The following is a 144,179-nucleotide window of genomic DNA, read 5'->3' on the forward strand; positions in this document are numbered from 1 at the left end:
ATGAACTTCACTTTTATGCTCTTTTGTGTTTCTTCTGTTTTAAATGTTCATATATGTAATATATACATACATACAAAGGATTAGAGATGTATCTCAATGACATAGGGCACAGGATGCCAGGTTCAATATCCACTAACATACAAAAAATCACAATAGTAATAAAGTTTAATAATGAGGAACTGTTTAAGCTATATCTTAGCTGACACTTTCCACCTCACCCAAAATTTCACTCAATGGAAACACAAAGTGACATTAACTAAGGTTAGCGATCTAACTGATAGAGATCACTTCTACCTAGTTTCTATAATCAAAATGTTGCCTGTTATTATTTACTTTACACTGAAAATAATTATGAGATTTTAAAAGTACATTCAACATTGAAGTATAAAGTAGGTTCTATATAGAGACCATAATTCCAATGAAACAGGGTAATTTAACATCTTGTTGCAGAATGATTTCCTAAGTGATAATGTTTTCCTATTCCTGCTCACATTTCCAGTTTATGAAGGCATAAATGTAATAACACAGGCAAACTTGCTGGCTGTCAAGTGAAAGAAAAATAAGAGAAGTTCTAAACTATATTTGTCAACACATATAGTATATCAGACAAGATATTGTGAAATAAGTTGTACTTATTTTAAGCCTCTTTTACCTTTCAAATAATTTTTTTCAAACAAAAAATTAATAGACAGGGGCTGGGAATGTGGCTTAATGTTAGAGTGCTTGCCTAGCATGCATGAAGCCCTGGATTCGATTCCTTAGCACCAAATATGCAGAAAAGTGCTCAGGCCCTGAGTTCAAGCCCCAGGACTTGGGGGAAAAAGATATGGAAAATTAATAGGCAGACAAAATATGCCATCAAGTTTTCAATTTAAAAAACCAACCACCAGAATTTAACAATTAAGATCCCAAAATAGAAGAGTAAACAGAAGATTCCAAAAATCTATTAGAACAATAACCCATGTTGTCACAGGTTATTCCACCAGAGCATATTATGAATTTTACAGCTAGCCCATCCACTAAACAGATGTTCCATTAGACATAAAGTTACTGAATAACAAAGTAATTGTGTCACTGGCTGTTCTGGTAGAGTAAACAGACACTATAATCTCCATGGTTAGAACAATAAAGTTTAATTTATACTTTAATTCATGGCTCTATCAGGTTGCATACCTATTCAGGAAAGCTCTCATCTAAACGGTGACTCACAGGTTCTGTATTCTTTCATATTGCAGTTTACCATTTGGAACATGCAGTTTCTGAGGTTTTCACAGAACAGATGCTGGGTAATAAAATATAGTATTTTATGGGCAAAGCTGGAAATAGCACATACCATTTACACCTAAGTGTCTTTGTCTAGAAGTTAACCATCATATTTTCATCTTGCTCCAAGAAAAGCTTAGAAATATAGTCTGTGTACCCAGGAAGAAAAAATGGATTTGTGAACATGCCAAATGCTGCTGTACTTTGATGTTAACATTTCTGATATTTATCTTTCTGCAATGTATTATATACCGTTATGGTTCCTTCTCTTCTTTTTGTGCTTTAAACTCATGTGACAAAGGATCGCTCACTGCTGTAACATAGAGGCCTAAAAGTGATGTTCCTTCTCTCTTTCCTCAATTCCCTCACAGTTATCTATGTTCACGTGGCTCATTTTTCCCAGCCTCTGTCTTCCCCCTCCCCACCATCCTTCAGCCCAGGTGTTCACCTACCCTCTCCTGGAAAAAAATCTCTCCGTCCTCTCTCACCTCAACCACAATTTATCCATCCCATCTATTGTCACCTCTACCAACACAAAAACAGTACAAATCTTCATTATCCTAAGACATAGTATCATTTTCCCTTCCCCTTATACCTCAGCAGATTTACTTCAGGCTCTATAAACTGAGACTACCTAATTTTCTGATCCTTTTGCTCAATATTACAGTTCAATCAGTTGTGTTGTATTCTGGCTCTATGATGTCTGTAATTTTGTGCACCCTACTTTCCAGTCTGCTGTTGTCTACTAGTTAAACATAGGCTTCTGCGGCAGAAAAACATAAATATTTCATTCTGCTGAAAACGTTTAGACTACTCCTCATTTTGTGGAATAACCAATAAATATTCATCATTTAAATCATCCATCTGTATAATGGAAAACCAGAATTTCTTGGTCCTGTCTAACTGTAAGTTGGTACCCACTGCTGAACCTTCTCCCTATGGTCACATTCTTTCTCCCTATTATCCCCAGTCTCTGGTACCCACTGCTGAACCTTCCCATATGGTCACATTCTGTCTATTCTCCCCAGCCTCTGGTAACCACCATACTACTCTCAATTATGACATCAGCTTGGGTGAGGTGGAGAAGTGGGTGTGAGGAGTTTTTTCTTTTGATCTTCTCCTAACAGTTAATATGATATAAATGTACTCAGTTTTGTTTTAGAAAACTGTTGTTTTGACTTATAAACAAAAATTAATAAAAGATAATGATAATAAAGTGATTTACAGAACAAAAATAAGTCAGTGATTTGACAGGTTTATTTTTTCTCTCCTAAAATCCAAGTTGGGTGTTCATGGTAGTCAAGTAGCTCTTCTCTTTTTTTTTTTTTTTTTGGCCAGTCCTGGGCCTTGGACTCAGGGCCTGAGCACTGTCCCTGGCTTCTTCCCGCTCAAGGCTAGCACTCGCCACTTGAGCCACAGCGCCGCTTCTGGCCGTTTTCTGTATATGTGGTGCTGGGGAATCGAACCTAGGGCCTCGTGTATCCGAGGCAGGCACTCTTGCCACTAGGCTATATCCCCAGCCCCAAGTAGCTCTTCTCTTGATGCAGGAATACACATTCTTCCAGGGATCTGCTACCTTTGATACTTGGCTTCTAGTGTCACTACTACAGGAAAAGAAAATATATGGGGAATAATAATTAGGAGTTTTACAGATTAGGCCTGAAAATGGCATATATCATGAGGCTGCCAATGTTACATGGCTATAACTCATTTACATGGCTATACCCAAAACCAAAAGAAGGCTATGAACTCAGACAAAGAAGAATAGGTTTGAAAACAGCTTTCCATTGATTTTCCTCCACCTTGTTCATCCTGTGCATATTTCTAGTATTTTCTATACCTTTCTGGTGTGTTGCATCAATTAAACTTGGGCTTGAATCTGTTAAATATCTCAAAGTATCTCCTAAAACTAAAAAATTGCTTGGCATACTAAATGGACTGAGGAGACAAACAATAATATCTTGGGAGACACTAATGTATATATTGTCATTTCTTCATAGTCTATAGGTAGTCCTAGACTTCTAAAAATTTAGAGGTTGGCTCTATACATTTGGGTTTTCCTTTTCTTGTCATATAGCCATACATTTGCAGTATTTTATTTATTTATTTTTGCCAGTCCTGGGGCTTGAATTCAGGGCCTGGACACTGTCCCTGGCTTCTTTTTGCTCAAGGCTAGCACTGCCACTTGAGCCACATGGCCACTTCTGGAATTTTCTATCTATATGGTGCTGAGGAATTGAACCTAGGGCTTTGTGTATACGTGACAAGTACTCTTGCCAGTAGGCCATATTCCCAGCCCCTGCAGTATTTTAAAATATGGTATGCTTCAGTAATCTTCTTATCATCCATATATAGGATCCATGCTAATCTCTGCCTCATTTCAATGTTAGTACACAGTATATATTGCTGCAGCAAGCTTTGTATTGCCTTCAGCTTGTTGATGCTCTAGCCAGCCCTTTTTTAATCTACTGCCTCCCCAATATGCTAAATAATGCTAAATTTCAACAATGGATTCTTCAACAAATATAATCAAACAAATATGATCTCTAACAAATTTAACTATTATATATTATAGTTATTTGATATTAATATAATTACTAACATATTTTATTATATTTGTTTCTAGTTTACAAGACAATAAATAACAGCAGAACTGCTCAAGCTGTGGCTTGTGAGAACACTTGCTCACTTCGCAGAAACCTATGCCTAAAAAAATATGAACTTAAATCTTCTTTCTCTCCTCTCACTGTTACTGTATGTTCACTGAGGGCTGGGGATATGGCTTAGCAAAGGAGTGCTTACCTAGCATGCATGAAGCCCTGGGTTCGATTCCTCAGCACGATTTGAGCTTTGCGCAATACTCCACTAAACATACTGCATTGCAAGTCACTAAAATGTCACTGCAAAGATAGAAAGCAGCAAAGAGAAATAATCTAGGCCAAAAAAGGAGTTTGCAACAATTGAAAGTCCCCAACTTTACAAACAATTGAAATGTACGTAAGAAAAAAGACAGAGAATGGTGCAGCCACAGATCTCAGTTTTGGCTGTTTATTTTACATACTATCTTTGGCAAACCACATCCCCTCTGAGGCTTCACTGTATTCTGAAGTTTTAATCCAAAGTTTCAATTACTCTGCTTTCTGCTCACTACAAACTAAAAAAAATATTTTCCAATTTAAAAGGCAATAACAAAACCAGAAAAAAAATCAAAATTGAATCATCTATTAAAAAATCCTCTACTATTAAATTATACAGACTGGTTCATAGACTACATCGCTGGTAAAGATGGTTACAGTGGGTGCTGAGGGTGACTGGAATGAAGAATAACAAAGTGAGCAGCTTGCAGCAGAAAATATGAAGTCTCACAGCTTTGGAGACTCCAAGTCTGAAGTCCAGGTGCCAGAAGAGATTTGCTCCTCCTGCTTCTTCCTAGCTCTGGTGATGGCCATTAAATTTTCAAATTCTGGGAGCTGGGAATATGGCCTAGTGGCAAGAGTGCTTGCCTCATCTACATGATGCCCTGGGTTTGATTCCTCAGCACCACATATATAGCAAATGGCCAGAAGTGGCGCTGTGGCTCAAGTGGCAGAGTGCTAGCCTTGAGCAAAAAGAAACCAGGGACAGTGCTCAGGCCCTGAGTCCAAGGCCCAGAACTGGCCAAAGGAAAAAAAAATTATTTTTAAATTCTTTGTCTTCTACTTTAACCACTCTGATATCTTCTTCTAATATCTTCTTCTCTCTGCATGTGTCCCTTTATTTTTCCTTTTTTGTAACGATGCTGATCAGTTCTGATAAATGTACTACCTTACTCGAATATTAATCTTTAGTATGTATACAATGATACAATTTCCAAAGAAGGACACGGTCTGAGATGCTGGGTAGTACTTTGTCATATGTTGGGGAAGTATACATTAAAAATGATGATACCAGGGGCTGGGGATATGGCCTAATGGCAACAGTGCCTGCCTCGTATACATGAGGCCTTGGGTTCGATTCCCCAGCACCACATATACAGAAAATGGCCAGAAGTGGCACTGTGGCTCAAGTGGCAGAGTGCTAGCCTTGAGCAAAAGGAAGCCAGGGACAGTGCTCAGGCCCTGAGTCCAAGCCCCAGGACTGGCCAAAAAAAAAAAAAAAAAAAATGATGATACCAGGCAGGTACTGGGGACTTGTGCCTACAATCATAGCGACTTAGAAGGCTGGTATCTGAGGATTGTAGTTCAAAGCCCACACAGGTTAGATTCTTTTCCCCAATTAAAAATCAGAAGACCAAAAGTGGTGTGGTGGCTCAAAGTGATGGAGTGCTAGCCTTGAGCAAAAAAAATCAGGGACAGCACCCAGGCTCTGAGTTCGAGCCCCATGACCAAGAGCAACAACAACAAAAAGGTGATAGCTATTACTGATTATGGGGAAATTCATATTCATATAAACCTGACAGTTTTAAAATAGGAAGCAATTTGGGCATGGTACCAGACACCTGTTACCCCAACTAACTCTGGAGGTAGAGACAAGAAGATGAAACTTGAGGACCAGCCTGGGCTACATAAGAAATCTGAAGATCAATCTCACTTCTGTTAGAATGGACATCATGAAGAATATGAACAATAATAGATGCTAGCATGTATGTGAGTAAAAGGAAACTTAGTACACTGCTGGGAGGAATGTAAACTTATTCAACCACACTGGAAAGTAGTATAGAAGATCCTCAAACACAAACAAACAAACAAAAAAACCTAAGCAAAGAACTACACAATAATCTAGCAATTCTACTCTTAAAGATTATAAACTAGGATACAGTAAAGAGATCTGTGCAACCATGTTCATTGTAATATTATTCATCATAGCCAAAGTATGGTGCCCAGATGCCCTTTAATAGGATGAAGAAAATTACATAACAGAATTTAACTCATCCTATGGAAAGAATGACATTGTGTCATATGCAAAGAAATGGAAGGACCTAGAAAATAATCATGCTAAATGAAGTAAGTCAGGCTCAGAGAGACAAAAATTGTATGTTTTCTCTCATATGTGGAAGCTAGAATTCATTTATAAATATATAAGCAAACACTTAGAGTGGTATGCAAATGTGTACAAATGTATCAGCAAAAATCTGGTAGATTTAGGGTAGAATTCACACCATAATTCCTAAGAAAACTTGACTCCTAGTCTAACAAAATAAATGAGTTCTCCTAAGAGGAAGGGATGAAGGAGAGGGAAGTAGACAAATGAAGAGAAGAGGGAAAGAATGCAGTCATAAAATTCAATGCTTATCTTAAAAAATTAAGAAAATTCAGAGGAGTGAAATTAGGAGGAATGGGGAAAATGATGAAAGGGTGACATTGATCAAGATGCATTGTGTTCATTAACTGCTTTTTTGAATGGCAACTTCTTAATACAACTACTTTAAGATACTACAAATGCACTAAAAAAAAAAGAGTAATGCCATTTGCTAAATTGGTCATTTATAGGAGAGCATATATGTACTGAGTTTATCTCTGGCAGACAGTAGAACTGCACTGAAATATATTACAATAAAAATGCTAACACCTAACATTAAGCTCCTAAAATATTGCTAGTGAAGGTAGGAATGGTCCAAGGTAGATATCAACATTGATAAGGGTGATATTTACTCAATCTACTTATCAAAAATACTGTCTCTCCTAGGAACATCCTCATACTCACCCAACAATAGCTTTTCCAGCTATCTGGAAATCCTTAGCCCACTCAAGTTGATGCATAAAATTAGCCAAAATAACTAAGGAGATGTGGTCAACCCTTACTTTCCCTCTTGAAGAACAATAAATACATCATTCCAAAAATTTATAAATAAAAGATAAAAATTAAATATTAGCCCTCCTTTGGCTACACAAATTGCAATCGTGTTTTTAAGCAAACAGTACATGTTTCTCTTTATAAAAGCATTCTAGACACTCAGCATTGATCATTTCTTAATGAACTAATGTATGTAAGTATTGATCATCATTTTTTACTCATTTCAGAGAGACAGAGACAGAGAATCAGAATGTCAAACACAGAAGCACACATTATAAATCTGTATCTTTCTTATTTTGTATTGAGCATGGAGGACTATATCCCAATCCAAACTAGTCTAACCTAAATTGGATAAAACCTTGAACACTTAATTATCAATTTTCAGAAAATAAAAAAGGCAGAGACACTTATTAAACTACACCGTGAAACAATAAGAGAACACTCACAGAGAACAATCTGGTCATGGAAAATTCTAAAGGACAAACAAAAATTAGGAAGGAAAAAGAGATGCAAAGGGTTAAAACTTAAAAGGCAATTAAGCAATTATTGGGGTGTATTTATGTCATTTATAAGAAAAATGCCAGCATGTTAAATGGCATTATGAAATTGCTTTTAGTTGCAAAGTGTAATAACTATACTTTTTTTTGTAAAGACTCCTGTCCTTTTGTTTGCATAACAAAGGTTTCCAGGTAAAGTAACATGTCTAGGATTTGCTTCAATATCATCAAGTGTGAAAGGCAAGAGAACAGAACAGAATCTTCCCCATAGTTTGAGGAGAGATATAGAGAGGCTCACTAAAGAATTCTACTTCTGCATGAATTTTTAATTTTATCATAAAAAATTATACTTGAGGGCTGGGAATATGGCCTAGTGGCAAGAGTGCTTGCCTTGTATACATGAAGCCCTGGGTTCGATTCCTCAGCACCACATATACAGAAAAGGCCAGAAGTGGTGCTGTGGCTCAAGTGGCAGAGTGCTAGCCTTGAGCCAAAAGAAGCCATGGGCAGTGCTCAGGCCCTGAGTTCAAGCCCCAGGACTGGAAAAAAAAATTGTAGTTCACTGGCATAGCAATTGCTTACTAGGGGGAAGGCCCTTTGTTCAATCTCCAGCACAACAAAAGAAAAAAAAAAGGAGGGAAAAGGTCACTTCAATTTGTTTCACATGTAGAATAAAATAAAAAAGAAGCTAAAACTAACTTTTTCTGTGTCTGTATTATAACCATCTGAGTGCTCCTGGGAAAGCTACACAAGAATAAAATTTCCCCTGACAAAAAAGATGAACTATATTATCTCACATTTTATTAAATTAGTTTCTGCTATCAAACCATAAACTCTGTAAGTAAAAAATATGTTTTATTCCTTTTTTGTATTTTTGAGAGATAATTCAGTGCTTTGTATCCCATAGACATGCAACACATTCATGTTTAATTGGATTGAATTCCCTACTCATATATTAGCAGCTTTGACCAAAAATCCTTTTGAAATTCTCTTTCAAGTGTGACCTCTAAACTTGTAAAGGAAATATTTTTCCCAGGGATGATTTTTACTAGGGACCTTGATTCCCACCAAATGTAATCATAAATGAATGCACTCAATCTACTTATAAAGTATGCCCTGCTCATAGTATTCTATTATCTAGGAAGGTCTAAAATTGAGGATTCTTACACTAATTAGGAGAGAATCTCAGCATACATTAAATACAAATTTATATTTTCTCAATAAGAATTCAATATTTAAAATATGTTGTACTAAAATGAAGCCAGGGGGCTGGGGATATGGCCTAGTGGCAAGAGCGCTTGCCTCGTATACTTGAAGCCCTGGGTTTGATTCCCCAGCACCACATATACAGAAAATGGCCAGAAGTGGCGCAAGTGGCAGAGTGCTAGCCTTGAGCAAAAAGAAGCCAGGGACAGTGCTCAGGCCCTGAGTCCAAGGCCCAGGACTGGCCAAAAAAAATAATAAAATAAAATGAAGCCAGGGAATCCAGGACTGGGGAGAGTCAGTACAGGCAGCCCAAGCAAGTCAGGCTTGGCCTCTCCACTACCATAACCTGTAGGGATAGCCAATAACTCTACTTTTCCTGCCTATATTATTACGGTTTCATATAATGGTGACTATTTTTTTAAGTTTCCTTATTTAAAAAAGATTTACAAACAAATTGTTTCAGAAGGACTTAGCAATCTTGCACAGGACAGTGGTGGTTCACACCTATAATAATAGCTACTCAGAAGTCGAAGATCTGAGGATCATGGTTTGAAGACAGTCCAAGGAAGAAAGTCCAATAAACTGCCAAAAAATACTGGAAGTGAAGCTGTGACTCAAGTGATAGAATGAAAGCCTTGTGCAAAAGAAACTAAGGGACACTGCCTGGCCTGAGTTGAAACCCCAGGATAAGAAAAATAGGGGGGGGGGGGCGCTAGCAAACTTATTTCAGAGTATTGTTTCTATAAATTCTCCTACCCCATAACTACAGAACTACAACAGAGCAATGGAGTTAACTAGCATGTTAAAGAACAACATTTGCTGAAAATATTATATATAATGGGATTTAAAGTTGGGTTTTTTTTGGCCAGTCCTGGGCCTTGGACTCAGGGCCTGAGCACCATCCCTGACTTCTTCCTGCTCAAGGCTAGCACTCTGCTACCTGAGCCACAGCGCCCCTTCTGGCCGTTTTCCACATATATTGTGCTGAGGAATCGAACCTAGAGCTTCATGTGTAGGAGGCAAGCACTCTTGCCACTAGGCCATATTCCCAGTCCCGGATTTAAAGTTTTTTGACAATTGAAAATATCCACTTACTTTTACCTTCTTTCACTACTATTCCTATTTGTTACTTTGTCTCTAATTAACACAAATTCATAAATCATGTTCATTTTCTGTAACCAAAAAATGTCCCTGATATAATCCAAACTAGATGAAATTAATAATACAGGGGAAAAGTTCTCAGTGCAAAGACAATGCTGTTGAGTATTCAAAACTACCCTTCTTCTGTTAGGAAATATACCTGAAACAGTATTAGAAATTCAATATCTATAAGTGTGAACAGTGCTTTTATTATTCAAAAATATTATTTTGAATATTTAATTATTATTATTCTGTAATTCCAGAGAACTGTAAACTTTAGGATATGAAATGAAAAACCTATACAAAATCATATATTTTTTTGTTTAAAACACAATCCAATAGCTTCTCACTGGAGAAAAAGTAAGTATTAGCACATCAAGATAGAAAATGAAAAAGACGCCAAAAATTGGGAAGAGATAATAGTGAAATGCAGGAAGGCAGAGAATGTTTAAGAAATCAGATCAACTGAATCTTAATTAACAATATATCCACACAGGCATTTCTGAACTCAAGCTCCGTGGGACTCCATCTGGTATTATTGTCAGAGCCTATCACTGTCTTCTGATAAACTACCCCTTAATAAGCCATTATAATGTTGAACATTTGCTTTTCTGCTTTAGCCACATTTAAATAAATGTCAGGATTATTCAATATACTATAAAATTTTATATCAAAATCTACCAGTCAAGAAGACAGGACTACACTGCATATGTCAAACACCTTGAAAGAACAATAATGGCTCTGTTTGTGTGTGTGTGTGTGTGTGTGTGTGTGTGTGTGTGTGTCTGCCCACACACCCATGTACCATTCATGAGGCTTGAAATCAGAGCCTGGGCACTATCAGCTTTTTTGCTCAAACTTAGTGCTTTGCCACTTAAGCCACAGCTACACTTCCAACTTTTTCATAATTAATTGGAGATAAGAGTTTTATGGATTTTCCTACCCACGCTGGCACCGAACTACAATCATGAGATTTCAGCCTCCCAAGTAGCTATGATTAAAGCAGAGACCACCAGTGCCTGGGTAATAACGGCCTCTTAATCAGAACACAGGTTAAATGACCTCACCATTCTGCTCTACAACAAGGTTTTGATCGATTTTTAAAAAAGAAAAAACCTTGAATCAGTTCTACATTTTCATACAGCATTAATAGACACAAAGTTAAGAAACTCAAAGCCTAAATCTAAACCTAAGGACTATAATAAACCACGCCTTTTAGCATCAAAGTACTCAGTTCTATTTTGTATTATTTTTATTGTCAAAGTAATGTACAGAGAGGTTACAATTTATACATAAGGCAGTGAGTACATTTCTTATCAAACTTTTACCACTCCTTTGTATTTCTCCCACCTCCCCCGCTCCTGCGTTCCCTCTCCACAGCATATTGTCTTATAAGTGTTGCTGTTGCATTGTGTACTTAAAATTATCTTAATGAAAAAAATGATAAAAAAAATAATGGCATTCACAGGGAAATGGTCAGATCTTGAATGAATAATGTTGAGCAAGACAAGCCTAGAGCACAGAGGACAAAGGCGCATGGTCTCCCTGATAAGTAGAGATCATGTCTGTAAAATAACAAACTTCTTTTCAAGTGGTATTTCTACATGTTTTGGTCAGGGACTTTACATCATGTCTCTAAAACCAAACAATTACTAAATAAACATAAAAAGGTCTAGGATAGACCTGCCAGGAGCACAATAGCTCAACAGCTACATACATATGATTATATAAGATGAGGCTAAGCAAAATGAACTCCAAGAGATGGAAACAGGAGGATTTTACTGTTGTCATTATGTTTAATGTACTAGGTGAATTTCCTTTGACGTACCCCCTGTGGTCACTGTATATGATTCTGGTACACTGGATATTGCATATGTGCTTATCTGAACTGGGGAAGGGAAAGAAAAATGAAGGAGTGTGTAACAGATATGACAAGAAATGTACTTACTACCTTATTATGTAACTATACCCTCTCTGTACATCACTTTATCAATAAAACTTAATTTTAAAAAAGACATAAAATACCTAGGAATAACCTTAACCAAAGAAGTGAAAGACCTCTATGATGAAAACTTAAAAAACATGAAAAACAAAATTAAGGCAGAACTAAGTAAATGGAAAAAACTCCCATGCTCTGGAATGGGAGGAATAATATAGTCAAAATGGCAATATTGTCAAAGTCTATCTAAAAATTCAATGCAATACCCATTAATATCCTAACACCATTTTTAATGAAATAGAGGAAGCAATCCAGAAATTCACATGGAACAATTAAAGACCCAGAATAGCAAAAACAATCCCAAACAGAAAGAACAGTGCTGGAGGAATTACAATACCAAACTTAAAAAAAAAGAAAAGGAATTTTTGAAGTATTATGTGGTAGCTTCCAAAATAACCAGATACTGACTATGAAGTATAAATGTGAAGATAATGGCTAGTAAAGTAGCCAGGAAAAAGGAATCAAGGCAGCTTGTAAAACCAAAACAAAAATGAGGTCATAGGCGAGATTGGTGGGCTCCCCAGCACTATAAACCCTGCACTCTGGACCCTGGGCATTAACTATAAAGAAGAACTTGCATCTGGAAGTTTCTGCTAAGTCCATAGGGACTTCCCAAAACCAAGAGCCATATCCAGTAAAGGCAGACACAAAGAAAGTAGACAGACAGGCAGGCACGCACACAGAGACAGAGGATAGAGATGGAGTGACATGATTACTAATAAGCACACTTGTGAATAAGAAGCCTTCCAGGAGAAGGGGATGGGAGAGTAAGGAGAAGGAGAGGGAGAGGGGAGGAACTGGGGAAGAGGAGGAGGGAAGGGGAAGGAAGCCAGCAAAGAGCCAGGGAGGCTACTCCGGCCTGCCGGGCCAGCCAGCAGGGGAACAGAAATCCTGACTGAGGGGCGGCAGGGATACGGAAAAGGAAAAATAAGGCAAGAGAAAAATGACAAGAGACAAAGATGGGGTACGGGAGGTCTACAGCCGTAAGGTTGAACCTCAAGACTGCAGCCAAGTTTATTCCAACTACCAGCTTATATGCAGTTTTGGAACCAGGGAATAGCATAGGATTGTTAACATTCCAGAACATAAAGAGTCTTTGAAGTTTGCAACATTTGATTACAGTAAACACAGGACAAGGTTGATTAACATAGGAATCTACTCCAGCGGACATAGCAAGGTGGGGACATAGCAAAGCAATTCCGGACAGTGGCTGTGAACAAATGTCCTTGCCTTTAGCATATCCTGGCGGCAACAGCACAGCCAGAGGCGATAATGAACCTAGCTGCAGGTTTGACTCGCGACATCTTGGCGACATCGGCACAGCCAGAGGTCAGGATGAGCTTAGCTGCTAGCTCGGCTCCCGACAGTTCCCCCGTCTTTTTATTAAAAGAAGCGAACCCGCCTGTCTTAGGTGGGTTGGGTGCCCCAGCCCGCCTTACCCGTCTTGGGGAACAACTTCAGAGCAGTGCTGAAGGCCCTGTCTTAGGTCGGTCTAAGGCTGGCACCGCCTCATACCCGTCTCTGGCTGCGGTTCCTCTCGGGGGAAATTCATTTACTTGGAGCTTGACCTTATGCAGCTGGCTGGCTAAACTCATGAAAGAGTTTTGCAATATGCGTACAATGCAAGGAAGACATAGGCAAGCCATCAGCAAAAGTATCCCTGGGCCGAGCAATGTCATTAGCAGCCCCTTAACGTTAGTTAAGGAAGGGACATACTGTTGAAGTTGTTCAAACAGTTCTTTTGCTGTTTCTGCCACTTTAAAGTCCAAGGGCGGGGCCTGTTCTAGTCCGGCTATTTGTCTATGGAGTTGAAAGAGATCTAAGGACAAGTTATTATGGTGCCAAATACCATTTAAATGTGCTACAACTTGTTCCCAAGGATAGCTTGACCCATTATACTTATGGGGGGTCACACAAATAAAGTCAAACCCAGCATGACAGCGCACCCGTTGCAAAGTTTGTAAGGCACGAATTTGTTCTCCCAGAGACAACACAGATTCATACAATGCTTCTAACTTTTGTTCTACCTTATCATCAATCCTGCCTTGAAAGTGCAGGGCTTGCGTGGTATTATGAGCAAGCTGATTAACATGGTGAGCTGTCTGCACATTTTGTGTTAAAGCCACAGTAGCCGCTGCAGCAGAGGCAGCTAAGGAAATAAAGGCTAAAATTCCTGCTATTAGTAGCCCTACAAATCGTCTAGGGCGCATAAGTTCTTTTAAATGTTTTAACACTTGAATACCTGTTTCTTCATACCAAGCTTCAGATAAGTTTACAGGAAGCATAACAAATGGTGGTTGCTTAATAATAATTACAGAATCAGTAAGACCACTATACAAGCAATTTGTAAAAGAACAGTTAGTGCAGGTAACATTGAAATACATGGCTCCTATAGAAATATTAAAAGGTCCATACATAATAGCATAAGGGGGTGTTACACAACTCATAATATTTTTTAAAGAAGTAGAAGTGGGCCAGGAGATATTATTCAGAGCAGCCACTAACATCCAGACATGGCGTTGAGGGCGTCCATTCATCCACCACAGACCTGGGTTGAACTTATTGGTGAGATTAGCTCCGGACCAGTCCATCAGCTGAGAATTAGTTCCTGAAATATTGGTTATAAAAGGGTGATCATGTCTACACTTTACAGGGTGCAGTTCTCCCGTGGATTCTACAATTTGAGAGGAGTTGATGCAGCGAGGTATCATGAAGGATGAGGTAGAATTGGCACTTACAGGGAACCCAGTAGGCAATGAAGTCATTTGTATATTATACACTTGACTTTTATCAGGAATCCAAATTCTATGATTTATGGATTGCATTACAGTACAGCCTGGAATATAACTGTTGGAGTCAGTTGTAAAGCATAAAGGGGTTCCAATGCCAGAAGCTGCAAAGTCTCCCATTTTAATGTGTTGGACAAAAGGGTCTGGAGCTGTACCGTACGCTGATCTGTTGACATGGACGAACACCTCAGCTTCCTCCCAGGTCGCAGGGTGCACAATCGGTGGATCTGGCACATAAGCCCAGTGGGTCAGCGCTTGTACCGTTCTGATGAGTTTCCACAATCCGAACACAACGCTCAGGTAGCCAGCGGGCATCATTTTCATCCTGTGAAAAAACACAGACATGTCCTCGACCCCATGTCAATACCGGATCGGGCCCGTGCCAAGCACTTGTTAGAGGATCTTTCCACTTAACTTGAGCAAAAGCTCTTTGCTCTCTCTTTTCCCAGAACCGCTGTGCTGCGGAGTGGCCATTGCAATCCAAATTTAAAAAATTTAGTACGAATAAAGCATGAGAAAGTATATTAACAGGAGAGAAGGGGTATAGTTCCCCCCCTTTTAATTTAGAAATTTGGTGTTTTAACAAACCGTTGGCCCGTTTGACAATTCCTTGACCATGAGGATTATAGGGGATTCCTGTAGAGTGAACAATTTGGTAAGATTTGCAAAAAGTTTGAAAAGCTCGTCCAACATATCCCGGACCATTATCAGTTTTAATTTGTTTAGGAAGTCCCATAGTAGCAAAGCAGCGTAAGGCATGGGAGATACAATGTTTGCCAGCTTTCATTGGAGGGCACAGGCAGGAAGGTAGCACAGTTGGGACAAGTTTTTACAATTTGACGAGCTGCCTCACGAGTGATATGAAATTGCTGACGTAAGGCACGACTGTTTTGATGGTGGGCAGCATGTGATTGCTTTGCCAAGTCAATTTGAGAAAGAAAAATTTGGGTAGCCTCATCCGTAACAGCATTGCCCTCACTTAATGGTCCAGGAAGCTTAGTATGAGCACGTATAAATCCAAAAAAAACACGGACAGGTGCGAGAGCGAAGAAGAAGTTGTATCTGGCGAAAAAGAGTTTGGATAGTGGAATTAGCTGTACCAAGAAAAGGGACAGTTTCAATGACCTGAAGGGCTCGAATAACATAATGACTATCTGAATATAAATTAAAGGCTTTAGTAGGTAAAAGAGTAAGGGCCTCTAAAACTGCTTGAAGTTCAACTTCCTGGGCAGAAGAAAGCCCAGTGTCCCAAGATCTAGTTTCACCATCAATAGTAAGAGCTGCTGTTCCATTAGAGGATCCATCTGTAAACACCAAGGCAGCCTTAGAAAGAGGAGATAAAGATACAATCTGAGGAAATATAAAAGTGTAAGAAGAGGCAAAGTGAAGTAACTTGTTAGAGGGATAATGATGTGAAATTGTGCCCACAAAATTGGCCCAAGCAATGGCCCAGGAATCACAATGAATATAAAGCCATTCTTGCTGCTGCAAAGTATAGGGGATATAAATAACCTGTGGATCTCGTCCAAGATACTTACAAGATTTCACACGGCACATATGGACTAAGGTGGCTACCAATTCATAATAAGGAGTTAACACTTTTGAAGGAGTAGCAGGCAAGGAAAGCCACAAAAGGGGTCCCTTCTGCCAGAGGACCGCTGTTGGAGAATGAGGTGTAGTTAAAATATAAGCTTCCCAAGGGGCTGAGTAATCAATATAATTTATATGTTGGGAAGAAATGGCAGAATTTACTATGCTCAAGGCTTCTGCTGCTTCAGTTGTTATTTCTCTGGGAGACGTAGGGTCAGGGTCCCCCTTTAATAGATCAAACAAAGGTTTTAATTCAGCTGTGGACAATTTAAGATAAGGGCGAAGCCAATTAATATCTCCCAGGAATTTTTGAAAATCATGCAAAGTACGTAAATGAGAAGTCTTAATCTGTAATTTTTGGCTAGTAAAATAATAAGGACCCAAAATATGACCAAGATAAGTATATGGAGGATGCTCTTGCACCTTTTCACTAGCTATTATTAACCCAAAAGAGGTGAGATCTTGCTTTAACTGTCCAAAGGCTTGGCGTACTACTTCAGGGTTTAAGTGAGCCAACAAAATATCATCTGTGTAGTGAATAATATAAACAGAAGGAAAATTTTGGCGAGTAGAAGAGAGAGCCCGTGCCACAAAGCTTTGACACAAAGTGGGGCTGTTTGCCATGCCTTGGGGTAACACTAGCCAATGGTATCTTTTCATGGGTTCTTTAAAATTTGTAGAGGGGACACTAAAAGCAAAGCGTTTGCAATCTTGAGGAGCAAGAGGTATGGTATAAAAACAATCTTTTAAGTTAATTATAATTTTGTATGTATTTTGAGGAATTGCCATAGGAGAGGGCAAGCCTGGTTGTAATGCCCCCATAAGTTCCATGGTGGCATTCACTCGCCGGAGATCCTGTAGGAGTCTCCATTTGCCAGATTTCTTTTTAACAACAAAAATAGGCGAATTCCATGGGGAAGTAGTAGGAGCAATGTGGCCCAAGTCCAGCTGTTCCTGCACCAGCTGTTGGGCAACAACAATCTTTTCAATTGATAGGGGCCACTGATCCACCCACACCGGGGTGTCTGATAACCATGTGATAGGATCGGCATGAGGGACAGGACGAGCAGCAACCCCCGTTAAAAATATCCCAGCCCTTGTCTAGGAGGTCGGGGCTGAGGTTGAATGGGTTCTCTTATACCTTGCTGATGACTTCCCAATCCTCCTGAGGGCAGTAGCCCTTGGCTTAGGAGTTGACGAGTGACTGCGTCACTAGGGCTAAACAAATAAACTCCCATTTTTTCCATAATATCTCTGCCCCACAAATTTATGGGCAAATGATCTAACACAAAAGGCTGGAAAGTCCCAGAATGCCCCTCACCATCTCTCCAGTTAAGGATGGCACTGCTTTGTTCGGTGTCTGTGGCATGGCCAATCCCCTGCAGGGATGTAAGAGACGCAGTAAGAGGCCAGTTGGAAGGCCAATGTCTCTTGGCTATCACAGACACATCTGCTCCTGTATCTAACAGACCTCGGAAGGGCTTTTTTTGTATATAAATTGTAAGCTCGGGCCTCTCCCGTTTTATGTTTTGAACCCAAAATATGTCTGAGGACCCGAAACTCCTTTCTCCCCTCGGGTTCGGGGTGGCTGATGCACCGACTGAAATTAAAGGAATAAGGATGAGCTGAGCAATTCTTTGCCCTGTAGGGATAGAGATAACACTAACAGGCGCTGAAGCCATGATTTTTATTTCTCCAGTATAGTCCTGATCTATCACTCCTGGAATAATATGCAGGCCTCTCAGCGCAGAGCTACTGCGGCCTAACAGCAAGCCAACGGATCCCCTCGGTAGGGGGCCAGTGGCTCCTGTAGGGAGGGCCTGGACTCCCATCTCCGGAGTCAGTACTGAGCTGGTGGAGGAGCAGAGGTCCAATCCTGCACTCCCTGGCGTTGCTCGGAGGAGGCAGGAAACTGATTGTAACTGCGAGTTGTTGGGGGATGGGCCTGAGGTTGGGGGAAGGAAGGGGCCGCCCCAAAATTTCTCTGCGGGGCCAGGGGCTGGCCCCTCTGCCAGTTTCCCGAAATCGGGCGGCCAGAGTTAACAAAAGTAGATCTACATTTCCTAGCCCAATGCTTCCCTTTATTACAACGGGGACAAGTTCCAGGCTTAGCTCTCCTTTCCTGGTTAGGGCAGTGAGCCATTAAGTGGCCCATTTGTCCGCAGGAAAAACAGCTGCCAGGAGGCCCAGCAGTGCGCAGATGTCCCTTTCCTTTTTCCCCTATGCGGGGGGTGCGCAAGAACTCGGTTACAGTCTGCCCCTGGAGCGCTGCAGCCGGCGTGAGGCCCTGCATATAGGATGGGCCAATGTCTGCACAAAGCCGTATATAGTCAGTTATTTCTCCCTTTCTCTTAATAGGTCTGATGGCTGCTTGGCAGGCTGCATTAGCATTCTCATATGCCAATTGTTGTACAAGGATCTTGCCTGCACCCTCATCTCGGATCAGACGACTTGTCGCCTCCAATAACCGAGAGACAAAGTCTTGATAAGGCTCATCTGACCCCTGTCTAATTTTGGAAAGGTCTTCAGTCTTACTAGAGTTAGGAAGTCTACTCCAGGCACGTTTAGCGGCAGCACTTATCTGATCGTAAACGTCCGGGGCGTAATCTAACTGGGTCTCGGTGCTAGCATGATCACCTTCCCCAGCCAGCTCCGCAAATGAAGCAGGCACATTATTTGCTCTGTTAGTCTCTGCTGTTGCCTGACACTGATCTACAAATTCAGACTTCCATAGCAAGTAATCTCCTCCACTAAGACAAGCCTTAGCTAACTGTTTCCAATCATTTGGGCATAAAGTTTTAGCAGCCAAGGTATCAAGAATAACTTGAGTAAATGGCGCTGTAGGGCCGTATTGAGCACAAGCATTCTTCAGATCACTTATTTGTTTAAATGGCAAAGGCTGGTGGACTGCTTCGTTATCTTCAGTCCTCCTTACTGGGAATAATTGAAAACCAGAAATGTCCTCCCCTTCATGAGCAGCCTGCGCCAGGGAGAGTTGCAGGGCACTACGCTTAGGGGAAGGATTAGGACTTGACCCAAAAAGGAGTTCACCGCTAGGAGGGCCAGGCGCCTTTAACAGCGCTGGCTGAGATGGTACTGGCAGTGAGACAATAGCAGGCGGTGGGGGTGGTGGGAAAGGATCAAAGTCCGCCAAGATTGTGGGTGGGGGCCCACAAGTTTCTAACTTTGCAGGAGTTTGTTGTCCTGGCTGAAGCTGGGACAACAGGGTTATGGTTGATTCCAGCATTTTCTCAACATGAGTTAATCTGTCTACAATAGGCTCATTGCATAATTTCTCCTCAGAGTCTGAGCCATCTGAGTCTTCCTTAGTATCTAGCCCAGTGGGTTCAGATCTTACTAATTTACTCAGCTCTTCCCGGGCAGCTGCATAAGTTCCGGGGGCTGGGTGATGTTCATCAGGCCCCTGTTCAGTTTCTCTGATGGACTGATCGAATCTAACCCGTTCATGTCTAGGATCCAAACAATCTCGGACCAGATTCCAGAGAATAAAGGCATCCACTGGGATTTTCTCAGGGCCATTTAAATCATAATACTCCTGAATCTTTTTCCCTATCTTTCGCCAAGTTTCTAAGTTAATGGTTCCTTCCTCCGGGAACCAGGGGCATGCTTCCTCAACAAAATGAAAGAAACGTTCTAACTGACTTTGGCCAATTTTCACTCCTCGAGTATGTAGCATGCCTTTGAGGGCCTGCACGTATAGCGTGCGGCTATTACCTTGTCCCATAATTTATTACTCCCGACGATACACTCTCCTCCCGCTCTCCTTCTCAACTATTCGGACGTCCTTACCTGAGCGGGGGTCACCTGCCGTCGATCCCAGGTCTTCAAGTCCCTGTTCCAGGCGCCAAACCTGCCGGGCCAGCCAGCAGGGGAACAGAAATCCTGACTGAGGGGCGGCAGGGATACGGAAAAGGAAAAATAAGGCAAGAGAAAAATGACAAGAGACAAAGATGGGGTACGGGAGGTCTACAGCCGTAAGGTTGAACCTCAAGACTGCAGCCAAGTTTATTCCAACTACCAGCTTATATGCAGTTTTGGAACCAGGGAATAGCATAGGATTGTTAACATTCCAGAACATAAAGAGTCTTTGAAGTTTGCAACATTTGATTACAGTAAACACAGGACAAGGTTGATTAACATAGGAATCTACTCCAGCGGACATAGCAAGGTGGGGACATAGCAAAGCAATTCCGGACAGTGGCTGTGAACAAATGTCCTTGCCTTTAGCATATCCTGGCGGCAACAGCACAGCCAGAGGCGATAATGAACCTAGCTGCAGGTTTGACTCGCGACATCTTGGCGACATCGGCACAGCCAGAGGTCAGGATGAGCTTAGCTGCTAGCTCGGCTCCCGACACTCCGGGAGAGTGAACTGCAGCTCAGGCTGGCATGGCGCACCGACCCGTGGCTCTGCCCGAGGTCAGCAGCCCTGGCAAGTGGAGGGAGCAGGCGAGCAAGGGGGAGGGAGAGCCACTAAGCCCCGGGAAGGACCTCAGTCGGACTGCCCTGCTAGCACGGTGAAAGGTAAGCCGCCCCCATCGCCTCTGCTCCAAGTCCCCTCGGCTCCCCTCAACGCCCCATCCATGCCCTCCCCTCCATGCCTCCGCCCTCCCACTGCACCCGCGCCCGGGCCAACTGAGTCAGGGAAAGGGAGCTGAATCTTGGTCACCGCTGAGCAGTGGGACCTCAGAAGAACTGCAAGGAGCGGCTGAATGGGTCGACAAAATACAAAATGAAATAGACTGAAGGCGCAGCCAGGGAGGAGGAAAGCAGAAAGAGAATATAATCAGCTCCGCCAGCCACTGGCGCAGAAGAGGTCGGAATCCACGGGATGGGGAATCTCAACCTGAGAACATTTGCCAGCCACCGGTGTCTGCGCTGCGGGAGGAGCCAAGGAGGCACTGCATGACCTGACCAGTGACAATGGGAAGATAGAAAATCAGGTTACAGAACACATTTTGAAATGAAAATCCTTACTTCGAAAATATAGTTCTCTGCAAAGATTTTCATCCTGAGTGAGAGCAACTATAATACAGCTTCCAACTCCACTGAAAGAAAATGGAAATGTGGAGAGGATTTGAGAAACTGCTCTGCCAAACAGAATAAAGCCAGCAGGAAGATGCAGCAGCACAAAGCAGGGAGCTTCTCCTGGTGTACTGACCCTTCTCACACACGAGTTGGAAGAGGCCATCGAAGATGATGTTTGGCTAAGTCCACTGTGGTACTATCAGGTTTCTGAGGATGAGAATGAAGAGGAGGTGAAGAAGTGGAGGTGGGAGGGGAAGAGGAGGGTGAGAGAGAAGGGATGGGAGATACTAATGAAGACAATGAGGATGAAATAGAAGAGGAAGGTGATGAGAGAGAGGAGGATGAAGGAGAAGATGACTAAGAGAAAACACTGATGGATTCCAAACCTCCTTTAAAAAAAAAAAATCTCCAGATCCTGGAGCAGGTTGCATGCAGCCTTTTCCCTTCTGTGCTGTCACCCTGTTCTTGAGGTCTCTTCACAACACCCATGATTTTCAACTTATTTGAGAGGAAATACCTTGGTCAGAATAGAGTGGGAAAAGAAACTCCACACCTCTCTGTTCTAAATTGATTCTTATCCCTTTCTGTCCACTGTACACTGTGGGAACAAAAAACCCTCTAGTTTCTTTACTCTGCTATGGGCACCAGGCCTTGTGTAGAAGTGCACAGAGTCGAGCTTTTTTCTCCTTTCTCTGTATACTGGACTCAGAGGTTACACTATGACTCTGTGTGTATATGGACCGTTAACATTACCAACGTGCATTTGTCTTTCTCTTGTTTTAAAAAAAATCTTAAAAGGGATTATAAATAAGAAAAAATAAAACCAGGACTATAAAAGATCTACAAAGGGTGGGTCTGAGATGTTTGGGTGGGTTATGAGCATTTTGACAACATGGTTTCTCCTTTGGCATGAGTAACTGTGATGTTGATTACTAGAGGGTCCTGTTAATTGCTTGAGCCCTGTTACTACAGGAGAATCAGCAGACCCTGTAGGATCTTATTCAGAATTGATATTTTTTATTGTAATCTTGTTGGGGGAGGTTGTTTTATTTTGTTTCTGCCAGTCCTGGGGCTTGAACTCAGGGACTAAGCACTTTCCCTGGCTTGTTTTTTGCTCAAGGCTAGCACCCTATCACTTGAGCCACAGCGCCACTTCTGGTGTTTTCTATATATGTGGTGCTGAGGAATCGAACCCAGGGCTTCATGTATACAAGGCAAACATCCCAGCCCCTCATTTATTTTTAATTTTTTTCTTTGTTCACTGGAAAGATGATGCTCAGTTTTAAAAGTTACAAGTGTACATGTTGCTTTGTACACTTAAGAAAAGGCTTTGTGATATATATTGCGAGGGGCTGTAGTGTCTCATGATTCAGTTCACAGGGCCTAGATGTGAGAACTTTAACCTGCTCAGACGTCAGCACACAGATCCAGATGGCAGGGCCTTGAGGGTGAGTACTTTGCTAGCTGCAGGATCACCCACTTTCTGATCTTGTCTTTAGGCACAGGAAGTCACGCCTCATAAGGAAGGATAGGGCCAATGACTACTGTGGTGCCCAAGCCTTCAGTATCTCTGCTTCCAATAATAATACTTCTGCAGGGCTATTGAGCTATCCCCACTCACCTCTGAGGGTGACTAGAGTGGCCTCTACAAGGAATGGAGCTGTATAACCCACTGCTGCAGGCATCTTGAGCAGCCACTAGTGTTAGCATCTAGAGCAGTTCCCTGAAGCTTAAACTTCTCTATAGGACCTTGATGGGCACTCCTCTCCTTAACTCCCTCTTGTAACAATCTTACATTTTACACTCAAGAGTTTATAGCAAAATACGCCAATAACACCTTGAGCCATCATCGTTCTTCACAGATACCTAAGATTAATCTGACCTGCAACAATAGGTGATCAAGATATATCTCTCAAGATACTTCTTTGCTAAAAATTTAGAAGAAATGAAGGAGCCATCAAAAGATGAGTACCATCCCTTGCTCATAGACTGGCAGAACTAATGTCATGAAAATGGCCATACTGCCAAAAAGCAAGCTGTAGATTCAGTGCAATATTTGTCAAAAGCCCAATTCATCATGGAAATAGAAACCGTCCAAACATTCATAGGGAACATTAGAGACATTCAAATAGCAAAAGTAATCCTAAATTTTTAAGAAGAATGATAGAGGCATCAGAAAAACACTTCAAATTATACTACAGAAACATAGTACACGGGGTTGGGAATATGGCCTAGTGGTAAAATGCTCGCCTCATATACATGAAGCCCTGGGTTCAATTCCTCAGCACCATATATATAGAAAAGTCCAGCAGTGGCACTCTGGCTCAAGTGGTAGAGTGCTAGCCTTGAGCAAAAAGAAGCCAGGGACAGAGCTCAGGCCCTGAGTTCAAGCCCCACGAATGGCAAAACATAAAATAAAAACCAGAAACATAATACAAAAACAGATTGGTATTGGCACAAAACAGACCCAAATACTAATAATCCTTAACAAAAAGACCCTGGAACAAAACCACACAGCTACAATCAACTAATTTTCAACAAGGAAGTAGAAAACATACACTAGAAAAGCAATAGACACAAATAGTGCTACAAAAACTGGTTAGCCACTTGAAGGACACTGAAAGTCAACTCTTAATCTCACTTTGTCTAAAAATTAACTCCAAATAGACCAAAAATCTCAGCGTATGACCTAAAACTCTAAATCTACTACAGGAGAACCAAGAGATTTCCAGGGAAGATATAGGCACAGATTAAGTATTTTCTGATTCAAATTCCAATTACTCAGAAAACAATAACAAGTAGGAGTACATCAAATTAAAAAGTTTATGTACAGCAAAAGAAACAACCAGAACAATCCGCTTAATGAAAGTATTCACAAGATATTCAACAGTTAAAAGAATCAGTAAATGTCTAGCATATAAAAAGCTCTGAAAAACTGAACAGAAAAGGAATAAATAATTCAAGTAATTAATGGGTAAGAAAACCGAACCATTTTCAGATTAAGAAATCGAATTAAGAAGCATTCTAAATCCTTAGCCATAGGAAATATGAGTCAAAAGTTCTACCAAAGGAAATTTCAAAGGTTCCATCTACTACAGTCACAATGACAACCATCAAAAAAGCAAACAACAAATGCTGTTGAGAATTCAGCAGGGGAAAGACTCTTGTACATTGATGGTGGGAATATTAACTAATGGAGCCACTATGGAAATCAATATAGAGTTCCCTCAAGAAAGTAAAAATAGAACTATCTTCTAACTCTGCCAAACCACACTATATCTGAAGGAGTGTAAATCAAGAAAACCATCTGTAAGCCCTATTCACAACAGCCAAGTGACTAAATCCTCTGAATTCATACATATATTCATTATACATATTTACCATGGAATATTACATATCCATAAAGAAAAATTAAGTGCCATTTAGGTGGAAAAATGGATGGAATTGGAGAACATCATTTGGAGCCAGATAAGCCAATCTGAAAAAAAAATTACAGAAGTTTTTGTCCATATAGATATGCATATACATATCTATACACTTAGAACACAATTCTTATTATGTAGAGGATAAGCAGAAAGGGAGGTAAAAGAAAACAAGATAGTAAATAATTTTGGTTTGGTTTTGTTTATCACCCCCACTCCCAGTCGTATAGTTCATTTCCAACATAGCATCTATGGGTTTCACTGCTGAATTGCTTAACCCCTTTTCCCACCATTTCTGTCCTTCCTCTTCGCCTTGCCAAATCAGATAAACTTATGTACAAAGGCAAAGAGTACAGAAATAATAAAAAAAAAACAGCAACAGAAGGGAATAAACCGAAGAAAAGGGGATAGAAGAAAAGAAAACAGAAAAGAACAGCAAACAACATAATAAAAAAAGAAATTTCCATTTCTTGGAGTTTAGTTTGATATGATCATATGCACATAGCTATTGAGCCCTTGCAATCCTAAGGATATTCCCCTGTCTGAATATTTAAACTGTTGTTTAAATGATGCCAAGGTCTAATTATTTGCCTTTTACTATCCATTGGGTTTGCCTATATATTTATTGGCACATTCTAATTATTACAAATGATGGAAAGCATACAGGCTGTGTTTCTTTGGCTCTGGCTTACTTCACTTAATATAATTTTTCATAAGGGAATAGAAAGATAAAAAATAATTTTGTGATAAAGTACAACTGTGTAAAATGACAGCATTAGAAACCTCAGGGAAAGCTGAGGAGACTGAGAAATCCAGGGAATGGAAAGGCTTATCATGTGTAAAACACATCTGAAATATCATAAAAAGAAAGAAATTACCTGAACAGAAAGCTAAATATAACACAGTTATAGCTGCAGCCAACATCATACTAAATGGGGAAACACCTAAATAATTTCCCCTAGAAATCAGATGAGAAAATGAAACTGCTCTAACTACTCTTATTCAATACAGTATTGGAATTCCTAAACAAAGCAATAAAGCAAGAGAAATTAAAAAAAAACTCAAATAGGAAAGGAAGAACTCAAACTATCTCTGTTAGAAGATCATATGGTAAGCCTATAAAGCTATAAATAGTCCACCAAAATGCCCCTGCATCTTATAACCATTTTTGGCAACATAGCAGGATAAACATCAGCACTCAAAAAGCTTGTCTATGTACTAAGAAACAACAGCAGGGTGAGATGGTTCAGGACAGAGGGGCTGAGGAAGATCCCCTCCAGTGGAGCCCTTGGCACCAGGCTGCTCTGGTCTCTGGATAAGCCAGGAAACCAGGATAAATACAGGAACACAGGGAAAAGACCTGCCGAGGTGACCAGGGGTTCCTGGGACCCTAAGCCAGGGACCCAGAGACTGGCCACAGCAGGGCGACTGATGACAAGCCCCAGGGTGAACCAGGGATCCAGGCCCAGGGGCCCTCGGACAGGCCTTCAGCAGGGTAACATGTGGACAGGCCTGAGTAGGGTGACCTGGAGACGCAGGGGCAAGCCAAAGCCTTCGTGCAGCAGACACAGGAGCCCTGGCTGTGCCAGGGGAACTCCTTGAATCCCCTCACCACACTGCAGTGACTTGATGGCCGCGATGGTCTCTCCAACCTGGCCTTCACCTTGTCAGCCCACAGAAAGGCCCTGCCTGGCTGTGCTGCCAAGAACATGGCATCCTTGGGCTGCTGCAGGCCTGGCACAGCAAGGCGAGAAGAATGGCAGGGGACTCCAGGAGATGGAGGACAGAGAAGGCTGGCGGCTTAGGAAACTCACCGGCATTCTTGGCCACGGAGCTCACTGACACGTGGATGTGGGCTGAACTCCCTGGCCCAGTGGGGAAGGCTTCAGGCAAGACCAAGGGCAGGTGCAGGCCCTAACGGTCCTGGATGGTGAGTGAAGTCCCAGATGGTGGCCGGTGCCACGTGACACCCCATGATGGCAGATGCAAGGCGAAGGCCTGGATGTGGGTACCACAAGAAGTCCAGGATGACAGCAGATGCGCCCCGAAGCCCCGGATGGTGCCAGTGGGATGCCAAAGGTGGCGAATGCACACAAAGTCCCCGATGACTAGAGTGCAATGAGAAGCCCTGGATGGCAGAGAAGCAACTAGAAATCCCAGATAACTGGGTTAGAAATAACTGGATGTTGGGGTGTCGCATGGGAATAAGGACACCAACTCCAAAGAAACTCAGCAAAGTTTACTTCTGCAGAACGGTAAACCGTAGGCCCAAACGCTGGGGAGCAAGCAGTCTTCTGCCCCTAACCCAGCAGGCCCCACTCTTCTGCTCACTGTGGCTGAGCTCAGGATGTGCTCTAACTAACAGGATGTACAAGGCACATCTAACAGCATGTCTTAAAGTGCTGAGGAAAAGGATGTATCTAAAATGTAATTAACAAAGCCCAAGCCAGCTGGGTAAGGCAGAAACCCATCCAAATTCTTCCAAGATTAACAGAAAGGAAGCAAAGTACTGCATTTGGATACAGAAGACTTTTTCTCATACTCCAACGCAATGCTAAGCTCCGGATATTGATGTGTGCAACCAGAAGCTCTGGGTGGAGCTGGCCACTAGTGGCTCACACCTGTAATCCTAGCTACTTAAGAGGCTGAGATCTGAGGGTCAACATTCCAAGCCACCTAGGGCAGAAAAGTCCATGAGACTCTTAACCCTAATAAACTATTCAGAAAAAGCCATATGTGGAACTGTGGCTCAAAAGTGGTAGAGTACTAGCCTTGATCAAAATGAAGCTCAGGAAGGCCCTGAGTTCAAGCCCCAAGACTGGGACAAAGAAGGAGATGGAGAAGGCAGCAGTGGCTCCAAATGACAGGTGCAGCAAGAACAGTCAGATGATGATGATGGCTGGTGCAACACAAGTGCAACATCAAGCCCTAAATGCATGGGTCCAACTAGAAGCCCCAGATGACAGCAGGTGCAATATTTGGTGGCCGAGACAGTTGGGCTGTTGTCACCCAAGAAACGGTAGAGTGACATGTGCCCACCAGAATCTCTCAAAGATTCCTTTGGTTTGTGGATCTGTGCCTATGACTGAAAAGGCTGGTGGGAACTTCTCCAAACCTTTTTAAAGACCACATTTGGCCCATCTGAACAAAGAGGTAGAGAATCATACTTGCAAATATATCCACTTGTAACAAAACAAACATAGAAAGGTCTTCTGGAAGTGACTTTGAATGGAGATGTTAGACCACCCTGTAGGCATGAGCCAGAGCAACACTCATCCTGTTCATTCTGTGGGTTAGAGGATGAGGAAAAGAAGACCTTGTGCAGGAACAGGAGGGAGCAGTGCCAGACTCATCAAGGGAAGAAGACATTTTCCAGTGACAGCCATTGATAGATATAGATATCATGATAGTGACTTTACAGATTTTGCCAAAGACAGATTGATTAAATTAAAAATCTATGTTGTAATACCCATGAATTTTATGTTTATAAGCAAATCATCTAGTGCTTCTGATAATCACTTAGCCTACCATACGTATATACCAACAGCACCCACTTTATGGAGTCATGGGTTAAATTAGTGCTCAATGGTACATATGTAGTATAAGAAGAAATATATTTGATCTTTGTCCTTGATTCCTGAAACAGAGATCCTAAAGTTCTCAGAATTTCCTGGGTGATATGTATGTCTTTTGTTATTTATAATGAGCCCCTTTCAACAACACCGGAATTTATGCTAATATAATTGCTTAGAATAAGAACCTTAGATAACTAGGTGATTTTTTTTTAAAGATTGAAGGCTTGAAACCTTTAGTCTTTCCCCACCAACTACCAGGACATGGAGAGTGGACAGCCTCTCACTCTATCCGCTGCCCTGTTTCTCCCATCTCATTGTTCCTGAGTTGTATCCTATACAACAAACTAGCATAGCAATGCCATTATGTGTGTGTGTGCGTGCGCACTCACGAACAAACGCGTGTGATTGCTCCAAACTGGAAGCAATCTTATAGTTCATAATTGCATTGAATTGTGGGATTCCTTGGTGTGTGCAGCATAAGACATGACTGGAGAAAACTTTACATTAAAATGTGTACTTTTTTTTTGAAAGTACAATAGGACAGCCTTTTGGTTTGTATGATTCTCAGCCTGGTAAGCGGTAAATGTATTCACTATGGTTATTAAAGGAAAAGTAACTGCCCAAACATTGTCCAATGTTAATAAAATTAACAACTGCACTTTGTGAAGATACACTCTCAGAATACACAAAAACACTCTTGCAGTTGCGCTTATACAGTTCAAAGTAGAACAAAGACAATAACTAGTAAATTAAGAGAATGTCAACAGCTAATTGGCCAATTCTGAACTGGATTGGATATTGTAATATCTAAATATATATCAGCTCTCCTTGGCACCCAGTTTGCTTGCATATTTCTAATTTATTATTTGAAAACAAAAGTTCCATTTATGATTCTTCATGTACTGCTGTCAACCTTAGTTTAAACATCCTTCTTTACCTATGAGTTTTTCCTTTTACAAATAGGTATACTCCTTTCTGGTTATATGCTAGAGTATGTATGGTATTGTAAGGGTACAAGGGAAGGAAGGGAAGGAAATGGAAAGGAAGGGAACAACTGAATAGAATGTACAAAAACACGCACGTGTGTGTGTGTGTGTGTGTGTGTGTGTGTTACTGCGGGTTGAAATCATGGCCTAGGCACTATCTTTTACTTTTTTTTTTTTCCTGTCACAGCGCTTGAATTCTGAGCCTGGGCTCTGTCCCTGAGCCTCTTTGTATTCAAACCTAGCAACTCTACCACTTGAGCCACAGTGCCACTTTCGGCTTTTTCTTGGTAGTTTATTGGAGAAAAGACTCTCACAGACTTTCCTGCCCCGGCTGGCTTCAAACCACAATCCTCAGATCTCAGACTCTTGAGGAGCTAGGATTACAGGCTTGACACACCAGCACCCAGCACTCTACCACCTGAACCACAGCTTCACTTCTGGAGTTTTGCTGGTTCATTATAGACACGTAAACTTTCTTGCCCAAGCTCGCTTTGAACAATGATCCTCAGATATCGCCTTCCTGTGTTACATGTGTGAGCCACTGGTGCCCAACCTACAAATATTGTAATTTATAAAGAGGAGAATATACACAAATATTAAGTTGCATTATATGCATTCCATAAATTCAGTAATGAGGAAATACATTGTGTGAATGCCATTAAACATAGAGTGAGGCTCCTATCTGAAAGCACCCATCCCAGAAGAACACACGGACACAGTTATATACAGAGAAAGCAGTTCTTTGCCAATTGAGGCTGACAAGGCCACTTCTCCCATGGGAGAGGGAAAAATGGTGCAAGCCTTTGTTCAGGGTCAAATATATAGTCAAGGGCTAGGGGCAGGAAGTAAAGGAACTCCTCTGCATGCACATGCACAAGCAAATGAACACTAAAGTTGACATAAAGCCAGGGTGGGGTTTTCTGATTGTAACAGTTGTAGTTAGGCAGTATTCCCTGATACAGCTGGGGGCTAGGGGTAAAACACAGCTCTGGGAAGTGAAGTGGTAGGAAAGGTCAGGACTGAAGGCCAGCTGCAATTAGAGCTGGCCAGATCAACTAGTTTTGAGAGAGAGGCTGAGGATGTGAGGTAGAGGGCATGCAACACTGTCTTCTTTCCTTTCTTTTTTCTTTTTCCCCTTCCCTTTCCTCTTTCTCTCCTTCTCTCCCTTCTTCCTCCCTCCATTCTTTCCTTCCTTCCTTCCTTTCTTTTTTTCTGCCAGTTCTGGACCTTGAACTCAGGGCCTGGGCTGTGTCCCTGAGACTCTTTGTGCTCAAGCCTAGCACTCTACTATTTGAGTCACAGTGCAGCTTCTGGCTTTTTCTGAGTAGTTTATTGGAGATAAGAGTCTCATGGACTTTCCTGCCTGGGCTGGCTTCCAACCATGATCCTCAGATCTCAGCCTCCTGAGTAGCTAGAATTAAAGATGTGAGCCACTTGCGCTGAGCTTTCTTTCTTCTTTCTTTTCTTTATTCCTTCCTTTTAGTCTATTTTTTTACTTTAGCTGATCTCCAAATCTTGAACTCAAATGACATTCCTAACTCAGCACTCAGCTAAAACTTTTCAGTGGTATTTGCAAAATGTAATGCAAAGAATTAGAAAAACCATCAAAAGCTTATTGCTGTTCTCTGTAATGGCTGTTATTTAAACTGCTGTGCAATTCCTGAGATTTTCATTTACTATAATATGCTTCTTTCAAGGTATCATTAATAAAACCTTTGAATGTACACAGAAAAATATAACAATTAGTATAAGTTAAAATTAAACATGGAAACTTCCCAAGATTTCAACCTAGGAAAATATAGATCATGTAATTAACATTTCAAACCCTCTCTAGAAATTATACAAGTAAACTTTACATACAATTTTAGAAGATTCACAGAAATTGATAATTTTGAGAAAAAATGGATTTAGACATGAGTAGAAATATAGGGGTGTTAAGTAACGAAAAGGCGACCTGGTCAGTGGAGGACCCCCATGTGCTATTCAGGTTCAAATCTAAATGCCACATTATAACTAAGTTTAATGTAGTTGGTCTCTAACTAGATCAGACTCTGAGTTCTATCGAAACTTGAGAATGATGCAGAATTTTTACCGAAAGCTTTTTTTTTTAATATTTTTTTTATTATTAATTTGAACATAAATTTTTTTACAAGGTGTTGTGCAAAGAGGGTGCAGTTACATAGTAGGGCAGTGTGTACATTTCTTGTGATATCTTACAACCTGTTTTTCCATCCCTTGTCTAGGTCAGGTAGACCCATATGCAATATACAATGTATCAAGCACATATACAGTGTTCACAGACTTGGTCTCTACTGTCTCTCCGTCTCCCTTTGTTAACAGTCATATATCAGGGAGATCATGCCCCTTTGTTTTCTGTGTTCTAGGCTTGTCTCACTCAACATTATTTGTTCGAGTTCTGACCATTTCCCTGCGAATAACAATATTTCACCATTCCTAATCGCTATGTAGTATTCCATTGTGTATAAGTACAATATTTTTTGGATCCATTCGTCTGTGGAGGGGCATCTGGGTTGTTTCCATATTTTGGCTATTGTGAATTGTGCCGCGATAAACATGGAAGTACAAATGTCTTTTTGATATCTTGAGTTTTGCTGTTTAGGATAGATGCCTAGGAGTGGTATGGCTGGGTCATAGAGTAGGTCTATATTGAGCTTTTTGAGAAACCTCCATACTGTTCTCCAAAGTGGTTGTACTAATTTGCACTCCCACCAACAATGGAGAAGGGTTCCTCTTTCCCCACAGCCCCTCCAACATTTGTTGTTTCCTGAGTTCAGAGTATAGGCCATTCTAACTGGGGTGAGGTGGTATCTCAGGGTTGTTTTTATTTGCATTTCCTTTACTAGCAGGGATGTTGAGCATTTCCTCATGTGTTTCTTTGCCATTTTTGTATCTTCTATTGTGAAGTCTCTCTTTAGCTCTTTTGCCCATTTCCTAATAGGTTTATTGGGCTTGGAGGGGCTTAGTTTTTTGAGTTCTCTGTAGATGACAGATATCAGGCCTTTGTCTGTTGCTGTGCTGGTAAATATCCTTTCCCATATCGTTGACTGTCTTTCTATTTTGGTGGCTATGACCTTAGCTGTGCAGAAACTTTTTAATTTGTAGTAGTCCCATTTGTTGAGTCTTTCCCCTATTTGTTGTGCCCCTGGGACTCTATTCAGGAAGTTCCTTCCTGTGCCTATAAGTTCTAGTGTCTTTCCTACTCTGTCCTTCAGTAGTTTCAAGGATTCAGGTCTGATATTGAGGTCCTTGATCCATTTTGAGTTGATCTTGGTGCATGGTGATAGGCTTGGGTCTACTTTGAGTTTTCTGCATATGACTGCCCAGTTCTCCCAGCACCAGTAGTTGAAGAGGCTATGTTTATTCCATTGTATGTCTTTAGCTCCTTTGTCGAATATCAGTTGGCTCTAAGAGTGCGGTTTTATTTCTGGGTCTTCAATTCTAATCCACTGGTCTTCCGATCTGTTTTTATACCAATACCATGCTGTTTTTGTTATGATGGCCTTGTAGTAGAGCTTGAAGTCTGGTATGGTGATACCTCCTGCACTATTTTTTTTGCCTAGAATTGCTTTGGCTATTCTAGGTTTATGGATTGGTTTCTCTATTTCAGTGAAGAATGTGGCTGGGATTTTGATAGGTATTGCATTGAATTTGTATAACAATTTGGGCAATATGGCCATTTTCACTATATTGATTCTGCCTACCCATGAGCATGGGAGGTCTTTCCATCTCCTTGTGTCTTCTTTGATTTCCCTTATTAGATTTTTGTAGTTTTCATTGAATAGGTCCGTCACGTCCTTGGTTAAGTTGATCCCTAGGTACTTTATTCTTTTTTTGGCTACTGTAAATGGAATTGTTTCCATAATTTCCTTTTCTGTTTGTCTATTGCTGGTGTACAGAAAAGCTGCTGACTTTTGTGGATTGATTTTGTATCCTGCTACTTTGCCAAATTGGTTTATTAGGTGTAGGAGTTTGGGTACTGAGTTTTTTGGGTCCTTCAGATATAAGATCATGTCGTCTGCGAATAGGGATAACTTGATTTCTTCCTTGCCGATGTGGATCCCTTTGATGTCCTCCTCTTGCCTTATTGCTATGGCTAGGGATTCCAGCACTATGTGGAACAGAAGTGGGGAGAGTGGGCATCCTTGTCTTGTTCCTGAGTTTAGGGGGAATGATTTAAGTTTCTCTCCATTTAATATGATATTAGCAGTTGGTCTATTGTATATGGCTTTTATTGTTTTGAGGAATGTTCCATCTATTCCTGTTCTCTCCAAAGCTTTTAATAGGTATGGATGTTGTATTTTGTCAAAGGCTTTTTGGGCATCGACTGAGATAACACTGTAATTCTTAATTTTAGATCTGTTTATGTGGTGAATTACGTTGATTGATTTACGGATGTTGAACCATCCTTGTGACTGAGGGATGAAGCCTACTTGGTCATGATGTATGATATTCTTGATCAGTTTCTGGATCCTGTTAGCTAATATTTTATTGAGGAGCTTTGCATCTGTGTTCATTAGTGATATTGGTCTGTAGTTCTCTTTTTTTTGTTGGGTCTTTGCCTGGTTTGGGAATGAGAATGATATTAGCTTCGTAGAATGAGTTTGGGATTTCTCCCTCTGTTTCTATTTCGCGGAAGAGTTTGAGGAGTATTGGTATTAGCTCCTCACTAAAGGTTTTGTAGAATTCGTTGGTGAATCCATCTGGGCCTGGGCTTTTCTTAGTAGGGAGGTTCTTGATTACCTCCTGTATCTCACCATAAGTTATTGGTTTATTTAGTTGATTTATTTCTTCTTGGTTCAGTTTGGGCAGTTTGTACTTCTGTAAGAATTGATCCATTTCTGTAAAATTATTGTTTTTTGCTGAGTAGAGGTTTTGGAAATAGCTCCTTATGATTGTTTGAATATAGTGTGTACTTGTTGTAATTTTTCCAGTGGAGTCCCTGAGTTTACGTATATGAGTCTCTTCTCTTCTTTTTTTTGTGAGTCTTGCAAGGGGTCTGTCAATTTTGTTTATTTTCTCAAAGAACCAGCTTTTAGTCTTATTTATTTGTTGAATGGTCTTTCTATTTTCAATCAGATTTATCTCTTCTTTAATCTTTGTGATCTCTCCCCTCCTACTCGTTTTAGATTCTGTCATTTCTTGTTTCTCCAGTTGTTTTAGTTTCATCGTGAGGGTATTCACCTGCTCTGCTTCCATTCTTTTAATGTGGGTGCTGAGTGCAATGATCTTGCCCCTCAGTACTGCCTTAGCTGTGTCCCATAGGTTTCTTTGTGATGTGTTTTCTTTGTCATTGTGGCTTATGAATTCATTGATTTCATCTTTAATTTGGTCTGTGGCCCAAGTGTTGGATAGCAGCATGGGGTTTAGCCTCCAAGAGTGTGTATAGTGTCTGTGGTTTCCTTTATTGTTGAGGGTTACCTTTAATCCACTGTGATCAGATATAATACATGGGATGACGTCAATACTTTTGTATTTGCTGAGGTTCTTTGTGTGGGCTATGACGTGGTCTATTTTGGAATATGATCCATGGGCTGCTGAAAAGAAGGTGTATTGGGTTTCTGTAGGGTGAAAGGTTCTATATAGGTCTGTTAGATCCATTTGGGAAATGGTGTTATTTAGGTCCTCAGCTCCCTTACTAATCCTCTGATTACTAATCCTCTGTCTCTTGGAGAAAGAGGAGTATTAAAGTCCCCCACTATGATTGTGTTTGTGTCTATCTTGCTCTGTAATTCTGTGAGAATTTGCTTGACATATGTTGGGCCTCTTTTGTTCGGTGAGTATACATTTATCACCGTGATGTCTTGATTCTGGATTTTTCCTTGTATTAATATGTAGTGTCCTTCTTTGTCTTTTTGAGTGGACTTTAAAGAGAAGTCCAGCTTGTCTGAGATCAGAATGGCTACACCTGCCGTTTTGGTGGGTGCATTTGCTTGGTAGATCTTGCTCCATCCTTTCATTCGAAGCCTGTTTTTGTCCCTTGCTGTAAGGTGGGTCTCTTGTGGACAGCAGATGTCAACTTTTTGTTTGTGAATCCATTCTGCCAGTCTGCTCCTCTTAATCAGGGAGTTTAAGCCATTTATATTTAAAGAGATCAAGGATAAGGGTGTTTTTTCTTCTTCCATTTTCTTGTTGGGCTGTTTTTTCCTCTTTTTTTTTTTTTCTTTGTCTTTAGTGAGCTGGTGTTTCTGCTGGACTTTGGCTATTGAAGTTTCTTTCTGATTCTGTCTGTGTGTCTTTTACGATCTCTGTTGGGTGGGGTTCCCCTCTTAATATTCGCTGTAGGGCTGGTTTTTTATTCACATACTCCTTTAGCTCCTCTTTGGTGTGGAAAGATCAGGTTCTCCCTTCGAATGTGAACTCCAATTTCGCTGGATATTTGATCCGAGGTTGTAAATTGTTATTCTGGAGTACTTGGATGGTGTTCTTCCACTCACTTCGAGCTTGGTAAGTTTGTGTGGATAAGTCGGATGTTATTCGAATCCTCTTCCCATTGAAAAAAGTTTCCTTCTTCGCTTTGGCTGAATTCAGAATTTGCTCTTTAATCTTGAGGTCTGTAGTCTTGAATATTATGTGCCTTGGGGTGGTTTTCCCGGGGTCTGGCCTGCCAGGTGTCCTATAGGCTTCGGTTACCTGGATGGGGTCCCCTGTGAGATTGGGGAAGTTTTCTGCAATAACTTTATTGAGAACATGATTAAGCCCTCTGTTCTGATATTCGGCTCCTTCTTCTATTCCAATTATGTGCAGATTATATCTCTTGTCTTTGTCCATTAGTTCCTGGATTAATCTTCCCTGAAGCTTCACCTTTTCTTGGAGAGTGGTCATTTTCTGGTTGTTGTCAGCTGCTTCATCGTCCAGGCAAGAGATTCTGGATTCTATATGGTCCACTCTTTGTGTTATGGTTTCAATTGCGGAGTTTATGGATGTCAGAGAGCTATTCATGGTTGTCATATCAGCTCTGATCGTGGAAATTTCTTCCTTTAAAGAGTTGTATTTTAAATCTATTTTTTCATGCATTTCAATTCTCATGATGTGGAGATTTTCTTTAAAGGCGGCTTGCATTGTATCCATTTTTGCTTCCATTTCTTTCTTGGCTTCCTGGGTGTCCTTCCAGATTTCCGATCTAAACTCCTGGAATTGTTTTCTGATTTCGTTTCTGACGCTTTCGATCATTCCTGTTAACATGGCCTCATTTGCTTTTTTAGTCTCCATCTCCTCTTCAGTCGTGCTGCTTTTTGGATCTGGCGAGTTGGCTTGTCCTTTGATGAACTGAGTTATGTTTCTTTGTGATTTGCGCAACTGGAAATCTGTGTGGCTTCTCAGGTTTGATTTGTAGCTCTTTCCTCCCTCCTGTGTAGGCATATCTACGGCAGCAGGTGCTGCCGCTGTGGCCCCGCCCACCAGTGCAGGGTACACGCCTACCAGAGCGGGCGCTGTCGCCGGGGGCCCCGCCCTCCTGTGCGCTGTTGTCCACTACAACATGCACTTTAGCGGGATATGCCTCCCAGAGTGAGTCCTGGGTTGTTGGGTTGTGCTTGCGCCCTCCCGCAAGTCCGTTGGGGGGGGCGGAATGTGTGGGGGCCCAGTGGGATCGACTGTCCGGGTGTGGCTTGGCACCCTCAGACCTCGCCTCCGCTGCGAGGGGGGACGTGATCAGGCTCAGGTGACCCTGCTGGGCTGGTATTGCCCACCAGCGCCTGTGATTTTAGTTGTAAGAGTCCTCGAGGTCCAGGCGCCTCGGGTGGGGCTTGCACTGCCGGCCGTCCCCCGGCCCCTGTTGGGAAGGGGGCGGGACGGGTTCTGCCAGTTCAGGAACCTGTGGGGCCCTGGGGCTGTTCCGCCCTTCCCCTGCTAAACTGGCTTCCCAGGGCCTGATGGGAGCTTCCCGCCTGATTTGGGGATTCTTTGTTCCCTCGGGACTGGGGAGGGGGGGGAGGGAGATCTAGCTTCTTTTCGGGCTTGGGTCTCCCGTTGGGGGGAGGGATTATGAGGGACTCACTTTTGCTGCTTTGTGTGTGTTTCCCGCGCAGCCGTTGGCCCTTCAGGGGTTGGTGAAGTGTCATGGTGGCTTCCCCCGTTCCCTCTTTCTGCCGCGCTGAGTTCCCTTGTCCGAACCCGGTGTGGACCTGAACTTCTCGTCACTGCCGGTGTGTGTCTTGGTCTCCACCCTGCCTTGTGTCCGTGGGGTCTCCCGCTATATGAATTCTGCGCTCCTGGAAGCCTGTCTGCCGATCGCCGGGTTCCCCTTTCCCAGCCTGGCCCTGTTTGGGCCAGGGTCAGCTGGTGGGGGGAGGTGCCCCGGAGAATCTCCGGCTCCGTGTAGGTTTTTGGTTCTTCTTTTTTGCTCCTTTTTGTTTTCCTGCGTTTCTCCACTGCTTCTGGCTGCTGGTTTTGCTGGGTTCTTGATGGGGTGTTGGGTGTTGGAGTTCCCAGCTCGCTATTCAGTTGGTGCGAGTCGGGGTGCCTCCCTATTCTTTTGGCGCCATCTTTCTCCTCTTGGATACCTAAAGGCAGTTGAAAAGAAACCTTTCTTGCCTCACTGTGGTCCAGTTTTCTTTTCACGGACTGACTCCTTTTTACTTGGCCAGCACGAAACACGTTCCAAGTGGCAGACACGACGCATTCCTTAAGAAATGCTCACACCTCCTCCAAATATAATAGTTCTGAGAATGCTTTGAGGTTTTGGGTTAAAATATGTAGACCTTATTTGTTGACATTTTCTATACACAAGGTTTTAGGGCCATTGAGAATTTATGAAAATAATTCAATAATAACTTTCATTAGGTAAATATGAATTTATTTAGTATAGAGGGTAGAAGATTGTGGGGCACACCTGGAAGTCAACTAGCTGGCCCCACCTGTTTCCTAGTCCTGGGGCCACGTGTGGCTAATCTGTCTGCCTCTAGGCCCTGGCTCTTCTGCCCTTATGGACAGCAGGTGCCTTCCCTTACACCCCTCCCCTTCCTGCCTATCTCTGACCTGATTGGCTCCTGTGCCTTATATTAGTTACATGTGTTCCCCTCCATAAACAAGATCTTGCGCTGACTTGACTCACAGGCCTTCTGATTGTCCTCTGGTCTGCCGACCCTTTCCTTTCTTGGCTCCTCTGGTTGGGGCGTGCCTTCCCTGTCTCTCCCCAGGGTCAGGGGAGCGCGGGTGGCTAAAAACCCCGACAGAAGAGGATATTCATACATATTTTGGTCATTTGTGATTAAATTAATACATTTGGGGAATATTTTGGAATAGTAAGAGTGGCAGTTAATAAAACATCTGAATCTCAGCAATGCCAGGGAGAAATAATCCATTTTGTGTTTTTTTGTATCACAGTCAATATAATCATTGTATTATTCTTAAAAGGAATTGAGAATTAGATAAACTGGTGACCAAGTGCAAAATTATGACATGAAAATACAAAGAAAAAATTACATTACCAAATTAAAGTCCTTCCTTCTTTATGAGATTATTTTTAGTCTTGTTTTCTGTGGGGATTTTTTTTTTGTATGCTCTTGTCATTGTTTTAAAACCTCTTCACACTCATAATACAATGGAAACTATAGGAGTATCTCACAGCAAGTGTAAATTCTTAATGTTTTAAACTGGGTTTCTGGATCCATTTTATTTTCAAACTGGTGTCTTTACTTGATTTTCATATGTTGTTTTCCCTGCTTCCTCCTTTTTTGGTATTTGCTCCTACTTGGCCCATTTTGATGATTCTGCATCATCTGCCCAATATCCAACCCTAGGGTGTTTGGGACCTCTGTCCATGAATGTATTACCCCTGTATCTGGACTCATTCTTCAGACAATTTGTTCACAATACCAACTGTGAATTTGCTGGCATATACCAAATTTATGTCTCCATTCTGTGTGGCATCTTAAAAATGCCAGTTGTATACCCAAAGGCATACTCAAGTCACAAGTGGATTCTGTTGTACATGCTATAATAAGCCCATAAGGTCTGCAGAAAGGACAGGAGTCTCAAACTATTCCTTGAACACTGCTATCTTTCCCAGGTGCCCTCAATCACACTGAAATTGAGATTATGTACTTAGTTGTAGTAGAAAGAATATAAATTTACATCCTCTAAGCTTCTCCTATTGTGCCAGAGGAAAAGGGAGACGATGTGTTCCACATAGTTTAGGCAGCCTGAAGAGCTAGTTCCATCAAGGTAGTGCTCAGCCTGGGATATGACATGCCTTCCTATTCTTGTTGCTCAAAGACAGTGACAGACATAATTTCTTTTCCCAAATGAGAGAACAGTAGATTAGCATCCAACTTACTTGAAGGAGGCCAGTGATCATGTAATTTAAAATTTTTTAGATATACTTCATACTATATGAAAGAATGAAATACACAGTGCTCATTTGGGCTCCCTGCCAAGAAGGCAGCATTGTAATTTATCCAAACCAGCTGCTTGAGGCAGAGTAATCCCACTCTTTCATGTGGCCCTTGCTGTGGCCATGCAGCATTTTGTGTATGTTCAAGGGGGTGGGAAGAAGAGATTTCTACTATTAAAAGGTAAGAATTCCTAAAAGCACCAATAAGAATTTCAGAGAACTTTAGATAGACCAAGATCTCCTTGCTGGGCAATTACACATCAAGCATAGTTTGGTTTTGTTTTAATTTGTTAAGAATAATTTAATTTTTTCTTACCAAATTGTTTTTTCTTTACCAAGACTGAAAGTTTTACTTGGAGTATTAATGGTATTTTTAATCAGTGTCAAAAATTGCCTTGTAATTGTGAAATTGAACATTAAGTGGTTCTCACTCTCACATGAATTAGTTCTTCCACTTTATGAGCCAGTCCAGCATCTGCAAGCAATATTTGTCAAGTGAAAAACATATTGAAAATAATATCCCCTTCAGAAATCATAGCTGTGATTTTATGTGGCAAAGTTTTTTTCATGTGATTTGATATTACCTGCCTGTTCTTAATGTAAATACTTATAATAACTGTAAATACTTGTAATAAACATACTTATAATAAATAAATGACAAACAAACATTTAGTGATGGAAATAATAGGCTACCTCTCTTAAAAACAAAACCTCTCTTAAGAACAAAACAGTGACTATTCCATGGAACTGTGAAGTCTCATCTTTTCCAAGAGAGGAAAACAAGTAAAAGTAACTATTTTTCAACTTCATAGTTACCAATCCAATAGGTTTCACCAATGGAATGGCATAGGCGGTTAATAGTTTTAAATAAATATGAATCTTTTGCCATGAATATATACCAAGAAAAACATTAAAATTCTCAGTGAATCACACAAGTGAATAGATATTATTTTATTTAACACAAATTGGCATTATAAAGAGCAGGTCTACAACAAGTACTGAAAAGCTGCTTTTATTCAGAAACACTCCTTCTGAGTTGGGTCCATGAATTAATTGAAAGCAAATGAAAATATTGGTATCTCAGCTCTGTTTTGCATCTGTCTCCTTCACTCTGACTCTAGCAAGCAAAAAGAACAACACTGATGATCAATAACATTCTGTAAGAAAAGACAAAGTACCTTCTAACCCCAATCAGATGGCAGTGAGTCCTAGTGTAACAAGGCCATGCCTGACCAATAATGAGACTAGGATCAATGAGTGTACCTGTCACTGACACCTCTGGCCACTAGAACACCTCTTGATTGAAGCTGATTAATGAGCATATATGCCTGTCTCTCTCACCCACTTCACCCCCTCCCAATTCTTACTCCTCTGTTTAAACATAAAGCAAATGTTTGTGTAAGGAAAGTAGTTGCACATTTGGAAATCATACCTTTTCTCTTCCCATAGTATGCCTGTGCCACATTGTTTCCTTTCTCTGACTTTCATGCTTACTTTTCTTTTATTTAGCAAACTAGATTGAGTAACAAGACCCGATATTTGGGCCTTGAACTTCAAACCTGGTAATTAGTGCCTAAAAAGCTAGTACTAGATCTGGAGATGGAATGTGTTCTGTTATTTTTAATAGATCAAGCTTGACTTTATTCTTCACTCACCAATGTTGGAAGGATTCTGGAAATCAAAATTTTTCTTCAGTAGAGCCAGTAATGTGTTTTCAAGTTTTGAATCTTCATTACTACTTCAGAAGTAGTACTATAATAATCAAATAACTGTAGTAATCAAATAACCACCATTTTAAAGCTGAGTCACTAAAAGTTTTCTACATAGGTTTGATAGACAGCTATAAGTGAAGGCATTCACCAATGAATTAGATGTAGAGATGCACCATTCATTAAAAACTAATGAATGGCCCATGGCCAACACTAGTAATTCCTAACTACTCAGTAAACTGAGAGAGGAAAGATCAAGTTTGGAAGCCATCTAGGGAAGAAAAATTTTCAAGATCCTATTTCTATTATATCCATCAAAAGGCAAGGATATGAGTACCTCATGAAAGATGGCGGAGATGAAGATGTGACTCTGGACAGGAAGCCTCTTCAAGTGCTGCACATCACCAGCCTAAAGACTGTACTGGAACAGGGAGGCCTAGTCAAGAGCCAGCAGAAGAGTGCCCTGGTCAAGAGGCTCACCTCAAGGCATTCTTGTTTGTGTCTGTGATTTTCTGGTTCATCTTTTCAGTTATTCCTTCTTGAGTTTATCTTAGATATCAGGTTCATCACACTGAAAGCTTTATAAATGTATGTTATATACATTTTAATGAAGAACATATATTTTATAATTACAGGGTTCATCACTTATAGTCCACAACATAAGTGGCTAGAGGAGCAGTGCATTCCTTGAGCACTGACTACAAACAAGTAATCAGATCTGCTCCTGTGGACTTGAGGCTCACTGAAGTCAAGCTGACTGCTGCCTAAGTTACTGCTATGCTAACACAAAAGCAGTAGAATTGACTGCCATTGACCACCTAAATTGGAATTAGGCCCACTAAATTAGGCCACTAAATTAGAATTGACCCCCTAAAATAATTCTCTCTGTATGAGCTCAGGACTAGCTGCATCTTAGTCTAGGTACTAAGGAGTCACTGCAGCTCTAAGTCCCTGCAACATGTATTTCACAGTGGCCTTCTGGAGACATTGCCTTAATCCAAAGAAGTGACTTTAGCAGAGAACTTCAGGTGTGTAGCATGTAGAGAGATCTGAGGCCTGGGGTCTGAAGAGGGGCCTAAGGCCTGCAGAGAGACCTGAGGCCTGTGGAGAAACCTGAGGCCTGTGAAGAGGACCTGAGGACAGGAGAGCACTGCAGGAAGGTGGAATAGAAAGAAGTTAGCTCCTTTGGAGGTTTGGAGGTTGAGGCTGTTAGTGGCTTGGAGTTAAAGGCTGCTCTGGATTCTGGGTGCTGGGTAGTTAGCCAAGGACAAAGCAGTTGCATGCGCAGTCACGTGCCTAAACAGACTGCAACCATGGAAGTTCAGGCAGTGAGGCCGAAGGGGCCAGAGGCTCCATGTCTCAATAGCAGGTGCAGCACCAGTTGTGGGAGGATGGCAGTGAACACAGCTTGTGTTCTACGGCTGCCTGTGGAATCGAGTAACCTCAGGAAGCTGCCAGAAGAGGATTAAGGGCAGACTCCGGGCCTCCACTAGTAATCATGACGGCTGCTGTGGTGGCACATGTCAAGCTCATCCGGGGCTGTAGGTGTGTGTTTGTGTGTGTGTGTTTGCACATGCGCATCTCCTCACCCACATGCATGCGCATGTGCATTCCTCACCCACACTTGGGACTGGGCTTCTTTATCTGATGAGAGGCTGGAGAACCCATAATGACTGGAACCCAGACCTGAGGTGAGACTGTCTCAGCTCCCACTGCAAAGCTTTCAATGGAAGTTCTAGGATGGTACCCTGCTGGGTTGGAACATTATAAAGTGGCTTTTATACTCATTTTTTTTTCAGCAAACCTTGTTTATTCTTGGAAGGCTTTATCAATATAAGAAGACAATGGGCGCTGGGAATGTGGCCTAGTGATAGAGTGCTTGTCTTGCATGCATGAAGCCATGGGTTTGATTCTCAGCACCACATATACAGAAAAAGCCAGAAGTTAGCACTTGGCTTAACTGGTAGAGTGCTAGCCTTGAGGAAAAAGAAGCCAGGGACAGTGTTCAGGCCCTCAGTTCAAGCCTCAAGAGAGGCAAAAAAAAAAAAAAAAGAGAGAGAAGATAATGATAATCTGGGCACTACTGGCTCACGCCTATAATCCTAAATACTTAGGAGGCTGAGACCTGAAGATCTTGATTCATTGCCAGCCCAGGCAGGAAACTCTGAGACACTGTGGTGGCATAATTTTGGGGGAAGGTAGATACTATAAGAAGTGGGATCTAGGTGCAAGTATCAGGTCATTGAAAGTGTGTCTTTGAAGGATGTCTATAGCTCTTAAGTGCTATAGAAGTAGTCATGGAGTCAGTACATACTTCCTCTCTGTCCTCTTTCTGTACCTAGGAGATTAAGCAACTCTGTCATGTTGCCCCTGCCATGATGCTCCATTTTGTCTTTTGTGACAGGAGACTAATATGGTTTTGTAGTTATTACTTTCTTAGTTTTCCCTGAATACAATATGCTTTTCTTAGTGTGAAATACTCCTCTTTCTCACATTCTCTGTCTTCCTAGTCAGAAGGACTGTTCTAATGGCATAGATAAGGCATGAGGCCTGCTCTAATAGCATAGCTAAGGCTTGAGGCCTACTCTAATGGTGTAGATAAGGCTTGGGGCCTACTCTTATGGGGTAGATAAGGCTTGAGGCTTACTCTAATAACCAGCTAATTAGATAAGGCTTGAGGGCTACTCTAATGGCATAGATAAGGCTTTAGGCCTACTCTAATAGCTAGCTAAGGAGCTAAGGCTTGAGGTCTTCTCTAATAGCGTAGCTAAGGCTTGAGGCCTACTCTAGTGTAACTAGGTAGATAAGTCTAGAGGCCTCCTCTAATGGCATAGCTAAGGCTTGAGAACATTACCTTTCCATAATTTCAACTGCACCAAGCTTTGCCCTTCAACAAAATCTTACAATTTAGCAGTAATTTTCTTGTTCTCAAAAGTCATCTAGATTGTCATCTCAAATGCCCCTTGAGTAGAAATTCTGTAGCTGGCTTTGATAACCCTTCAGGGTTTATGAAATTGATATCTTGTTCTTGTTATGTCTATTTTTGTGTGTGTGTGACAGTTCTTGGACTTCAGCTCAGGTCTGGGGAGCTGTCTATAGCATTTTTGCTGAAGGCCAACACTGTACAACTTGAGCCACAGATCCATTTTGACTTTTTTGGCGTTGAATTGGACTGTCCTACTTGGGATGGCTTTGAACTGCATTCCTTGTTCTCAGTCTCTTGAGTAGGTTGTCGTGGTCTTTGCATCAGAGCAACCATGGTACCTGGGTCCTGGTATTCACCACCTCCATGAATCAATCACTCTTAACCCTCTCTCCCCACTTTTGCCTATCCAGAATTCATCTTGGGGAAGAAGCAGGGAGAGGCCATCTGAAAAATTAAAGCCATTAGCCGGGCACTGGCGGCTAACGACTGTCATCCTAGCTACTCAGCTACTAGCTATCCTGATATCTGAGGATCGCTGTTCAAAGCCAGCAGGGCAACAAAGTCCATGAGACTCTTGTCTCCAATAAACTACTCAGAAAAAGCCAGAAGTAGTGCTGTGGTTCAAAGTGGTAGAGTGCTAGCCTTGAGCAAAAGAAGCTCAGAGACAGTGCTCAGGCCCTGATTTCAAGCCCCAAGACCAATACACACACACACACACACACACACACACACACACACACACACACACAGAGAGAGAGAGAGAGAGAGAGAGAGAGAGAGAGAGAGAGATGAATTTTAACAGACTGATAACTTGGTTTGTTTATCTCCCACTCCAGTGAGGGTTGTAGCTGCTCTGAATGGCATCTGTGAGTGAAGGCAAATCTGGATCCTTTGGTGGATGAAGAGGTGTGAGAAAGAAGAAAGCCAGCTCTCACTCTTGGTAGAATGCAATTTGGCAGTGCAATTTGGCACATTAAAATGCATGTCCTGGCTCCGGCTAGACCACTGTCCAGTGGAATAGTTCACAGAAGTCCACATGTGTACCAAGAGGTGAGTACAGAATTTCAATAAAGCATTCAGAGGAAAGAGCTGGAGAGGGTCCAATGTCCAAAGTGGGTGAATGGTTAAATAAACCAGTTTGTCCACACTAATAAATAGTATGCACAAAGGGGCTAAAAAGGAGCTCTTCCTTTCTGTACCAACTTGGAAAGACATTATTGATTTTAAAACATTGCAGGTTGGCATGGTGGTACATGCCTCTAATCCCAGATACTCAGGAGTCAGAGCAGGAATCTTGTGAATTCAAGACCAACCTGGGCAGTGGGAGTGGTGAAACCCTATCTTAAAAACTAAAATAATCCCAGTGCTAGTGGCTCCTGACTGTAAACTAGCTACTCAGAAGGATGAATCCAGGAGACACTTATCTCCAGTTAACCACCTAAAAACTGGAAGTGGCTCTGTGACTCAAAGGAGTAAAGCACTAGTGTTGAGTAAAAGAAGCCCAGGGACAGTGCCCAGGCCCTGAGTTCAAGGCCCATGACTGATAAAAATAAAAACAAAAGAGTTAGGGCTTAGCTCAAATGGAAGAACACTTATTTAGCCTGAATAAGGCACTGGATTCAATATCCAGCATTAAAAAGAAATTGCAGGGCCTATGTTCATATTTTAAAAGCATTTTCTTTCTTTCTTTCTTTTTTTTTTTTTTTTTGGCTAGTCCTGGGGCTTGGACTCAGGGCCTGAGCACTGTCCCTGGCTTCTTTTTGCTCAAGGCTAGCACTCTGCCACTTGAGCCACAGTGCCCCTTCTGGCCATTTTCTGTATATGTGGTGCTGGGGAATCGAACCCAGGGCCTCATGTATAGGAGGCAAGTGCTCTAGCCACTAGGCCATATCCCCAGCCCTAAAAGCATTTTCTAATCACCTGAGCACACCCATCTTGCAAGATGAAGTTGTACAAATGTTTCTCTCTGCTCTACTGCAGAGCAGCATGGTAAGTGAGGTCTATGTCCTCACCACTCCATCTGCCAAAATCAGCCCCCCCCCCAAGGAGGCACTGAGAGGGGAAACTCCACTACCCTGCATTCAAAAATCGCCAGGGAGCCTTATAGCTGTGGCCTCTGCCCTGTCCCCTGCCTGTCCCATAGAAGCAAGCATATCTAATTGGCATGCTATCCGAGGCCACAGCACAGTCACAAACAGAAGAATGAGCCTAGGACAGAAACTATCATTCCTGTTATCCCTAAACCTCAAAAACAAGAGCTTGCCTGTTCATCTACCTGGATGAGTACTTTGCTGGGTACAGGAAATTCAGCCCTAATGCATGGGAATGGAGAGCGTTCTGGCTATTTCTTTCACACTTGTAGGACCCAGTCCCTACCCTTGTAAAATCAGGCACATAGTTCCTCAGACCATGTTCCCTCCAGCAGCATGTTGGATAAGTTCACTTTCAATGGCAAGCACTGTCTTAAGGAGAGTCAAATCTTCTTTCAATTAGCTAGCTATGCAAATGAAAAGAGTGAGGACAATCTTATAAAAACCCACTTCACATGTAGAAATAGTGCAAATGACTCCAAAGTTTCTGCCTACTTCTAAGGAAGTTGCAGATTGCTGTATGTGAAATCCTGGAAGAAAAGAGCCCAGAACTTGAACAATCATTGCGTCTGGACCTGTCATCCTCTGTCCTCTAGAAACTATACAGTGACACACAAACCACATGCACACACACACACACACACACACACACACTGCATATGCATACCCACGCATGCACCTACCTATCTATACATATATAAATACATATATATTAATGTATCTGTGTATAGAATGCAAAACAATAAAACCTTGCTATGTAGAATGATGAGGTTGAACCCCTACAAGACAAGGGCGCATGCCCTCCCTCCTTCCTGCTGGCTGGCGGCTGTGCTTTGTCTCTCATTCAAGTCTGGAGGGGACAATGTCCCCTGGGTACACTTATCTGGCACGGGCAAAGAAGGATGAAATCCTAAACGGGGCAGATTGTAGATGGATTTCAAGGAAAACCACAAAACCCTACAATATGTTACCCTCCGCCTGAGTCTACTTTCGAATCTTCGAAAGCAATGGATTAAAGCCAGGCCAAGGCAGGGATTCCTGGTGCTCCATGATACTATTAGGGTCAGAACGGGCTTTGGGGGTGAGGTGGGCAGAGGGAAGACAAGTTCTGGCAGGGTAGACCCCAAGGTTTATCAGTCTCCAACGGACAGAAGAACAGTCCTGGAAGGACATGGGGCCAGGAACAACCACCACCACTGCCCCCCACCCCCAACTTCGCAGAGTCTCAGAAGCACCCTGACCCCTGGGAGTCAAGTGTCTCAGTGGTCGAGTGTCCCTCTCCCTCCCTCCTGTCCTGTGTTTGGAAGGTGCCCGCCCAGGGTGTGGGGGACTGCCGGGCCCCAGCACCCTTGGGTCCCTGTGGGCAGTGGGGCGGGCCTTGGAGGGGGCTCGCGGGGGTCATGGGCAGGCCGTAAGGTTGAAACTCAAGACTGTAGCCATGTTTATCCTTAACTTCCAGCTTACATGCAGTTTGAAAACCAGGGAACAGCATAGGCTTAAAATTCCAGAACACAAAAAGGCTTGGAGTTAGCAATACCTGACGATAGGCTAAGACAGGATGAGGTTGGTTAACATAAGAATGGACTCCAGAGCAATATCTGATGGTAGCTAAGACAGGATGAGGTTGGTTAACATAAGAATGGACTCATGGCAGACATAGTAAAGCATTTTTGATTTTCCATTAAGCCATGTCCTTGTACATCCTTGAAAACACAGCCAGAGGTCAGGAAGAATTTAGCTGCTAGCTGGGCTCCCAACACCTAAAGGCCAGTTGGGAGCTTTTCAGGATCTTTGTGAAGGGACATTTTGTTGTCCTGTGTGGGTGTGCGTGTGTGTGCATGTGTGTGTGCATGCCAGTACTGGGGCTTACAACCAGAACTTGGGGCTCTAGGTTTTCTTGCTCCTAGCTAGCCTGTACCCACTTGAGTCATTCCTTCAGTCTGGCATCTTGGTGGTTAATTGGAGATAAAGTTTCAGGGACTTTTCTGCTTGGGCTGGCTTTAATTCTGGGTCATCCAGACCTCAGTTTCCTGTATGGCTAGAATTACAGGCATGAGCCACCTCCATCACCACACACACACACACACACACACACACACACACACACAAAGAGATGCCCATCTGTGTCGCTTTATGACTATAATTCTTCTACTCGGGAGCTGAGATCCATAGATTGTGATTTGAAGCCAGCTGGGGCCAAAATGTCTAATTAACCACCAAGAAGCCAGAAGTGGAGGTTGGCTCCCGTGGCAATGTGATGGCCTTGAGCTAACAAGCCGAGATCAAGTTACCCCAAATCATAAGAGTGCAGAGGGAAACCAGGTGACAGTGGAGACAGACATTGGCCAACAGGCCTCAGCACCACAAAATATAAAAAAAGCCAGAAGGGACACTGTGGCTCAAGTGGTAGAGTGCTAGCCTTGAGCAAGAATAAGCCAGGGGGGCTGGGGATATGGCCTAGTGGCAAGAGTGCCTGCCTCGGATACACGAGGCCCTAGGTTCGATTCCCCAGCACCACATATACAGAAAACGGCCAGAAGCGGTGCTGTGGCTCAAGTGGCAGAGTGCTAGCCTTGAGCAAAAAGAAGCCAGGGACAGTGCTCAGGCCCTGAGTCCAAGGCCCAGGACTGGCCAAAAAAAAAAAAAAAAAAAAAAGAATAAGCCAGGGGAAGTGTTTAGGCCCTGAATTTAAGCCGCAAGACTGGCAAAAAAAATTTTTTTTAAGAAAAGTGAAGGGGGAAAAACACTACCAACTATTCACATCTAATAGATGAGTTTTAAGGAAATGCTCTCACTTGTTAAGCCAAGGAACAACAAGATTAAACTCCAGGTCATTTGAAACAATAGCAAAACTAGGATCCTAGTTGTCAACTACTTATTTGTATATAAACCCTGGGTATACCTATGTTTCCTGTACCTTTCATGCAGAGGAATTGGGAAAGTACAGATTATCTATGTCCTACAAAAGACTTTTGGAACATGAAAAAGGACCACTTGTGCATGAATGCTGCCTCCTGAAGCCAAACATAATAACTACAAGGAAGGTCAAGTGACTTAATTATTCCACCCTGGAGGCTAGCTCACGGAGAAGCTAAGAATTTAGACTTCAGTCCAGGGGAATTCCCAATGCCCTTCACAGTACCCCCCTCCCCCAATCACATATTAATAGCCAGCGGTTCTTAGCAATTCCTTTCAAGCCCAGTTTTCTATATAACCTGATACATTCTTTTCAAAGAAGCATGCTCCTCCTTCTTCTCCCCCTGCCCGAGATCTTCCCCCCATGGGCTCTGGAGACACAACGTGCTCAGGGACCTGGCTCCAAGCCTCTGACTCGCGGCTTGGCACAGCCAAGGTCTCCCAGCGCTTGGCCAGCTCCTTGGCCACACTGCCCACCTGCTGGTGCTTGCTCAAATCCTCCAGAGTCCCCCTGACACCCGTGGCCGCCAGGATTTCCGGCCTGATGGGCAAGCGCGAGAGCAGCCTCAAGGACTGGCAGAGCAAGTCAGTGTCTGTGCTGGAGCAAAGGAGGTCCTGGAGCCGCCGCATGGCCCCACACGCCCACTCGGCCGCTCCTATCCCGATGCCAATGCCGTCCCTGTCCACAGAGAGGCACGGGCCACTCCCCTGTCTTCCTGGATGCCGTGGGTCACTCGCCCTGCTCGGGGCACTGGTCCTCTGGTCGGTTGGTCACTGCGAGGCACGTCTCTGAGCTTCTTCCTTGTCCTGCTGGCATTGCCTTCCAAAGCGACCAAGCTGGCCAGCTTCCTACCTTATATAGGTCTCTGCCTGACCCACCCTTCTGACAGCTCCGCCTCTAAGCCCGTCCCCAGAGCACACACACCTGCCCCGCCCTCGCCTCCTGGCAGGGGTTCTTGTGACAAGGCTGGCCTTCTACAGGTCCCCTCCCCCCAACTCCTAAGGCTCCTTGCTGGCTCTGCCCTTCTTGTCCCTACCTCCTGAGTCCAGTTAGCTGTCACCCTTACCTTCACTTGGGGCTCTGGTCCAGGTTGCAACTGGCCCCCTCCACCAACCCTCCCTTTGTCTCAACCCCGGTGACCAGATCCTCCCTGTCTGGCCCTTCATTTCTGCCTCTCAAGATAAGCCTAGGCACACTTTTGTATTCACTTCCCAACTCCAGTGCTGTCAGAGTGTATACATGTATATATACACTCATACTCGCAGATATATAAATATACATATATATCTATACACACACATTACATGTCCTCATATTTGTGCTAGCATATGCATTTTTCCAGTCTTTCCTGCCTTTCTCTTGGTTCATTTAGGGGTTGTGGGCCTGCAGGCTTGCTGGGGAACTGATTTGTTTGCTCGCTGGTTATCACATACAGAGTCTTACTGGGAAGACTGGTCTGGCCTTGAGCTTTGGAACCTGCTGCCTCTGCCTCCTGTAGGCTGGGCTTACAGGTGTGGGCCATCAAACACTGATCTCCCACCCCCAGCTGTTAGGGTGTTCTGATGCAGGCTGTTGCTTGGGGGATGGTAGTAAACAGGCTGGGTGGACAGGAGGTAGTTCTGCAATGTCCTTCATCCTGTCACATGTGGGCACTTTCTGAGTTGAATAATTATTTAGGGAATCTGGGATCACTTATGACACTATCCAACTTAACAGAAGTGTTAAGCATGTGAATAAGATAAATTATTAACAAATTTTACTTGTCAGTGTACATTGTAAATTGAACGAGGGGGAAAATTAAACTTATGTATTGGTTGATGGATGGATTGAAATGTTGTGAACAGAACTGAGGGTATTGCTGGGGCGGTGGGGTTTGAGGGGGGGAGGGCACTGTTCAATCACTGAGCTATATGGCTAGCCTGAAGTAAACATTGTAAAGGGGGAGGGGCAGAATGAAAAACAGAAATTGTCTAATTAGCACTTGACACCATGCTGGTTGCTGTGGGCTACTTGAAGTACATCCTTAATAACACATATTTTCTTGAAAGAAAAGAGTTACTTTGAATGACACTAGAGAATAAACTAGAGAATAAACTGAGAAAGGACTGTGAGATCACAGTAAGAGACCAAGAAATAATGATAGCAGAGAGTCTACGTAAAAAGTGTATGGAATAGGGAGCCCTGGTGGGCACTGGAGCGACAATTCATGCTATCAAGAATAACCATATTCCAGATCATTCTCTATTCTACTTCTTTGCCTCACCAAAGTTACCTAAGTAGCAGTCAATTAACCATTGAATGAAACTTCCATGACATGGAGAAAAATAAACTCTTAAAACATAAAATGATTACTCTGATACCTTGTCACAGCATAGAAACCTGCTTAGAATAATCCAAATTAGTTGGCCACTGGTGGCTGAGGCTTGTAATCCAAGTTATTCAGGGGGCTGAGATTTAAGCATGGTAGTTCAAAGCCAGCTCAGGCAGAAAATGATTTGAGACCCTTATTTACAATTCACCAACAGAAAAAGCACAAGTGATGCCATGTCTCAAGTTGTAAATCACTAGATTCATGATGAAGTGGTCAGGGACTGTCCAGCCTCAGAGTCCAAGCTCCATGACAGACAAAAATATGTAATTCATATTTAGTGATATCATTCTCAACAAACATTGATAAACACAGGATAACTACTTTTTAATTTCTTTTTTTGTTAATCGGAGAAGGATCCTTGCCAACAATTCTGCCTAAGGCTTGCCACAAATCAAGATCCTCAAGATCTCAACCTCCTAAGCAATTAGGAATATAGGCATGAAATGTTGGCGCTTATGATTTCTTACTAATTTACATTAGTTATCCAAGGGAGAGTTTCTTGTGGTATTTTCAGACTGTAAGCCATATGTTCTTATCATACTCATACGTCTTATCATTCTCTAGTACTTGCCTGCCTCCTGACTATCTACATCTTCATTCCGTTTCCATTTGCCCACCTCCTCCAGCTAATATTTTTCATATAGAGCCTGTTTAGCTTTCCTGTCATTCTTTGAGTGTATTAATTGTACCAAGGGATTCATCGTGGCACTTAATGACAAATTACATTTTAATCAGAATAATTCTACTGGTTAATATTTCCTAAATCTTCAAGTTTTTATTTGGCTTTGTGTTGTGCTAGTACTGGGCCTCGTGGGCTTTCTTCTTTTTGTTTCTTCTCAAGGATGGTGTGCTTAAATCTCAGCTTCACTATGGCTTTCTGCTGGTTAATCAGCAGACTTTACTGCTGGAACTGATTTCACACCACTCTCAGATTTCCCACCTCCAAGTAGCTAGGATTATAGGTAAGAACCACCATCACCTGGCTTGATTGGTGTGTGTGTGTGTGTGTTCTAGTCCTGGAGCTTGAACTCAGGGCATGATACTGTCCCTGAATTCTCAAAGCTACCACTCTACAACTTGAACCACAGTTTCCAGCCCTTGGTGGCCAACTGGACAGGCTTTCTTGCTTCGTGTAAAAACATGATCATGGGTACTCAGGAGGCTACGATCAGAGAATCACAGTTCAAAGCCAGCTTGGGCAGGAAAGTCTGTGAGAGTCTGATGTCCAATTAATCACCAGAAAACAGGAAGTGGCATTTCTGCTCAAGTGGTAGAGTTCTAGCCAAGAGCTGAAGGGCTCAGGGACAGCGCCCAGGAGCAGAGTTCCTGCCCCACAACCAAAAAAAAAATTTATAGGGGCCAGTGTCTGATGGCCCATGCCTCTGATCCTCAGGAGGCTGAGATCTGATGGTAAGGGATTTTCAAGTAAAGAACCAATGACGCATAAGTCCACATGGTATTTGGGGAGAAGAGAGAATTTTATTCAGCCTGATGCTAAATCCAAGGCCTGTGTGGCAAGCCCAACTAATTTTTTAAATGTAAATTTGTTTTCAAGGTGATGTGCAGAGGAGTTATATTTACATACATGAGGAAGTGTGAACTCAGTGTCTGGGCCTTGCCTTTAAGAAGATTTTGCTCAAGCTTAGGATTCTACCACTTGAGGCAAATCTCCCCTTGTGCTATTTGGTAGCTAATTGAGTTATGGTCGCCCAGATTTTTCTACTGAGTTGACCTTGCTATAATCTGAGATCTAAGGCTGACAGCTGCCTGAATTGACAGAATAATATGCATGTGCCATGAATGCCCAGTCCTATTAAATTATTCTGTTCCTTTCCTATACAAGGATCCATCCATACAATTTCTTAAGTTTGAAATATTTAAAGGTACAATAGTTGGTTAACAAGCATGTAGGGTATAAATTTGTGCACGCATGCCCGTGCATGCGTGTGTGTGTGTATGTGTGTGTACCAGAAGTAAGTCTTGAACTCATAGCCTAAGCTGTGTATCTGAGGTTTGTTGCTTATGGCTTACCCTAGTGATTGATGCACAGTTCCACTTCCTACCTAATTGATGGTAAATTGGTGATGCATCTCACATGCTTTCCTGCTATGACTGGGTGGAAAATATGTTATTTAGGCCTCAACCAGGTAAGTAGCTTATATTACAGGACTCAGCTGTTAGCATGCAACTAGGTACATAATTTAAGGGCGAATATTGCTCTCTAATATATTCTTTAAATCATTACAAAGATATCCAACACACCTCTGTAGTTCCCATGGCCCATTGTACCATCTCTTCAGGCAAAGATAGTTGATGGTCTTGTAGAGGATATGGAGAAAACTTTCCTAATTTCACTTTAAGTCCAACAACTTCTGGAAAATTCCAAATGTTCACAATCTCATATTCTGCTTCCAATTTCCTTTGGTCATGCAAAATCACTTCATCTCTAGCAGGATTGTGAAATTGGATATTCTTCAGAAAAGGATGGAGCTAAAAGAGACACATTAGATTAGGGTGAAGTACATGCCAGAGTTAAGATTGAAGACCTGAAGTAATGAATGCCCAAGGTTGCCCTCAATTTCTGGTTCAGAATTAAAGAATATCAGAGGCATGTCATGAAGTATCCCATAAGAAAATCAAAGGAAGAATAAAAATAATCTTTCTGAATCCTTATAACTCAGCAAGTAAATAGACCAAGATAAGTAGCCCTCAAATGGGAGAAGTTCTTTAGTAACTGTATAAGACAACAGCCTGATTCTTAAAATCTACTCACAGGTCAAACATTAAACTCAACAAAAACAAATTCTCAAAGAAACATCAGCCAAATTAATAAATATGCTAAAATCTAAAAGAGATTTCTCTGAGGAAGAAATAAGAAAGGCCAATTGATACATGTGGATATACTGGACAACACTGGCCACAAAAAAAAAATGCAAAGGAAAAGAACATTGCCATTCTACCTCACCACAGTTACTCTGCCCATTATGCAGAAAACTAACAATTACAGATGCTGTCATGGATATGGACAAAAAGGAACACTACCTCACTGTTTGTAGGAATGTAAACTTGTTCAGTCACTCTTGAAAGTTTATGAAGACTCCTCAAAGGTAAGCATAGAACTTCCCTATGACCAAGGAATTCCCATCCTGGGCATTCATCCAATAGAACACAAATGAGGTCACAAGTAAAAGTGCCATCCAATCACATACACTGTAGCATTTACTATAGCTATGATGTGGAACCAACCCAGATGCCTTTCAGAAGATGAGTGGATCAACAATGTGTGGTTTATATACAACATGGCATTATGAGTCTATCTGAAAGAATGATCTTGCTACCTTCATAAGGAAATGAAAATATTGGCAAATGTAATAGTAAGCTAAGTAAGCCAGATACAAAGAAACATAGGTTGTATGGTTTCTCTCACTGCTGTAACTGAAATATGCCATATATATATATACACACACATACAAGTAACAGCATTGATTGGTAAAAGACAAAACTTAAACTTATGACAAATTATACAGGAGTCTACAGGTTCACATAGTGAGTCCAAAGGAGAATATTCTCAAGAGAGGATCATAAAGGCTCAATAGCTATATGCATATTTATTGAATTTATCACATTTATTGAAATAAACTCTCAAATGGAACAAGAGATTTTTGTATTTTGCTTTTTCATTTTGTTTCTTTGGTTTCTCTTTTGTCACTGGTTGTGATTTCTTTCTTGTATGTAAATTTATCTGTTTTGTTGAGGTTAAGGGAGAGCACAGAAATGGTGGGACAAATGATGAAAGAATGCAGTAGTGATTCATACTAGACACTAGGTTGAAACTCAAATATACAACTTGTTGGGGAGGGGTTCAGCAGGGAAAAACTGAGAGAAATGAGGGAAGAGTTGGCACCATTGAAAAAGAAATGTACCCATTATCTGACTTATGTAACTGCAATCTCTCAGTACATTATGTTTAAAATGACAATTTAAGATTGCCTCACCCCAGCTGGGAAAAGCCCACAGCAATGCCGGACACACACACAATCCAGGACCAGTAAGTTCCCCATTGCCCTCCCCCCAAATGGGAGATCACCTCTGGCAGAGACCCAAAACCTGACATAGAGCTCATCACAAGGGAACAAAGAAACTACTTCCCCTTTACCCCCAGAGAAAGAGAAGCTGCCACCTAGATAAGGTGCAGATGCCATGTAGCTCCCTCTCCTATGGGACCTATGGCCCCACTAATAAACCTACTATGAACCTTCTTCTCCTGTCTGTGATCATCTCTGCTTGGTCCCCTGGGATGGCCGGGACATATCCTTTCAGCTATTAAATAAGACAAGAAAAACAGGAAGAGAGAGAATAAGGAGAAAGGGGAGTTTGACATAGTGAGATCTCTTCTAGGCTTGCTGGGGTCAATGTAACTGAGATATAGTCAGACCATGATGTCCATGACCCAGCCGAAAATAGTGGCTTGGAGCTTGGGTGAGGCTAGAAGGGGAGACTTGGAAGTGGTAGAACCTACCACTTCTAGAAGGTTTCAGGAATGGGAGATGTCCAGCCCCAGTAAAACTACAATTGGCCTCCAGTGTGGCGATGTCCACACCTACTCTCAAACAGTGCGATCCTAGACAAACCACTTCCCTTTCTGATTTTGAGTCAGTAAGCACAGAGTGATCTCAAACACTCAGTTGCCAATGGTTGATGGGTCATTTACTCTGGATGACCAAGAAGAATGCTTGTTGCTGAGCAGTATGCAGCAGGACAATCCAGTCCCCAACTTTCCAGTAGGAAAGACAGACACATAAATATGTCCTCTCTGTACTGAGCGATTAACAGATATCATAAAAGCAAAGAGTGCAAGGCAGCAGGAGGGAGTCCTGAGAGGAAGTGCTGGGCTAGGGAAATGCCAGCAAGCCCCTCAGAGATGAAATTTGATCTTTGGCTTGAAGAAGAGAAACTTCCCCAGCAGAGGCAAGGCCAAGCACAAAGGTCTGAGAAAGTGATTTAATTTAGAATACCAGGGAAATGGTATCGACCCCAGAGCTCTAGGAAACCTTAAAGGAGGCAAGGAGAATAAAGTAGGTTAAGCCTTTCTCAGCTTGCTATGAGTGGCCACAGGCTAAAAGCTGATAAACAGGATGTTAACATGGTTGTTGAATACAGGGGCAACACAGTTAGAAAGCTGTTTTGAAAAGCTGTGTAAGAAGGAAAGGCGTTTCACACATCTGAGGTCCTAATTTTTCTTTCTGATCTTTAACTCCTCATTTTTTTTGGTCTTGTTTTTAAATAGTGACATAAAAATGTGAAGAGTGGCTGATGATTCACAGCCTTATTCAGACAAAAGAGTTTAGGTGTATCTTATCCTCAGAGTAAACCATTTCCAATCACTATGACATCAATTTCAAGATCCTACAGCTCCAGAGACAGAGCAAGTCTCAGGCCCTGCTGGGACATGGTTGGGATATGATGTCACAGAGGCAAGATGCTGCCTTTCAATCAATCACACTCATCACTGTGTACTTATTAGGCAAGTGTTTACCACTTGAACAACAGCCCTTAGCACTTTTGCATCATGAGTGTGTCTTTCAAGTAAGATCTCACACTTTTGCCTAAGCAGCCACAGACCTCTATCTTCCACCCCCTACCCCCACCCCCAGCACAGACTACTTCAATCCTAAAGTGGTTCTTTCCCTATGTTCTCTACACTTGATACAATGTGATACAATGATCTTTTGATTCTAAGAGCAGAAGGCCTGGCCTCACTTGACTCTAGGAAATCCAATATCCCAGTCCATGTTGTAAAACCCTGGAGGTTCTTTTTCTCTTGTTGCTCAGGAATAGCTAATTTCCTTCCTCAGATCCTCCACCCCCGGATTTTTCTTGGTGTCCACTGGACTTTCAAACTTCCTTGCTGCTTTGTTCTTCCCTTCAAATCACTATTTATTTCCTGCTGTTGTTTGAACTTTAGTGAAGAAGAAAAAATGAAAAGGTTAAAAGGCAGAGGACTGGCTGCAAGAGAGGCAGATGTTTCTTTCAGTTTTTTTTTTTTTTTTTTTTTTGCCAGTCCTTGGGCTTGGACTCAGAGCCTGAGCACTGTCCCTGGCTTCTTTTTGCTCAAGGCTAGCACTCTGCCACTTGAGCCACAGTGCCACTTCTGGCCGTTTTCTGTATATGTGGTGCTGGGGAATTAGGCCTGAGAGGCAGATGTTATACCCAACATTTCAACTTCAGCTTATGATCCTCCAGGACCCACACCACTCTGCCCTGTTGCTCCCCAAGAGACTTTGAAGTACTCCTCCCTCCACACCAATATCCTCTCCTGCTGGCTCTCCTTTTCCTTTGTGAATTTCATGTTCCAGAGTCCTGAAAAACAAATTGGCAATCCCAGAGTCCTGAAAAACAAATTGGCAATCACCTTCAGTAAACTTACAAGTTCTTTAGCATGTTCTTAGTGGTGAATGCGTTATTAAATGCTCACCAGAAATAGGCCCAGCAACCACCTAAAAGCCTTACCTGACTAGCTTGCAGGACTTAAACTCCAGATATCACACAAATTTCCAAATACAAACATTGCCTTGAAATTTTAACTTACAGGCAGTTGGTAGAGCCTCTAAATGTATTTCTGTAAATGTCCTTAAACAGTAATTAAATATTAATGTGCTCAAGACAGATGAGGGTCATGGTTCTGAGCCATTGTTGGCAGTAGTCTTCAATTAACCACCAAAAAGCCTAAAATAGCCATGTGGCTCAAGTAGTAGAGTGCCAGCCTTGAAAGAAATACTTAAGGCAGTGTGTAAGACCATGAGTCACAAACAAAAGAATAAATAAAATGTAAAAAAAAAAACCCAAAACAAATATGCTCATTTTCTCACACAATCTTGGTCAGTGATTAGGGAAAAATATAGCTAACAATATGCTACCATTTACACGGTTGGAAGACAACCCAGGCAGAAAAACTATGAGAGTCTTTAGTCCAATGAACCAGCAAAAAGCCAAATGTGTTGTTGCTATGGCTCAAGTGGCAGAGCACTAGCCTTGAGTGAAAAAGTCCAGCAAGTTTTCTAGGCCCTGAGTTCAAGCCTCACTACTGGCACAAAGACACATAAATATAATAAGCTTGTGGACTCCCAAATTCTAAGGCAAGTTTTATCACAGACCTAACATTTCTTAAAATTTAAGCGTAAAGTAAGTGTTTTCCTGTATGTTCAATAAATATGTATGAGCATTGTAAAAAGTGCATATATGAACATCATATAAATTAAATTATATATGAACATCATGTAAATTATGTGTATGAATGTCATATAAAGAGTGTACATATATAATTCATGGCAATGACACATGCCTATATTTGAGAGACATTTTCAAAGACCTTGTTACAGTTACACTTAAGCACGAGTCTAATTCTTAAAACTCCTTGCTATCTTACAGTTCTGTGATGTAATTACAGGAGCTTAACTTACCTCAGTAGCAGTTTCCTCCAAAATATTAGGACAGGAAGGCCTCCTAGGCACGAAGGAAAAATCTATTTAAATTGTCAACTCTTTCCTTATATAAAAAGATTAATTTTATTCAGCCTATGTGACTGAATCACCCCAGTAATTTTAAGAGACTATTCTCTTTTGCTGCCAGGATAAAAGAAAAGCTTTCTCTAATACGAAGTTTTGTAGATAGGTTGTAAAATGTACTTTTCTGTCTCAATAAATAAAATGATAAATTAGTTTGTCCAGAAGTAAAGGCTTCTCTTTATGTTGAAGAAATCATGTGCTCATTCATTATTTCTTCTATTGTCAAGTAGCATGAGAATAGTTACAAACTCCAATAATTCAGATGGCTATTTTCAACATTTTTGAAATAATATCACCCTTAGTCTGCAATACCAACTTGAACTTGGGTCCTTTCATATAGTTTTTGAATTATACCAAAGAATACATTTAAGGTGTTTTCTTAAATGCAAACAGAGAAAGTATAGATGAAGTCCTTGGGGAATAAGGGAATGAGCAGGGTCACACCCTGGGGAGGGGTGGGGATGAGCCTGGACCTGCATGTGAAATACTGGAGCAACAGATTCTTTGTAACTGTAACAGTGGGATAAGGACAATTGTCAGAGATACTCTGTCTGGAGGGACCCAGGGCAGAGGTTGTGGTAGATGCTACAAACGATGAAATAAAACTCCCAACATATAAACCAATAACAAACAATGTCTTGTCATTTATCCCTCTGCTTTCTCTCTTGGCCTTGCCTCTCACATATCTATGTATGAAGAGAACAGGTGAAGCCTGCTGAGGTATCGTATGTGGTGGGCAAATGGAGTCATCACATTGCACACTAGCTCGTTAAAAGGTTTCCTGTTTGTTAATGGAAATCGTGCAGCATGCGAGAAGCGTGTTCCAGAGGGGCTGCCGCCTGGCCCCAGCCTCTTGAACCACGATCTAGTCATTGCCTCTGAGGCTCACCTTCCAAATACTGCACAGAGAAGGATATCGTGAAGCACTCGATGTCCTATGTCTGACATAGTTCACTTGTCGCTTATTTTCATATAAGGTTAGTGTTGATATTATAAGTTATTTGCAATACTTTCTTAACCAAATGCATATAAGTATTATGAACCATACATATTTGATATTTTTTTTGGCCAGTCCTGGGCCTTGAACTCGGGGCCTGAGCACTGTCCCTGGCTTCTTTTTGCTCAAGGTTAGCCACAGCGCCACTTCTGGCCGTTTTCTGTATATGTGGTGCTGGGGAATCGAACCCAGGGCCTCATGTATACAAGGCAAGCACTCTTGCCACTAGACCATATCCCCAGCCCAAACCATACATATTTGATACCAAATCAGAATGTTGGCTATAACAATTGTTATATAAGTTCTACCACATTTGTGAATGAATTTCCAGCATGCTTAAAATTGTCTTCCAAATTAAAGTCTTTTTAAGTCACTCAGCTACGCTGTCAAAATATAAACTCTGAATCACTATTAATGAGGACTGGTATAAGATTTCATATTTTTAATAACCTACTTCCTGGTAATGCTAATAAAACAGTTTATGTGACTTAAGCAAAGGAAACCACAGACCTAGTGAAGAGTTGGTGTCAAGAATGGGGAAAATAGGGGCTGGGGATATGGCCTAGTGGCAAGAGAGCTTGCCTCATATACATGAGGCCCTGGGTTCGATTCCCCAGCACCACATATACAGAAAATGGCCAGAAGGGGCACTGTGGCTCAAGTGGCAGAGTGCTAACCTTGAGCAAAAAGCAGCCAGGGACAGTGCTCAGGCCCTGAGTCCAAGGCCCAGGACTGGCCAAAAAAAAAAAGAAAAGAAAAAAAAAAGAATTTAGTAGCATTAATATTAGAAGAAAGGCAAATCCATCAACACCAATATCACCTCACCACAGTTTGAATGATAATTAGCAAAAGGACAACCCCCCACCCCAAAGAGTTGGTAAAGAAGTGAAGAAAACAGAACTATTATTCCTATATTTCCTTGGAAACTGAACTAGTACTTTAAAGAGACTTCATACCTAAATGTTTATTATAACACTGTTCAAAGAAGGAAATTATAGGATCTAGTGAATTGTCTGTCCATACATTAAGGAAGTGTGATGTGCATGTGTATATACATGTGTATATGTAAGATGGGTGAATGGAGTAAAATATGATACATATATGTGTGAATGTGCATATATGTAGTCATGTATACATTTGTGTGTACAGATACGAATGTGTACAATGGAACACTTTTATATTCAGCCCTAAGGAAGGACATTCTGTCACTTACCAAATGATGGTGTGACTGAAATGACTGGTTAACTGAACTAATTCAGCCACACAAGGACAAAAGCTATGTGTCCTCTGCCATGGAGTAAAAGGTAGAGCGCTGTGGCTTAGAATCTCGAGGGTTTGGGAGGAGAGAAAATGGGTGGTTGTTGGTTTTTGGATCTGAACTCAGGCCCTGGGTGTTGTCCCTGAGCCTCTGTGTGCTCAAGGCTAGCAATCTACCACTTGAGCCACAGGGACACTTCTGATTTGTGAGTGGTTAAAGATAATATTCTCATGGGGACTGCTCTGTCCCCCAAAGGATTTGTTTCTATTTCTATGACTTGCAATTAGGTGCAGTCATTCATATTTTACTTAATGTCTTGTAATCCTAGCTACTCAAGAGATGGAGAGCTGAGGATCACAATTCAAAGTCAGCCCAGGTAGGAAAGCTGATGTGACTTTTATCTCCAATTAACCATGAAAAGGTAAAAGTGAAGATGTTGCTCAAGTGTTAGAGTACTAGCCTTTAACAAAAAGAGCTCAGAGATTGCACTTAGATCCTGAGTTCAAGTGCCAGGATTGGCATATACAAAAAGTATATTCCCACCACTCATAGGCAACCATTTTTTTTTGCCAGTCTTGGCATAGTGCTCAGAGCCAGGGCACTGTCCCTGGCTTCTTTTTGCTCAAGGCTAGCACTCTACCACTTGAGCCACAGGGGCACTTCCAGCTTTTTCCATTTATGTGGTGCTGAGGAATAGAACCCAGAGCTTCATGTATGCAAGGCAAGCACTCTTATCACTAGGCCATATTCCCAGCATGAGACAATTTTTAATGCATCAGTTTATGTTTTCTGTGGTTTCCTAGTTGGTGTCTGCTTTCCACATAAGCATTTATGTAATTTTCAAACAATATTTAAATGTTCCTAGCTTGTGTAAATGAGTATTCATGATCATCTCATAAGTGATTTTTTTAGACACTGGCAGCTGAAAAGTCAGGACAATCCTGGCTGTCTCCAGAAAGCTGTGCCTACTGGCCACACTGCCAAATTGTCTGAGCAGGAAGATCTCCTCTGGAACAGTTACAGAATATGACAGAAGGGTGTTCAAGATGTTGATCCTCCTGAATTGGTGGAAATAGGTCTCTCCACCTACAATGTGCTGCTGAGAACCTGAATAGCTAGGAGAAAAAGCCTAAGTAGATAGTCTGGGGAAAGAGACAGATAAAGACATTATATTCAGCTGCAAGGACTTTCCACTCTCCGTGTGTAGTTGGACTTGAGACTGAGCTTTCAAGCAGTAATGAAGTATGATGATCTTACTCAAAGAAACAGTCAGAAACCCTGGTTAACTGTATGTGCTGAATGAGATGAGGATATTTTAGACTATGCAGACTTCTAGGTTCAGCCTCAAACTCTCTCATGTCTGAAAGAAATAGCCGTTCATTTATAAAATCAACAAACAGCATAAATTCAATGTCCCTGATCTACCTGTCAGCCTCTAGGGACAGGTTCTGGTACTGACTACAGGTGTCTAGAGAACATAGTGCTTCCATCCACCAACAGGTGGAGGAGGCAGTGTTGCTGGCAGTGTTCCTGTGCTTGGGGCTGCATCCAGAGTTGCTGTGTACCTTCCATTCAACGTTTTGCTCTCCCTGAAATTCATCCTTGTCAGGGAAAAAGGGCCTCTCCCTGTGCCATGTTTGTGCCACCCTGGATTGCGAAAGGGCTAAGGGTGCAATTGCACTGAAGAGGGAAGTTTTCTCCCTCCAAGACAGTCAGGGATTGAGGCCTCTGCTCCTTGTTCCTCCTGCCACTCACTCCTATTCAGGATGTTCCCTAATGTGAGATTTAAGAGATCAGTTGTCCAAGTATCCTTATGTTTTCTAATTTGCATCCCTTCTTTACAGTCCATTATGAATTTCAAAAAAAGTAAACAATGTACCTATTTTCTTGCCTCCTCCTACCCCAGTATAGTACACCTTTTCCCCAGATCCTAAGAAGTACTTCTATGGGCATCTTCATTCAACGTGGTGACCACTTTTCATTAACTTATCACAAAAACAAACCAAGAAGCCATCAATGAGGTCCACAAGAATATTTCCATCTGATTCTGCAGAGGTCTGCCTTGAAAGCACAATTCAACATTTTCTCTTTTCTGTAAGGTCAAAAAGAAGGATCTGAAAAGAGAATGGTGAGTCAGAGAATAGACTCAGTATACGCCAACCCAGAAACAGTGGAAACAGTCCATTCTTGGCCCCAAGTAGGGCTGTCAAACCTTCTGATTAAGCTTTTGTTTGAGTTTCCTCTTCCGTCCTCACAATGGGATATAGAATGTAAGCCTGTAGGGTCTATGTTAAAACAGTAGATTGGTAATTAAGACGTATAGTTGAGGACCACAGTTTGATGGCTCCTTATGACACCAGACATGTGAATTAAGCTTTAGCTTTCTGGTAGAAAAGTAGATTTGTAACATCCAACAAGTTTTGAAAAATTGATATGAAACAATTCACTTACAAGGTGTATGGAAGAGGTTAGAATGAATTCAAGTAAAATACCATGTGAACATAAAATATATTTTCTATTGTCTACTGCATCTTTAGTTTACAGGACAGATTTTGCAAAAAATTACATAGTGAAATTTATGAGTGAATGGATGACAATGTTGCTCGGGTAGTGACAATAGTACTTTAAGGACTCATTAGTCCTATAATTATCTTTTAAGTGTGTGTTTATCAGATATGGTGGCATGTGCTAAGGATCAACAAAGCTCTACTTTTGAGCATTACTTAAATGAGAGGAAGTGAGAAGTACTGAAGCTCAGAGGCTGAGAAGTGATGAGTTCTCATGCTTGCGCAATATTTTTGTGCAATATTTTTATCAGTGACATGGACAATCAGTAAACTTGAAAAATACAGACATATGTGGACTTATTGTAAGACTGAGATTTAATATGCAATGTAGTTGGAAGGGAATGGAAAGATATATAATATTCAGAATCTAAAGAGAGCTATATAATTTACTTTTAAAGGACAAAGTAGGTATTCAGAAAAGAATTACTAAAGCTGAAGAGGATGAGATTTTTTTTTTTTTTTGCCAGTCCCTGGGCTTGAACTCAGGCCCTAGCTTCTTTTTGTTCAAGGCTAACACTCCACCACGTGAGCCACAGTGCCACTTCCAGCTTTTCCTGTTTATATGGTTCTGAGGACTCAAACCTTGGGCTTCATGCATGCAAGGCGAGTACCCTACTGCCAGCCGGCCATGGCTCCTCCTCCAGTCCCCTTTGGATCCCCAGCAGTCTAGGCGAGCGCTCCTTCAGGCCGCTGCCCTCAGGGTGGGGTGTCACCAGGACCAGGTTACCTTCCAGACGCGGCCCCCGAAGGAGGAAAGGGGCGCCTTCCTGCTGGGGACCCCTGCGGCGCGATCATACCCTCCCGGTTCAGGGGTGGGGGTGGGGCTGAGAGAAACGCCCGCCGCCAGCGGCTCCCCTACCCGGCACTAGGCAAGCGGGGGACGCCTGACCCGCGCCCTTCCGTGCCCCTTAAAGTCAGGGCGCTGGGCCGCTGGGGAGCCAGCGTCCAGGAACCGCGCTACTCCTCCGCGTCCCGCTGCTCCGGCCGACCTCTAGCCGGGGGCCTTGCAGACTTTTCTGGGTCGCCCAGGCCACCGTCTCCCCACCCATCCCCTCGAGCAACCACATCCAGGACGTGAACCGCACGCCGCGTGGGCTGCTGGCTGGCCGAGGTTCGGGGAGCCTGGAGGGCTCACGGTTTCCAGCCACTCGAGAAGCCCGGCGCGGCGCCCAGCTCCTGGGGCTGGGGGCGGGAGGAGCCGCGGCCGCCTTCCCCCGGCGCCCCGCGTCCCCCCCCCCCCCACTGAGGGCGCAGCGCCGCTCCGCGTCCGCCACCCATCCCTCCTCCTGCCCACCGCCCTGGGCAGCGCAGCGGTGGCGGTGGCAGGGGCAGGAGCTCGGCACGGGAGGCACGCGCACAGGACGGGGCCTCCGCGTTCCCCGCGCCGAGCGGCCGCCCCGGGACGGCGCCCCCGCCCCGCCCCCGCGCCGTCCTCACACTAGCTCCGCACACCACCCGCCCGCGTGTCCGCGGGCCAACGGCTCCCGGCGATCGGCCGGCCTCTACCCACGGGCGGGTGGCCCCTGCGGGGAGGGGAAACCGAACAGCGCCGGGCGGGGACAGCAGAGGGGCGGCTTCCCGGGCCCACGGCTCCCCGCGCCCCCCCCCCCCACTGGACCCGGGGCTCAGACGTGCGCGCGGACCCAGCTAACCCCGAAGTTGAGCCATCGGCCAAGGGCCGGGGCGCACGGGGGTGCGGGCACAGCGCGCGCGGGGCCGAGCACCCCGCAGGTGAACCGCAGCCTCGCTGAGGACGCGGGGAGACGTGAAGGAGGGCGAGGGAGAAGGCCCAGCCGCCGCCAGGGCGCGGGGTCTGGGAAGGGTCTCCTCGGACTGGCGACAGGAACCGAGGTGAGGACCGAGCCCCGCTCTCCCGCGCCCCTGGGCGGGCGGGGGGAACGCGGCGCGGAGCCCCGGCAGCGCGGGACCTGGAGAGCCCAGCAACGCGGGGTGCGCGGTCCTGCGGCGGCTCCAAGGAGACCCCGCCTCCCAGTTTCCCCCCGCCGCGCTCTCCATCCCTCCTCCAGCCTCCCCCGCCCCGCCGGCCGTGGCCGGCGCAGAGCGCGCGCTCTCCGGGAAGGGGAGGGGTGAGACCTCGCGGGCGCTCGCTTGGCGGAGCGGGGACTCGGGGCTCGGCGCCGCAGCCTCTCCAGCACCGCGCCGCTCTGGGCACCCGCAGCCGTCGCATCTTTTTCTCCTTTTCCTAAGTCGCCGCGGCCCGCCGGCACCTGCGGGCGGGAGGAGCAAGGGAGGCGGAAGCGGGCGGAGGAGGAGCCGTCCTCGCACCTGCCCGCCGCCCCGCTCCGCCCGCGCCTCGGCCGGCTGCCGGCGCTTTCGGGGCGGCCCCTCGGCGTTCCCGCGCCCGCGGAGCTGCCGCCTCGCCCCCCACCCCCGGGCGTGCGCACCCCGCTTTCGGAGCCGGCAGGGAAGATGGGCCGGGGCGCCCGGGTCCCAGGCGGTGAGGCGCCGCCGTCTTAGAGCGGAGCCCGGAACTTTCGGAGTACGAGGTGAGCCGGGGGCCGCCCGCGGGGAGCGGAGGCCGGGCCGGGCCCCGCGCGAACCCTGCTCGCCGCGCCGGCAGAGTTGGGAAGTGCGGCCTCGGGCGGCGGCGGGGGCTCGGCGGGGCCGGCGTCGCGGGTCCGCGGGCTCGAGGGCGGCGTGGGCTCCGTGTGGGCTCCGCGGGGGCCGTGGCGGGGGCGCGGCTGTGTCCGCCGCCCGCGGGGACCCCGGGCCGCCGAGACGGAGGGGCGCAGCCCTGGCGCGCGCTCCCCGGACGGGGTCGGCCGCCCGCCGGGGGAGCCCGGGGCGCCGCGGGGCGCTCCGACCCGGCCCGGCCGCCCTTGGTTCAAGGCCGGGGATCGTTCGGGTGGGGAGGTAGGGGGTCGATTTTCCTCTCCCGGAGAAGCCAGGCGCGGTCGCGGGAAGGAGCGTCGCGGGCCGCGGACGGAGCTGGCCCGGGCGCCGGGGTGGGAGCAGCCCCCGCTTCGGCCTCCCTCCGGCCCCGGAGCCCCTTTCGCGCGCGGGCCGGGCGCCCCGCGGAGACCCCGCCGTTCGCCGGCTCCGCGTCCCGGGAACGCGGCTCGATCCGCCGCGCACGCCGGCGCCGGGCCCCGCGGACGGAGGAAGCAATTCTCCGAATGCCCCGCACTTGCCTGGCCCCCAGCCCGAATATGCGCGTGGACTTGATTTCCTCCGGGCGACAACGGCATCGCCCACCGAGCTGTGTGCGTGTGCATGGTGTGTGTGTCCATGGTGTGTGCGCACGCGTGTGCCTGGTGTGTGCGCGTGGTGTGTGTGCATGGTGTGTGTGGTGTGTGCATGGTGTGTGTGCGCGTGCCCGCGCATGTGGAGCCTAGGATGCGGTTCCCGCAGACCTCCTCGCTGTAGTGCTCCTTGAGCAACGTGGAGGTACATTTTTAAACTGCCACTCTGCGGAGGTCGAGGGCTGATTTCGGTCATGGGAAGAAGCCGAACTCGAGTTACTCGAGTTTGAGTGTGGGGAACGCAGTGGGCGCCCCTGCCCTGGCCGCCGGCCTGCAGTGTGGGTGCCGGCTTGTTATGCAATGGGAAGGGAGAGGGCTCCTCTCCATCTCCATCTTTGGTTCTGGAGAAAAGGGGGGAGGGCTTGGAAACGTCGACTCTCCATCCGTGTGTCTTTCTGTCTGTTTCTCCAAAGCAGTGGAACACACCACAGCCTAGAGACTTCTAAAATTAACTTGGTACCCACTTTATAAGCTCAAAGGTGAGAGAGAGAGAGAGCGAGAGCAAGCAGTGCCATTTACTCTAAGAAATAACATCTAAAAGGTTAAAACTAAAAAAAAAATTCCAGTCATCTATATTTATATCATATATATGGTCACAGCTTCCAAGAGGAAATAGAGTCCCATACTTTTCTTTTTTAATGCAATACCAGATAAATTAACAAAGGAAGGAAACCAGAGCTGGCAGCCCCTGTGTAAGGGAGCAATTCACAGATTGAAATCCACTAGGAATGAACCTGCTGGTGCATTTCATCCACCTTGCATAGACCCCAAGATACAGCAGATAATTCCAGAGGCAAACCCATGAATTAAACCAACAACAGCAACAGGAAACTTCAAAGCCTGCAGGGCTAGGGTTTCTCTGGTGTGGCCTGGGTCTGGCCAGGCCTGGGGGCGGGGGCTGCCTCCCTGGGACTCTGCCACCCGGGGCCTCTGCCCCTGCCCCACTAGGCCCTCCCCTCTCCCCCCCCCCCCCGTGGTTTTGGCAAGGAGCCCACACAGTTGCCAAGGAATTTCTCCTTGGTCCTTGCCAAGCCTCTCTCCAAGCGAGGGGGAGGGCGCTGGGGAGCTTTTGCTGTGGAAGTGATCCCTGGTGCTTTCCACACGGGAAGAGGGCTATAAGTCCTTGCCTTGATGTCCCACATTCAAGAGGATGAGAAATGATGCCAGTTATTCCCAGATGATCAGATTAGAGGCCGAGGGGGGATGTGTGCTGGAGGCTGGAGACCAGGGAAAGAAGGGGTCCTGTGTCTTGATGGGAAAGAGAGAGAGAGAGAGAGACTCAGCAATCAGCGCTTGGGTCATGATAATTTTGCAAATCCTGTCTGTCCCCCCCAACCCTGGCTCCGTGTTCTGCGGTGATAAAGGGAATGAGAGAGGGAATTCCTATTAATAATCGATTAAATGTTATTTATTTATTTATTTATTTTTTTGGCCAGTCCTGGGCCTTGGACTCAAGGCCTGAGCACTGTCCCTGGCTTCTTCCCGCTCAAGGCTAGCACTCTGCCACTTGAGCCACAGCGCCGCTTCTGGCCGTTTTCTGTATATGTGGTGCTGGGGAATCGAACCTAGGGCCTCGTGTATCCGAGGCAGGCACTCTTGCCACTAGGCTATATCCCCAGCCCTAAATGTTATTTTTAAACGAGAATGTGGCTATCGTCCATGGCCACGTGAGGGTGCTGTTCACACAGCCACTGCGGGTCCCTGGCCTCACTGCAGAAAATTCACCTGTCCTTTTAAGGTTTTTCTCTTCTTTTCCTGTTTTTCTTTAAAAAAAAATCTGATGTCTTGAAAACAACTGGCTGTAATAGTGCAAGGATTTCATTTTTTCAGTGTGTTTTGCTTTTATCACCCTTTTTCCAGGCCAGATGTCATAGGATGAAGGCTGTCAGTGAGCTGCTGATTTATATATTTTCCACTTGTCTCCTGGTTATGTTTCGATTTAACGCTGCCCAAGACTTCTGGTGTTCAACTCTGGTGAAAGGAGTCATTTATGGATCCTATTCTGTAAGCGAGATGTTCCCCAAAACTTTACCAACTGCACTTGGACTCAGGAAAATCCAGATCCAACCAAATACAGTATTTACCTGAAATTTTCCAAGAAGGACTTGAGCTGCTCCAACTTCTCTCTGCTGGCTTACAGTTTGATCATTTCTCCCATGAGAAGATAAAGGATCTGCTCAGAAAGAACCATTCTATCATGCAGCTCTGTGATTCCAAGAATGCGTTTGTACAATACAATAAAAGTTTTATCCAGATTCGCTAGGTCTTCCCAACCGATTTCCCAGGATTACAGAGAAAAGGGGAGGAGGCTCAGCGTTCCTGGTGTTGAACAAGGTGAGCCCCAGCCAGTTCGGGTGCCAGGTCCTGTGCCTCTGTCTGGAGAGCTGCCTGTGGTGGGAGAACAGCCGGGCGGAGTCCTGCAGAGCCATGTACACCAAGTGCTCCTGCCCACAGCACCTGGGGGAGCTGGGGGGCGAAGACCAGGCCTGGGTGCTGTTGCTGAGCAATGTGGTGCTGCCCCTGAACAAGAGGCCTGCCTCACACAGGAGCTCCAGACTACCCAGATGTGCAACCTGATCTGCAATGCCCTCAGGCCTCCCAAGGAAGGTGAGTCCTGGGGGGTGTGACCTGGCCAGCTGCCAGGGGGCATGCTCCTCATGATTCCCAAGGACAGCTAGGCTCTAGACCAGGCCCTGGACACAGCGGGGGTCATTGGGGTGGGGGTAGAATGCAAGCAGATATGAAGCCCACTTGTCCTGGAGGAGGGGCACTGAGCCAGGAAAAGGTGGGGTGGAGGCTGGTACCTTTACTCAGAGCCCAAATCCCCAAGGAGGCTGCACTGGGGTCCTTCCTGGTGGAGGGGCTTTCAGACTTCTTACTTCTCAAACAAACTCAGCATTAGGTCCCCTCCCTCCCTCCCTCCCTCCCTCCCTCCCTCCCTCCCTCCCTCCCTCCCTCCCTCCCTCTCTCCCTTCCTCCCTCCATTCCTTCCTCCTCCCTCCCTCCCTCCCTCTCTTCCTCCCTCTGCCATCTATCTCTCACATACCCTCCCCTCGACTTTGGACCTTACAATAGCAAGCCAGAGACCAGACAACCCCACACCGGCAGAACTCCTTTTCAGTGGGCAGTAAATTCTGGGTGCTCTTTCTGTGGTTCCAGAGGGACAGGCCCTCAGCTCTGAGCTCTGCGGACTGTGAAGCCACCCTGGGCCTGGGAGTAGGCAGGGGAGTTGGTGCAAAAGTCAAATCTTGATCTTTCTCCACCTGAGCTGCCTCTTGCGATTATTTGGTTATTTTGGGGGCTGGGGAGGTTGTCTCTACTGTCTTCTTTGTTTCCTATTCACATGCATGGGAAAGGGAAGGGAAGGAATATCCCAGAGGTGAGCTAGGGAGGAAAGTACCCCAAAACCAGTGCCATGGAGGTGCAGGGTAAACATGAAAGTGCCAACGTGATTTGCAGTTTTCTAGCAACCTGCAGCAGGGAGCCTAGAGGAGAGAGAGGAGATCTGAGATTGTGGGATGTGTCTCATCCTGCAAGCACACAGCAGCACATGCCTGTTTGGAGGAAATGCCTTTCCAGGCAGAGGTCAGGGACTCCCTCCATCCCTCTGAGGACAGAGCTCCTGCACGTTCTTGCTTGGGCCCTGGCCCTGCTGGCCAAGTGTGTTGATTGCTTATGCAGGAAATGTTTTCTGCTGGCCACAAAGAGCCCAGTCTGTGGGCCAGGACAGCCAAGCTCCAGCCCCCCCCCCCCCCACACACACACAAGTGGGCTTTGTGGCCCATGTCAGGTTGCCCCTTGTTGGAGCCTTTTCATTTAGAGTAGCCAAGGGTTTGGAAGCGGGAGGGGGAGGGGAGCCAGCAGCCAGATCTGTTTCCCTCTGGTTGTAACTGGGAGATGGGAATTCGAAGCGGGGGGGGGGGGGGGTGGGGAGGGCAGAAAGGGAGAGGACCTGGTAGGAAATAAATGCAGTGCTAAGATCAAGCTTCAAATGGCAGTGTGTGTGTATGTGTGAGAGTGAGTGTGAACACCTTCAAACATTTCTACAGGTTCCTGTTAGCCAGCAGCTGAGACTAAAGACCAGCAAAGTGGCTTTAACTTACAGGAGTTCCTTTCTCCAGTGAAAGTCCCAGGGCTGTGCTTTGTGGCTGCGGGGAGGGTATTTAAAACTAATTAGTGCCCCCCCCCCCCCGGAATCTGCAGCTATGGAGGCACAGAGGGTGCTGGAGACCACTCAGGGGGAGCCCACAAAGCCCGGCTCCCTCACTCGGAAGCCCATGGCTTCCCTCTGTGGTCTTAATCCTGGCATCAAATGGGCTCCAGTCTCAGCGTCCATCCAGAAGTGGGCCAAGGCCAGGGGGTATGGGCAGCAGGCTGGACTGGTTGTCACCGGGCGGGGGTGGTGGTGGTGGTGGTGGTGGTGGTGGACCGAGCTGGGAATTAAGGAAGCTTGCCCATCAGGAGTGACCTCTATGCATTGGGTGTGTACATTGCGTCAGGATAGGAACCGAGGGCCCGTGTAGACACTTGCATGAGGGTGCTGGCATCATCGTCTGAATGGAGCTGGAGCTGGACATGAAGTTCACGGTAAGAGGGAGACATCAGGGGCCCGGCCAGCCAGGGACCGACCGTGCGCCTCCCCCCTGTATGCTCGGAATTTCAGACTGTTGGTTTAGGTACAGCAAGCCCCAAAGATGGGGCGCCCTACCTAGGTCCTGTTGACACAGTAATCCTTTCCCCGCAATGCTGAGACAGTCGGCCTTCCTCACCTCATCCCAGCAGAAGCTTGTTCGGGGAGGAGGCAGTGCCGAGAGGCCATGTGAACATCGTGACAGTGGAGCTGCTCAAATTAATTTATGCAGAGTACATTAGATCTTCAATATTTGACATCACTGATAGAAGCAATAATACAAAAGGTTCTCTGATAGCCCTTCAAGGCTCATGATGTTGTGGAATTGGGCAGCTTAGACATTACTTTTTACTCCAGGTATCTTCATTTTATATGAAAACTCAGAGCGCTGGCTCTTGAAATGAGGTGGTATATTACGTGATGACTCAAATTTCCTGTGCAAACATATTCACACTATCGTCCAAGTCACCGAGGAGATAAATGCAAGGTTTATCTGCACAGTGTTCAAGTTCCCTGGCTAAGAAGGAAGGCTGGCCTGGTGTAGGAAGCTTGTTCTCCTGACTTTGTCACAGGAGTCACAGGGTGGTGCTGGAGAGCTGCGGGTGGGGGAGGGGGGGGGAAGCTTCTGGGGCCCCGCCCACAACCTCTGCCAGCTGTGGGGTGTTAGGCCTGGCCACTGGAATTACAGAGATCTGAGGATGCTAGTTCAAAACCAGCCCAGACAGGAAGGTCCCTGTAACCAAAAAGCGGGAAATGAAGGCGTGACTCAAGTGATAGACACCAGCCTTGAGTGAAAAGCTAAAGGAGAGCACAGCAGCAATAAGGCCCATGAAAATGGATATATATATATATATATATACATATATATTATAAAACATATAAGCATGATATCATTTTTGCTTGACTACTTCATTTAAAATGAGAAGGTAAAGCAGATGTTTAACTTAATAGAAAGCCTTGATGGGGTTCTTGTTTCTAATGGCTCCCCTTATGTGAAAGGGAGTTTGGAGGCCTGAGGACTACCTTTGCCTTGGGCCCTCCACCCCCACCCCTGGGGAAGTCCTGCTGTGTGCCAGGGTAAGCCTCAGCCAAATGTGGGTGTGTTTCCATCTCAGGGACCTGTCAGGGCTCCTGAGGAATTGTCCTTGTTTATTTCTAATTGGTCCTATTTGATCTCCCTATCTCCATCCTCTTCCTTTGAGGACAACTGCCCCATCCACACTCTATGAGAACACAGGGCATGCACTCACTCCGCGCATCCTGACCTCTTATCCTCTTTCAGTGATTCCACAATGCTTTGCACACACACACAGCATACCTCAGCTTGAGCTGTGAAATTCCATCACACTTCTGCCCTCCCTTCCCCCCCCTCGCCCCCCAGACCTGGAAATCTTCAAGCAGAAAGGCAGGGAAATCAGAGGCCCCTCACAGGCACCTGTGGCTCAGTCCCCTCTTTAGGGGGGCCCTGGGCCCCATTGAGGTCCTGCCTACCTCCCTTCAGGGAGGAGTGATTCCAGAGCACCAGGAAGTTGTTAAATAACGTTTTTGTAATTCTTTATTGTGAAGATGATGTACCGAGGGGTGACAGTTTCATACATAAGGGACTTCTGTACTTTCTCATCCAACTTGTTACCTTCTCCCTCACTTTTCCCCCACCTCCTCCTCCCCATTTCCCTCCCACCATGAGTTGTACCATTGGCTTACAGCATACAGTTTTGTAAGTATTGCTGTTGCATTGTTTATCTTTTTGTCCTTTGTCTCTCGATTTTGATATTCCCCTTCCCTTCCCTAGTTCCAATACATGTCTATACAAAATCCAGGGTACCAAATCAGTCACGGTGACATCAGGGGTAAAACTGTGGGAAAGAGATACAAAAGAAAAAGGGCATAATTTCACACCATATGCTGAAAATAACAGCAATGATAAACCACTTGTTTCCATAACTTGGAGTTCATTTCGCTTAGCATCATCTTATGTGTTCATATGGACATAGCTATTGAGCTATCATGATCTTCTGCTAGGATCATCTTGGACATGTACTGATAATTCCCAGTGAGGGAAACCATACAGTCTATGCTTCTGTGGGTCTGTCTCACTTCACTTAGTATGATGAAACAACATACAAACAAACCAAAGAGTGAAACTATTGAGAAGCATTCTTTATTCCCTATGTATTTATTTGACAATATTAATGATAAGTATGGCTTGCTGACCATGGCAACATAGGAGAAGCCTGCTAAGGAATCTCCCCAGCTCCTCCCTGTCCGAGTTCCTGCTGTGTCCCTCTGTTTTCTAGTTTTGCATAATAGTATAATTTCCCAAACCATCCGATACACAAGTGGAAGACACATAAATATGTGCAATCTCTTGGGAAGAAAAGAGTACTCTGAAGACAGTTTTAGGGCTTCTGTTTGTAACTCTTCATGAGGAACTCTAAATATGCTGACAGTAGGCGACTACTAAAATTATAGGCCAGGACAAACCTAATGCCATGATTGTCCTTGTGCCAGATAACTTAGGAAGTACTTCTCACATATATCCAGATATATCTATCTGTATACGTATATACACATATATACCTATAATCTACACATATATGTATTACACACAGATATGTATGTATACACGTTTATGCAGAAAAACCTCATTGTGTGGCAATGTTGGTGAATGACTAGCATTGAGAAACACGGAGTCTGATGTGTACTTGGCGTACAGGGGTACCAACATGAGCCTCAGCAAGATTCTATCTACAAGTGTTTATCTACAGCTGATGTAAATATGCCAATGATTAGATTTCTTTAAAAATTAAGATACTTCATTTGCAATCCAGCTGCAGATATCTTTTTATTTATCCTTTATTTCCTAATAAAACAATTATATTTCTGGGTGCCAGTGCTTCATGCCTGTAATGCTAGCTACTCAGGAGCCTGAGATCTGCGGATTGCGGTTCAAGGCCAGCATAGGCAGGAAAGCCCGTGAGACTCTTACTTCTAATTTATCACCAGGAAACTGGAAGTGGCACTGTTGCTCAAGTGGTAGAGTGCTAGCCTTGAGCTGAAGAGTTCAGGGACAGCTCCCAGGCCCAGAGTTCAAACCCCACAACAAACACATACACATGCACACACCCATTCTCTTGTGAAACTGAATTATCAAGATAGCATCTTCCATTGGCTATGTTTTTCTTCTGAATTACTCTGGCGTATTTTACCTACAAAAGCCAAGTGGTTCTTGAATCAAACTAGAGTTTGTTACCACAAAATAAAATAAAAAGCGTTATTCGTTTTACGTAACAGGTGCTGAGTCTTCAAGTAATGGCAAGTAAGGGCAGCATTTCAACCTGTCATTCCACATGCTAATGCCTTTACCCTGTCCCGTTAACTTTTTTTTTTTTTTTCAAATTTTTATTATCAAACTGATGTACAGAGAGGTTACAGTTTCATACGTTAGGCATTGGATACATTTCTTGTACTGTTTGTTACCTTGTCCCTCATACCCCCCTCCCTCCCTCCTCCCCCTTCCCCCCCCCCAGGTGTTCAGTTCGCTTACACCAGTTTTGCAAGTATTGTTTTTGTAGTTGTTTGTCTTTTTTTACCCTGTGTCTCTCAAATTTGGTATTTCCTTTCAATTTCCTACTTCCAATACCAGTATACACAATTTCCAATATACTCAGATAAGATTACAGAGATACTGTAGGTACAACCACAGGAAGGTGTTACAAGAACATCATCAATAATAGAAGCTACAGGGCTGGGGATATAGCCTAGTGGCAAGAGTGCCTGCCTCGGATACACGAGGCCCTAGGTTCGATTCCCCAGCACCACATATACAGAAAACGGCCAGAAGCGGCGCTGTGGCTCAAGTGGCGAAGTGCTAGCCTTGAGCGGGAAGAAGCCAGGGACAGTGTTCAGGCCCTGAGTCCAAAGCCCAGGACTGGCCAAAAAAAAAAAAAAAAAAAAAAAAATAATAATAGAAGCTACAGATACACATGGAACATTGAAAGTAGTTACAACTGTGATATAACAATTGTTTCCATAACATGGAGTTCATTTCACTTAGCATCATCTTATGTGTTCGTAAGGGTATAGCTATTGGGCCTTGTGATGCTCTGCTATGGCTTGCCTAAACCTGTACTAATTATTCCCAATAAATGAGACCATAGAGTCCATGTTTCTTTGGGTCTGGCTCACTTAGTATAATTTTTTTCCAAGTCCTTCCATTTCCTTACAAATGGGACAATGTCATTCTTTCTGATAGAGGCATAAAATTCCATTGTGTATATGTACCACATTTTCCTGATCCATTCGTCTACTGAGGGGCATCTGGGTTGGTTCCAGATTCTCGCTATGACAAATTGTGCAAATTGTTGTGCTGGTGGCATTACTGTGATTTTGTTTGTGGTCTTTTGGATAGATACCCAAAAGTGGGGCTGCTGGGTCATAGGGGAGTTCTATATTTAGCCTTCTGAGGAATCTCCATACTGCTTGCCAGAGTGGCTGAACCAGTTTACATTCCCACCAACAATGAAGTAGGGTTCCCTTTTGGCCACATCCCCTCCAACAATTGTTATTGTTAGTTTTCTTGATATATGACATTCTTACTGGGGTGAGATGGAATCTCAGTGTTGTTTTGATTTGCATTTCTTTTATGGCCAGTGATATAGAGCATTTTTTCATATGTCTCTTGTCCATTCTCATTTCCTCATCAGAGAAGTCTCTTTGTAAGTCTTTAGCCCACTTGATGAGGGGGCTATTGGTTCTTTGCGGTTTTGTTTTGGAAGAAGGCAATTTTTTTAGTTCTGCATATATTTTAGATATGAGGCCTTTGTCTGTTGAATGTCCAGTAAAGATCTTCTCCCAGTCTGTGGGCTTTCTGTTTATCTTGCGAGCTATGTCCTTTGCCGTGCAGAAGCTCTGCAGTTTGATGCAGTCCCATTTTTCCAACCTTTCTTTGATTTGTAGCTTTTCTGTGTCTTTGTTAAGGAAGTTCCGTCCTGCACCAAGGAGCCCAAGTGTTTCTCCTACTCCTGCCCTTAGTGTTTTCAGGGTGTCTGTTTTGATTTCGAGGTCTTTAATCCATTTGGAATTGGTTTTGGTGCAGGGTGATATATAAGGATCTAGTTTTATTTTTTTGCATGTGTTGAGCCAGTTTTGCCAGCACCACTTGTTAAAGAGGCTATCTTTCTTCCATACTATTGCTTTAGCTCCTTTATCAAAGATTAAGTAGGCGTAGTCCTGTGGGTTCATTTCTGGGTCTTCAATTCTGTTCCATTGGTCTTCAGGCCTGTTCTGGTGCCAATACCAAGCTGTTTTTATTACTATAACTATAATACAGCTTGAAGTTGGGTATTCCTCCAGCACTGTTCTTTCTGCTTAGGATTGTTTTTGCTACTCTAGGTCTTTTATTGTTCTATATGAATTTCTGGATTGCTTCCTCTATTTCATTAAAAAATGGTGTTGGGATATTACTGGGTATTGCATTGAATTTGTAGATAGCCTTTGGCAATATTGCCATTTTGATTATATTAATCCTCCCAATCCAGGAGCATGGGAGGTTTTTCCATTTCCTTAGTTCTAACTTAATTTCGTTTTTCAAACTTTTAAAGTTTTCATCAAAGAGGTCTTTCACTTCTTTGGCTAAGGTTATTCCTAGATATTTTATGTTTTTGGGGGCTATTGCAAAAGGAGTTTTTTTCCTGATTTTAGCCTCGGTCTTCGGGGCATTAGGATAGAGAAAGGCCATTGATTTTTGAAGGTTTATTTTATATCCTGCAACTTTGCCAAAGTTTTGGATCAGCTCTAGTAGCTTGGGGGGGTAGAGTCTATGGGATTCTTTAGGTATAGGATCATGTCATCTGCGAAGAGAGAAAGTTTAACTTCATCTTTTCCTATTTGGATCTCCTTTATATTTTCTTCTTGCCTAATTGCTCTGGCTAGGAATTTTAGCACTATGTTGAAGAGCAGGGGAGAGAGTGGACATCCCTGCCTTGTTCCTGATTTTAAAGGGAATCCTGTTAACTTCTTCCATCCAACAAGAGGCCGGGAGTATAGATGAATGAGAAATCACAAAGAACATAACGAGCCAGTGCCTGGAGACTTTCTTCTCAATCCAGTTAATGGGAACTGAGAAGTCAGAGACATATTAAAATTTTCTGGTTCTGTCATTTTGTTGAAACACAAGGAAAACGACCCACTTTCAGTCTAAGCCATTGCACTGAAAGAGCGGTGTGGTTCAAGTCTAGGGTCTTCTTGCATATCTGTGATCTATTTGGAATCTGACCTGTCATTAGTTGGGGACATCTGCGCTCTGGGGAACCAGTGTCCCCCATGTTTGGGTTGTTTGAGAAGTGTCCACTGAGGATGGGAGAGGGCTGGGCTGGGCTGCTTACTTCCTCTGGGGTCTGTCTGCAGGGGGGGTGGTGGGGCGGTGGGCAGTCGGCTGCCTTCCTTCAGCAGTGGCTGCACTGGGCACCCAGCCTCTCTTTCTGGGGCCCTGTCATCACCTCCACATCGTATTCCTTCAGCCCTGTGGCCGGCAGGGACTCAAGGATCTGAGCCTTGTGTCCTGGCCGCCGCATGGAGCGCAGAGCAGGTCCAAGCCAGCTGTGCGGCTCTAGCTAGGAGACTGGGCCAAAACCCAGCTTTTTCTTTTTTTCTTTTCTGTTGTCCTTGTGTGGAATTTACTGAAGATTTTACGTACAGTGTTTTGCAAATTCAGTCCGACTAAATAATGAGGTAATCATAATGAAAAGTAAAGCCAGTAGATCGCTTCTTTAGTTCAGTGATGTTAGTTTGTTTTTACTGTCTGTAAGCAATTGTACAGTGGTTTCAGTCATGTGTCAGTTCATGCGTAGAGCGCCCTTTAGACCGACATGAGCTCTGCGACACTCCTCCCGTCTTTCCCCCCGTCCACCTGTCCTTTCAGTGTACCTGCCTCCATTGTCACCTGTGTGCATTGAATATCGTGGCTGCCTTCTCCCACGATTCCTATCTCCATTATTCTGCCTCCCCTGAAGGAAGATGTCAGCTCCGTGTCTTCTACGCATTCATCTGATTTATCTTAGCCGCACGAAGCTTTTCTACATTTACCTCTTGATTTGTGGATTATCTATCCTCTTAGACCTCAAAAGTAATTTTAAAATGTTAATGTGAAGCCGGAACATGGGTCATTTCTGAGAAATTTGAAAAAACCTTTGCATAGCTGACCAAACTTCAAGTCTCCCAAATTAAACATAAAAATTCCTGACAGATGAAGATTTAGTTGTGAATTAAGATCATTGTAAAGATGGAAAGAGGGGCTGGGGATATAGCCTAGTGGCAAGAGTGCCTGCCTCGGATACACGAGGCCCTAGGTTCGATTCCCCAGCACCACATATACAGAAAACGGCCAGAAGCGGCGCTGTGGCTCAAGTGGCAGAGTGCTAGCCTTGAGCGGGAAGAAGCCAGGGACAGTGCTCAGGCCCTGAGTCCAAGGCCCAGGACTGGCCAAAAAAAAAAAAAAAAAAAAAAAGATGGAAAGGTACATACCAAAAATAAATACCTAAAGACACTTTCAGGTGTTGCTTCAAGTTTTATTTTTCTTGTTGTTCTTACTCATAAAAGCATAGCAAAAACAAAAAGGCACACATTAAAGAAACAATTAGTAGCAGGGTGTTGGTGGCCCACACCTGTCCTGCTAGCTACTCAGGAGGCTGAGACCTGAGAATTCCAGTCGGTAGGAAGCCACTCTTATTTCCAGCTAAGCACCAAGACAAACAAAGACAACTAGAAATAAAACTGTGGCTCCAGTGGCAGACCATGCTAGCCTTGAACAAACAACAACAACAACAACAAAACTTGCTCAGGAACAGTGCTTTCAGGCCATAAATATAAGCCCTACAAAGGAATAAGACATGTCAGTGTTTCTTCTTGTTTCTAAAGGAAAACTGAGGTATTTTTTTAAAAAACTTTTATTTTTACTCTTAAAAATAATATTTTGATAAATGCTCAAAAAGCAAAAAAAAAAAGTGAAAGGATTTGGAAAGAAAAGAAAAGAAGGGAGGGCAGGAGAGAGGGAGGGAGGGAAAGAAGGAAAGATGGAAAGAAAAATATTTTTTTTGCCAGTCCTGTGTCTTGAACTCGGGGCCTGAGCACTGTCCCTGAGCTTCTTTTGCTCAAGGCTAGCACTCTGCCACTTGAGCCACAGTGCCAATTCCAGCTTTTTCTGTTTATGTGATACTAAGGAGTCGAACCTAGGGTTTCATGCATGCAAGGCAAGCACTCTATCACTAAGCCATATTCCCAACCCCAAAAAGGTTAATTTTATTTTACTGAACTTGTTTAGGAATGCAGCTTTATGATATATGTGTTTATATATATATATATTTAATTGGCCATAGTCATAAATGTTTACTGGTTTCTGGATATCCTGAATGTGTCTGCTCTTGTATTTTCCACCCATGATAATTGTAAGGTGAAAAAGAAAATAACTTGGGAAGACAGAGATCAGCAGTTTGTATAACTTTCTGCACTTCAGTCTGGCCAACTTTGTTTCTTTATGCCTGCACCCTGGCCCTGGGGCGGGCTGGGGTGGGGCTGGGGGGTCATCGGGGCAACTCCATTGCAGATGAGATTTGCTCTCCTGGACTCTTCTCAGCTGTAATAACTTACAAGACCCAAGAAGTGAAACCAGTACAGGGGGCCTCGTGTGTTCCCACAGTGTCGTGACTCTGGAGCAAGGTGGTGTCAGCCCCCAGAGCCGCCTCGCTCTCTTTGCACGGAACAGAGACTTAAGGCTTTGCTCTGCATGAAATATCAGCTCTCTGAGAAATGGATGGCTTCTTAGTCTCTTGTGGTTTCCTGGGAAATTTCTGATGACCGTATTTGGTGTTCAATTGATTCTGGTGAGCATAGTGAATTACAAGGCATAATAAATATTTCATGTGCTTGCCTGTGCATCTTATGACCACAGAAACTACAAAACCACCACCATGGTCACTGAGAAGTAGAGCAGATGCTGATTTGCTAGCGTGGCACGATCACCTTAGCCACTAGGGAGTCTGGCCCAGGGAAGGGAATTCCGTGACATGCTTATTTCCCATTAACCACTGAAAAGCCAGAAGTGGCAGTGTGGTTCATGTGGCGGAGCACCGGCCTTGAGCAAAAATGCTAAGGAAGAACACATAGACCCTGAGTGTAAGCCCCGGTACCGCCATACCAAAAATATTGGTCCTTTCAACAGCAGACCTAACTTAGGCAAAATAATGTAGTGGGGGGTTGGATGTGCAATGATAGACATTGCTCCTCTTGCTCCTGGTCTGGATGGATTCCATGGGGCCTTGGCCCCAGCTCCCAGAGGGAGTGATGGAGCTGCCCTATAGCCCTGCCCCCATAGCCCTGCCAGTTAGCCGACTCCACACCGCTGTGCTCAGCCGTTGGATTGCCTTGATCCTTCTGGAATCTTCTTCCTTAGAACCCTTCTCACTTGTCTGCTGCTAGATGTGCAGGCGCCACGCCTTCCACATGGGGGACTCATACACAGCCTCTCCTCACTTCCTGTTGAGGTGCACACAGCCAAGCTTCCAGATAAAAACCAAGATTGTTAGAGCAAGGCAGGTTTAGTTCCTGGGGCTCTTCACCTATGGTGGACTCCCTCCCTCCCCAGAGGGTGGCTCCTTGGCCATAGCTCAAAGGCCATTGGCTTTGGTGGCCACATGTCAGGGTTCAAGATGCCACTGGGGCGTTCCAGCCTCCTGCAGAAGGAAGTCCAGCATCCAGGCTGTGTGTGCATGTAATTATACTGGAGGGTTTGCCTGGTGGGGTCGGCCAGGAGTGACCCTGCTCCCTGCTCCGGAGCCGTCTGGATGGCCACCTCCTGACCAGGCAGGTCTCTGGGCCTCCTCGTCAGTCTGAGCCACGTGGAACCCCTGCTCTGAGTTCTGGCTCACTGTGACAGCTGTACACACCTTTAATGGGCTTGCGGCAAGGGCATGGCTGCCTTCTCGCTTCGGAGCAAGAGTACTTGCCTGGGCAGGCTTGCAAGGAGGGTCGAGGATTTGGTGTGATTGTGCAAAGGGTTGGTAGGGATATGGGTGGTGTAGTCAACAGAAGCAACTGCGTCCCTGTACAGGGAAACTCGCCCCACGGGGTTGTTTTCTGGAGGTGGCTGTATTTGAACTTTAAGCTAGCAACCTTGAGATTCATTTTAGGTACTTATGACAATATTTTTGTTCCAGCCTAGCTAAAACAAATCCCAGAGAAACTAAAGAGCCTGTCTTTATGTAGCATACCACTCTTTCAAAATGTATCCACAGAGTTTGAGTTTTTGTGTGTATTGAAACTGAGCTAGACAGCAGGTGTGGTGGTCTTTTGTTGACCCATGATTGATACAAAGCTGAATGGAAATAGTTCCTCCTAGCATGGCAATTCCTCCTGAGGTCATGACTTGGCTCTGACCTTTTCTGCAGATATTTTTCTCTGCTTCCACCTCTTTTCTTATTTCTCCTTCCCTTGTGCCATCATCCTCTTCCCCTCCCTCCCCCTCTCCCTTTGTAAAGCAATAGCATTACAAAATAGAGAGGCTGTGATTTGTAAAAATTGGTATCTAGATTAGTCATTGCAACGATTTACCCAGAATCCATTGTTACTATTCATGTTGGTAATTGTGTAAACAAATACCTTTCATAGCCATTCTAAGAGCTTGTAATCACCCCAGTAAACACTGCTTCATTGATCTGAACCATTTTCTTGTGAGGTTAATTATGTAGCAATAATTAGCCTCCCCTGGAGGAGGTGGGCTTTTGTCACCCAAGTGGCCTTACCTCCCCTGGGGTTTGGGAGGAGAACAAGGCCAGGGGAACTTTCAGCCTCTCTGCCTTCCTTCCTCCCAGAGTTAATTATTTGCTGACAGTGCTCACATTCTCCCTGGCTGTGTCTACCATTTGTTTCCCTTTTGTCAAGAAGTTCGTATTATAATATGCTCATTAATTAGTGAGACACACTCCAGGAGTCAGCAGAGAGAACAGAATCCATGCAGCAACTGAGAAATTAAAGAAGAAAACAAACACTTTCTGCTTTAAGAGAATTATTTATTTTCTGCTCAGAAGGAAATTCAGAGGTGGAGTGAACTGCCCGTTCAGATCTCACAAGCGTGCGTGTCTGACGTGTAACACGCTCACACATAGCTGCATCATCATATGTGGGCAGGTACGTGTACGCTGAGCGTGCTTCAGTACTCTAAGGTGATTTCCAGCTCTCTTCCTCCCTGCCTCTTGTCTGTCTCAAGAGCTGGGACTTGAGCAGGGCCTTGCAAGACATGCCCTTTACACTTGAGCCATGCCCTCAGCTCATGTTGGCATTAGTCATTCTTGAAATGAGGTCGTAGAGTTTTGCCCGGGCCTGGCCTCGGACCTCAATCCTATCCACACACGTACCTCAGTGTCTATGCAGGCCCGGCCATGGGTGTGAACGAAGTACCATGACAGTCTCTCATGTTGAGGGATGGTGCCAGTTGTTGGGCGTTTGCTAGCCTGGACATTTTAATGCAGGAGGCTGATCTTTGGTTGTTGAGAAAACATTGCTTTGGTGGTTCTTTTTACATTCTGTATTGGTGGAAGGAACAATAATTTGGGCTCCCTGTGGAAATGACTTAGAATTTGGTACACAGTCCTTGTGAAGTTTGTGGCCTTGAGGGATGTACACAAGATTAAGCAACTATTTCTGCATCTCTGAGACAGAACATATCTGTGTAATTCCCTCTTTTAATGTAGTCTATGCAAGAGGACTAGTGCACAAACAGTGCAAGGGGTTCTCTTAACTCAGTTTAAAAAAACAAACAAACAATGGAGACTGAGCGTCTCACAGAACATGAAATGTGATGTCGTCATGTTCAGCTTCAGGGCAGCGCATGCGTAGACGAAACTTGGCAATGTCTGGATTCCCTCCATATCAGCTTCCCCCCTCTATCAGTTACACCAGCAACTTCTGGGTCCACACCTGATTTCTTGCCTTCTGCTCCCTTGCAGACTCCAGCATTAGTATTAGCAGAAGGAGTAGAGATCAATCTGTCCTAAGGGTGAGATAGCAATTTTACGCAACTATGTATTTTCTGTAAAGGGAGAGACCCACAGGTAAAGAAGCATGGGTCTCTGTGTTCACCTTTTCTAGATTTCCATGTTGGACACAGACTAAACTGTGGAGACGTGAAGGTAGCAGAGCCTCATCACTCTGTGGGGCTCAGAGGAGACGCGATCTAGGAGCCGTTGTCATCCTCCTCGGAAGTCCCAGCTGGCCTGATTCAGATGACACCTTCAGTCTAGCTACCATCTGCACTCCCTTCCCACCAAGAAAAGTAGTAGCGATACAAAACACAGACCTGTGCCCTCTGCTTGAAGTGCTCAAGTCCTCACAAGTCAAGACATATGCAACCACTTGATGCACATTCTGTTAAAACACGTTTTGTGCCTTTGAACAATACAGCGATGTTTTTAGTAGATAGAACTCTATAAAGACTTTGGGTTCACGCCTTGATAAATTCAAGTTATATCAGCATATTTACTTACAGTGTCTCAGACTTAGGATGTACGTATGTAAGTCAATTCTCAGTTTATAATGATGTCACGATAGGATTCTTTACTTTCCACTCTCCTTATCTGACATGATGGTTTGTGCATTTCATAATCACAGTGCCAATTAATCACACTCCAAGTCTCAGGGAAATGTTAGCTGCTCCTTCTAGCCTTCTAAGTACACTCATGTAGTGACCTTTATCATCAAATTCCCTTTTCTAGATAAAGAGACCAAGACAAGTGTGTGTGTGTGTGTGTGTGTGTGTGTGTCCTGACCTGTGTTACCACACTGAGAAGGGACCGGGCTGAATTCAAGGCCACGGTCTTTCCCCTCTACCACCTATCTGCAGAGACAAATGCCATATGTTTGTCTATCATTCAACTTGATAAGCTTTTATGCCCCCAGAGTATATTTTTTATACACACTTAGTACTCTGTCTTTTCATGCTGCCTATAACTTTTACTTTTAATTTTTCTGTTAGTACTGGGATTTGAACTCTGTGTTCAACATTACCGTTCTTCAAGCTGTGGCTTGAAGCTTTTTTTGTGGTTAATTGGAGATAAGAGTCTCACTGACCTTCCTGCCCAAGCTGGCTTTGAATCCTGATCCTCGGATCTCAGCCTCCTGAGTAGCTAGGATTATAGGCGTGAACCACTGGTGCCTGGCTACTTCTGACTTTTAGTGTGCCCCACCAGAAGGATATGTACATTGCCCCAAGTAATAGTGTTTAGTTCTTTTTTTTTTTTTGCCAGTCCTGGGGCTTGGACTCAGGCCCTGAGCACTGTCCCTGGCTTCTTTTTGCTCAAGGCTAGCACTCTGCCACTTGAGCCACAGCACCACTTCTGGCCATTTTCTATATATGTGGTGCTGGGGAATTGAACCCAGGGCTTTATGTATAGGAGTCAAGTACTCTTGCCACAAGGCCATATTCCCAGCTCTAGTGTTTTCTTCTTTAACTGAGCTGACTATTTAAAAACCTCTTTAGCCTTCTCTCCCCGAGGAAACCTGGTGATTAAAATGGGGGCATTGATATTTGACCTGCTCTAAGCCATGCAAAGCTTATGAAATACCTTTCTGTCATTAACATGTATACATTTAAAAATTTACATTTTCCACTAATCTGTTTGCTTAAATATAAATGTAATCTATTTTTAATATCTGTTCTAAAAAACCGTGAATGTCTTGTGGTACAAAGGCCTAGATAGTAAAGGCTTTAATTGCTTTGAACTTCACTTAACACCCCATTAACACAACTAGCTACTCAATCTGTTCCATCATTGTGATTATACAGGATCAAAATAAAACTGAAATTGCAATGATCTTTTCCTGTATAAGTTAATGATTTTAAGTTGGCAAATGTCTTTACATTAGATAAAAATAGTTTATAGTTAGATTAAGCATCTTTAATATTAGAAGACACGAGATGTATAAAAAGGAAAGAGGTGGGTTGGGGATATAGCCTAGTGGCAAGAGTGCCTGCCTCGGATACACGAGGCCCTAGGTTCGATTCCCCAGCACCACATATACAGAAAAACGGCCAGAAGCGGCGCTGTGGCTCAAGTGGCAGAGTGCTACCCTTGAGCGGAAAGAAGCCAGGGACAGTGCTCAGGCCCTGAGTCCAAGGCCCAGGACTGGCCAAAAAAAAAAAAAAAAAAAAAGGAAAGAGGTAAAAAGTTCACTTCCTAGCTAGGGAATGTTTAATTTTGTTTTTATCATTAAAATAATTGGGAAAGTTATTAATTAGTCTATTTTCAATATTTTATTTGCCTGGGCCCTGAAAATAAGTATTATCATATTTGAAAAAAGAGTAAAATGTCAATCCAGTCTTACTACAGTAAAACTTTGAGCTATTTTCTTTTTTTTGCCAGTCCTGGGGCTTGGACTCTGGGCCTGAGCACTGTCCCTGGGCTCAAGGCTAGCACTCTGCCACTTGAGCCACAGCGCCACTTCTGGCCATTTTCTGTATATGTGGTGCTGGGGAATCGAACCCAGGGCCTCATGTATGTGAGGCAGGCACTCTTGCCACTAGGTCATATCCCCAGCCCCCGAGCTATTTTCTTAATTATAATAATGCTCAATTACTGAAAGTGAAGTTGATACATACTTAGTTTTTTAAATAATATTGATTCAAGATTTTGGGGATGAAAGTATTTCTTGAGAGGAAGTAATCAGATCAAAATTATTATTTTTTGAATATAATTTTATTATTTTTTATGTGGTACTAAGGAATTGAACCCAGGTCCTCATACATTCTAGGCAAGCACTCTACCACAGTATCATTGTGAGCCCCAAATTATTTTTTTTCCACATTAAAAAGAGCAGCTATGTCACTTGTCCCAAGAAAAGGGCGTTGAGATATTGTAGATATCAATGCCAGTCAAAACAAAAGGAAGTAAAGATAACTTAAAAATTATCATTGGAAGCTGGGTATCAGTGGCTCATGCCTGTAATCCTAGCTACTCAAGAAGCTGAGATCAGGAGGATCATGGTTCAAAGCCAGCCTGGGCAGGAAAGTCCGTGAGACTTTTATTTCCAGTTAACCACCAGAAAACCGAAACTGGAGCTATGGATCAAGTGGTAGCCTGCCAGCTTTGAGCTGAAGAGCTCAGGGATAGTGCCCAGACCCAGAGTTCACGCCTAACAACTGGCAAAAAAAAAAAAAAAATTATTATTGGAAAAGTAGCTCCAAAATCTTAAGGTATTATTCATCTTTTCTTTTTTTTTTTTTTTGGCCAGTCCTGGGGCTTGGACTCAGGGCCTGAGCACTGTCCCTGGCTTCTTTTTGCTCAAGGTTAGCACTCTGCCACTTGAGCCACAGTGCCACTTCTGGCCATTTTCTATATATGTGGTGCTGGGGAATTGAACCCAGGGCCTCATGTATATGAGGCAGGCACTCTTGCCACTAGGCCATATCCCCAGCCCTCATCTTTTCTTTTTTATTTCTTTCATATTTATGTATGTGAAAAGTGTATTTTCCCATAAGTAAATTTTATTCTGATCTTAATCTCTAATGTACTTTGTAAATAACACCTCTTTTTTTGTTTTGCCAGTCTTGGAGCTTGAACTCAGGGCCTGAGCACTCAAGGCTAGCACTCTACCACTTGATCCACAGTGCTACTTCTGGCCTTTTCAAAATATGTGGTGCTGAGGAATCGAACCCAGGGCTTCGTGCAAGCACTCTACCATTGGCCATATTCCCAGCCCTAAACATCACCTCTTTATTATTACAAATATATACCCTCCTAGCCCCAACACTAATGATTTTATATGCCATAATTGTGGAAATATTGTTATTTGAATAACATCAAAATTCCTGTATCATTCCACTTACATGGGAGGACTTCAGTTGCATAATTTAAAATACTGTAACATTTACACAATGTAACCAATTAAAAAGAAGACTTTAGAAATAATAATCAGAAAAGTGGAGGGAGGTTTGCAGCCTGTCTTGGACAGTCTCTACCGGCCATATGCCGACATTCTTGCTATCAACTTGGCCCAGTCCAGGTCTGTTCTGTTCTACTGCTTTCTTCGTCCCCTTTCTCTGACTCAGGCTACAGGTATCTGCTGGCTGGCAGCACAGGACAACGGTCTGTCTGTGAGGCTCCGGGATTGCACTCTGTGTCAGAATGTCTGAATGTAGAGATTCCACCCAGAAGATAAAAGGGCCACTTTAAAGTGTAATACAGTCTGATAAATGCTGTCTATTTCTTCGTGGCAAGTGTCCTCCTTTGTCCTAGTTCGTTTTCATTTCTCCTGGAATGAGCTAGGTGTGCAGGATGTAACAAGCCATATATGGGGAGTGGTGCTTGGATTTGAACTCATAGCCTCAAGCTTGCTAGGCAGGAACTTTACTGCTTGGCCACTTCTGCAGCCCCTTGTTGTACTGAGATAGGGTCTCAAGTTCTGCCTAGGTGTGTGCCAAGTTATGAAGACAACATAGATAAAAAAAAGTGTGGTTAGCAAGCAGGTAGGTAGGTAGATAGATAGAAGGTTGGATGGATTGATAGATAGGTAGATAGGACAGGTAGATAGATAGATGATAGAGATGATAGATGTGATAGGACACATGAAAATAGATAATAGTTGACAGGTAGAGGGATATAGAGATAAATAGATATATGGTAGATGGATAGTAGGTGGCTATAAGATCAAAAGATGGAGGGTAGATGACATACATAGGTAAAATTATAGATGATAGGTGACATATAAAAAGACAGTAGATATGATAGATGACAAATACACAGGTGATAGATCATAGATAAATACACGGCCAATGGATGACAGCTCAGTGCACAGTAGTGAAAGTTGACTAGTGATCTTAATGAGGCAGGTGGGTAAAGACAGGCGGGAGGGAGGATGCATGTGGATATTGCTTTTTTATTTGGCCAGTCCTGGGCCTTGGACTCAGGGACTGAGCACTGTCCCTGGCTTCTTCCCGCTCAAGGCTAGCACTCTGCCACTTGAGCCACAGCGCTGCTTCTGGCCGTTTTCTGTATATGTGGTGCTGGGGAATCGAACCCAGGGCCTCGTGTATCCGAGGCAGGCACTCTTGCCACTAGGCCATATCCCCAGCCCTGGTCATTGCTTTTTGAAGCCTGTATTACCCATGGACACGGAGCTTGGTTTACCTCAGTCCTGGCCTTGGTGCCCTGGTTGTATCTGTCATTGAGTACCTGCAGTTGTCAGCTTCCACCAGGCGGAAATGACTGTTTCTGATGTAGTGGCACAAAACTTAAGCATAGGTTCAAAAAAGTAACCTTTGATAATAAATGCCTAGAATAATAGATTTCTAAAGTACCTATTATTTTGCAGTCTATAAAGATATTTCATGAAAAAGGGAACAAGACACCAGTTAAAATTGTATTATATCCTTAATTTTGACACTGGTTAAATTTATTTATTTTTTTCTTAGGATAGTGTTTGGAAATATGAATGAAAACCTAACTTATTTTGAACTTTATACAGGAACTTTTGGATGAGTATCCCAAAAGTAATGATAAATGATCTTGATATAAAGGCATGGGAATGGGATGTGTAATGATCAAGAAAATGAGGTAATTTCAAGGACAGTGGTTCACACTCTTTGAAAAACTGTGTGATGTTCAAGCACGTGGAGCTGTTTTCCACATTTTACAAATATAAGGGTGACCCACTTTTCTCACCAGTCTTGGTATGAAAATTAGAGTGTAGTTTGGCTCTAATGGACTATTTTATAACCAGCAATGGGCCTTTTTATAGATTTGGAGCATTTTTTAAACTTCGTGGGTTAAAAGATATTAAACATGAAAATAAACACGGTAGCATTAGCTCACACCTCAGCCTCCTAAGTAGCTGGGATTACAGGCATGAGCAGTTCATGTCTGGCTTAGAAAAAGTATATTGTCTTTGACAGGTTTTGTTTGGAAAGCTGTTAAAAGATTTTAGAGAGAACATGAGTTAGTTGCCATGTAACACGATTTGATGTGAAGAACTTTGAATGGCTTGAGACATTGTAAGACAGATATATAAATCTATCCTCTATTACAAAGTACCATTGTATGGACGCGTATATATATATATGTATATGTGTATATATATACACACATATGTATGTATATATATGGTAGCACTGGAAAATGAAATGACGGCCTTGCTTTTCTTCTGCTGAGACGTTTTGTACGTGGCAGACCGTTAGCAGAAGCAAGGTGGAGAAAGCAGGATCCGCAGAACTGGAGTGGGCTAGGAGTGTGCCATCTGGTTTTACCTGTGGAGGGAAGAGGGGCTGTGAGCCAGAGCACATGAGGGTCCCAGTGCACGCACATGTGAGGAGTGTGTGTGTGCAGCCTCCTTCCCTCACTCGTGGCAGAGGGGCTCTGTGTGGGGCAGCTCCAAGCTAGGGGACCGCATGTCCATGTGAGATAGCAAGGCGCTTGCAGGTCCACGGAGCCCTTTGGAACACCGTCACCGGTTCAACTGCAGAGATGGTGTGGAAAGCCAGGTGCAGGAACTCTGAGGGGTCAGGGCTTGCTCCAGCAGGGAGAGATCAGCTCTGCCTGCACTCCAGGGCCGCTTGGAGAAGCAGCGTGGGAACGCTGGCTTTCGAGTTCTGCGCCCTGTCCTGGGGAGCGTCCTCCTTGTGAGTAACTGCTCCATGGGCTTTTCAGTTGCTTTGTCCATAAGTACTGACATTTCTGCACTGGCCCTAACTTCTGTGCATTGAGTCCCAGCTAGGTGCGATGGACAGGAGGAAGCCAATCGTTTCTTCTGAGCTCCAGGTTAGACAGGTGGAGAGAGCAGAGGTGAATGATTCCCCAGCATCCTTGGTCTGGTCTGTTGACATTCACTTTTCCTACCCAAATCTCGCTGATAACCAGAAACAGAGGAAACAATGGAGATAAATCCTAAATTAAGAAAGCATTGCTTCACAACTTAGAGCCGTAAAACGCACCTGTAAGGCCGACCCTGCAGAAGACATGGGTAGGGGGCTCTCCGCAGTCAGGCCCCGAACCATTACATGTGAGCTGGCATCTGAAAAATACCGAGACAAGAGCAGGGAGTGGGGCTCAGACCCTAGAAAGTCAAGCCTCAGCACCCACTGCAATTAATAACAAGAAGTCCACTAAGGAAACAACAAATGAGAGATGTACTACTGTGTGAATTACAATAAAATAGTTAAAAAAAAAGAACCAGCTCAGAGATAAAGTTAAGTAAGTATTTGAAGAAAAACCAAAGGCCAGATGCTGGTGGCTCCCATCTGTAACCCCAGCTGCTCAGGGGGCTGAGATTTGAGGATTGTGATTCAAAATCAGCCCAGGAAGACAAGTCTGTGAGACTCTTATTTCCAGTTAACCACCAGAGCACCAGCCTGGAGCAAGACAGTGCTCTGAGTGCAAGCCCCGAGACCAGCGCATGCACATGCATGCACACACGGGCATATACACACACGCGCGCGCACACACACAAGTTGAGTGAAACTCAGCTGAAGAAGGAAATGTGCCTGTCGGATGGACAGTGAGACAGACGCTGCTGGGAAAAGCCCAGCCTGTGGAGCTCTGGTCCTCGGGGAGGGGGAAGAGGGGAGGGGGGAGGGGGAGGGTAGAGAGTGGCCCTGCAGAATGCATGGTCCCCTCTGGGAAGGGAGCACCCCACAGAGGCTGAGGCAAGATGGCTGGCTGCCCCTAGTAAGTCACAACATCCCCAGCTGCTCTTTCTAGGGAGTCCGCCCTCTTCCCCACTCCCCTCCTTTTCCTTATTTCCACTTCCTGTGCCGCGAAGGCCTCCCCCAGCCCCCCCCCCCCCAGGCCAGCACTTCACCATCAGCTACATCACAGCCCTGTGCTCACCTGTGTTTTAATCAGATGTTCCACAACTTATTAGCACTTATTACTTCCCTCTTGCAATCAACAGTGCTTGCTTTTCTTAACCCCAGTTCAGACTCCATCTGAGAAAAGGACTTTGTGCCTATTAGTGAGCATGCGTTGGCCTGGACAGTCATTCTCCTCCCAAGAGAAAGGACGGCCCAGCATCTGAAAGGCTGCATGCAGCAGGACAGCCCCAAGTTCCCGGATGGGCTGAGCCACAAAGCAAGACCCTGCCTCAGACATAAATAAATGAATAAATGAGGCAAGAATGCTTCCCCCTGTGTCTCGCTGCTTGGTTGCTAAATGCCATTTTGATAGACGGCATTATCTTTGCAGAATGCAGTCGTGAACCTCCACAAAGTGGATTCACAGCCAGTGAACTGTCGTCTATGCAAAGTTCATGGGAAAGGAAACCCGCCACATGGTTCAGGCAGAAAGGAGTTTATTGGGGAAAGCAAACTGCCGGCCCACCCAAGATGGAGGTGTGGGGAGGCAGGGGGGAAGGAAGAAGGAAAAAAAAAGGAGCAAGAGAGTAACAGAAAAGTGTGCAAGCAGGGACTTGTGTTGAACTGGATTATGTAGGGAAAGGCTGGAGGTGTGGTCAGGTGGATTGGATGTGAGCTCAGAGAAGGAGGCGGTAACTGTCTCCAGGTGTGCCAGTTACCTAGGCAACTCAGGTACTGGGCGCAGAGTTAACCAGGTGGGGGGCATCTGCATGGAGCCCTTCCGGGGCTGGACCTTACAGTCTAAGCATCTACCTCGGCCTCAAATCTCCTTCCCGCCAGTTTTATGGACTTGCTGTGTTTTCTGTTCCTTCCAGTCCTGCTCCCCTGCTCTGCTGTTAGACCCCGGGCCCTGCATCGTGCCTTGCTACTTTAATGGCCTCCACAGTCAGTGAGTCAAATATGCTTGGTAGGCACCAGAGGTGCACGCCTGTAATCCTGGTTCTCAGGAGGCTGACATCTTAGAATCAATATTCAAAGCCAGCCCAGGTAGTCCATGAACTTCCTTATCTCCAATTAACCAGCAAAAGCTGGAAGTGGAGGCCTGGCTCCGTGGTACAGCCCCAGCCTTGAGCACAGAAAAGCTGGGGTCGGTGCCCAGGCCCTGATTTCAAGACCCAGCGGTGGCAAATAAAAACCACAAAACACCAAAAAAGCTTGCTAATGATTGTGTGTTAAATCGCTCACACCATCCTTACTTGCATTAATCTGTACTTAAATGAAAGCAGCAGATTTCATTAAAGATATACTTTCTAAATTCTGATTTTCATAATCAATTTTGCTTACTTCTCCAGCGCCATACTTTCCCAAATATTGCTTACTTAATTGTATTTTGCTTTTTGATTCTAGAAATTCCAATAATACAATCTCCTCTTCAGTTCCCGCTTCTCTCTGTACCAGGGACTGTTCGTGGAGTGTTAAGCATTCTATGCACTAATTTTTGGCAAGAACACTTCCTAGGATGGTCATCGTTCTTGAAAGCCTCACAGTAAACCTGAGACAAAACCAATGCTCATGCTTTATGGTTTCTTTCTTAAAATTTCACGTGTGTGTGTGTGTGTGTGTGTATGTGTATGTGCACGTGCGCGCGCGTGCGTTTGTGCCTGGGCTTAAACTCAGGGCCTGGGCTCACAGGGCCTGGGCTCTGTCCCTGAGCTCTTTTGCTCAAGGTTAGCACTCTACCACTTGAGTCACAGTGGGACTTAGAGCTCTTTGGTGGTTAATTGTAGATAAGAGTCTCATGGGCTTTCCTTCTAGAGCTGGTTTTGAACCATGATCCTTAGATTGCAACCTCCTGAGTTGCCGTGATTACAGGCGTGAGCCGCTGGTGCCCTACCTCACTTTTTATGTTGTACTTAGATTTCTTTTCTTCTTTCCTTGAAAAAGAATTGCTGCATGAGATGCCTTTCTTCTAGTTCTAGCTCAGCACAAGCCTTTGGTAACTCCATTTTCTTAAACTTTTAAAAAATTTCTTTGCATCACTATCGAGTCCAGCTCAGAGTCTTTTCCTGGAGATGTTATCATGCAGTTAGAAGCTGAGGGCGCAGGCCTGTGTCTACTAACAGATTCTGGTTGCCTCCCAGGGCTTCAAAATGGAAGAAATTTCACATTCAACCCAGGGTCTTGATGTTCCTTTGCAAAACATGAGCTATTACAAAGTGCTGGGTGGCATTTCCAGGAGGCGAGGCCCGGGCCGTCTCTCGTCTGAGCTGTTCTCAGCTCCGGGTTCTTGCCACTGTGTCTTTTGTAAGCTGGCCGTCTCTAGTGAGCATATTATCAAGTCAACACAAGGCAGCTTGAATGATGAGAGCTGATACCTCATGTCTTTAACCACAGGCCGAGATCTACAGAGTGGAGCGAAGCCAGGCATGCAAGTCTGACAAACGAATCTCCAATTAACCACCAAAGAGGCAGAAGTGGAGTTGGGGCTCAAGTGGTAGAGAGCCAGCCTTGAGTGAAAAATCCAAGCAAAAGCACAAGGCTCAGAGTCCAAGGCCTAGTATATGCACACATGCGCGCATGCGTGCACACACACACACATACACACACACCAACTTGAGGTGGCAGAAATGACTTGATTTTAATTGTAGGCCTCAGTTTTCCCAGAGAGTGGTAGCTATCAATCAGCCACTCCGTTTTTGAGTTAGAGCTCCTTATACAGAACGCCTGCATGACAAAATATATTTGGGGCCAGTTGGATGTGGTAATTAAGTTCACATCTGACATTCATACCCTATAATTTCATGATTTTTTTATGGTACTGGGGTTTGAATTCAGGCCTTTATACTTGCTGGAAAGGTACTCTGTCACTTGACCCATGTCTCGTGGCCTTTTTCTTTGGTTAGTTTTGAAGTCATATCTTGCTTTTTCCCTGGGCTGGTCTTTCTCCACAGCCAAGATGACAGGCATGCCCCGTCACCATCTGCTTCTTAGGTTTATGGCTTCTGATATACAAGATTGTTAGTATTGTCTGTATAAATATAACAGTTCTCATCAATTCATGGTTCAGTTAACAATCTAGCATTTGCAAATTAAAACAGAAATACTAATGGTGCTAATAAACAGCATATCAGAGGAAAATTACAATAACAAAACATTTCGGAAGGAAATTATTACAAGCTGTCTCACCGATTACCTCCAGATGTTTTTATGTTCTGAACAGGGATACAAATGGTCGCTTTCCACGGCTCTGTTTCTTTCAGAGTTTGCTTACTCCATACCAATGAATTGTTCCAATTTTACATTCTTCATTTTTTCCCCTCTAAAATATTTATCCTGGGACTAATTTCTAAATTGCCTAGAAGGCATTTCCATCACATTAGCTCTGTGTTAATTAATGGGAAGAGATGCTAGTTTAGAGTAAAGCTAGATGCAGAGTGCCTGGGCTTGGGTAATGTCTGGGGCTGTTGCAGCTCCGTGGGTTTAGGGGCTGTGTACACTAGTTTTGTGTCAGTCCTTGGTTGGGTGGACAGTTGTGTGTGTGCCCTGGGCTCGGGGCTGGCCTCCCACACCGGAGGAACGTGAGGGAGCTCATGTCGCCAGCACAGATCCGGGAGCCCACAGCAAAGGCAGGCTCCGGATGCTCAGGTGCTCAGCTTGCCAAGGTCATTCACCTGGCCACACCTGGGCCAGAGAATGGCTGGGAGCCACCGTTCCCGGAGGCAGCCCAGTTACACACCGGGAGAAGCTCCTGTTTCCGGGAAGCGCGAGTCTGTCCACACGGCCTGGGTGCCTGCCTCTGTGACTCCCCAGAGGCCCTGGTCAACACTGACCACAGAGGCTCCATGGGGAGAAGACTGCACCGAGTGCCACCGGTTTAGCTGGGGCTGGTAGCGCACCCCCTTCACCCTGGGTGTCCCCCCCACAGACACAGCCGAGAGGCGCCGAAGCTCCCGTCCACCAGCAGGAAGCTGCAGTGGAGGTGGCTCGAGTGCTGGAGCACCAGCCTTAAATGAAAATGCTAGGAGCATAAGGCCCGGAGTTGGAGCTCCCATAGTAGTACATAAATAATTTTTAAAAAGAGAATTGAGAGTAATAAATGCAAGCCTCTGTAAAAGTAGTGCAACCAGTGGCAAAGAATGTGCCTTATAGGTTGCTGTGGCTTGAATGCTTTTGTCTTTCCCAAATCCACGTTGAGAATGACTACCCTGACGTGACATTGTGTTGGGCCCAGAGCACTCGGGAATCAGTGAGGGAGTGGACAGGGAGTTCCTATGGCAGGGGTCAGTGCCATTGTGCAGGGGGGCAGAGACCCGCTGCCCCCTTCCTCCTCAGCCTCCTTCCCCCCTCTGCCTCCTCCCCCACTCAGCCTCCCTGACCCTTGGCCTCCTCCAGGTCTAAGAATCTGAAATTAGGCTTCCCACGTTGCAGTGGCCATGACCTGGGATTTTTTTTTTCTTACCATTTACCAAAATACTTTATCAAATACTTTAGATAATGAATGTACTCTATTTCCATTCTTTTTTTTTTTTTTTTTAAAGATTTTTATTGTCAAACTGATGTACAGAGAGGTTACAGTTTCTAAGGTTAGGCCTTGGGTACATTTCTTGTACTGTTTATTACCTCCTCCCTCATTCCCCCCTCCCCCTCCCCCTTTCCCTCTCCCCCCCATAAGTTGTTCAGTACATTTACACCAAACAGTTTTGCAAGTATTGCTTTTGTAGTCATTTGTATTTTTAGCCTGTGTCTCTCGATTTTGGTATTCCCTTTTAGTTTCCTAGTTCTAATACCAGTATACACGGTTTCCAATGTACTCAGATAAGATACACAGATAGTGCTTTGGGCATCTACCCAAAAGACCACAAACAAGAACGCACTAAAGCCACCAGTACAATGTTCATCGCAGCACAATTTGTCACAGCTAGAATATGGACCCAACCCAGATGCCCCTCAGTAGACGAATGGATCAGGAAAATGTGGTACATATACACAATGGAGTTTTATGCCTCTATCAGAAAGAATGACATTGCCCCATTCGTAAGGAAATGGAAGGACTTGGAAAAAATTATACTAAGTGAAGTGAGCCAGACCCAAAGAAACATGGACTCTATGGTCTCCCTCATAGGGAATAATTAGCACAGGTTTAGGCAAGTCATAGCAGAGGATCACAAGAGCCCAATAGCTATGCCCTTATGAACACATAAGATTATGCTAAGTGAAATGAACTTCATGTTATGGAAATGACTGTTATATCACTGTTGTAATTACTTTCAACATGTGATGTGAAACCATAGCTTCTATTATTGATGATCCTTTTGTATCCCCTTCCTGTGGCTGTACCTGCACTAGCACTGTATCTTATCTGAGTACATTGGAAACCATGTATACTGGTATTAGAACTAGGAAACCTAAAGGTGACCTGGGATTTCTTAGCTTGTAGAACAGTGGGAGATGAACTCCAACATTTAAAAACAGACCACTTTATCTATGGTATCTATCCATCTATTTCTATTTGTGTTGGTCCTGAGGGTTGAACTTAGGGCCTTGGGCACTGTCATTGAGGTTGTTTTGCTCCACTTCTGGCTTTTTGCTGGTTCATTGGAGATAAGAGTCTCATGGACTTCCCTGCCTGGGCCGGCTTTGAATTGCGATCATCAGATCTCAGACTCCCGGGGAACTAGGATTACAGGCATGAGCCACCAGCGCCCAGCCATACTTTGTCTTCCAGCGGCATAAAGAACTATGACATAAACAGCCAATAAACTTAGAAGAGAAATGAATGCCTCAAGTAGGAAGATGTGACAAGATGGAAACAGAAGAACAAAACATAAGGAAGATTTTTAAAAAAAGCCTACGGTAGAAATACACCTCCATAAACTACCCAGGGAGACGGGGTGAGGAGGTGGGAGGTGCCGCAATGCAGAGGGAGGTCAGCTGGGGGGTGGGGTGGCCACAGACCCGAGGTCAGCTGGGGACTGCAGAGCCTTCCCACACCATCTGTGTGAAGGAACTACAGTAGAGCTGGCTCACCCGGCCCAGCGCTCCTCGTGCCCGTCACCCAGGGCCTCCGAGGCCTGGTGCCGGATTCAATGACCAGAGTGACCCCACCGGTTATAAATCAGTTCCTGAGCCTGGGGAGCAGCTGCCTGCAGCACTGTGAAAGAGAAGCCCTCTCCCTGCAGAATAGAGACAGACCTGCAGAACCCAGGGGAGGTGGACTGTGTGTTATATGCCACAGATGCACACACGTACACATGTGCACACACACGTGTGCACACGCACACGGCAACATGTCTGCGGGACTTGAGGATTCACTGGAATACTGCTGGATGTATTGTGTATATGGAAACTGGTATTAGCAGGTTTTCCTCAGAGGACTGGCCTCTTGTCCCATAACTGACACCAAACATGGAATATCAGAAGACAGTGGTGTGAGGTAGAGCAGAAAGAAATTCTGGCTTCAGTAGAAGCTTGTACAATTGTTGGAGAGGAAAGAGATTCGAGAACAGATAAAGGTTATTTTTCTCCTTTTCATGGAATATTCACAATTCTCGCTTCTTGGGAGTTAAAACGAGAAGATCCCTCTTCTCTGATCTCTCTAATCTTAGATACGCCAGTATCTCTGCTTTCTTGATTATTTGCTACAACTCAAGCTCTGCTTGAATTGTGTGATGTGTTATTTTTCCTGGCAATAAGGTAACGTGGGTTTGAAACATACTAGGACATTTGTAACACGAGAGTTTGTTTTGTCTCCTTTTAGATCAAAGGCGGAAAGCCTGTTTAGTCATGTTGTAAAACATGGAGCTTCCCAAACTCTGTTGAGATGGGGCGAGTGTTGAATGTGCTTTTGCTGTCATAATCCCACTCATTCTTTTTTTTTTTTTTTTTAATGGTTCAGCAGTTATACCGAGGACATGCTGTTTAACAAAGTAGTTCACGAATACAGAGCGCCGTGGTAGGTGTCACGCCCTTCCACAGTCTCACCCTTACTTTTCTTAGTTTTGTGGTAAGTACAGGGAATTCTTGACTGCGCTGCCCCCCCCTTCTGTCCTCTGCCCTCTCTTTCCCTTTGGCCCCACCCCACCTCTTAGAGGTACGCTTACCCATTTCCTGGTGTTGACTGTGTGGGGTGTTGACCTCGTCTTTAGGGACGATTACACGCTTGGAGCTCACCGTGGAGTGCGCGTCAGCTTAGCTCTTTTCTAACCCCTTGCTCACCCCCCCGCCCCCAGCGTGGTTCTCGTAGACTTAGAGGCGCATCCCAGGTCCCACAGGAGAGGGGGGCTATGCATTCCGTGCTTCGGTGGTTCTAGCTTTCTTCACGTGTTGGGAAACCAGAGGGGCGAGAGACCTTCCAGCTCTGAGGAGGCTGCTGCCCTCCCTCTGAAGTGGGTTCTGAGCCTGCCTCGTCTGTAAGACCTGGCAGCCACATTCTTACAGGAGTTCTACATTTTGACAGAGGTGGTGAAGGAAGGAAGTCAACCATTGGGTGCTGTTTGCAGGGTTCGACTTGTTCCCATTCACAGTGTGCTAGAATAATCGTAGGATTCCTGAAGTCTGCCCTCCAGTTGTCCCCCTCACTCCAGGGGTGATCTGTGAGGCTGATCTCCCGTGCCTGTCACCCCAGCGGTGATCTGCGAGGCCCATGTCCCTTGTCTATTTACTGATCTTTGTACTTCAGTCCATATGGTGCTATTCTGGCCATTTATTTTGTGTGGTCCACTCTACTGTATTGTTTTTTAAACATCGCATTGTCAACTAAAAAAGCAATTTTAGCCCTTTGTAATAATCTTATTGACTCAGCGAGAGATAGAGAAAGAGAGACACAGAGACAGAGACCGAGACCAAGGTATAAAGAGACAGAGCAGAGCGATGCACAAAAATGTAAGGTTTTAGACCTGAAACACTTAAGAAATGCAGAAAATGTTCATTTCTAGAGATTTAATATTACATTCCATGATGAGGTCAGGGAAGCCTGAATTGAGGTGTCTGGCCTATTTTTAAGAAGGCCTTCTCTTTTAATATATCCTTTATTAAGAAGAACTTGATTTCCATTGGGAGAAAGGAAAATATGATATAAATTACAATTTTGATGTCCATATAAATGCCATTTCTCTGAGAAATTGTGAGATTGTGGCTGTGATATCCTAGTTCTAGATGTATTTGGGAGTAGAAATAAAATCACTCCATAGTAATTCTTAGTCATTAAAATCGTTCCCAAATCCTATTTTAAATAGGAGCCCATACCTTGATATAGTTGTATGATATACACCCTATTATATATATATATATATATATCACATAATGTATAATATATAATTTGTGCAGGTCCTGAGGCTTGAACTCAGGTCCTGGGTACTGCTGTTTATTAGCTTTTTCAGTAATTTACATTTGAACCACACTTCTATTTCTACCATTTTTGCCATTTAGTTTGAGATAAGAGTTTCACAGACTTCCCTGCCATGGTTGGCTTCAAACTGCATCTTCAGATCTCAGCCCCAGAGTAAATAGGATTAAAGGTGTGAAATTCCCACACTTGGCAGATAGAGATAGACAGATAGATAGACAGACTGGCAGATAGATAGATAGACAGGCAGATAGGCAGGTAGATAGGTAGGTAGGTAGGTAGAGAGAGAGAGAGAGAGAGAGATAGAAAGGCAGATAGGCAGATAGATAGGTAGGTAGATAAATAGATAGGCAGGTAGATAGATAGGCTGGCATCTACCTGCCTTATAGATAGATAGATAGATAGATAGATAGATAGATAGATAATACTGACTTTAAAGTGTGAATCCTGGGAGTGTTTTGGCATGGACTCCCTGGAGTCCCAGAAGCTGGTGTAGCTTGTCAAACAAGGCTTCGAGAGTGAAGCTGTTTGGAAAAAAGGAGACAGCATTCTGTTCTCTTATTCCAGTCACCCCTAAACCTTGGCACCTCTTTCCTCACAGAAACACTCAGAAGAAACCACTAAAATATTACCTGTTGAAGATCTTGACAGTTGAATGCTGAACCTCTCCTGTGGGAAAAATGTCTTTGTGCCTGTGCCTCTGACAATGGTAAGATCTTCTCACTTTCCCTGAAGTTTAAACCCTCAGTCATCTGATGGTTTCCTGCAGCTTTTTGTAAATCATGAAACTTGTTTTCATTGTTATAATTTATTTGTTGCTTATTTATGTATTTATCTTTAAGTAGTTGTACAGAGGAGCTGCCGATTAACAAAGCAGTTTATGAACACAAGAGGTCTTGATCCGTGTCACCCTTTCAACTTCATTACTCATCCTTTCCCCCTGACCCCTTCCCTTGCTCTTCTTCATTTTGCAGAATATACATTGGAGTCTGATTTTTGTGTTGCATGTGGATGAAGGAGGAATCTAAAATGCTTACTATTGTAACGAATCTTTGTTAGTTTTTGCACTTCTCTGAAAACATGAAACTAAATAGGACTACATTTGTTTTCTCTCAAAACATGTGGGCCTTGTGGGTGAATGCAGTTCTAATGTTCAGTGCGCACGTGTGGAAATGGAACCGGGGTGTGTGAGAGGATGGGCGGGTGTGGGAGAGACGGGAGGACAATGGAAGGGTGGCGTGGATCAAGATGCATTGCACTCACACATGGACAGTCTGAACTGAAACCCCTCTCACGACTCAAAAATAATTGAAAAAACAAGCTGTCTTTCAAGAGGCTATGGCAGGTGGGTGGCGAGTTCAAAGCTAGTCTGAGCTGAAGCCACACCGCGCTGAAGCCACACTGTGCTGAAGCCACACCGTGCCTCGTCTGTGTCTCTTCCTTCACAGAGTCAAGTGACAGAAGGAACAACTGGAATAGCTGCCTTGTGTGTCACCATCAAGGGTTGCTGCTGGGGTGACTAGTTCTGCTGTTCTGTCCCCAGAGGCATGGAATTCCCATGCAGCTGAGATTCACAGACTCCAACACTCAACTCCAACTTGTCAGTTCTTCCGGGGTCGTGGAAAGAGCACACACTTTGGACTGGGGTTTCATTTGCGTTACTTATTTTATGCCTTTTAGGAAAACCCCAGGTTTAGCTTCTATCTGTCTGGCTATGGTGTGGGCGAGGAGGTAACCATTTAGGGCAGAGAGGGGCCACAGAAGGAGAGTAAATACAACAGGCTGTGTACTTGACACGTGCGTGTGTGAATAGAGCTCCAGTGATTACTTCATAAAGCAGCTGGAGTAGCTCCAGACAGCTGACTATGTTTTAAGATAGCGCCATCTTATTATGATAGCACCGTGTTATCTATACATTTTAGCAATGTGTACAGCAAATACTTGTGTGTTTGTGAATTCGTACTACAAATGATGATGAATGTGTGCTACTGATGCGTTCCTCTGGCTGATTTCCAGTGTTGTCGAGTTTTTCTTTTCTTGTTCTCTATCTCCTTCACCTCTGCCTCTCTCTCTTCTCTTTCTTTCCCCTCCCTCCCTCCCTCCCTCCCTCCCTCCCTCCCTCCCTCCCTCCCCCCCCCTCCCTCCCTACCCTCCCTCCCTCCCTCTCTCTCTTTCTTTCTACTAGTTTTCTGGTGGTTAATTGGCAATAGACATGGCTGGAAATAGACATGGCTGGCTTTGAACCATGGTCCTCAGACCTCAGCCTCCTGAGTAGCTAGCATTACAGACATGAGCCACTGGTGCCCGGCCATGATGTTGTTCTTAATGAGCTGCCCGTCAGCATGGTTGTAGATTTCTTGCCAGCTTCCGTCCTTCTCTCTGAAGATAGCTACAGAGTGTGTAGAGGGCTAAATCACAGGCAGGAACCTTCCAGAGCCTGTGAGCAGGACCGGGCACTTGGTAGATGAGTGTGTGGCACATAGGTCAGTCGCTCTCTGAGAGATTTTGGAATTGATGTGTGACCCCCAAGAGCTCCTATACAATGCTTGAAGCTTCTTTAATGACAACTCTCTTACTTAACCCACTCCTCCAATCACAGCTTACGTAGATGTATGATTCATTATACAATCATCTATATAAATTTGCTTTTAACTGTGTTGATGCTTCAGTTGCTACTCTTTTTAATTAATTAATTAAAATCAATGAACGTGATACCAGTACTTGGGCTTAAACTCAGGTCTCTGCTACTTTAGCCACAGCTTTTCCTCTGACATATGGCTGGCTACTTGGAGATAGTGGTTTCTCAGATTTGTCTTTCTGAGCTGGCTTCAATCCACAGTCGTAAGATCTCAGCCACTTGAGTAGCTAGGATGATAGGTATGCGTTACTGGCACTGGCTGCTGGTTAGGTTTTGATTGTAAACTCTTGCCCTTTTCATTTTTTTCCCTTCAATTTTTTTTTATTAATTAAATTTTGTTGACAAGGTGTTGTGCAAAAGGGGTACAGTTAAATAATAGGGCAGTGAGTACATTTCTTGTGATATGTTACACCTTCGTTTTTCTTTCCCTTCCCTAGATCAGGTAGGCATATATAGAATACACAGTGTACCAAAAACATTTACAGTAGTCATGTGGCGTACACCAAAAGAAATTCATCTAGAACTTTAAATGTAATGTCAACAATAGAGTTTGCTTATCCTTGTCTTATATGATCATAAATGCATAGCTGTTGAGCTATTGTGATCCACTGAGAGGTCTATTTTAGAGCTTTTTATGTTTAGTACTTGTTTGGTTTTTAGATACATAATGTAAGGTCGCTGACCCAAACCTGTGAAAATACCATTTGACAAGAAGTTCTTGGTTTCGCAGACCTCGTCTCTACTGTCTCCCCCCCGCCCCCCACACCCTAACAGTCATATATCAAGGAGATCATGCCCCTTTGTTCTCTGTGTTCTAGGCTTGTCTTGCTCAACATTATTTGTTCAAGTTCTGACCATTTCCCTGCAAATACCAATATTTTTTCATTTCTAATCGCTATGTAGTATTCCATTGTGTATAGGTTCCATATTTTTTGGATCCATTCATCTATGGAGTGGCATCTGGGTTGATTTCATATTTTGGCTATTGTGAATTGTGCAGCAATAAACATGGAAGTGCAAATGTCTTTTTGATATCCTGAGACCTGTTGTTCAGGATAGATGCCTAGGAGTGGTATGGCTGGGTCATAGGGTAGGTCTATGCTGAGCTTTTTGAGGAACCCCCATACTTTTCTCCAAAGTGGTTGAACTAATTTGCACTCCCACCAGCAATGGAGAAGGTTTCCTCTTTCCCCGCACCCCCTCCAGCATTTGCTGTTACCTGAGTTCAGAATATAGGCCATTCTAACTGGAGTGAGGTGGTATCTCAGGGTTGTTTTTATTTGCATTTCCTTTACTGCCAGGGATGTTGAACATTCCCTCATATGTTTCTTTGCCATTTTTATCTCTTCTGCTGTTAATTCCCTTCAATTTTTAATACCCGTAAACACTGCAACATGCTACACAGTTTCTCTGCGTGGCTTTATCATACAGTGAAATATCCCAGAAGTCCCTGCTACTCCACTGCACAGACCCCAAGATGTGCCTGTGGCCCTTCAGAGCCACAGGGGCCCCTCCGCTGAGACGGCCGTGGTGGTGGCAGGCTACGCTCACTCCTGCGGGCCACGGCACAGGGGCCACAGCATGGAGGCCACAGCTGTGTTGCATTGCTCTCAGTTTTGAAATGGAGCAAATTTCCAAGCTCACTATCATTTTTTAAAAGTTCCTCCTTGACCCTATCTTAGGGGGAAAGTGGTTTTCTTTATTATTTTTTTTCCATCAGCATGGGGGCTGTAAAGGAAACGAATGGTGTGTGTGTGTGTGTGTCTATGTGAGAGAGAGAGAGAGAGAGAGAGAGAGAGCAAGAGTTGCACTGCCTCCTTTAAAACATCAACATGGACATAGGGTTTTCAGCATGGCATTGAAAAGCACACCCTTGAAGGCAAAAAGAAGCAAGAAGTGTTGTTATTGGGGTTTCTATGACAACTCTCTCTGTAGAATCAATTTAAGGGAAGAAAACTAAAAATAGTGTGTCTTTAGCTTGGAAGGCAACTGAATTTAAGAAAAGGAGCAATGGGGGGAAGTTGGGATGACTGGATTCAAGTTTTTGTCTAATAAAAATGTCTCCTCTTTGTGAGTGCAGCAGGTGGTTCCTTCTGCCATGTGCTCCTAACATTTTACCTGTACGTGTTTGTGTGCATGTGCGTGTACACGCGCTGCTACTAAGGCTTGAACTCAGAGCCTGGGCCCTGTCCCCAAGCTTGTGTGCTGAACCCTGGTGCTCCACCACTTGAGTCACAGCTCCACTTCCAGCGTGTTGGTGGTAAATTGGAGCGAGAGCCTCATGGACTTTCCTGCATGGTCTGGCTTTGAACAGTGCTCCTCAGCTCTCAGCATGGTGAACAGCTAGGATTGCAGGGCTGAGCCACCCCCAGCCGGGTCACCTGTAGAATTTAAGCTCACAACATGTAACGGCACACCAAGGACAGTTTGCCATCGGTGGTCCTGAGTATGACCTCACACTGAGTCCCGTGCAGGAGCCGGCGAGCCGGCAAAGAGAGCATCAGAGATCATCTTCCTTGTTTGAGGTTTCTAAAGGGCTATTTCTAGAACATTTCATGTTGTGTAATATGAATCAGTGAGCGGGATTCTGGCTTAACACTTTCCTGGGATGGCCACGGGCTCTAGTTCTTGTTCTAGAATGTCTGCTTCCCTAGTTCTTGTTCTAGAATGTCTGCTTCCCGCACACCAGCGCGCATGGAGGTGGCCGTCATTTGGGGCTTGGCCTTGAGGAACTGAAGTAGGTCAGGATGCCGGTGCTTCGTGCCTGCCCGCAGTCCACGCTGCTCGTGGAGCTGAGATCTGCCTGGAGCCAGCTTGCACCTCTCATCTCCAAGGGACCCGCCATGGGGTGGAAGCAGAGCTGCGTGCAGCGCAGGCGGTGGAGCACCAGGCCTGCCGTGGCGAAAGCTCAGGTGCACAGCACTGCGCAGGCCCTGAGTACAGGCCAGAAATAAAACAAAAAAGAAAGGAAGAGAGGAGGGAAGGGGAGGGGGAGGGGGAGGAAGAGAAGGAGGGAGGGGGGAAGGAGGGAGGGAAGGAAAGTCTGCATCAGTTGCTGCCTTGGTCCCATGAGGACGCAGCCGCCGTGAGGGGCCTGGGGTCCATGGTTGCGGTGGTAATGGATGCGCGTGTGCAGCTGTTGTGGTGCCCGCGAGGGTGGGATGAACGTGCGTGTGCAGCAGGTATGGCGCAGGCTGTGGGTGGAATGGATGCGCGTGTGCCGCAGGTGTGGTGCCTGTGGGGGTGGAATGGACGCGCGTGTGCAGCAGTTGTGGCACAGGCCACAGGTGGAATGGACACGCGTGTGCAGCAGGTGTGGCGCCTGCACGGGTGGAGTGGATGCGCATGTGCAGCAGTTGTGGTGCCCATGTGGGTGGAATGGACGCGCGGCGTGTGCAGCGGTTGTGGCGCCCGCCGTGGGTGGGATGGACGCGCGTGTGCAGCAGTTGTGGCACCCACCGCAGGTCGCACAGGCCACGTGTGGAGGCTGACACGTGAGGACCCCGGCTGAGAGCCAGGTCTCGGCTTTGCTCAGCTCTAGGTAGTGAGTTAGCTGTCACGTGTGGCCGGTACTCACCCTCCCGTGAGTGTTTCGAGTAACGGGTGGAGTGTGGAGAAGCAGCCACAGATGAGGTGTGGATAAGCAGCCACAGATCGAGTGTGGAGAAGCAGCCTCGGGGAGGATGTGAGAGTTTATAAAGAAACTGATTACAGGCTGTCCCCCCACCCCGCAGCCCGGCCTGGGCACTGCCACGCGGTCCATCGAATCTGAATGTTTCAAGGGACAGTGTGGGGGGGGCATGAACAGGAGGGGCATGAACAGGAAGGGCACGGAGGGCAGGTGGAGCCGGAGCGCGCAGTGTATTCCCCTGCGGGACGCAGTGGGAAACGTGCCACGAGCCAGGGGAGGGGAGTGAGCGTGGAGGGGAGTCCCTATCCAGGGGCGTGGGCCTTGGGCGGACAGGGTGACGTGGAGCCTCGTGTGGGGTCTTTGCAAGTTCAATAAATGAGATCACTGAATTAGCTAGATGTTTCTGAAGACCCTACTGCTGCAGAGGGTCGAACCCGAAACCTGGCACTCTTCTGAGCCTTTCATGATTCTCCACCTCGGACCAACACAAAGATAGGATAAGCAGACTGGCTATGAGGGTCTTGGGGTAGCAGGTTGGGGGGGGTCTGGCTCGGATGCCCTCTCCTGGGTGCCCTGTGCTCCAAGGGTGGAGAGGGCAGGCAATGCCTTCAGTGCTTCACAGCTAGGGGAGGTCTGGTTGGCGAGGCCGGCTCTGGAGGGGCAGCCCAGGGGGTCCCCGGCTGTTGCGGCTGCCCCTGACAGAGGCCAGCTGCCCTTCCTGTCGTGGCGCACTCGTCACCATCTCAGATGGCCGGCTGCTTCCCCCAGACAGCTTCCCAGGGCTTTCCAGTTCTGCTAGGAATGCACACGGCCTGTGACAATTGCACTGCTGGGGAGGCAGCTCGCAGCATCCTGGGAAACCTAGAACTGGGCTTGGGGGTTTCCTCCTTTTCCTGTCTAGAACAGAGAGCATAATGCAAATCTATAGGGCGCCTGTCTTAAAAAGCTGTAGGCTCTGAGTTTCACCTTTTAATCGGGAGAGAGATAGAAAGACAGAGAGAAGAGAGAACAGACATACAGAGGAGAGAGAGAGGAGCAGAAGAAATGAGAGAAAAATAACAGAAACGAGAGGAGGGGAAAAGACAAAAACAAAGGAGAAAGGAACATACAGAGGATTGAGGAGAGAGTTAGGTTACTTTGATTAATTAAAGAATCTTTTTATTTTATTTTTTTTGGCCAGTCCTGGGCTTTGGACTCAGGGCCTGAGCACTGTCCCTGGCTTCTTCCCGCTCAAGGCTAGCACTCTGCCACTTGAGCCACAGCGCCGCTTCTGGCCGTTTTCTGTATATGTGGTGCTGGGGAATCGAACCTAGGGCCTTGTGTATCCGAGGCAGGCACTCTTGCCACTAGGCCATATCCCCAGCCCCTAATTAAAGAATCTTTAATCTGTTGTTAACTGAGTCCCTTGTGCAGATCTCCATCTTGTGGAACTTCTGTGTGTGGCATGGGGATTTACCACTGTGATATGAATCAGGTCAGTAGATGAGAATAAAAAGACCTGATTCATATCCACAGAGAATCACACAGCTCACTTGTGGTTGCTGTGTGCAGAGTGGAACAAACCCTGAAATCAGAATGTTCACTCCTTAAGGTAAAACGCACAATGTTTCATCCTTTCATTGAGAAATAATTTTCATAGCCCTTTTTTGGCAAGCTGTCCTCTTTATATTTTTCTGACAAACTTCATAAATGTTGGCTTCGTTTTCAATGACTGTTTGCTTATGCTTCAGTTTATGAGAATGTCCTCTGTCTTACTGATCTCTGTATGTGGAACCATGAATTGGGCAGGAATCACTCAACAGCATGAGATCTTTCAGTATTAAATACTAGAAACCCAGGAGGACGTGAGGGGCTCAAGTCATTACACAGTGAGACTTGGAATGAGCTTTTCTTTTACAATAAGCTTAAAAAAAAATGATTCATTAACAGAAATGTCTGTTATTTCTCTACTCTGTACTTCCTTTTGTTTATTTCATTCTTTTTGTTGATCTTTTCCTTTTCTCTTATCTGATGCCTTTGAACGCATAGCATGTCCTTGATGCAGTGTCAGACTTGGCTTTCTGGGACAGATAGGCACAGAGGCAGAAGAAATACCTGGGTATCTGAGAGAGAGCACAGCTATTGATGATGGTAGGAGAATGTGCTGGAAGGAGAGGGAGATAGGGGTGCACTTAGAAGAGGTAGTTGTTCCAGATGGGGTTGAGCAAGGCCTCTTGGTGGGTGGGGAGATGACCTGCCTTTGTGGACACAGGCAGTAATGAGTGACAGGCAATTAAAGAATGGAAGATGGGCCAGCCACTGGTGGCTCACACCTGTGATCTTAGCTACTCAGGAGGCTTGGATCGGAGGATCACAGTTTGAAGCCAGCCAAAAGGAAGAGAGGAAGAAAGAGACAGGGAGGAAGGAAGAGAGAGATAAGGAAGGGAGGGAGTGGGGAGGGGGAGGGAGGGAGGGAGGGAGGGAGGGAGGAAGGGAGGGAGGGAGGGAGGGAGGGAGGGAGGGAGGGAGGAAGGAAGGAAGGAAGGAAGGAAGGAAGGAAGGAAGGCAGGCAGGCAGGCAGGCAGGCAGGCAAGCAAGCTTTGTGAGACTGACTTAATCAGGAAAATCTCATCATGGTATTATTTTTGCAGTGTCTCGGGATTCTGATTTCCATCTATGGTTCTTTACTTCCAACAGATGTCTAATGTTTCTTTAATTTTGCCCCAGAGAAAAATTAGTCTTAAAAAGTACTCTTTAAAAAGGAAGCATCTTGGCAGGTGCCGGTGCGACTCAGGAGGCTGAAGTCTGAGGGTTGCGGTTCAGAGCTAGCCTGGGCAGGAAGGTCCATGAGACTCTGATCTCCAATTAACCACCAGAAAACCAGAAATGGCCCGGTGGCTAGCATTGAGTTGTAAAGTGCCAGCCTTGAGCTGAAGAGCTCAGGGACTGCGCCCAGGCCCAGAGTCCAAGCCCCACGATCAAGAAACAAATAAAGGAAGCATCTTATTAGGTATGTATTTTAGATCTCAGATCCTGAACTGCTGGGCTCCTCAGCATGAGTAGACGTGAACTGTCCACTATGGACGACTGAGGACAACTCTTTCCTCGCCTGGCCACTTTCCCCTTGCAGACAGGTCTGCACCGGGAGTCTGGCTGAGCAGGTGGGTGCCTCTGTACGCACAGCCACTGACAGGAAAGACAGTCTTGGAAGTGAAGCCATTCCAGTGAAGAAACCCAAATACTTGGCTCCTAGAATTTCTCTTGAGATCTGTATTTCAAAGAATTTTCAAAAAGCTAACTCTGGGATGTCTTGCCAGCCAGATGGGGGAGAGGAGCAAGGTACAGCTTAGCCACCAAGAGTTTCACTGTACTTGGGGATGTACTTATGGGAACCTGGAAGCATTGTTTGCATTAACCATGGGACCTGATCAGTCTTTTCCTTCCTATCACACTTAAGATGCCTTTCTTTATTGGCTTTATTATCTTTCAGTAGTGGTACAGAGCAGTTACCGTTTAACAAAGCTGTGTACAAATACATCATGCCTTTTGCTATAAGGGCCTCCCTCCTCTGGAGACGCAGATTGTACCTTGCAGACTCTCAGAGTGGAGGCCTGAGGGGCGGAGGGGTGGCGTTCTGTCACAGAGAGCCACTGGGCTCCATCCTGTGTGGCTGGCTGTACGGGGCCCTTGCACTCTACCCAGCTCCCCATGGTCTCCCGAAAGGTGTCGGCTAGAATGGGATGGACACGCCGGGGTCTTTTGGGGAGGTGGGAGGGCAGGGTCCTGCCCAGAGCCTGCAGAGCTGGTGCACGCTGCACACCTCTGTCCTCCAGGCGTTCCCTCCGCATTGACCTCACCTGAAAAACACACACAAATGAAAACACGCTGGGGGCATGGTGCAAGGGGCAGAGCACTTGCCTGGCAAGCATGAAGTCCATCATTCGACCACCAGGACTGAGAAGGCATTAGAATCACGTGGGGCCCATCCTTGTATCTGTGAGGATTGATGCTAGGTGGCTTTGACAGGGGCCAGACTCTTCCCTGTGACCAGGAAGTGGCTCACGGGCCCCCAGCCACCGGCCTGGGCTCTCCTTCCTTCCCGCGTCTTCTGACACTCACTGTCGCTGGTACAGAGAAGTGAGGAGCCAACAGATACATCTGGAGAGAGAGAGAAATAAGGCGATTAAAATTAGACGTGGATCAATGGTTGACTAGAACCCTTAGTAATCAAATAGCATAAACTATCAGTATTAAAATCAATCTAGTTAGTTGATCACTGTGAAATTCTCTTGCCTTGACCTATGTTGGGAGATGGCCGAAATAAACTTTGAAAATAAGTCTAGTTTTGTGGATAACAGAAATTACATTTTAATAATTCTGAATCATTTGTGTTGTAGTACAAAATGAATGTTTTACTCTTCTTAATTTGCTTTAAAACACAGAGAAAATTAACCTTAAGTACTATTAAAGTACTTTCTCATAAACTGTCCTTAGTCTGTGGGTCCCAGCAGCATAGCTATGATTTGGGGTGTGTGGCTTTGTGGTCCTGAAAGCCGCGTTTGGACCCTATTTTCAAAGCTATTGGTTCCATCCCTGCAGGACATGGTGGTTGACTGATCCCTAAGATCAGCCATGTCAGTCACTGGGGAACTTTCCTCGTTCAGATATTTCATTGACAGTTTTGGACAATGTTTAGTAGAGTTTTATTCCCTAAACACAGTGTGGTGTCACTGGTAATGCTACATTTATTTTTCTTTTCACTGTCTCGTACTTGTCCTGGGAGAGTGTCTGGGCCTGGGGGAAAGCTGACCTAGAACTCTTTAACTTCCTGCCTCAGCCTCCCCAAAGCGCCGGGACTGCAGGCATCGACCACCACACCAAGAAAATCGGGAGTGCATTTAGGGAGGCTTTCGCATGAGGCCAGTGGATGAGGGCCCACCACACCCTGGTAACCCATTCGGGTGTCCATGTCCTGCCATCAGCGCCTCTTCACTCTTCACGTTTCTAGTCCCCTCCACAGGCCCAAGTTCAGGAGGGAGGCTCAGTGCCGAGGGGTGGAGATGCCGGGCTCAGCCTTGTCAGCCTCATGTCTGATGGCTCTGTTGTCTTCAAAGTTTGCTTCTGCTTTTAGCACTTGGAAAATAATGCCAACCTGATTATCATTCTCAAGTGAGCTTTCAAGAATTCATTACGAGTCAAAAGAGAACAGCAGGCTCGAGGAAGCAGCTATTTTTAACAAGACCGAATTTGAATTCACCTACTTTAAAGCTTTTCACTGTTTTTAGAAAATACTTCTATCAATAGCTTTTATAAATCTATGGAGGCTACAGTGGGTGTCCTAGCACGAGAACCTGACATCCTCCAGAGAAACGCTGTTCGGATTTACTTTACAGAGAAAGTCGCTGCGTGTTTAATTGAGATCCACAGTATGCATAAACATGCCTTGATCTGATAATGTCGTGCTAAGTATTTCTTATATGAAAACCCGACTTTAGGACTACGAGCTTTCGTTAAAAAGAGCAAGTTTAAAATTCTATTTGAGGGCTGGGATGTAGCTCAGTGGCAAAGCGCTTGCCTAGCAAGTGCAACGTCCTGGGTTTGATCCCCAGTACCAAAAAAGGAAACACAAAAAAAATACAGTTAATAAAATTCTATTTGAAAATAAAGCCAGAGCCAGTGTGTGTGGTCACATCTAGAATCTGAGGCTGAGATTAAGGATGGAGGTTCAAAGCCAGGCCAGACAGAAAAACCCGTGACACTTGTATCTCCAAAATTATCCACCAAAAAGCCAAGAAGTGGAGGAATAGCCCCAGTGGTAGAGCACCAGCTGGCCTGCAGCGAAACGCCAGGGGAGAGCTGCAGGCCCTGAGTTCAAGCCCCACTACTGGCCTAGAATAAACAAAATATAATCCTATTCTGTTATACTGAAGTGCCAGACTTTGAAGTCAGGCCCCACTTTACCACGTGAACCTGAGATAAGCAGGCCCTGTGAGCAGACCTAGGACAAGCCCATTAGGGCCCAGTCGGTCTAGAACTCTAACCGCTGGGAATGCTTAACTCTGACCACCCCTAAAATCAAACCCTGAGCCAATCAGATTTGTACCTGTGTCCTAATCTTGCTTGCTTGAACACCTGATTGTTGTAACTTTGTTTTTTGCCTTTATAAGCCCTGTGTAATCACAGCTCGAGGCTCCCTCCTAACCTCCGCTGTGTCGGTGGGTAGGACGAGGCCCAAGTTGCAGCTCGCTTAAGTAAAGCCTTGCCTTGCTTTTGCATTTCGGAATGTCTGAGTCTCGGTGGTCTTCTTTTTTTTTTTTTTTTGGCCAGTCCTGGGGCTTGGACTCAGGGCCTGAGCACTGTCCCTGGCTTCTTCCCGCTCAAGGCTAGCACTCTGCCACTTGAGCCACAGCGCCGCTTCTGGCCGTTTTCTGTATATGTGGTGCTGGGGAATCGAACCTAGGGCCTCGTGTATCCGAGGCAGGCACTCTTGCCACTAGGCTATATCCCCAGCCCTCGGTGGTCTTCTTGGTGGTGGTTTCGCGACTTGGCACAACATTTGGGGTTTCGTCCGGGTTGGCCCCAGAGACCCCCGAGACCCCAGACTCCGAAGGTAAGAAAATAGGGCTGTTCATTCTGTGTGTCTGTGTCTGTGTGATTTGTAGTTTTGTTTTCTGTTTAGGCCAGCTGCTTGAATCTGAACCTGTAGGTAGTGAAGGACCAGCCGGAGTGGGCACGCTCGTATGGGCAGTCCTGGAGGACTTGGGGGACACCTCAACCCCTCCACAGGGGGCTCAGGCTTCCCACTACCACCCTGAACCTTCAGGACTGGACCGGAAGGCCCTTCTAATGGGCGTCCGTCTAGTCCACTCTATATTTGGGGTTGTCTGTTCTGCTCCTACACAGGAACGGGAGAGAGAGAGAGCCTCAAGACTGTGTGGTCTGCCCCTCACAGGGGTAGGAGAGACACAGTGAGACTGTGTGGTCTGCCTCCTCACAGGGGCAGGAGAGACACAGTCAAACCTGTAAGCCGCGGCTCCCTAAGTCTGTCTGTAAGTGTTGTCTGGTCTTTGTGCCTGTGATTATTTTTGTGCGTTTCTTTCTTGCGCTGTGCCTGACTGAAAAATGGATGATGGGGAATGTTCCTTCCACTCCCCTGGACTTGACTTTAGCTCACTGGAAAGATGTACAGGGGACAGCCCACAATCAGTGAGAGTGTCCGCAAAAAAGAACTCTAGGGGGACCCCCACCCAGCCTTCTTAAGCAGAAAATTATTTGGTGCGCTAAAATGTTTTACTAAGACTAAAAATGTTTTACTAAAACTATCAAGCCCTGGAAAATGAGGCTGGAGAATGCTAAAATCATTTGTTAAAGGTTTTTGTCTTAAAATGTACGGCCGATGCTTATTCTGCGTGCTTTAAGATCTTTTGAAAATGTATGTGTGTGTGCATGTGTGAGTGTGAACATGTTCAAGACTGCAGTATGATGCAAAACTAAGTTTAAGTTTAAAGTCAAAGGGTCATCAAGTTTGGGCATTACCAAATGCTTTAATGGATTTCTCAGGGTTCTTTAATTAAAATTAAAAAAAAAATCAGAGCTAAGTGTCAGAAATTTGGATTTAAAAGGATATATATATATATATATATATATATATATACTAAACTAATGGGGATAGAAGTAAACTCTCATTAACTCTATGTATGTAGGAAGAAATGGCAAAATGGGCCAATGTTTCTCACTAATATATTGGAAAGCTGAATGGATAAGTATTTCTAATTGTAATTCTTGCATTAAGGAAAAATTCAAAGGTCTTCATGCCATGCAGTAACTGGGACTGAAGAAAAAAAAAAAGAAGAGGCTCTTTTGAAACAAGCAAGCAGCCCATAGGCAAAGGGCGGCACCTGGTTTCAGAATGCCTGTGAGCTTCAGTCTTTCCGATGCAGATAAAAGCTAAAGTGTTGTTAGTGTTAAAAATAAGGCTTTGGAAATCAAGAATACATTTCTAGATAAGAAATTTGGAAGTAAAATTGTCCTAAATAATTATTGCAAAGTGAGAAAAGGGGAATTATGGCTACCAAAATGTTTAATTGCCATTCCAGCTTCTTTGTAGGTTTTTTGTAACCGTTTCTAGCAGGCCCACAGAGAAGCACAGGTGATTCCTACATGTTTGTCAAGATCTAATACTGGCCCTTAATAAGTTCCAGGTAAGAGAGCATGCTTAAAAACTACTTCTGTGTGGACCACCTTGTTGCTTCTAATTGTAGTAAAGTGGCCCCTTGTAAGACTCACTGATCTGAATCTGCGGTTCGAAGCCAGCCCGGGCAGAGAAAGGTCCCTGTGAGAGACTTGTCTCTAAGCAGCCAGCAGAGTGCTGGGAACGGAGTTGTGTGGAGCTCAAAGTGGTAGGGTGCTAGCCTTGAGCTGGAGAGCTGGGGGACAGCGCTCAGGCCCTGAGTCCAAGTCCAGTGGAAAGTCCCTCCTCCTGGGACAAAAGTGATGGAGCATCCAGAGGCAGTAAGCCACTGCTTGGATGGCAGAGATGGTGTCAGGTCCTAGAGTCACTCCTGTTTGGCCTTTCAAAAGTTAATCAAAGCCGGGAAGTCCTAGAAGAATAGTTCATAAGCATGCCTTTCCAATGCCCATGTCTGTCTACTGTGCAGGAACTTGCCAGTCACCTGTGATAGTGGTTAGTAAGGGTAAGTTTGTCAAATGAGAGGATAGATTAAAATCTCACCCCCCCGCATTTACTCAAAGCTCTGACTGGCAGTGAGAATTTTAAGTTGATACATCTGTTTAGGAAAGCTTGTAGAGCTGAGATTGTGTCCTTATTGAGATCTGTTAAAGGCCTGCAAAAGTAATTTTTTTAGGTCATCAGAGATCAGTTCCCTAGCCAGTCAGGAAAAAGCTTTTACAAACTAGAATGTTAAAAGGTACAAATTTATAAACCTGAAGTCACCTATCTGGGCTTCATATTAAGAGAGGGCAAGCGTTGGCTGTCAGATGCACGTAAAGAGACTGTCCTGAAAATCCCTGTGCCTAAATCAGCCAGACAAGTCAGAGTTCCTGGGAACAGACTTTAGTAGACCCAGGGCCAGGAGCTTTGCCTCCTGTGCCCCAGTATTCCCAAGAAGACTTGGAGTGGATAAAGAAAATTCCCATGGCCCACAAACCCCTGGACAGAGAAGGAAACAATGACTGGTGGAAAACTTGTGAAGGGAAACTTATCCTGCCACAAGGGCTGGGTGAGAGGATCCTTAAGAGAATCCACTGAGTTTCTCACATGGGAACCCGAAAAATGCAGGACTTGCTCCTACACTCCAAAGTGAAAATTAGACAAGGAGATCAACTTATTGAAGATATTGTTAAAAATTGCAAGGCCTGTCAGCTTGCCAATGCCCCCAATCAACAGATTACTAAAGGAGCTTGCCACTGTGGGGATAGGCCAGGTGTGTATTGGGAAGTAGATTTAAACCTGGAAAATTTGGATACAAATATTTGCTAGTTTTTGTAGATACCTTTTCAGGATGGGTTGAAGCCTATCCAACAAAGCATGAGACCGCGAATGTAGTGGCTAAGAAGATCCTGGAAGAAATCCTACCCAGGTATGGCTTCCCATCCACCATTGGGTCAGACAACGGACAGGCTTTCGTCTCAAAAGTAAGTCAGGGAATAGCTGCAGCACTGGGGACAGATTGGAAATTGCATTGTGCTTATAGAACCCAGAGTTCAGGACAGGTAGAGAGAATGAATCGGACTCTAAAAGAGACCTTAACTAAATTGGCCTTAGAGACTGGTGCAGACTGGGTGTCACTCCTTCCTTTTGCTCCGCTTAGAGTAAGAAATTCTCCCTATCAGCTTGGCTTTACTCCTTTTGAAATAATGTACAGGTACCCCCAGCCCATTATCCCTAGCCTTCAGACTGAATTGCTTGCTTATTTGGATGATGCTGAATTTTTGTGTAAACTCGATTGCAGCTCGTGCACAAGAATATGTGACTCCAACTTAAGGCATTATATGATTCTGCTTCTGTCCCTACCCCCCATTTGTTCAGACCAGGGGACTGGGTTTTCGTCCGAAGGCATAACCCCAAATCCTTAGAACCACAGTGGAAGGGACCCTAGACGGCATCGCCACTTGGGTTCATTGCTTCCACGCCAGGCCAGCTGACCCCTTTGCCCTGGACGACGACTACCGTGGTGGAACATGGGAGGTCTCCAAGCACCCAACTCAGCCGCTTCGCCTTCGCCTCAAGAAAGAAAGTTAGACTGAATATTGTTATAATTTTCTTTTTGACCTCTTTCCTTACTACCCTGGCTAGTGTTGATGTTATTTTGGCAGATCACTCCAAAGTGAGGTGACCCCCTTATTTTAGGTAGTTTTGGGCTGCTCAGGAATACGGGTATAGCCACCCGACCCTTAGAGCACAGCTGAGAAGTTTATGTATTATTTTGTTGTTTACATTTGGATACTAAACACTATACAGCTAATGGTAAGTTTGTATAGCTGAAAGTTAATTTTCAGTCCCTTGGTAAAGTAGACTAAGGTTATAGGTTCTCGGCTAGGTAAGGTCAACGCCCCTGAGTCAGCCTGAAGAAGTTACAGAAGATGGATGATCTTCACCCATCTGCCCCCCTTTAAAACCGAGGGACCAGAGTTGTTTTTGGGAAGATGAGGCAGGATAAACTAGAGGCATGCAAAACAGAGGTACAGAGACTGTACTTGTAAGAAATAGTGACAGGCCCTTTGGTTACTGGGCCCTACTGGCCCATGCCTTACCTCTATATCATCCCCTAGACATGCAAGCAATTGAAATGGACAGAATGGAGCCATGATTGGCTCCCAAGGTACCAAAAAGAAAAAGGGGGAAATGAAGTGCCAGACTTTGAAGTCAGGCCCCACTTTACCACGTGAACCTGAGATAAGCAGGTCCTGTCAGGAGCAGACCCAGGACAAGCCCATTAGGGCCCAGTCGGTCTAGAACTCTAACCGCTGGGAATGCTTAACTTTAACCACCCCTAAAATCGAACCCTGAGCCAATCAGATTTGTACCTGTATCCTAACCTCGCTTGCTTGAACACCTGATTGTTGTAACTTTGTTTTTTGCCTTTATAAGCCCTGTGTAATCACAGCTCGAGGCTCCCTCCTAACCTCCGCTGTGTCGTGGGTAGGATGAGGCCCGAGTTGCAGCTCGCTTAAGTAAAGCCTTGCCTTGCTTTTGCATTTCGGAATGTCTCCGAGTCTCGGTGGTCTTCTTGGTGGTGGTTTCGCGACTTGGCACAACAATACTACTAGCATAAAGTAAATAAAATATAATCCTATTCTATCAGATACAAGTCTGTTTAACATTTGAAATTAAAAACAATTCTTGAAAACAGCTGGAAACTCAGTGAACAGTTTATCTACATCACAGAGTTAAGTTGTTTAAGTATAATTACTTTTATATAATTATATGAGTGTATATTTATTGTAATTGTTTGGAGAAGTAATGGAAAAGGTTTTAAAGACAACATGACATAGGAATGGTAGCCAGCAGGAGGATACTGTGTTTTTTTATTTGTGATACTGGAATTGCCATGCAGATCTTTTGTTGCTGAGTTTTCTGGAAGGCGCTGGAGCCTTCTTTATTCCTCTGGTTTCTCTCCAGTCCCAGGGACAGATCAGCAGTTTTTTTTTCTCCAGGTGAGTCTGCCCAAGTCAGTGGATGGGTCTGCCAGGTATCTCTTCAAATGCAGCACTTGTAATGCCTACCACTGTGTTCATGCTTTCTCCTCGACAATTTAAGCTAAAAGCATGTACAGATTATGGTTTGTCCAGTGATTTTTTTTTTCATTGCTGACTATATGTGTTCCTATGCACAGAGTAAATGCTTAATAGACTGGAACAAGGAACTTAATCTCTGAGGCCTCCCTGCCTTGAGGCTGTGCTGATGTTAACCTACACTCTGGTGGTCTTGGAAAGGAGCCTGAACTTTCGTGTCCCCTTTGCATTTGCTTCTACACACACACACTCACACACACACTCACATACACACTTTCTCTCACACACACACACTCATACACTTGCCTGAAGAATCATGAAGGAGTTAATGGTTCCGTTTAGCATGGTAGGTCTGTGTACCCAACCCGCGCCATCCCTGAATCCGAGCATCCCACCCAGAGCTTAGTGGAGGACAGATATAGATCAGTGAAGGAGCTCAGTCGAAGCGTGGGGAGGAGGCGCTCAGGGTCGCGTGCCAGTGAAACAGCAGATCAGGATTGTAGCAGTCAAAGATTTTATTCTGGAAAAGCTGCCTCAGGGCAGGGGCCTGTGTGCCCCTTGGATGAGCGGAGGGTGACGGTCCAGGTGACAGTCCAGGAGCCGCTCAGGAGATGGCTCGTGGGAATGGAGTAAGGGGGGATGTGAGGGGCGGGGACAGCGGCTCACGCATCCCACCAGGACTCCTGCTGAAGGGGCCAAGGGCCAGCAGCGCCAGACTCCCCCTGGCCAGTGGGGTGAGGGGGTAAGGAGTGGGGAGCATTCTCCGAGAATCCCCACTCAAGTTGCGAGACACACTGGTGGTCTCGGTGCTCCCAGGGCCGAGTCCACCCTCCCTGGCTGCGGGCGGAGGCAGTGGCGTGGCTGGCCGTGAAGTAATACACACCAGTAAACAGGTGAAATTCAGGCGTACTCCGCACTGGTGTTACATGTAGGTATCACATCAGAGGAATATGTGCTGATTTCCCGATCATATCAATACTATTTTTCTAATATATGTGTTATATGGCCGTGCATAGATAATTTCTTACTGAGGTTTCTATGAAAGGATTTTCTGACATGGACAAAAAGCAGATTAGAAGTTATATTTCATATTTTGCATGGTCTCATTGCCTTAAAATAATGCTGACATCTGGCTAAAATCACACCTTCCTGGATTGTTGTACTTTATAGATATGCCCTTTCTTACTACAAGCGTCTACCTCAGAGCCGTCAGAAACCATCTTAGATTATAAATGTTTTCTCTGTAGTGAGAGCAGCACATCCGTGCTTGTGTGTGCATATTTCAGAGAAGATATATCACACACATAAAGTTTATTACCATGAAAATAATGTTAGTGACAATATTATGTGTGTATGTGCGTGCACGTGTGCGTGTGTATGCAAGTCCTGGGACTTGAGCTCAGGGCCTGGGTGCTTGCCCTCAGCTACTTTGCTCATCTGGCTCTCCACTGCTGGCTTGCACCATAGAGCCTCAGGCCAAGCTGAACGTGCGTGACCAGGCTGAGCAGGGAAGGCCGTCCAGGCGGCCTTGAACCTGAGGACGGGCCACCACGCAGTGCTGGGACTTCCCTACTGGTTCCCCAAGCTTTGCCATTTATGAGCTATGTTGTTTTGTACATTTCAGGACGTGAGGGAGAGACTTGGACCATACCAAATTATACTGTTCATGGATAGAGACAATTTTTGCTTTGCAGCTCTCCTTGACTGAAAGAAATCAATCAGCTAATCAGTCAGTAAAGGTTCGTGTGGTTCCTTGGCTCACACCTGGAATGCCAGATCCTTTCGCAGTAGCAGATTGGGAAAATCCTGGTTCATGGGCACCCAGGCAAAATATGTGACACCCTACCAGGAAAACAACTGAAAAGCAAAAAGGCTTGGCAGGCTGGCTCAAGTCAGAGAGAGAGATTGCCTAGCAAGTGTGAAACTCTGAGTTCAAACCCAGGTACCACCAAAAACAAAAAAAACACATTGCTTTGTAACAGCCAAGTTATTATAGGGACAAATACAGAGTACACCACAATTATTCCCCCCCCCCCCCGTCCTTTCTTTTTTTGGAACTGGGGATCGAACCCGGACATGGCTCTTGCTAGGCAGGTACCCTCTACCACTGAGCTACATCCCAGCCTGTCAGATTCATTTTTAACCTTATGGGTTTATAAGAAATTAAAAAATTTCCATGGGCCTCAACAGCTGATTTTAAGCACAAGGCCCTGGGCCTCCTGTGCCATCTGATAAGTGCTGGGCCTTTTCCAGAGCCTTCTGTTCAGCTTTTGAGCATCCCCACCCCAGAGGGTGGGGGTCCCCCCCCCCCCACCGTAGCTCCTGAAGGATTTGCATATGGATGTAGAAAATCTGTGATTTGGGCAGCACAGAGGCCGTCTTCCATCGTCACAGGTCAGAGAGCAAGAATCAGGCACGTTTAAGTAAGGAGGTCCCACATTTAAATCATTAAAACCACTCGTATTTACTTGGGCGTATTTGAAGGGTAGCTAATGAAGAAAGGACCCAGTAATGCCTTGCTCATGTTATGTGTCAGATCTGAAGCTCCATTTAATTTCTTTAACCGCCCCCCAGTACTGGGGCTTAATCTCAGGGCCTAGTTGATGTCCCTGAAGTAAGATGCTGGCGTTCTGCGCTTGAGCAGTAGCTCAACTTCCAGCTTCTGGCTGGGAGAGAGAAGAGTCTCTGGAATGTGTCTGCCTAGGCTGGTCTTAAATGACTATTCTCAGATCTCAGCCACCTGATTTCGTTTTAAAAAGTTTTATCTTACAGAAAATTAAGTGAACATTTCAAACTACCAAATGGTATCTTCTGAAATTGTGAAAATGAGCTTTTTTTGAAAGAGCTTGATTAATGTCAATGCCTATTACCAATTTGTAGCCAATGTCATTTTTAACTGTCTTAATAGCATTGAAAATAGAAAAAAAAATGATGACACCTCATTTGCTGGCCCAGGAAGCACATTCTTTGTGTGCTCTTTTATTCAGGAATTGTTTAAAATGTAGGTTGTTCTACTTTGAAGCTCAGTGCTGTGGACATTTTGAACCTTTTCCTTCATTAAGTACATTCACTCTAAAATACCTTTCAATTTCAAACAGGAGATAATTGTAATACCTTCAAGCAAATGAGATGTTATTGCAATAATTAAATCCAAAAATGAGATGCAGACACCAGACCTGCCTAGGGTTTGGCTCGTTAATAGCAAATCACATTTTTACAGGCTCCACTGATGTATTTCTCTTCCTGTTGGGGTGGAATCCCACACCGCATACTAATCCTATTCTAATTTACTTTGCAAGAGGTATAATGCGTATTATGCTCTATCAATCCATTTGCAATCCACTGAACTTGAAAAAAGTCCTTATAGTTGAGTGGCTTGTCACTTTCCACCCTTGGAAAAGTGCATCCCATTTAAGAAAATCACTCGGGTCATATTAAAGATCCCAGGAATTGAATAGGGGTGTGGTTTCCAGGAATGAATTTGGGAACTTTATCAGGCTCGGAGGTCTCAACCTGCCCTGCCCAAGGTGCGGGCGCTGCATGAGGCTCAGAGGAGAGCTAAGAGCCAGCATTTTCTCTGGGGAGTGATCTTTTTTTTCTAGAAGGGCTAGCATTTCCATCAAGGACACAGCCCCTTTTATTAAAATACTAACTGGGGCACATTATTTGTGTTGGACTACATATGCAAAAGAACATTTCTGTTTATAGATATGACCTAAATAGCATTTCTGTTGAAAAATTACTCTTGCTTTGACTAGATAGATCTCTCTGTCTCTGTCTCTCTCTCTCTCACTCTCCCTTTCCCCACACACTGTTTTAGGGAATGAGGCTTGAACTCAGGGCCTGGGCACTGCCCTCAGCTTTTTCTATCAAGGCTCACCTTCTATGACTGCCCCTCTATTTGTGGCTTTTTGGTGCTATATTGGAGATAAGAGTCTCAGGAACTTCCCTGCCTGGGCTGGATTTGAACTGAGGCCCTTAGATCTCAGCTGTCTGGGTGGCTGGGATTACAGGTGGGAGCCACCAGCACGCAGCACCTGCCACTTTTTGCGCTAACTTGTGTGATTCTTCGTGCATGGTGTCTTCTGGTATAGGCTCCTCTCCGGGCTGTTGCTGTAATTTTGCTCCTTGTTGAAAGGACGGACAGCATTTGCTTCCTAATCTAGAATGTGTTTTTCAGTGTCTAGTTTCAGTGTAGCTCCTCTCTCTTCCTGCCGAGAACTCTGATGGAAGAACCTGGACCTTGCGGAGGGCTCTGTCCTTCCTGGCTCTCAGGGTCACTCACTCCCACTGCAGTGAGGGTTCATGGCCCATCCAGGCTCCTGCCCGAACTTGGAGAGAGCTGTGCCCCAGTGTTTCCTTCATTTCTTCACTTGTGTTTTTCAGGAAAGATGTGTCCTCTTCAAGAAATGGCATTTCTATGCAGCCAGGTCCTGGGAGCTCCTAAGGAGGCCAAGGTCTGAGACGTGGAAGTTCAAAGTCCCCCCAGGCAGGAAAGTCCATGAGACCCTTATTTCCAGTTCACCACCAAAAAGCTGGAAATGGAGCTAGGGCTCAAGTGGTAGAGCACCAGCCTTGAGCTAAAAAAGTACAGGAATAGTGCCCAGGCCCTGAGTCCAAGCATTGGTACCTATAACCACCCCCCCCCCCCACCCCAACACACACACACTGTCTACCTTCCGCTTTAGCTTCCTAAGTGCTGGGTTTGAAAGACTCCGGCTCTGGCACGAAGGGTGCATGTTTGCTCTCATATGTGGAAGTTAGAATTAGATGGTAAACATATATGAAAATATTTACAGAGCTATCTGTATATATGCATAAAACAAATCGACCAAGGTCTCGTTTATACGTGGGAGGATTCCAATGGTATAACTCCTTTCTTGGGTCTGGAACTCGGCCTGGTGCCACCCATGCACGTTTTTGCCCAAGGCTAGCTCTCTACCTCTTGAGCAACAGCTCCGTTTCTGGCTTTTTTTTTTTTTTTTTTTTTTTTTTGGCCAGTCCTGGGCCTTGGACTCAGGGCCTGAGCACTGTCCCTGGCTTCTTCCCGCTCAAGGCTAGCACTCTGCCACGTGAGCCACAGTGCCGCTTCTGGCCGTTTTTTTTTCTGTATATGTGGTGCTGGGGAATCGAACCTAGGGCCTCGTGTATCCGAGGCAGGCACTCTTGCCACTAGGCTATATCCCCAGCCCCCGTTTCTGGCTTTTTTGGTGGTTAATTGGTAATAGAGAATTGTGGGCCTTCTGCCTGGGCTGGCTTTGATCTCAATCTCCTGAGTTGTTAGGATTACAGGTGCGAGCCTCCAGCACCCAGAATGGCGTAAGTCCTTTGAACAACTTACTTACCATCTCCCAAATGAGTACCAGGAAGCTGAAACAGTTTTTTTGTCTGAGGGGGCAGAGGAATGGAGAAAGAAAGGTGGGAGACAGCAGTCAGGTATTCAGTGTACTGGAGTGAGCATGGAACCAGGTCCCCTGGGCCAGATGGGGAGAGCGATGGGAAGACTGTCAGGGATCAAGCCTCGTTGTACTCAGACACTGTGTTAAACTGAAACCTCCTTATACAGTGACTTATAGATACTAAAAAAAAAATTAATTTTTGCCCTTGTGAAGTTGAAATCAATGCCTCCAGTACTAGACTTATGTCTGTCTCTTCTACCTGTCTGTCTGTCTGTCTGTTGTTTGTCATCTAGATCAATCTTCTAGCTATTATCTAACTATATCTATGTATTAGTCCTCTATCATACATTATCTATGTATCTATCATCTATCTTTCATCTATCATCTCTATCATCTTTATTATCTATTTCTATCTTCTATCTATGTGTATGTGCTTGCCTATGATTACTACTTATAAAGTTTTATTTAACATAAAATTTAATAGGTTTACTATGAGATTTATAGTATAATCAGTTAAAACAATGATAGTAGAATACATACTTTGATATGTAATATGCAATTAGTTATGTAAAATATTTCATATAGAAGGAAGGGTATGAAGTAATTTTGATTGACCAGTAAATAACTGATTTACCCCCCCCCCTCCAGGCAATAAGGCAGCGTTATGAGCAAGGTCACACCCCTTTCAACATTCTCACCCATTCCTCCCAACCCAACAGCAGACTTTTTAGAGTAATTTTGACCATATACCATCTAAACACTTTGTGCCAAAATTCTTGTCTATATGGTGAAAATATTAACTGGAAATTGCTATCCAATATTAGGTTAGTGTCCTGTTTTAATTTTTCCTTCAGATTTCACTTTCTGGAATGGTCTTTCGAATCTCAAAAATTCACACATCACATACTGTTTATGAAATGTATAGAACATTCATCAGGGAAGACTGTTGACAAAGAAGTCAGCATTTTATTCAAAAAATATAAGATTGTAGAAAAGAGGACATGTCCAAAACAATAAGTAGATCTTTATGTATGCAGAATAATTGTCACATGATAATTGCACAAACAGTGGTTTTCCTTGCCAGACTGCAGTGTCTGCATTTCCTGCACCTGACCCTGGCTGCTGTTAGGGCCCAACTGCGCCGCCTCCACTTCCAGTCTTCTCTAGGTACTTTGCCTTCTCGCCGATCTGAAAACAGTGAAAGACACTAAGCAGGTAAGAATGCACGGTGTGCCTGAAGAGGCCTGGTGACACATTATTTAGATGTTTTCAATTTTAAAGGTGCAGGTAAGGAGGATGAAGGGGGGATTTCCAGGGGTTAAGAAGATGTCAGATTTGTCAGGGGATACATTTTATGATTTGATGGGTGCTGAGTCTGTTTTGAGCTACAGGCACGGGTATCATTTTTAATGTCTTAGATTTCCCTTTGTACTATAATGTAAAAAGTGTCTCACCTATTAGGACTCTGAATTTATTATTTACAGTCAGCACTGTCCTCCACCCTGCCTCCCACCCTGGCCCCGCCCCCCACCCCTACACACCCTGTCCCTTGCACACCCCGGCCCCGCCCACCTCCACCCCTCCAGCCCCCCACCCTGAGAGTTTTCTGGAATTTGCATCTAGGCAGCAAATAATTGATGCTCCTGTTGGCAGGAGGTGAGCTGAGACTGGGAAGGAGTCTGGGACTGGAGTGTGTTTCCTGGGACATCTGGGTGTAGCCCCTCCCTGTCATAGGCTGGCTTCCCTCAGCTTCCACCGGCTGCTTCTCTTCCTTGTGGTGGCTTCCGCACTTTGAAAGTCCTGCTGCACAGTGCCTGGTTTGCGGGAGAAGCTCTCTTGTACAGAATGCCGTGGCGTTTCACAAATGAGTTGCCTCCGTTTGCCTGGAGCGCCCTTTCCACGAAGGACGGATGTCAGGGGGATGTTCATGTTACCACACCAGCGCCTCTGGAACGTTCACCGGGCACCGGGCACACAGCCAGGCTTCTGTGCCGAGCTCCCGGCGTGTACGATCCGTTTGTGGGGAGAGAGCCCCAGGCTCAGGGAACATATCCATGGCAAACGAGCCTTCAGAAAATCTTTGGCCTTGAAAGGCTTTTATTAGGAGGTTCTGGCTATGGCCAAGGGAGCTTTGGTCTAGGAACGTTTCTTTCTGGATGCTTATGGCATTTTCTAAAAAGGCAGAACAGAGAAAAAGAGCCGGACAACTCAACATAACTTCATGTGAATGCAAGGGAAACACTTAAAAAAATGAAATTTTAATGAGCAACTTAGTTAAGTCCCTGCGGAAATTCTGAGTTTGCTAGGCCCTAGACACGCATGCAGTTCAAGTAATGCATGCCCCGGTCACAGTGTGGTGACTGAGGTTTATAACAAGACGCACTGCTCAGTCACCACCGGTCGTCTGCCTTGAGCTGTCTACCTCCTTGGCTGTCACTGAGTGGCACCTGTTACCAAGGAAGGGTTCAGCCAGCTTGTTTTTTATCCCGGCCCTGGGCTTGAACTCAGGGCCTGGACATTTCTCCCTAGATTTTTGTGTGCAAGGCTGATGTTTAACCGCTTGAGCTGCAGCTCCACTTCAGGCTCTTGGCTGGTCAATTGCAGATAAGAATCTCATAAACTTTCCTGTCCTGGATGGCTCCGAACCATGATCCTCATATCTCAGCCTCCTGAGTTGCTAAGCCACCAGAACCTGACTAGCCCGTGTAGCCTGTTTAGTGTGAATGTGCATCACATGATTAGTACAAATCAAGGCTAGACCCTCTCCTGTGTTTCAGGAGAAAGAGTGGGAGATGAGAGTACCGGCTCAGTGTGGAACTGTGAGATGTTAGAGGGGCTGATGCAACCCTGATGGTTTACCCCACGTGAAATGGAAGGGATTGCAACTTTAAATCAGTGGGGGTGACATAGCCAGAATCCTGTGTTAGAAAGTGACTGGAGGAGACAGAAGGAAAGCTAGCGTGACAGAAATTAATTAGAATGCATTTCAGTAGTACACGTGTCAAAGATGTAAAGCCAGCCAGAAGGCAGTGCTCCTCAGAGGAGATGCGCTCACCCCCAGTCACCAGGAACGCAGGCAAGGCATGGAGACGGCTTCTGGCCAGCAGTGAGCCATGTGCGTGGCCCTGCGCGTGGATGTGCAGGTGATAGCGGACTCTCCACAGGCAACCCTAAACACAAAGCAGGCTGAGGAACCCAGGGTAAAGGTGGCTCTTGAGTGTCTGCCCAGTGCGTAAGGGGCGGAGACTGGGTTTTGTTGAGAAGGATGACCGGATCTCAGGAGGGCAGAGTGGAGGATGAGGATTAGCAACCACAGGCTGGGGTTCTGATTGGGAGCAGGGATGAGTCAACCCTTGTGCCAGAGAATGTAAGTGTAAGGGGAGGGCCTGTGAAAAGAAGCCAAGAATCTAAAATCAAACTTAATTAATTGAAGAAGGACAGAGTGCTTCCAGCAGAGTGCTGTTAATATTAGCCCAGGCTAAAAAGAAAGAAGGCTGATTTCCAAACAAAAATGTCAAGTTTTGCAGAGTGTTTAAAAGAGGTAAAGGATGCGTGTTGCAGCGTTGAGTCTACTGATACTGTTTCCTTATTGTGTTGTTGTTAGACATTTTTGTCACTTGTCTGGACTCACACCAGCTGGATGAAGAGAAATTCTTGGGGGGTGGTATTTACTTTAGATTTTTGCTGGGGAAGATTATTTGTCAAATATCATATGGTAATGTAATTGCTTATAACCTTTCTCAATATCAACTAGGTGTTATTATCCTTCTTTCTTACTAGATAGGTTTTTCTCTCTATACCAACATAAAAATAGGAAATTTGTAGAGACAAGGGCTTTAAGATGATTTTATCTGCCTACTCAGCTTGGAAGACAGACAGAATTAATCGGCTAAGGGTCCACTATGTTAAAAATGAACTATACAACTTGTGGGTGGGGATGGGAGGGAAAAACTGGGAGAGAGCAAGCAAGAGAAGGACTGACATTATTAAACAAGAAATGTACTCTGTATCTGACTCATGTAACTGCTACCCACCATGCATCCCCTTTATTATAACGATAATTTTTTAATGCTAAGTATCTTATCTGAATGGCTACATGGTCCGTTATGAAAGCCAGCTCTGGGCCTGGTCCCCAGATTCCCGTCCTAGCATATTGCCCATCGCTCCATGAACAGGAAGATACAGGTCATTTGTATGCGGAGAAGCGCAAATGAGGTGCATCATCGCACTGGGTTCTGCATGGTTTGCTGCCATCTGTCTTAAAGCTCAATCTGGCCCCTTGGGAGCGGAGGCTGCTGAGCTGCGTTTCTGCACCCTGTAGACAGGGCCTAGAGTGCTCTGATTTGGAAGGATTGGATTATCTCTACAAGTAGAAAACAGGAGATCAAAAAATAATAATCATGATAAAATGAAGAGCTGAGAGCTATGGAATTCTTTTGGCTTTGACCTTGAATTTCTGTTTTGTTAGGGTCTGGACCTGCTTGCTGGTCCACTCAGCCCTCTCCCCCTTTTAGGCACCATGGCATGCCTCTGTGTTGTCTGCGCAGTGCTGCTAGCAGAGCCAGACAAGAATTACCTGTAAAGTAGAGATGGTTTTAGGATGGAAGTCTCGTAATGTAAATTCAACCCATAGCTGTAATGTTAGGTTCTCTTGTCATGAATGCCTCTTGACAAATTCTCTTAACAATTTCTCCTGCCACAGTTCTATGAGAAGGACTTAGAGGTAATTCTTTGCGATCTATTTTTTGAAATATTGTTAGTTATATTGCCATTAGTAAACACAATACCCTAAATAGATACAAAACAGAACTGGGCATTGCTTTTGTACAAAATAGATACTGAAAAAAAATAGGAGCCCAGAATTTTTTTCTGGGTTCATTATTTGTTGCCCATAATGGAGTAGAAGAAAATTCCTAGAACATTAACGTAAGACTAGAAATTAAGATTCCTTGCCCAGGTCCCATTTGTTCACGCCTAGAATCCTAGCTACTTAGAATGCTGAGATCTGAGGATGTGGTTCAAAGTCAGCCCGGGTAGGAACATCTTTTGTATGCAAATACAATTTTCCCAGAACTGTTTATTGAAAATCTGCCCTTTCTGAAATGCACGTTTGTAAATTCTTTGTCAAAACTCAGTTGAGCACTGGCGTGTGGGTTCACTTTTAGTCCCGGCAGCGTGTGGGGTATGGCCTCCAATGCCGCCTTTGACTGCTGCAGTCTGGCATCCTGTTTCCACCTCACACAGAGTTCTTCCTCTGCTTTCTTTTTGCTCAACGTTGCTTTGGCTCCTCAGAGTACTTCCAGCCCAGCATTAATGTTGTTTTTTCACATTCTGTGAAGTATTCCATTCGTGTTTTAATAAAGTTTGTATTGAATTTGTAGATTACCATGTAGATTATGAATATATATATTATTCATTTTTCCAGTCCATGAATTCCAGATGCCTCTCTATTGTTTGGTTGTGTGTGTGTGTGTGTGTATGTGTGTGTGTATGTGTGTGTGTGTGCATCCCCTTCAATATCTTTCATAAGTATTCTTTTCATTATAAAACTCTTTCACCTTTTCAGTCAAATTTAACCTAGGGTTTTGTTGTTGTTGTTGTTGGTGGTGGTGGTAGCTATTGAAAATAGAGTTACTCTCCTGATTTCTTGTTCGTATCCTTTGGTATTGGGTTTTATGTAGTGCTTTTCTATCTCACAGCTTTGCCAAATTTGTTGTTTCTGTGGTCTGTGAGGCCTTCTGTATCTAAGATCATTTCAAACTCTGCTTGTTGGGCGGGACTTTTGCCACTTCCGCCACCTCCTCAGCCTGGAAATTCTTCATTTGTCTCACAAAACTTAAGTGACATCATCTTGTCTCTTATTTCTGGAGAGTTTTTAGTCTTGTTTTTTTGTTAGTTTATTTATTTATTTTTCCAGTCCTGGGGCTTGAACTCAGGCCTGAGCACTGTCCCTGGCTTTTTTTTGCTCAAGGCCAGCACTCTGCCACTTGAGCCACAGTTACACTTGCAGCTTTTTTCTATATATGTGGTGCTGAGAAATCGAACCCAGGGCTTCGTGAATACCAGGTGAGCACTCTACCACCAAGACATATTCCCAGCCTGAGTTTTTAGTCTTGATCAATGTCCTTACTTGTTACTGGTCTATTCAGATTTTCTAATTCCTATGATTCACATGTGGGAAGATGTTTGTGTCAGGGATTTGTTCGAATTTGTTCATGTGTCCTGGGTTAGAAGGTTTGTTGGCACATAGCTCTTAAGTTTTTCCAGTGATTCTTCTTAATTTCTGTGTCTTCAGCTCTAATGTCTCCCATTTAGTCTCTGATTTCATTGATTTGAGTCTTCTTATTTATCATCTAGCTAATGGTTTGTCTACTTTGTTTATCTCTTTAAGGACCAAATCTTTGCTTTTTGTATTGTCATTCATATTTTGTATTAATATTTAATCTCTTTACATAAATGATGTATTGTTTTTCTTTTATCTTTCTTTTTCTGGTTTTTTAGAGCCTTGGGAGTCAGTGATAGGCTGTTGGTTCCAGATTGGTCCTCCACCATTTATATATTAACCATTCATTTCTATAAGCTTCTTTGGTCCTGTTTTTTATGTAATCATGTAGGTTTTGCAGGCTATACCTACAATATTATTTATATCAAGAATATTTTAAGTTTCTTCTTGATCTTTCTCTTTTATTTCTTGATCCATTGGTTTTTCAAAAATAAGGTGCTTGATGTCTGTATATTTACATAATTTCCAAAGTTGGTTGACTTTTTAAATGAACGGTTTCTAGTTATTACCTTGTAGGTAAACAAGACAGTCAATGTGGCTTGAATTCCTGAATTCACTGAGCCTCCTCTCCTGACACATGCTGTCCTAGAGAATGCTTCCTGTGCAGGTGGGCACACATGTTCTGTGGCAAGGACCCTCCCCTTCCAGGTGACTACCTGTCAGGACTGTACTTGACCCAAGGTGCAATTGGACACAGATGGTTCTTGCTCATTTTCTGTCGGAATGATCTGTTTACGCCTAAAATCAGGATGTTAAAAGTCCCCAGCTCTTACTGTATGTGAATTTTTCTCCTCTTTTATCCATATAGTATTTGGCATTGACTTGGGTGGTCTGATATTGGGTATATATTTAGAATTGTTATTCCTTCTTGCTGAATTGATCGCTCAACCATTGCACAGGACCTTCTTTGCTCTTCTTGCTGCTTCTGGCTTGGGAGTTGCCTGCTTTCTTTTAGATTCCTATGTCATTTTCAGTTGAGCTACACTCTTAGAGCTGGAATTATTTAGCTACAAACAAGGAGTCAAGTCTCTGAATTTTTTGGAGTTGTCTGCTTTCTTTTAGATTCCTATGTCATTTTCAGTTGAGCTACACTCTTAGAGCTGGAATTATTTAGCTACAAACAAGGAGTCAAGTCTCTGAATTTTTTGGAACTATAGAAGCACAATTTGAAACAAATTCTATTTAATCCTTCAGTCCGTACGGTGTCTAAAACAACATCACAAAACCTGCCATCTTGGTTCCCTTGCTGAATATCTTCCCCTCTTTATTGGAACACTTCTATAATAGCTCAGTAAATGGATCTACCTTATTAAGCAAAAAAGAATCAACCTGATTCTACTTTCTTCACAGCCTCCCTGCAGTGTATCAGCTCTGTGTCTAGAGAGCAACAAAAATTCCTCTTCCTGTTTCTAAACCCATTGCTTAGAGTGCAAGATAGAACACTAGATTCTAACAGTATTGTGGCCCCTGTACAATGCATTCAGGTCACAGCAACAAGATTGTCTTAAATATAAAGTGATAAACTCTATCACCTTTCTACATGAAAACCCCCTTGTAGAGATGCATCTTCTTTGTTACACAGGGTCAGTAGGATCCTATCATGTCTTTTGCACACCATCTGACCCCATCTTTCCTACAGAGTTTGCTGGACCTCCGCATTTGCACAGAACTGCGTGTGGGTATATCCACTGCTCGCTTTCCTTGTGGTCTGGGACTCGAGTGAGAGTCCTGCTGGAGGTGCCCATCTCTTGTCTCCTTCATCATGCTGTCTTTCTGCTGTCCGCCCCCTAGCTGCCTCCTGCAGTGTGAACTGTGATTGTAGGACCAGAGCTCAGTCAACAACCTCACAGCTCTGGGGCCTGTGGAGGAGCCCTAGTTCCACCCTGCACAGTCTGTGGATCTTCCCTGATGGGGGTGCCAGGCGCCCCAGGAACACTGCAGAGAGCTTGCCCTTGGCTTAGTTCTGTCCCAATTCCAGGATGCCAGCCAGTGTTCCGTGGGGATGCAGTATTTGGTGGCAGCTCTGAGGTTTGGGTTTGCTGCAGAGACCCGACATCAGCTGAACGCACGGTTCTGATGTCACGTGAGCATGATGGTTGTGGTCTCCGCCACCTTGCCACACAGTGGGCAAGCACAGGATTGAAAGAGACATCAAAGTCTCACAGTGTTGCTCCCCAGTCACGTGGCGATATCAGATGTCTCACCAATACCCCAAAGGGTGACATGCCTCTTCCTCAGAGGCCAGGGTCCACTTCCCAAGGCCTTTCCTGTCAGTCAGTGGGCATCACCCTCTCCTAAGACAGGGAGGGGCCAGATTTCCTTAGAAGGGTGCAACGAGGAGGGATTTCCAAATAGAAGTGGGGAAAGAAACTATGATAATCAAGCACGCAAAGCTTCAGTCTTGCAATACCTCACATGGTCAGTCAACTCCTCCAGGAATTCCATGTATGTGTGTTCTTTCATCCTTCTCACTTTTCCATTCTTCCACCATCCTGTAATCTACACACTGGAGGAGTGCATGTTGGATGTTTGTATTACATCTTACAGTGCGATTTTTCTTTCTTTTTTGCATCCAAAGCGTAATTTTGTCAATTTTTTCATAACAGTACAATTAGTGTTCAATTAAATGACTTTGCAATTTTCAATTAAAAATGAAACAGCAAAAAATAAAACACTCACTTTCTGCATCTTCAATTTTATTATTTCTTTTACATAGTTGACAGTAAACAAAAAGATTCATATCTCAAATAAATGTTCCCATGATTTCACAATGGTGTTTAATACCAAATTATCCTTAGGAGTTCAAATATCAATTTATTGTTGAGCTTCAGACAAAACGTAAAATATATCCATTATCAGAAAGGACTGAGCAACTAGTACTACAGATACATGAATTAAAGTCCTTAAACTTTTTGTTTCACTGATGGTGAAGCAGAGTCATCACTTAGAAAAAAACCTACTGAGTAAAACATGAGTTTTTCTCCTTCTCACTCCTTATAAAACTACAAACTCCTGCCAAAGTATCCTTTCTCCAGTGTCCACATTTGGTTGTGCTTTTCCTAATCAAGCCCACCCGTAGCCAGTGAAAGTGTTACTGTTAGGTTTATAACGAATCACATGGAAAAGCCATCTCAAGCCAAAACACTCAAGGGCACAACACAGTTCCTTCTTCTATCCACTTAGATTAGGCTGGCGTCATTTAATGTATCTGCACGTTGATTCTTGAATGCTTTCAGTAATGTGCATGATTGCACATTTCTTTGCCAAGTATTTTGTGATGTTCAGGGCATGAATCTCATTGTTGCAAACCCTTCTTAGACTTCTTAGAATAGCAAAGGTTTGTAATGTAGGCTTTATTATGAGTGTTATCTTTCAAAAGAAAAATAGCACTTCTATTCAGTGAGGTGATCATTTATACTGTTCTACTAATTTACCAGAACTCTTTTTCTGTCTGGAAAATGTACTATATAGGCCATAGATTTTATCAGATAATTTTAATAAATTCAGATGCTAAAATTACATGAATGCAATGATCAAAGTGGCATTTCACAAAGTGGCATTTCTGTGAGTTTTTTTTTTTTTTTTGGCCAGTCCTGGGCCTTGGACTCAGGGCCTGAGCACTGTCCCTGGCTTCTTCCCGCTCAAGGCTAGCACTCTGCCACTTGAGCCACAGCGCCACTTCTGGCCGTTTTCTGTATATGTGGTGCTGGGGAATCGAACCTAGGGCCTCGTGTATCCGAGGCAAGCACTCTTGCCACTAGGCTATATCCCCAGCCCTCTGTGAGATTTTTAATCTCACAGAAGGTTTATTAAGTACAGCTAGATATAGCTATTAACCTTCCATGTAATAGCTACACACAAAGCTTTGAAATTAGGTTGAACGTACTTCCTCATATTCTGCTAGCCTCTTTGGTTTGCTTGGATAGGTTTTTTTCCCCCCATCATTAGCTTATGTCAGAACTTTGGGGTCTTTTGCCTATGATCAAACAGGCTTTCAACCATGGAAAATCCCTGGGAACACTAGATGGCCATGATCACGGGCTTCCAGAACATTCACCCGCAAGGGTGTGTGGTCCTCTGCAGATGTTTTCCACTGCACGCTACACACACTTAAGTGTGTACCCTTGGCCACTGGCGGCATGGTCTCCCATGTCTGAATTATCCAGGTCTCGCCTTTCTGCCTACATTATCTGCTCCCCACACAGATTTTCTCTGTCCTGTAAAACCCTAAACACTGCATGTGATGTGTTTGCTCCTGCAAGTGGAGGTGCTCAACTCTAATCCCTGTACTGAGACTGAGCCAGGAGGACTGTGAGTTTAAAGCCAGCTTGGGCTAAAAAAGGTGATCCTGTCTCTACACCACCAGGCACAAAATATGTTTTTACCTTTGACCTTTGTCTTATTTATCACATAATGTCCTTAATTATGCTATTTTGAAGTTGTGTGTTGTATCCTTTTTTTTTTTTTACTTTTCATTAACATGTGTCCCCATGTCTTCTAACAGATTCTCAAAATCATTTGAACAAGTGATTAGTTACGTGAGTGATGGATAAATGAATCTGTGCAGACAAGCGGAGTCCACAGTCTCTTTTACATTCCTGAGACCCGACACAAGATGTGTGCCAGTAACTTGATTGTCGCTTTATTTCCTGAGGCCATTCCTTTGAGTTCATGGCTCTGTCCTTTCTCAGTAGCTTTCCGTTCTCACCGGATTTCCCACCTGTGCCTCAGTCCCTTCCCTCTCTACCCACGACTCCATCCTAGACTCGTCCATTTAGACAGATAATGGCTTCTGAATGAGTTCAGCAGCCAAAGTTCTCAACGAAGCGGGCCAAAGCTCCGTCAGCGTGGGCCTCTGGGTTTCCACCCCCCTCCTGGATTACTTCTCTGGAGCCCACCTACAGTGGCCTTCCTGTCCTGCTCCCCGCCCCATCCTCCACTTGTGCAGGCAGGCCTTCCTCTCTTGCTCGCCCCTGAGCCCTACTTCAGCACCCTGAGATCCATCGTGGCAATGCAGTCCACAGTTGGTTCATGTAGCATCTGACTAACTTCATTGTTGGGGATTCCTTTTCTTGATTGGAACTCCTTTGCTGGATTGCTCAGTGTCTGATCCACCGTCCAGTGTCGCAAGGCCCGGCTTGAGGGCCTGCACGTCTAGAATGCTGAATTTGTTTTGAATACAGGAAAGAAGTGAATCCAACCAGAGGCGATGCGTCTTGTCAACCAGGTGTGAGGATGCGGGTGGTGGCGACTGGGGAGCAGTGGCCGAGCTCCTGGCAGAGCAGCCTTCCATTTCTAATTGAGAATCCATCGGCTGGAGTTCACCTTCAGCTGTGACCGTCCCTGTGCTATGGAACATGGCTGGATGATTCTCTCCCCCCTCCCCCCCAGTGGACGGGCAGTGGCAGGAGTGGAGCGCCTGGAGCCAGTGCTTGGTCTCATGCTCCAACGGGATGCAGCAGAGGAGCCGGCAGTTCACGGCGGCGGCCTACAGGGGCTCCAAGTGCCGAGGCCCCTGGGCAGAAAGCAGAGAGTGCTACAACCCCAAGTGCACAGGTGAGGCCAGGCCCAACCCCGCGGGGGGGGGGGGCGGGGAGGGAAGGGGGCTGCCCGGCACCGAGCCCGGGGGAGGGGGGGAGGGAGGGGGGAGTGCCCAGCACCGAGCCCGGGGAGCGGCGCCCCTCCGTCCCGAAACAAGCTGCACACCACGTGTCGTGAGTGACCAGATCACACCTCGGCCTATTCTGCACCTTCACATGGGCACATCTCCATGAGGGTGCACCTCCATGCGGGCACACCTCCACGCAGGCACACCTCCACGCTGGCGCACCTTCACGCAGGTGGACACACTTCCACGTGGGCACACCTTCACACGGGCGGGCACACCTCCACGCGGGCACACCTTTATGCGGGCACACCTTCACGTGGGTGGGCGCACTTCCACACGGGCGTACCTCCATGCGGACCGGCACACCTTCATGCGGGCGCACCTCTGCGGGCGCACCTCCACGGGGGTGCCCCTTCTCGCGGGTGCCCCTCCACGCGGGCACACCTCCACGCGGGCACACCTCCACGCGGGCACACCTCCACATGGGCACACCTCCAGGCGGGCGGGCATAACTCCACATGGGTGCCCCTTCTCCCTCACTGAAGCATCTCTCCTGAGCTTGGGCTCCCCATTCCGGCCACACTTCCAATGCCACCCCAGGCTCGGGAGCCCCTCAAAGGCAAGGCTGGCCCTGCACTGTCCCCACGTGTCCTCCCCGGAGTCAGCCCACACGCGCGTGCGCACACACACGCACGCACGCACGGCTTCCCGTGCCCTTAGAGGAAATTCGAGCCTGTCACTCCTCGCCCTCCCCACATGACATTATCATGGGAACAGGCCTGGTCTCCTGAATGCGACCCTCACCTGGAACACATGTGCAAAGGACCCGCGAGGAACCTGCGTGCTCCGTGCGGCACCTGCCTTGCCAGGTTCTCGCCCGACGGAGGCAGGGCACCTTAGTTCCAAACCTTACAGAGGGAGCGCAAGGCCTTCTGAGCTGCAAGGCATCAAGAGCTTTCTGGACAAGTACAGGAGACTTTTCTGCCATGTCGGCTTTGCAGCCCACGGCCACTGCGGGGACTGAGGAAGGAAGAGAGGCATCTTTATCCAGAAGCAAGGATTGTGCTTGAAAGCTGAGGCCGCTGTGTGTGTGTCCGTGCATGTGCCCACTTGTATCTGTGTGTCCGTGGGTGTGTGCACACGTGTATCTGTGCATGTCATGTGTGTCTGTGTATGCTGTGTGTGTCTATGTACATCTGTGTATGTGCCCACATTAGTCTGTATGTCTGTGTGTGTCGTGTGTCTGTGTATCTGTGCATTCTTGCACATCTGTGTGTCTATGTGTGTTTCCATATGTATCCGTGTGTGTGTCTGTCTGTCTGTCTGAGTGTCCTCAAATGCCTCTAAGTTTAGGGGTTCCTATACTCAGGCTATGCTCTGATTGGTTGCGCCTATTATAATGAGGTGCTCTGATTGGTTGCTCCTATTATACTGAGGTGTTTTGGAAGGTAACACTCTATTGGTTGGATCCCACAGCATTTTGCTTGGTGGTTGATTGCTAATCTGGCTGTCCTTCCATCATGGAAGGTTACAGCAGCTGCTGGGCTGGGGAAGGACTGGCAGGATGTTCTGAAACAGGGCCTCCTCTGTGTCTATCTCGTTTGCTAGGCTGAGATGCTGTCCAGGGGAGGAGGCCTCACTTAGCTACCTTTTCATTTCATGTTTTACCTCTGTTTTCTCCGTTTGACCAGAAGGACCTGAGAAAAGAATAGGAGTTGGTTCTCTGTAGCACAGGTTAGTCAAGTGCATGAAGAAACCCGTATGTGGTTGGAACAGGCAGGGCTAAAGCCTGGCAGGAAACTCACGGCAGACTGAGAGGAGATGCGTGGGAGATGGAGCTGGTGTTTTCCATTATGGGGATGAGGTTTAGATATCGCCATCAGATCTGAGCTATGACGAGAGGATGGGTGAGTCGTGTATTGGGGGAGAGCTCAAGTGTGGGCAGTTGACTTGGAGATTTCCTCAGAGGAGCCATGTTTGTATAGATGCCACCTAGGATTTGGCTTTGTTGTACAAGACCCAAGAAAGGCATCTGAAGTAAATGCACGTGTGTTTGCATTTCGAATCTGGCACCGGAGGCAGGGCGTAGGTGTGGCTGCGGTGTAACAAGCCCACGCCGGAGTTCAGCACCTGGCAGCTCCACTCCGCCTGCGTGGCTGACTTGGGCTTCTATTTCCTGCTTGTCTTTCCTTGCACGCCGAGCACTCCTTCTTCCCCAGTGGGGACGCACACCCTGGCCCTGCCTTTCCTTTCTGGCCCTGTCAGTCCCTGCTCTTTAGGGCCACTTCCTCTTCGGTGGCCCCCCAGAGAGAGGTCAGTGGAGGCAACAGGACAGGGCACATGGTTGCCTGGGGCAGGACGGCCAGCAGCCCCCCAGGGCCGCCCTGCTCGCTGGAGGGGGAAGATGGGTCCCATGCTCGGCTCAAGGGACCACAGTGGACCTGATTTACTTCTCCGCTGGTTCTTGAGATCCGAGGGCATCCAGAGAGACTCCCCTGCCGTCGCCTGCCTTGCACATATTGTGTGATGAGTTCTGTCGTGTTGCTCTGTGCTTTTGACTCATGAGATCACTTCCGTTTCCAATCAGTGACAAAATCCGTGTTTGACCCCCAGCTGGGACCTTGTCCGCACAACACTCTTGTCCTGGGTGGTGACCAGCCCTGTTCCTTGAGGGGGCAGGGGAGGCGTGGTGTGTACACCCCAGAAAGGGGCGGACACCGTGGCCCCGGCCAGGTGTGCTCTAATGAGAACCTAGAGTGAACACATATATGCTGTAACACGGACAGAGAAGAGAACCCCGAGCAGTGTAAGATAGCAAGGGAGCTCCTGGAGAGCAGCTCCCACTGCCCAGGTCTGCACAGACCCTGGCAGCTCTGCCACTGGCAAGAGCCTTTCCCTCAGGCCCTGGTGTCGTGCCGGGAACTGGGGGCCACGCCTGTAGCTCTGAAATGCCCCGTGCTTAAATGCTCATCTTATTGAGGTAATTACAACAGTATGCAATTTCAAGACTCAATCTATCCAGAAGAATGTATTACATTCCTCACATAGGAATAACTGCATCTTAATTGGCTAAATGTGTAAATCCTAAAGAACCGTTGATACCAGTAGATTATCACAAGTTTAAATAGAACATTATTTTCAAAGGAAGGCATTTCTCTGAGACAGTCTCATGCGTCTATCTATGTAGATGTTATCATCGCCATCACCATCACCATCACCATCACCACCATCATTTGAGGTTCAGGCGTCAAAGCCAGGACCTTGTGCAAGTTAGCACACACTTCTCTGCTGGACCACATCCCTGCTCACTGATGTTTATGATATTCTCCTATCGTCGTTGCTCATTACCTTTTAGGTCCTCCCTTATCTGGGGATTTATGTAAGCATACATAACCATCATTTCTTTACTTGGTTTTGAGCAACTTTTGTGTCAGACACACTGCTAAGAATAATTGTTAGATTAGTGCCAGTGGTGCACACCTCTAATCCTAGCCACTCAGGAAGCTGAGGTCTAAGGTTCAAAGCCAGCCTGGGCAGGAAAGTCCATGAGACTGTTCTCTCCAATTAGCTTCCAGAAATAAGTAGAGGCTCAGCCATAGCTCTACTTATGGAGCTCCACAAGTAGCAGAGTGTAACCTTGAGCAAAAGAGCTCAGGGACAGAGCCCTGGCCATGAATTCAAGAACTGGGACTGGCAGCCCCACACTAAACCCAAGAATAGCTGCTACAGATAAGGGAAAGACTTGGTACGTATATACATATGTCTGCATACACACAGAGGCACAGAAATGTGTATACATGTACATAAAGTCTATGTATTAACATGTTATTAATAGTTCTTATATGATTTTAATTTCCTTAGAAATCCTTTATTGTTTAATATTCTTAAATATTATGAATATTGGAAGGACTTGTTTGGTGTGCTTGTGTTCAATTCGTAGGCAATTCCAAACAACTTTATTGCAATTTTTATTTTTTTAAATTGTCTTTAAGTAGTTTACAGAGGGTAAAAGAGTGCCCATTGAGCTCATCACTCCACGAGCACAGTGCATCTTGATTGTCACACCTCTCCCCTCGTTCTGCCCTTCTAGGCCATCTCCAAATCACCTTTCTAGAAAGGAGCATCTGGGAACATGTGCAGACAGCAGTGTGGGCCCCGGTGACTTTTGTTTCTGAGTATATCTCTAACACTTCCATAAATAATGTACTTTGAAGATTGTAGAAGGGCCAGACAGATCAAAGGATCACAGCTCAAAGCCAACCTGGACAGGAAAGTCTGTGTGATTCTTATCGCCAACAAACCAGTGTGAAAATACAGCTGTGGCCCTAGAACACCAGCCTTGAGTGAAAAGGCCAAGTGAGAATGAGAAGCCCTGAGTTCATGCCCCAATGTGGACACACACACACACAGGAGCTCTGCCGTTGAGGTGTATTTGCAGTGTTGACTGATAACATTTAGGGAAGTCAGTACCCCACTGGCACTCAAACGTCTGTGTTTGAATCACAGCGCCTTATGAGATCTGCCCAGAGGACTCTCTGGTGTCCATGGTGTGGAAGAGGACCCCCGCAGGCGACCTGGCATTCAACCAGTGCCCACTGAACGCCACAGGTACAGTACAAGCAAGCCCGCGGCCATGCCTCCCACCGCCCACAAGAGCCGGGCTGCCTTCAAAGCCATACCTTGTGCCCGGTGGCCGGGAACTAGTGTGTTGCGTGAGCACAGGCTGGATGCCCGCGGCACACTGCTTCCCAAGCGGGGCCTGCGAAGAACATCAGAAACTGTCGTCCATGCAGTAGTTTCTCAGTGCGCCTCATGCAGCTAGTTGAAGTGGCCGCTGTGCCAGCCTGGCCGCCCTGTGTCCCTGCTGAAGCCTGCTGTCCTTTGCCCCCGCAGGCACCACGAGCTGCCGCTGCTGGCTGGGTCTTCACCAAGTGGCCGTCTGGGAGCTGCCCAGCTATGTGCGCTGCATCTCCAACGACTACAGACTCCTGCAGCACTCGGTAGGTGCCCCGCCTGCTGTCACCCCGCGGATCCCTTGCTGATGGGTTCCATGTGACATTTAACCTTCCAGTGGGCAATCGAATCAGGAAAAGCTCTGAAAAAAACAAAGCCCAGTGGTGAAAAAATAAAAGGCCTTCGAGAGCCAAGTGGTGTCCATCAGATCTCACCCTGTTGTTCCTTGGGCCTTGTGTTTTGTGGGTCCTATTTAAATGAACAAAGGAATCCCCTTTGACCTAGGGAAGGGCTAGGAGAAGCCTCTCATTCGGTTTTATCTGTGAAAGTGGCAATATGTATTGTGATCCGGTCTACTTTGTGTTAAATAGCACATGCCTCGTTTCCTCAGACAATGCATTTTTAAATTAAAGCTTTAAGCGTTAAGCGGGCGGGGGATGACGAAGCTGTTATGTACGCATCAAATTTGGTTCACTGGCCCAGTGAACCTTAATGACCCAGGAAAGATGACCTGCCCCACAATTGCCAACCAGAGGTTCTTTCCCCACATCCGTGAATCATCCAGAGTCTGATGTCTGAGGGTGTGGAGCAGGATGGCATTTGCAAGTTTCCAAGTGCAAGTCCTGTCATTGTCAGAGGTGGCTGTCCTCTCACCCGGTCCACAAGGTGGGCTCCAGTGCACCCAGGACATGGGGCAGAGCAGGCCCCAGCCATGGGCCATGGAGCAGGGCAGGCATGAGCCATGGAGAGGCGGCTGTGAGCCATGGAGAGCAGCAGCCATGGGCCAAGGAGTGGGGCAGGCGTGAGCCATGGAGAACGGCAGCCGTGAGCCCTCCAGAATAGCAGCTGTGAGCTACGGAATGGAGCAGGCATGAACCACGGAGAACAACAGCCGTGAGCCATGGAGCAGGGCAGGCATGAGCCATGGAGAACAGCAGCTGTGAGCCATGGAGCTGGGCAGGTATGAGCCATGGAGCAGGCCCCAGTCATGAGCCATGGAGAGGGGCGGCCGTGAGCTATGAATCGTGGCAGGCATGAGCCATGGAGAACAGCAGCCGTGAGCCACGGAGCGGGGCAGGCATGAGCCACGGAAAACAGCAGCCGTGAGCCATGGAGCAGGCCCCAGTCATGAGCCACGTAAAAAGGTGCAGCGGCAGGAACCGTGTTTCGCTGACAGGTGTGCTCGTGTTTCTCTCTCACTGGAAAGGTGGGACACAGAGGGGTCACAGTTACACGTCGGGCGATGAGTGTGTTTTCTTCTGAACAGTGTTACCCCGTTTCTCACTGGGAAGGTGGTGCAGAGGGCGTCACGGTTCCACGTGTCAGGTGATGGGTGTGCTTCTGAACAGTGTCACCCCCTCCCTCGTTTTCTCATGACCCTCTTCCCCCTCCAGCCGAGTAGTTCATTTCCAACATAGGCTTTTATGTTTTGAAGGTTCTTATTGTGAGTTACAGAAGAAAAGGTCTAAAGAATATTACTGCTTCTGAATGGAGAAGGAGCTTAACAGTAACAACTCCAATTAGTGAAATTAGTGCACAATCATCAGAAGATGCAGAATCAATAATTACATTGATGATGATTTACCTACAGATTTATTTCTGTTATTATAATACAGATGTACCTATGTATATATGTGACTGCCGGTAATTATCTGGCTATGTAGAGTCAGCCTTATTTGTGTTATAAACTTACATGTTTATATATTACTTAAATGTTTATTTAAACTCATACGTTCCTAATAAGCCTATATAAAATTATATGTTCATGTACAGTACATCTACATTTCCTATATAATCAAATAGCTAGCTTGATTAGTAATTTAATATTCAATAGTATTAGCATTTGGCTTTCATATATAATATACACACATATACATATACAAAAATTACATTAAAGAGAAACACACATGCATAACAGAATATATACCGTCTGGTTTTATAGGAAATAAGTATATGAAACCTTGTGAATGAATCAGACCATTAGATTTCAGAGTTACATTTAAGCAAAATCTTTTATGAATTTAATTTTTAATGGACTGTATTTATCCCTAGCTCTGGACTCTATTGTATTTGTATTAGTGTAATTGTGTCTTGATAGCAAGTAGAAGCATAACATGGATTAAGCAAATGATAAGCCAGTCCTTACAGGTGTGTAAGAATGAGTGTGAATCACAGTTTTGTATGGAAATGCTGAATGGCTTTACAGTGTGGGGATGCGGGCATCGGAAAATGGAGGCAGCACACACTGAGAAGCAGAAGAAATGAACACATAAAAGTAATGCATTGATAAACAGTCAATCAAGGGGCTTATGCCCTGTCAACATGGTACAAAACTAGGCACATGATATGCACCAAAGAGCCCACTAAAACTGGGCTGGAGGCATGGCTCAGGTGGTTGTATGATCAGATGCATGCAGACATTGTACCTTGATGCTCCTTCCCTAAGAGCATCCTCCTTGGGTCTCACTGTGTATGAGTGCCTAGAGTCTTCATTGTTTTTCATGTCCCAGTGTATTTTAGTCCCTGCCTATGAGAGAAAACACGTACCATTTGTGTCTCTGAGCTTGGGTTACCTCACTTAACATGATTTGTTCTAGGTCCATCCACTTCCCTAAAAATGACATGATATTATTCTTTCTAATGGCTGTGTAAAGTTCCATTGTGTATAGGTAGCATATTTTTTGGATCCACTCATCTGCTGTAGGGCCTCTGGGCTGTTTGCACATCTTGGCTATTGTGAATAATGCAGCAATGAACATGGAAGTGCAAGTGTCTTTATGATACCCCTACTCTCACGATGTTCTGGGTAGGTGCCCAGGAGTGGTATGTCTGGGCCGCAGGGAAGGTCTATGTGTAGTGTTTTGAAGAACCTGCAGACTGCTGTCCAGAGTGGTTATAATAGTTTGCATTCCTACCAGTTGTGGAATAGTGTTCCTTTTCCCCTACATCCCCACTGTGATTTGTTGTTCCAATTCATGATGTTGGCCAATCTTACTGGGGTGAGATGGAATTTCAGAGTTGTTTTGATTTGCATTTCCTTTATGGCCAGGGATGATGAGCATTTCCTCATGTGTTTCTTTGCCATTCTTACCTTTTTCTGAGAAATCTCTCCTTAGCTCCTTTGCCTTTTTAGTGATTGGTTTATTAGCTTTGAGAGGTTGTAGCTTCTTGAACACTTTTCACATTTTGGATGCTAGGTCTTTGATATATTGCTGGTAAATATCTCTCCCAGACTGTTGGCTGTCCTTCTAGTTTGAATTGTGTCTTTTACTCTACAGAAACTTTTTAGTTTGACATAATTGCATTTGGTAAGTCTCTCTCCTATCTGCTGTGCCCTTGGGAGTCTTTTCAAAAAGTTTCTGCCTATGTCTACGAGTCCTAGTGTTTCTCCTACTCCCTCTTGCATGTCTGACTTTGAGGTCTTTCATGTACTTTGAGTTGGTGTGTGGTGACAAGCAGGGATCCACTTTCAGTTTGCTGCTTATGAATGCCCAACCCCAATTATTGAGGAGGGCATCTTTCTTTCTCTGTATGGCTTCCACTCCCTAATCAAGTATCAAATAACTGTGAGTAGGTGCTTTTATTTCTGGGTCTTCTAGTCTGTTCCATTGATCTTCAGGCCTATTTTCATGCCAATATCAAGCTATTTTTGTTATTATAGCTCTGTAGTAGAGCTTGAGGTCTATGATTGTGATACCAACATTACTTTTCTTTTTGCCTAGAATTGCATTGGCTATTTGAGGTCTTTTGTTGTTCCATATGAGTTGTTGGATTGCCTTCTCTATCTCAGTAAAGAATTTCATTTGGGGTTTGATGGGGATTGT

The sequence above is a fragment of the Perognathus longimembris genome, chromosome 25 (assembly GCF_023159225.1).
Source record: "Perognathus longimembris pacificus isolate PPM17 chromosome 25, ASM2315922v1, whole genome shotgun sequence".
Lineage (NCBI taxonomy): Eukaryota > Metazoa > Chordata > Mammalia > Rodentia > Heteromyidae > Perognathus > Perognathus longimembris.